Below are 144179 nucleotides of genomic sequence, written 5' to 3'. Positions count from 1 at the left end.
TCAATGGCAAAAACTGCAATTAACTTTTGCACCAACCTACTAATTGTAGTATTATAGTTTCTTTTGTATATTTAATAATAATTTTTTAAAATTTGTGTTACATTGCATTTCTGCTGAATATATTACAGATGAGGGTGCTGTGGGCTTGCATTGGGCTCAGGAAGTCGTTTATTAGGAGTAAAGGACTCTCCACAGTATGCTTCAGTTAGTTTTCTTAGTCTCTGAATCACGAATGACCTGAGAGAAAAAGACTATCTTTAATCACATTTTGATCCATTTATATAGTAGGCCAAATGTGAATTAAGAGGTACTTAAATAAATAAATGTATATTTCATAAAAGTTCTTATGTGGCTTCTCTGAGATGATATGTACTTTTAAAAATCATCCAACTTTGGAAGATTTAAACTTAAAAACAAAACATGGATTATAACAATGAACAGCCCTTCTTATGTGCAATAGACTTTTATGTTCTAAAGAAGGCAGGAGATTGAATCTTTTTTGTAATTTTTGTTTTTTCATTACTGGGAATACTGGGAAATGATTTGCACTGTCCATGGAACACAAATACATAAAAGGGTTGGCTGGAATGGAAAGAGTTCTGTTTATCACCATGGGGCAGCATAAAGCTAGCACATCACACAAGGATCGGATATGTCATTCCAGGCCCATGATGTCTGTACTTTGCATGCTCTAAGAATGAGCCGGCCATAGATAAGCTATCTTTCTTCCACTTTATTTTTGGACACCATCTACCCTTAGGATTACATCTTACCCCAGAGCTGTTTTTCAAACTGTTTCCTCTTAATTCAACACATAGTATCGAGAAAAATCTATTCAAAAACATATACCTATGCCATGGAGTGATGCCAAAACACCAACTCTGCTCTCTGGGAAAGAGAGTCATTGCAAACAGCGAACCACATTTAATGTGTTAGAACAGAACAGCCCAATTATAGCAGCTTTCAGATACTATAGAGTGCAGGTGATGGAATAATTAAGTTTAATTGGGGGGCTATTATCAAATGACTCAGAGAAGAGTTTGAGTGGAACCTTGAAGGGTATATGACTTTTAATAAGCTGGAGATAGAGAAAAGATAATTGTAGGCTACAGGAATAGTTTGATCAAAGGTGCAGAGGTGTTTTTGTGTATCTGATGTGTTCAGGTAAGGCTGACAAGGTGGGAACAGAATATTTAAGACACAGCACAGCCAAATGTCGTGAACCAAAGACAATCTTGCTCACCCTAGCTCCACTGTACTTGTTCAGTCTCATATTGTCTACTTTAAATATGCTCTAAATGAACTGTGCTCACCCTCATATTCAGTTTTCCTCATATATTTTCACACAAACAAGAAGTGTCCTGTCTTCTAAATCTACATGTAGATAACTTCAGTGTCACTTCTCCTTACAGTTTTTCCCTTTGATGCCGACTTCTTTTTATCCATCCCTTGCCCAAGATTCACATACATTCAGTACTTTCTTCCTAGATTTTCTAACATTTAGAGGCAAATACAGTCGTGCCATATATTCTCTCATTTCTGCATGTGTGGCGTGGTTCATGCATTTACTGAACTATACATGGACAAAAACCATGATTTACACTTACTGACAGTATCTTTATACCTAATAATGTAATCAACATATAATTACTTCACTACAAACTTTTAACTAAATAGGTCAGTATCTCGAGATGACAATATCAACCTCGGGATTTAATTGCAACTTTAAGACGGCAGCCAAAAAATAACACATAACTTTGGCAAATATTCACCTTTCCATTTAGCATTTAGTATGGTTTAAATGCATCACTGAATGTCCCTCTACCCATTGTATATCTTTTTTGACATACAAGAAGGGTCTGCATATATAATTTATTTTCTTTTTCTAGAAAACTCCATTGCCACCCAGAGGAAATACTGAGAGAGATATTTCACAAGGGGAAGGGGATCCCGTTCTCTTCAATTCATGGAATGCATCTAAAACCTCTGAAATTATAACAAGCAAAGAATTGTTTTAAAATAGAACCCAGACTAAGAAAGAATTAAAGGGCAAATAGAGTTTTGCTAGTTGTGTCTACGCAGTAAGTCAAGTTTCACTTGCAGAGAAATATTTATGGCAGAAAGTTTAGGTAATGATTAAATATGTAAAATTTGGAGCTGTTTTGCTAGAATTTAAATTCTGATTCTGCCTCAGTTTCCTCACCTGCAAGATGAGTTATACCACATAGTAGAAGTAACACCAATAAATTCTAACTTGTAGAGCTGTGAACTGAGTCAATATAGTCAAAATGCTTAGACCAGCGTCCAGCAGAAAGCAAACCTTTCTTAAGTATTACAGGAATCTCTAGGCCAATGGAATTCATTTGTGAGGAGTTTAAACAATTCTAAAACTTAGGATTTCTCCTTAACTTTTTTTACCTATTTGGTCCAAGTGAGTTCCTTGTTCATAGTAAATGAACCATGCCTATGCTTCATGTGAATAAAGCGTTGAATAAATGGTTGATATGAAAAATAATTTTGGGCAAAGATCACAAAATTTCACAATTCTGGAATGGTGAAAGAACTAATGAAGCATGTAAGGAGTTCACTAAGGACAAAAATTAACTCCAAATTAAAGTTGCAGAGAACCAGCCAGAATGTAGGTTTGACCTACTTTGTGTAATACTTCTACTTTATTTTCAAAACCACAAATTATAGACTTCCCCATCTTGGAGAGTATTTGATTGATAAAATTAAATAAACTTTTCTAAAATTTCTGGTCAATATTAATTCTCAGGGAGTACTTTGCACATCAGTCACATGTGCAGAGATGTCTTTTCCAACCAGGAAAATAAAGGCCTTAACAAGAATTTGGCAGTTATGGTAATAAATAGGATTGGTCCACTCTGAGCTGCTCTAAAGACGTCTTGCATCTATGAGAGTAATTGCGAAAAATGTCTCCTTTAGTCCAAAAAAAAAAAAAAAAAAGAAGCTCCTTAAAAGACTTAAAAGGTACCTGACGGACTGAGCTCAGCATAGTCTCAAGGAATTTATAGACATCTTCGAAATTCAGGGATGTAATAATGAGATGACCCAGTTACTTTTCTTCTCTTAATATCATGTAATAAAATACTAGATTGGAGTCGAATTTCTCTAGTGCTTACAATTGTTTAATTTATAACTAAAGGAGACAAAAAATAACTTCCCATTTTCAAGCTGTTGCAGAAAACAACACTGAATTGGGTTCACTGAAAACTTGCTTTTTAAAGAAAATAGCAGACATCAATATACTAATTAATACAATTTAAAAACTACCAGTTGTGGGAATTTAATTGTATACGAACATTTCTCTGAACATATACATGAAAGTCCACATGCTGGGGGCAGGCCCTAGAACCAGTAGCTTTCTTAACATGGGAAAGGAAAAAATTTCAATTAATTTATCTACTTATAACTATTAAAAGATGACTGTTTTAATAGGACTGTCCACAGTGTTGTCATTCCTTTCAAAATTAGAAAACAGTAATAAAAATATGCATTGCTGCCTCAGCAGCTTAAGGGGGAAAAAAACTTCACGTATAAAAAAATCCTCAGAGTGATATAAGCATTTTGTATTTCAACAAAAAAACTGCTTTTCTATCTTTAGCATCCATGTCTCTGTTATGCATATTTATGAAAATTCATTTTTATAGCATTAAACTTGAAACATTGATTTTAAGTTTTTAATAGGCACACATATTTTGTTATATTTTGCATGGAAACATAATGTATTTAAAAATACAGACCTATTTAACAGCAGCACTAAACCCTTCCAAATAGATATACTTTCAAGGTCATCAGATGCATCTAGATGCATAATTTGGAGATGAATATGCTCTCTGACTGCAATTCAACTATATTTGGGCTGTGGTTTACATAAAAATACAATTTTTAGAGAAAAATCATCATCCTATCTCAAAATGTTTCTGGAGATAGCTTTTTGCCCAGTGATCCATTCCCACAGATGATGGCAGATAAACTGAATATATTTAAACGCAAAGAATGCCACCTTCTGCTACAAGACGAATTAATTTATCAGGCTTTCACCTTAGGTGGTCTGCTGCTGACGAGGGCTTCAGCTCTGGATATCTTCATTGCAGTTATGTTCCAGTAGAGCAATCTTCATCATTTATCTGCTACTGCCTTCAAATTACATAGAGCTCTGTGCAGGGATAAACTGTAATATATGGCCATGGCCCTAAACATGTGTATATAGCTTTACTTAGTTCCATAAAATGAGAATCCTGCACAGGCAAGCATTATTTAAACTGCTTTACTATTGAAATAGGCCACATGCTACATCTCCGTCTTTTGCTGGTTTTCACAGAGATATGCAGAAACATTATTGAGAGTTATTCTATACGGGGGATAGAACAACATTATTCTATTATAGAAAAACATTATTCTATACGGGGGATGGAGACAGCTATTGATTGGCGTTTGCTTATTGGGGAGAATACACTATACTGGCTATAAGTTAGCATGCTTTTGTATTTAAGTACTAGACAAACTGGCCTACCATACAAATATATTTATTATCTCATGTAACAAGAAGCCCAGGGCAAAGTTGTGCCCTAGGGCTGATTGAGTCAGTGGCTCAATGGTGTTACCAAGGTCCATGTTTCTTTCTAGCTCTCTTTCCTTACCCATCATTCCTGGTTGGCATCATCCTTACCCTAGTTTTGCTTGTTGTCACAAGATACCTGCTCCAGAGCAATAGAGGCAGAATCTTCCTGTTCATAATCATTGGGGAAAAAAATCCTCAGGATTGAATATTAATAATTTTCTTTGATCTGGTTGAGTCTACCTTAATCAGGTGTAAATTCCCTATCTAACACAAGTAGCCAGAGGAAAGTTTTGTCCTGGATGCTTTAAAGTTACTGGGCTCTATTTCTGCAGTGCTATCAGTTGGGGGAAAGAAAAAAATACCTGAATAATACCAAGGTACCTGCTAACGAGGAAGAAGAGAAAAATGATTGTTCTTGTATAAGGTCCAAAGTGCCCACCAGAAATAACCTCAAGACATACCTGACTATATAATTCAAATCAACCAATTTAACATATCATAAATTATCTACACCTGATGCTCTCTTTATCATTTTTAAAATAAGAATTACAAATCACAGGATAGTTATGATGATTGGTAATAATATGTAGGTACAATTTAGCACAGAGTATGACATGTATAAAGGGACAAAGTCACCTGTTCCAAAAAAGTTAGTGAGAAGAAAAAGGAGAAATTACTGTTATCGTTTTGTTGTGAGTATAATGGACTGTGATGTGGAGGACTTAAGTGCAGACATGCAGCTAAGAGAGTAGATTTATTTCAAGGAAAAGCAAATGGCAATCTCTAAAATATGTCTAATTATCCTGTAAAGATGTTCATCAGAATCTACTGAGACTTAACCATTTAGAAAATAACTATAGATCCAGTGCCAGCAGGCATCACTTCAGGAACTCCAGGGCCCAGGCTGTCACAATGCCAGCCATCATGCTGGCTCTCTGTCCTGCCTGGGATGGTAAGAAACACAGAGGCTCCACCATCTGCTGTGGCCCAAAAGCTGAATGAATGGGATAACATGACAATTTCCAAAGGGAATTCTTCTGAGCTAATACACAGATAGATAGATAGATAGATAGATAGATAGATAGATAGATAGATAGATGATAGATGATAGATAGATAGATAGATAGATAGATAGATAGACAGATAGATAGATAGACACATAGATAGATAGTGAGATAGACATTCCAATTAATTGATTCAGCTTTCCTATTATTTTAGGGCAGTTATTCTTGACTGTCTCTAAATTGATACATTCATTACTGGATTTTAATGCAGTTTTAAACTTGAGAAATTTATTCTAATGGTATCCATTTTGTTATTCTTTCCTTCTGCAAAGCACTATCTACCTTTCCTTTAGGATATAAGTGCACTCCAAATAAATGTTTTGTCCTGATTGCTATAGAATGCATTATATCAGTAATTTCTATGCCAACAAAGTCAAGTTGATACTTTACTATAAATTATTCTCCCAGACAATGACTCATTTATGATTTAATTCAATAGATCTAAAATATAGTTAGGGCCTGTCTGGCTAGCTTCCTGCAAAATGCTGTAATCATCTAACTCCTTTTTTTCTCTTTCCTATTTTTATCTCTTTATTCATATTTCAAGGTGCAACAGTGATGTGCCTTCCCCTCACTCTATGTGCGATATATGATATACACATTAAAAGGTAGCAATCAACTGCAGATGCATTGATTAAATTAGGCCCTCATGAAAAAGGGTTGAATAAATTTTACATTTATGTAAGTTTCTTCCACTAATCCTGCCTGCCACTGTCTTTCATAGGATGTTTACTTTGGTTTCAGCATGTGAAGCGTAAGTTTTAACATATAAATTAAATATTTGGGAGAAAATAAAGTAATATATAATTATTTCTTGAATAATGGAATTTTTCGCATGTATTTGGCATATGTTATAGACCATATGTTTGAATTTAAGAGTTATTTGGTAACATTACTATAGCAAGCAAAAATTAGAATATATTAATATTTAGTTTACTTTTGAAAAGATTTTAAATTTTAGGTACGAATAAAATGTAATTGATGAAAGTAAGTGAATTGGTCCTCCGCAGAAAAATTAAAAGATAACTATGTCAAAAATCTAGATAAAATATATACTTACCATATATCTTAGTAAGCTCAGGCTGCTATAACAAAATACCAGACTGAGTGGCTTAAACAACAGACATTTATTTCTCAAAGTGCTGGAAGATGGAAAGTCTAAGACCAAGGTGCTGGCAGATTTAGTTCTTGATGAGAGCCCTCTTTCTGGCTTGCAAATCGTCATCTTCTTGCTGTGTTCTCCCATGGAAGAGAGAGGAAGTTCTGATGTCACCTTCTATTATCCTAAGTACGTTAATGCCATCATGGGAGTTCCACGCTTATGACTTTATCTAAACCTAATCACACCTCCCGCCCAAAGCCCCACCTTTTAATATCTTCACCGTGAAGGTTATGGCTTCAACCCATGATTGTTTCTGAGGGGACACAAACATTCAGTCCATAATACCATAACCCAGAAATCTAATGCCTACATGTTTACTCTCCCCAAAATGAAAACTTGTCTGTACAAAGATCTGTATGTAGATGTTTATAGATAGAACCCTTGTTCATAATCACACACAAAAAAATGGAAACAATAAAAATGTCTTAATTTGGGGATGAATGAACACATTGTGGTATATCCATAAAATGAAACACTGTTCCATAATGAAAACAGCAAACTGTTGATCCACGTCACAATGTGGGTGATGTGGTTGTCACACAAAAGCACTGTGCTAAGTGAAAGAAGGCAGGTACAGATAGCTACTACCATATGGTTCTGTTTATGTGACATTCCAGAACAGTCAAAACTATAGGGACAGAAATCAATCAGTGTTTTCCAGGGGCTGTACTTGTGGTTAGATGACTATATACATTTATTAAAATGCATGAAATTTTGCATCTATATAAAAATCATACCTCAAAAAAACTAGCATTAAAAAATACCTAGATGACTAACATGATCGCAGGATGCCCTTAGAAAACTCCTTTTAATAGACATCAACTGTAACTCCAGTAAAATTGTTATGTGTTAAAAAGGAAACAGAACATTAATTTGTGAGTGTTGGAATGGCCTATATGGCATACTAGTTTCCACTTATGAAAAATGTCATTATTGTTACCTGGTTGTCTCAAAGCTCCAGAGCTATCTTAATGAATATTAGGGACTGCCTTGGGTAAAGGCAGAAAAGTTCTACCCGTACAACCATGTATTCAAGAACCTCAATCTCAGCCTGTTCCAAAGTCTTTCTCCATGGTTCACCATTGGGCATGAAACTTTCATCAATATCTCTCTTCTGGATTAAGTAACTAAAACAAGAAACTGAGATGGGAACTATGTTTCTTCAAAAATGGAATTTGTCACAGGTATTTGGCATACTAAGGCTTATATGATTCATTAAGAAGCCACAGAAGTTAGTGAGAACATGCAGGAGAAGCACATTAAAGGAGCATCTTAACACATGTTGACATTAGTTCTGATCTGCTCTTTTTACTAAAAGGCAATACAAGATACAAGACAGATGTTACAAAGATAGGAAATAAGAAGGTTGCTTCAAATGCTGACTTTGCTCTTTAGAGCTTTTCATGTTAGCTCAGATTACTTAACTACTTTTGGTCTGAGTTTCCTCATCTATAAAGAGGAGAAGAATAATGCATTACCATTCAGGATGGTTTTCAGTAGACACTCCCACCCACAGTATCCTTCAGTACATATACAAACAATAATTCACATATAGTAAATGCTCAGTAAATGTAAGCTATTACTAATAATTATTATTATATCATTTCTTCCCATTTTAAGCCCTTTAAACTACTAATCAAATATATGTTAATGTTTGTTGTTTGCTGAGTAACAAACCACTCCATATTTAGTGGCATAAATCAAAAATTATTAATTATTGTTAACAAGTTTATGGAGCAACTGAGCAATTCTGTGGATGTGTGGCAGGCTTTGCTGATGCAAGACATGCTTGCTCTTGTATCTTTGGTCAGCTGGTAGGGGGTCTGGCCAGTGGCTGTCATCAGGACGACAGTGGTTCTGGGTCTTCTGTCTCATTATCCAGCAGGCTAGCTTGGACCTGTTCACATGATAGAGGCAGATTCCATGAGGGTTTGTGGAAATGGGCTAAGCCTCTTGAATTCTAAGCTTACAAATTAGCACATCACTCCTACGTATATTAGTTTATTCTCCCCTGATGCTTTAAAAAATATATTTCCTCTTCAGTTGTCCCTGTTTCTTTCTAGCTTTCACTAGATTTATAACATATTCCTAGGCATATCTAATAAAGGGTAATCCATAATTTCCCCACATAGTACACCTTAGAAAAGCATGTGTAATAGATACCTAGCATAACAAAGTCATACACCTTAGATGTTAATTGATTATAGATTGCACTTCTCCACTAAATGTAACTCCTTGTATGTCATCTCTTTTTATTATATTTGTTTATTTATACTCAGGGCATGATGCTTTTCTTGACGAGAGAGATTAAGTGAGTTTTATTCTTCTTATATCCCCACGGCCTGGTGTGTCTTATATGGACAGCACATAGTTGTTGGAAAAATCCTATTAGAGGTATCATGTAGCAAGAGAGAGGCCTTTGTTAGGGATTATCAAGGAAGGCTGAGAATAAGGGTAAACCTTGAAGTCTGGGAAGGAATTACATCTGGGGAAGAGTCTTAGTGAGCAGCCCATCCAACATGAAGAAAGTTTAGAGTGGGAAACAGACGCCGTGAATAAACAAAGACTTTGGCTTGAGCAAAGTGTGGTTTTGAGCATTAATGGGAATTGGGGATAGAAAGAAAGTCAGGAAAAAACTCCAAACGGCTTCAAGTTAAAGAACTTTGTTTAAATCCATTTATTATTTAATTAATGAGAAATACTTAACACATTAATTAAATAATGAGAGAAAATTAAGCCATTAACTCTCACTGCCCATTAAGTTTATCAGACTAGTTAGTCTTTACCTTAACAAACAATGACATAATTAAATTTAACCACGGTAATGACACGGATGGAAGAGGTCATAGAATAGTGTATTGTATGAAAAAGTCAAGTTTCTGTGTATGATGAGAATAATTAGGAATACCTAAGAACCTCAAGGACCTGAAGAGAAGTGAGTTTTGACAGACAGATAAGTCACAAGTTATGACTCTATAGTACAGTCCCTCATTGACTGGCTCTGACACACATAGACAGAGTTAAAAAAATAGTTTATAAATCAATCTTGGACATTCTACATATAAATTCTCCCTCTATTTCTTTGGTCAGAACCTAGCTGCAAGTTCTCAACCTCCTTCAAGGAAGCCTGGGAAATGTCCTCTTCATTTGGCTTACCTACTTTTTATCACTTAAAATAAGACATAAAAAGTTGTACAAAACAGATGAAACTTTTATGCAGAGCCAAAGTAACAGTTGGTGAGGGATTTTCTATAGACTTAATATGCACATATGTGCACAAAACACACACATACATATAATTTGACATTTACAAATTTGAATGTCTCAGATGGAGCTACCACTCCAGTAAGTATTTATTTTTAGCGACGAAAAAATACAGTTGAGTCCTAAGAGGAAAAGAAGGATGTATGTCAGGAAAAGATACACTAGTAAGTTTCAGATTTCAGCATGATTCAATTCCCTTGAGGATCTGATTAAATATACAGATGCTAGGCCCCAACCTCAGAGAGCCTAATCCATTTTAAGAAGATCTCTGATGTCATCATGGGATTCACTTTGACAAATATTGCTCCAGCCCTGTCTACTCTTGAATGACTCATGGGATGTGACCCTGTTTTTTTTTTTTTTTGGTCCTTCTGTGACCTGTTTATTTCAGTTAGCATAACATCCTTAAGCTTCATCCATTTTGTTGCATTTCACAGATTTTCCTTTTGTTAATGGCTCAATAATATCTTACTCCATGTACATACCAAAATTAAAAATAGAATTACAATATGATTCAGCAATCCCACTTTTGGGTATTTACACAAAATAATTAAAATCAGGATCTTGAAGAGATATTTATACCCCCATATTCATTGCAACATTATCCACAGTAGTCAAGATATATAGGAAACAATGCAAATGGCCATTGATGGATGAATTGACATACATTTTCTTTTTTAAAAAAAATTTTGCTTTAAGTTCTGGGATACATGTTCAGAATACGTAGGTTTGTTACATAGGTATACATGTGCCATGGTGGTTTGCTGTACCTATCAACCAGGCATGTGACCCTGTTCCTTCCATGTCTGCTGCAAAGTCCAAAATAATGATAATGGCTATAGCCAATCTAAAACATGCCCAGGTGCCTGATTGGAATCTCATCACTGAGTTTGTAAGTCCATAACTTGTTTCCGATTTTTTTTCCTGTTTTGGAGGCCGAGAATATATTTCCCTCAAAAGAACAGTTGAGAGAGAACCCGGCACTCAAAGAGATATAAAATGTAGACCCACTCTTTAGCTAATGCATAGAGTCTTCTTATTATGTATTTTGTCTTTCCTGCCAAAAGTAAAAATTGATCAACATTTTGAGATTGCCAGGATTACTTTGAAAAATATTTTAAAAAGAGAAATATATATCTTCGAATGTTTGGAAGAAAGGGGATGGGCCAGCTACAGAAATCAAAATTACTTTAGTTGCCAGGCCATAGTTGAGGATATATAGTCATACCATTGAGTAACCCATCATCTGTAGCTCACCAATAAATTCAGTAGCTGGATTGCTTAGTCCACCAGAGAGAGTAACGATTACTTCACAGCATATCATAGTAATGTAATATACCTTATCTTTCTTTTCTATTTACTGTTGTTGCCTGTTTTATCATTTTACACAGTTTTGAATGTGTGTGCTTTCTTATTTATTTTACCTTTAAGGGTTATTCGTAAGCTTAACTAATCCCAAAAGAACAGGATTTATTTACTTCTCAGGGACTTCATGATTTTTATTTTGTTTCTAATTGACATAACAATTGTACATATTCATGGGATACAGTGTGATGTTTTAATACAAACATACACTGTATAATCATGAAATCAAGGTATTTAGCTGTATTTATGATCTTATATATTTATTATTTTTTATAGTGAGAGCGTTCAAAATCCTGTCTTCTAGCTATTTTGAAATATATAATACAATTCTTTTAACCATAATCACATTGCAGTATAATAGAATACCAAATTTTTTTTCTCTCAAAGGTTAAATAATTTTTTAATGGTATGCATACATAATGAAATACTATTTGGCCATTAAAAAATGTAATTTGCCATTTTCAGCAACGTGGATGAAACTAGAGAACATTTTGTTAGGTGAAATAAGCCAAGCACAGAAAGACTAATATTACATCATCTCACTCATATGTGGGAGCCAAAGGAGCTGATCTCATGGAAGTAGAGGGTAGACTAATGGTTACCGGAGGCTAGGCAGTGTGGTGAGAATGGGGAGATCGTGAGATTTGGTCAACAGGTAAAAAGTTACAATTAGATAGAAACTTCCTTATTAGAAAAACTAATAGAGGTGCATTTTGGTTATGTTTTCATATTAGCACATCCTGAATATCAGCTAAAATCCAAATGTATCTTCAAGACTTTTGATTGAAACTTTGACAATGCAAGACAGGCTTTTTCCTGAAACCTGGACTATTGACAGAATTATTTCTTAATTGATACTACCGTCCTTACACCTTTAATATATACTGTGTACACAAGCAGAGAAGCTTTCTAGAGCACTTCATGCATTATTCCACCTCTCAGTTTAAAATTTTAATGGCTCCCTACTTCCTAAAAGAGAAATATTGAGCTCTTAGCCTTCCACTAAATGCCTTCCAAATTTAGACACTAAATATAGCATTGCCTAAGCCAGATAGGTTTATCCATCTCCAGACATGCCTCACTTAGCTTTTTTCTTTTGGTTTTACAGTTGACATAGTTCTTTTCTCTTCTGTATTATTCCTACCACATCTAGATGCCTACATACATAGTGAATTTCTCACTAAATCAAGGCAACCTCGTGAATCACCTTCCAACAAGTGGGAATTCATCCTCCTTGTTTTTGTCTGTTGCTAGTTCTGAAAAGTGAGCTGCTCTCTTTCTACAACTGATTTTCACATTGTATCCTAGTTCCCATTAATCTTTCCAAAAGAAGAAAGAGGTTTATTCCTGTGGATTCCCAATAGGCAGAAACTGGAGTCCTCATGCTCAGCCTTGGTGCATTACCTGAGGCCATTTTGCCTACTGTTTTCAGGCTCTCCTGCCATTGACTTCCAGACGGCTAGCCTAGGATGATGGATGCCCCTAGACTGTCACAGCTGCATCCCACCTAACTGTTGGGTCATCCATTACCGCAGGTAGAAATCTCCGACGCCAGAACCTTCTCTGATTAATAACTCATTATTATAGCTTGCCATTTGGGTGGAAACAGAACTATGCTGTGTTCTTCTTTAAGACTAATGTCTTGGATGAAACAAAGGTTTCTTGAAAATATTGTAAGCGAGACATAATGTCTAGGAGCTCAGACTTGAATAGTTCTCTTTGGGAAGATGCAGGGAACTTGGATAGAGCAAGCATAATATTAAAATGTGTGTGTGTGTGTGTGTGTGTGTGTGTGTGTGTGTGTGTATCAGTACTGGATTCTAGAAGCAAAACTGTAGAAGAAAGCAGTACCAAGATAACAAGAGCTAATATTTATTGAGGGCTTACTCAGTAAATGTTTCAGAACAGACACTTACAAGCTCTTTATCACGTTAGTTTGCTTAATAACAACAAACATTTAAAGAGGTAGGTTCCCTTATTATGCACATTCTATAGATGAGAAAGAGGATAAATAAGTTGTCTAAAGGACTTACAGCTAGTAAGTGGCGGAGTTAATAGTTATCCCTCAGTATCCATGGGGGAATGCTGCTAGGATTCCCCATGGACACCAAAATCTACAGATGCTTAAGTCTTTGATATAAAATGGATTTGTATATAACCTACCCACATCCTCCTGTATACTTTAAATCATCTCTAGATTACTTATAATACCTAATATAGCATAAATGCTATGCATATATTTGTTGTACCGTATTGTTTACATAATAATGACAAGAAAAACTCTGTACATGTTCAGTACCAAAACAACCATCCTTTTATTTTTCTGACTATCTTTGTTCTATGGTTGTGCATCCATGAATGTGATTCCACAAATGTGGAACCTATGGATGCAGAAAGCTGATTGTATCTCAAACAGAGGTAGTTTAATTCCAGAAATTAAGTCGGGCCAGTTTAGATTGCTATGTTACTGATACAAGAGGTTTACATAAGATATCTCACTTAATTCAACAACTCTGCAATGCAGAATTTATGATTTTCCCATTTTTAGTGGAAAAAAAAACAGTCCTCAAAACAGCAAAGTTAAGGTTTCACATCTGGTGTATAAGTAACAAAACAAAACTTTGAACTCCAGACTGTCCAAATCTTGTGCTTTTTCTGCCAAACCATGCTACTTTTTACTCTGAGACAGAAAGTATCATTGTTTTCTGTATGCAAATCAAGCTTCTCCTTACTGCAAAGCAGTTGAATTGCTTGAGGGGAAAAAGGTAAACAGAAAGTATGCTCCTCTGATTGGGGTGAAAAAGTTGGAGGAGGAAGTTATGTTCTCCACAAAAAGAGCTAGTAATCAGTTTCTATTGCCTTGGGGTGAGAAACAAAGGTAATGATAACCTATCTGTGAAGGCTTTCCTTCTCACAAATGCAAATGGTTTTAGTAGTATTCATGAATAATGAGGGTAGGAGGTGTGTGTTGCTAAGAAAGAAGAATGGAGAAAAAGACACACATACAGAGAGAAAAAGAGAAAAAAAAAAAGAGAAAGAGAAGGTTCCAAGGCATTTTGGATACTATACTAACTCTCCTTAATTATCCTTAGGTGCAGGGTTAATTTCAGAGCTCTCAGTGGTAATTTGGTAAAGATCAAATTACCTGGGCTACAGAAAGAGCTGGGATTTATGGGTCACATGAAAGGAATATATTTGAAACTTATTGAGCATCTATTCTGTTTTGTATTATTAGACATCCTAAAAGATAGGAGTTTTATGCTCATTTACAGATGAAAAAACTAAGGTTCAAAAATATTAAATTATTTTCCCAAGCCTGACTGCCAGAAAGCAGCAGAGCCAGGATTTAACACCATGTCTATCTTTCTCCAAAGTTCATACTCTTTCCTCTAAAGACATTTTAAGTTAGGTCCTTATATAGGTACCCTTTTAGTAGACCAAGCTATTGAATCAGCTCACGCTAAATACTGAAGCAATCTATTTGCTGACTCTGCCTCTAATATTCTTTTATGCTTCAATCCAACCATTATATTTTTCAAAATTTAAATGCCAGCAGTTTTTCTAAAAGATAAAATCCAAAATTTCCAATCTGGTCCCACTGCATTTGTCTAATTATGTCTGCTGTTTCTAACCACCACCAACCAACTATCCCAGCTGATCCCCTGAACTATCTGTTGAGTACATGCCACACATTCTTTCCTCTTAACATTTGTTCTTGCAATACCCACGGTCTGAGTTGTTTTCTTTCCTCACTTTCACATCCAGATGATTATTCCCTTGGCACTTACTGCCTCCACCGTTTCTCAGCACTTACCTTGTTTGCTACTTCTTACATATAGTTATGTTTTGTTCTGCCATCTGACGACCTGTTCATACAGACAGTAACTCTACTTTCCATTTTAACTAAATTTAACAAACAGCTTTTGAGAATGAATTATGAGGCCTGCAATATGCTGGATGTTTTAGACAAAGAGATACAAAGATATGGTTTCTGCCTACAAGATTTACCCATATGTGTGTTTCCACATAGTACTCAAGGGCAAACTTGCCACACAGCAAGTGCTCAGTAAGCACGCATGTTAATAGCTGAAATGATATGGAGAATGGCCTTCCATTCTGAATTGTCTCCACGTTGCTTCAAGTTTTCATGTTTAAAGTGCCTGGATTATATATGCCTTCAATGCTGCCCAGCTAATTGCAGCTTCGGATCATTAGTTCCTCTGTGTAGTGCTCCATTTTGTGGCACAGGTTTTCATAAAGTTTAATGGGTTAACATTATTAAATTTCTCCATAGTATGTTTCTGCTCAGATGGTTTGAATAGCAGATTACTTTCTAAATATAAGTTTGACTCCAGTGAGCTCCTCTCCTCCCTTTTCCATCCTTCTTTGCTTTTCTTTTATTTGTATTACTAATAAGAGGTATTTTCCTAAAGAGAGCCATTAACACACAAGAAAATATGACTAATAACAAAAGGCAGGTTGGTTCTGAGAACTCTCAGTTTGTGACATTCATGAGAGTTATTTATGACTATAGTGGCCTCTGGGGCCCAGATATTCAAGTCTCACTTGCTTTCTTTGCTTGAAATTGTGAAGAGTCAAGATAATAGCTTTGTTATTTTCTGACCATGTTCTTTCACTTCAACTACTGAACACATGTTTAATTCCAGAACTCCTCTGCCATCTGACTACCTCCTCATACAGACAGTAACTCTACAGTTAGATGCCACCACCACCACCACCACCAAAAGTTTCCGAAAAAGACATTTTTCCTTGTTTTACATTTCAGGAAAATAATATTTCTTTGGGAAGACAATTTTGCATTTTTGAGAGTCATTTCAAAGAATTTCAGCTTGATAAATATACATGTTAATGCATAATACCATACCTAACTTCTATAGTTTCAGTAAATTGGGCCTTTTTTGGGGGGAAAAATATGTGTAGGTTTGTGTATACATGTATGTATGTACATGCACATCTATGTATGAGTATATATGTGCATGTATATAATTATACTGCACGTGCATGTGTGTACCTGTATATATACATGCACATATGTGTGGACAAGCACACCACAAATATATTTAAATGGAGGGTGTGGTATTCATGGTATATAGGTTGTGGAGTATTCTCAAACTGTGTAGGAAGTAAAGCTTACTCGGTTATATTTGTTTATCCATTTTTTAAACATCCACTAAAATGCACATTGTGTTTTGAATATCAAGGTTGCAAAAGAAATGGAAAATAGCAGTGAGAAAACTTATGCGATAACTTTGGAAAGAGCCGTAACATGAGCAAATAAAGTTATAAAATTGCCTAAGTCTCAGTACCTCCCGAGATGAATAAAGAAGATACCCTTTAGTCACAAGCAAACAACTAATTAGAAAGTATTATCTCCGATGTTAAGTCTGAACCTGTAGATGACAAAAGCTAGTGCTAAAATATCAACTGGCATACAATTAATATTCATATTGTGAAAAATTAGCATATTTATCATTCATCTTCTTGCTTATTATAAAATCCTCTAAGATAATGCTAATATGTACAGATTAACTAACTCCAATTTCCATAATTTTTTCATTTCTGAATACATTGAAATTCCATTTTTTTATTTTCTCAGCTTAAATTCTTTGGATAACCCAGAGAAATTCATGCTTGTACTATTGTATAAAATTGTGGGTTTCTTTCAGACTACTTATTTCATTGTTAGACACATGGTCCAAGTTTTCTCATCATGATAACTATGTATGTTTATATAGCTACATATGTTTACATCTTGTGCATGTTCATAGTTATTTTTTACTCACTTTGAACTTTACTTGCGGGCAAATTTTAAATTTTACTTGAGGGCAAATTAGCCTGTGTCCAAGCTTTTAACAAATGACACTTTGAAAATACTTCTTAAATGTTGCTTCTGCTCTATCAACTCTGGTATAACAGTCATCCACCTGTCTCAATCACTGCTAAGAAGAGGAGAAATATTTTGGCAATATGTTATTCAGGGAACTCAGCTCATGAGAACTAATTAAAATAATAACCTGACACACATGTTCCTCTTAGATTACTGTCTTATGAACTGGTTGTTCACAACTTTCCAATGCCAAATTAACATTGTCAGAGCACAACTGCTATTAAAATGAGAAATTGGCTAATTCACAGTCAGAAAACTGTTGACTTACAAACATAAATGTCAAATATCAAGGGTAGTGATTCATGAAAACATAGAGTAACATTATCTCCTCAAATATTAAAAAGAATATTTTAAGGCCATATAATAAGAATGAAAATAAAAACAATATGGTAAAGAATAAGAACAAGAAGAGGAAGAAGACCATATTACAAATGCACAAAAATGGTACTCAAAATCAATATATCTTCATGTGCCTTTGAAAGTGCTCACAATGCTACATGAGAGATGAGCTTTAGAAAGGCAAAAGGACTTGCTGGATGACACAAAGTAAGCATTTTCTCTCTCACACAATAATACATTTTCTGGGTTGAATTCTTGCAGCTGGCTTTCAACAGTCAGTTTTCAACAACACACATTAATATACAATCTGTGTAAAAGACAATATATCAGAATTTACAGGGGAAAAAAGAGCTCTGATTTGTCTTTGATGAAACTTCAAAAGCAACACACACAATGCACAATCACACGCAGAGATATGCACATCAATTACTAAATGAATCAAAGCAAACTAAATAATAGTATAATTCAGTGCCTAAGGAGGCCAGTTAAAACGTATTTTTTTTCATGTATGAAGGCTTTTTGCTTTAATTTTTTTTTTTAAGTTCATGGGTACATGTGCAGTTTTGCTATTTAGGTAAACTTGTGTCATGAGGGTTTGTTGTACAGACGATTGCATCACCCAGGTATTAAGCCTGGTACCTACTAGTTACTTTTCCTGACCTTTTCCTCCTCCCGCCATCCACCATCTGATAGGCCCCAGTGTGTGTTGTTTTCCTCTATGTGTCCATGTGTTCTCATCATTTAGTTCCCACTTATAAGTGAAATCATGCAGGTTTTGGTTTTCTGTTCATGCATTAGTTTGCTAAGGATAATGGCCTCCAGCTCCAATCATGTCCATGCAAAGAAAATGAAATCATTCTTTTTTATGGCTGCATAGTGTTCCATGGTGTATAGATATCACATTTTCTTTATCCAGTCTACCACTGATGGAAATTTAGGTTGATTCCATTTCTTTGCTATTGTGAATAGTGCTGAAATGAACATATGTTTGCATATGGTCTTTATAACAGAACAATTTATATTCCTTTGGGCATATACCCTGTAATGGGATTTCTGGCTTGAATTGTATTTCTATCTTCAGTTCTTTGAGAAATCACCACACTGTCTTTCATAATGGCTGAACTAATTTACACTCCAACCAACAGTGTATAAGCACTCCTTTTTCTCCACAACCTTGCCAGCATCCATTATTTTTTGACTTTTGACTAACCGCCATTCTGACTGGTGTGAGATGATAGCTCGTAGTTTTTATTTGCATTTCTGTAAGGATCAGTGATGTTGAGCTTTTTTTCATTTGAGTGTTCTTTAAATAACATTTACAGTTTCCTAATATAATACCAAAAACATCTAGGATTTTCAAAAATTACTCATCATACCAAAAACTCAGAAAAATCTCAACTTGAATGAGAAAATACAATCAACAAATGTCAATAATGAGAATACACTAATATTGGAATTATCTGGCAAGAATTTTAAAGCCACATTATAAAAGTCATAAATAAGCAATTATAAATATGCTTGAAATACATTTTAAAATAGAAGGTTTTAGCAAAGAAACCAAAAATACTAAAAAAAAAAAAAAAAACTGGAAATGTAAGAATTGAAAAAGGTGATAAATGTAATAGAAAACCCCAGTGGCTGAGAACCGACAATAGAATGGAGAGGACAGAAGAAAGAATCATTGGATTAGAAACAGAACAAGAGAGATTACCTAATATCACTCACAAAGATAGACATTTAAAAAGAAAAGATAGACATTTTAAAAGAGCAGAAATTCAAGGGCCTGTGAAACTATAACAAAAGGTTTAACATTTTTGTCATTCGACTCACTGGAAGAGAAAAGACAGAACATGGGACTGACAAATTACTTTTTTCAAAAAGCCTGAAAAAGTTCCAGTTTGTTAAAAAAAAAAGACATAAACCAAGAAGATTCAAGAAGCTGAGAGGATTCCATACATGATAACCCAAAGAAATTTATTCCAAGACAGGTCATGATTAAACTTCTGAACTAAAAGCAAAGAGAAAATCTTGAAAGAAATGAGAAAGAAAAAAATGACAATTTAACTATAGGGGAAAAACAATTTAAATGACAATGGATTCTCATCATTACAATGGAGGCCAGAAGGAAATTGCACATTTTTCAAGTGCTAAAACAAAATAAATGTCAAACAATTGTTCTAATCTGGCAAAATTCATTATCAGAAATGAAGGAGAAATAAAGATGTTTTCAGATGAAGAAAAACTAGGAGAATTTGTAACTTCTAAAAGAATAACAAAAATTAAGTTTGAAACCAAAAGGAAATGATAAAAAAAAATCTTGGCATATCAGAAAAGTAGAAAGAACAATGAAAAGCACAAAGACATAGTTAAATAAAATAGGCTTTTCTTTTCTCGAGTTTTCTAAAATATGTTTGAGAACTGAAGCAGAAAATACATTGCCAGATGTGGCTCTCAATGTTCGTAGAGGAAATATGTAAGTATATAATACTTGAGGGAAGGTAAAGGAATTTAGATAAAGGGAGGTGAGATTATTATACTTAAACTGATAAAGTATCAACACCAGCAGATTGTAATAAAGTGTGTATATATGTGATGATTAATTTTACATGTGAACTTGACTGGGCTAAGGAATGCTCAGATATCTAGTAAATTTAAATAAGCATTTCAATCAGTAGACTGAGTAAAGAAGATCCACCCTGACCAATGTTGCTGGGTATCATCCAATCTGCTGGCCCAAATAGAGCAAAAAGATGGATGAAGGGTGAATTCTCTCTCAATCTCTCTTTCTCTCTCTCTCTCTCTCTCTCTCTCTCTCTCCCCACCCACCCCCTCTGCCCCTCAACCTCGAGCAGGGACATCCATCTTCACCTTTTCTTAAACCTTGGATCTCCTGGTTCTCCAGCCTATTTATTCTGGGACATACACCAGTGAAATCCCATTCTCAGGCCTTTGACCTTGGAAGTTGTATCATTGACTCCCGTAGTTTTCAGGCCTTTGAATTCAAACTGAATTACATGACTGGCTTTCCTGTTTCTACATCTCATAGAGGAGATAATGTGAGACTTCTCTGCCTCCATAATCGCAGAAGCCAATTTCCACAACAAATCTTCTCATATATCTGTATATATCCTACTGGATCTGTTTCTCTAGAGAACCTTAACAAAACAATATATACTGTAATAACTAGTGCAAACACTAAACCATATATTAAGAGATATACTCAAAAACATTATAGATAAATCAAAATGGATTTTTTTAACGTTCAAATAACCTACAGAAAGGATTGAAATAAAAAACAAAGGGGGCAAACAGAGAACAGAAATGAAATGACAGAAATACATCCTAATATATCAGTAATTATATTAAATGTAAACGGTATAAATATCTCAATTAAAAATCAGAGATTGGCAGACTAGATTTTAAAAGTGACAACAACAACAGCCCTATGCAGGGGCAAGAGTAAAAATAAAAAAGCCAATATGTACAGGCAAGATTCTCTTTGATTACATTTATGTATCATTCTTGAAATAACAAAATTATAGAGATAGAGAGCAATGTAGCAATTGCTGGTGTTAGTAGGGACAATGTGGGAAAGGGAGGGTGGGTGTCACAATAAAGAGGTAAAATAAGAATTTTTTTTCAGTAATAGAACAATTCTGTATCTTGATTGCAGTGGTGGTTTCATGAATCTACACAGATAATAAAATGGCATAGTGCCATTGTATTGTACCAGTGTAAATTTACTGGTTTAAATATTGCACTATAGTTATATAATGTTTGATCATTGAGGAAATCTGGGTAAATGTTACATAGGACCTTTCTATACTATCTTTGCAAATCTCTGTGTATGTATGATTATTTCAAAATAAACGATTTTCAAAAGAAACAATAATAAAAATTTAAAAAGGAAAACACATCAATATTTTTATTTCAGAAAACCTGGGGAAAGAATTGAAGTTCAGTAATGCTAGGAAAAGCAGTGAAATTTGAAGATGATTAGTGAGAACAATTATTGGTTTGAAAAAGCCACATTATAATTGTGGAGGAAAATAATGATAATGAAAAAGCATTTAATTTAAAATATCTGTAAAGAGGTGCGTGTGTGTGTGTGTTTATCAGTCTATGAGGTAAAAGAGGAAAATAGAAACAATGTAGTAACTAATTCTTAAAGAAAGATAAAAATTAACTTGTTTTTTTGAAATTACATTTTAATATAAGGGAGTATATTGAAATTTATTGACTGAATGACCTGTTCACCTCCTGAGAATAAACATTTTCTACTTGAAGGGTTTTATAACATTTTATGATCCATATCAAAGAGCTCAGAAAAATTAAACAACGTTTTTTTTTTTACTATTTCTTAGGTTATCCCTTGTGATAACTAAATCTTTCATACAGCCTACTTCTAAGCAATAGACTTTGAATTTTATTTTCCATGTATCTTCACTTTGTTTTGGCCATTAACTATCCTTGTAACACTGAGTTCACTTTGTTAGTGGTGAAAAATAGCGGAACTACAGAAAAAGGCCAAGGGTCATGGTAATTTTCAGCTTGCATAAAGATCTATTAAAACAAGTGAACTGAATTAAGAAAATAACTGCAGCATTTTTTCAAAATATATCAAAGCTTAATTTGACTTCACAAACAGAATATATTTGTTGCATATCTATTGAGATAATTTTCAAAGAACCACTTTTGGAGTAAATAAAATCTTTTTTTCAAAAGAAAATGTTCCTCACTTATTTTTTTTCTTCATTGTTATAAAAATAAGTACCCATTTGACTACAGCTCTGGCTACATAAGGTAAAGAAAACTATTAACATATAGTGTGTATCGTACAGAAGTTGAGCATATTCAGTACATCTAGGCCAAACTCAGTTTTAAAAGGACAGACAGGCAACTAAGTGAAGTTGATGGGTTATACATATCACTTAATTTATTGATAGAAAATATGAGCTTAAAGATAGATGAGGGAGTAGATAATAGGAATATCCATTAGAATTCTACATAATGAAACCATCGCTATTTTGAAGAATAATATGACTGCTTGAACGCTCAATTAACAATTGCAGAACTGTTTGTCCACATTTCTGGTTTTATACCAAATAACAGTTTCACAACGATACATGGGTATTCTGTGTATATCTCACACCTAAAATTTACCACTTTTGAATTTCACTAAGCATTTTTCTATTATTAAGAATTTTTAAGCATTTTTTCAAAATACTTACTCTACAACAATGGAGAGCTCCTTTCTAGTACACAGAATATACCCACACTTTCTATTCTCTGGCAATGAGACAATTTTTCTTAGCCTTAACCCATACTACCAACTCAGCAATGGTCATTCAAATGCATTCATTAGCTAAGTGATTACTGGATCTTCCATATCAAATGAAAATTTTAAATTGCCATATGTTGAGACAGATAAAAGCATTTTGTTATGTTTGGATGAGAATTATCTAGAAACACTTTTTATTAAAAAGCAGAGGGAAAAATATATCATATTTCTGATGTTTTCAGACTAAGATAAACCATGCAGTATAGACAGTATGTATGTTAATGAATCAAGTAACAAAAGTCTTGTTTACTCATTTACTGCTAAAGTAACTAAATTCCATTTCCTTTAAGTATTTTTTCACTTAAATAATAATTCACTATTATAAAAACATGTTGTACAATTTTTTGGTTAATTTTTCTGGATTAAGATTACATTCTTGGGATAGTAAATAAAAACATATTTGAAAATGACAATCAATACAATGAGTGGCACCAAAATAATGGTAACCAGAAACCAAGTACTGTACATATATATTGTTCTCAAATTAGCACCTTTGCTGCACCTTGACAGTCTCCAAAAGAAGTATTTGATCATTGTTACCCTGTGATTACCAGAAAGTATCTTTTTTCTTTAGCCTTCTCTTCCTCATCTTACAGGGAGGAACAATTAAAATATAAATTGCCTATGTTATCAGGTTTCCTCTTTAATGCTATCTCTCAACAAATAGATTTATAATTTTTTATTCCTTTTTCATTTTAACCAAGCTGATCCAAAATTTGAAGCTAGCAAATTTGACTTTATAATATTATGCACCTTTAGAATTTTTTTGCAAAGAGATGAAAACATGAATGTAAAGTTCTTCAAAAGGCAATAATTCAGTATAGCATTAGAAAGAAGATTAGTGATAACACAAAGATGTATTCTCAAGTTCAGTATTTCACAAACTCAGGAAATCATTTCTCTGGTTCAATTTATGAGTAGTTTATCTTAACAAAATTAACAAATTATTGTGAATGCAGGCTGGTGGTTTTTGGGTCCCATTGACTTCTTTATATTGTAAACTATTTGAAAGTAGGAAATATATGTATCTTACATCTTTGCATAGCTAATCTAGAACTTTGCACCTAGAGCAGTCAGCAATTCTGTTCAATCTGCTTTCAAAGATCGCTAAACCCATTCATGTAGGTATGACTTAAGTTATATTTTCTGTTGTTTATTTCTTTGTAAAAGAACTAGGCTGTTTAAGTTTACTTTTACTATGCAAAATTCATAAACAGTGAAAACTGAAGACCATTTTTAAAAATTCAGAATGTCACCAAGCTTAATATAAGTCAACAGCAAATTACTTGTGTCTATATGACTTATATTAATAAGTAAATATAATCATTAAAATATGGCTTATATTAAGTATATATTATATATATACATATATAATCTATATATAATTTGCTCTTGACATATTAATAAGTACATACAATCTATATATACATGTATATCTATATATAACCATTTTATTTAGTTATTAAACTTTTGGATTAAAAAATAAAGCTACAAGGCAACATTTTTTTAAGCCTGACTTAAATGACCATAAATACATGATTTGTCCTTAATTCAGACTCATTGCAACTAGTTTTAATTAGTAATTTTTTTAACTTTAACCACAGATTGTCTGCTTGTCTTCTAGAAATTTTATGTTTTATTTTTTGGCATTTGGATTTTTGATACATTTGGAGTTTATTATTCTGGATGGTATAAGGTATAGATCTAATTTTTTTTCTAAATTCTAATTGTCCCAGCACCATTAACTAAAAAGTCCATCTTTCACAGTGGTTTGAGAAGCCACCTTTATCCTACACTTAATTTCCATATACTCTTAAGTTCATATCTAGATTTGTTCTATGCTACTGTTCTACCTCTCTATCCATATGCCTGTACCTCATCTTTTTAATTATAGAGACTTTATGGTATGTTTTAGTGCCTGGTTGGGCTAATTCCCTTCAAAGTTTTTGCTTTTGGATGTTTTTTCTGGCTTTGCTTGCAGGCTTGTTTCTCCTGTAGAAACTTTAGAATCAAATTGTCTAAATACATAATAAAATTTGTTAGCATTATCTTTGGAATTAAATGTATAAATTAAATTTGGCAGAAGTGGCATTTTTATAGTGTTGAATCATATGGTTCTAGTAGACATCTTTCCATTTGTTCAAATCTAGCTTTGGATCTTTCTAGAATGTTTTAAAGATCCCTATCTTTAAATTTTAGTCTATTCTTCTTAAGTTAATTTCTAAGTTTTTAATATCTGTATTGCTATTGTAAGTGAGGTTTTCCTTTACCATCATTTTCACTAAGTAATTATTGACTGTGTATATGAAGTCATGGGACTTTTGTATGTTAATTTTATACCTTGCTACATCATTGCATTTTCTTTTATTGTTTGAGTCTGTTTTATCATTAATCATCTGGAGTTTTCCAGGATTCTGGTTTTCATATTATCGGAAAATAGAAAGTTTAACTTCTTCTTTACCTATTCTTATACTCTTATTGATTTCTCTCACCTAACTGTTTTGACTAATACCCACAGCACAATATTGAACATTAGAAAAGATAGTGGATATTCTTGCCTTGTTCCCAGACTGAAATGTTTCCCAATTGGCGAAGGATTCCTCATCTCTCTTTTTGTCCATTTTTCTCCTAGAGAAGCTATGCATTTCAAAATTTCCCTTTAAATCAATGTGTCAAGGTCCTTTCTGTAGACTATGCTCTAATTTAACAATTCTTTTTATATTTTCAACCTCAAGACAGTCTTGCTTCTTTTGAGAGTGGTTTTAGATTAAACATTACATTAGTTCCCTTCTTCTCTCTTCTCGGTTATTTTTTTTTTAATTTTATTTTTATTTGTCTGTCTGCCTTCTCTTGTTAGTAAGGGCTTGTGGTAAGACAGGTACTTAAGAGACCACTTGAAGTTATTTGGTGCTTTCTACTGTTTTACTTACAGTTATATTGAACTTTGTGTATTCTGCTTTTGTGTTTTGCTATGGGTATAGTTTTGTGTGTTTTTTCTTCTTGGTTTTTTTTTTTCATCATTTTTAATGAAATATTGTAATACCCTTATTTGTGCTGCTATAAAAAATACCTAAGACTGGGGAATTTATAAAGAGCATACATTTATTTCTCACAATTCTGGAGGCTGGAAAGCCTAAGATCAAGGCACCAACATTTGCTGAGAGCTTTCTTGCCATATCACCACGTGGTGGAAGGTGGAAGTCCAAGCAAGCCAAGTGACTCATGAAGCCTCTTTTATAACAGTCTTTGTTCTGTTGAGGAGTGAGTAACCCTCATTGGCTAATCACCTCGTAATGGCCCCACTTCTTAACACTATCACATCGGCAGTGCTTCAGTTTCGGAGAGGACACATTCAACCCACAGCAACCCTGATTTCAGCAGCTGTCATTGCTTTTAGCTACAGGAATATACAGAAAGGAGCTTTCTTTTAATACTTTGCTAGATACGGCTAAATTGACCTTCAAAACACTAGTATCTATTTACAGTTCCACCAGCCACATAAACTATTACTCTCACTAGAAATTTTTATTCTAGAACATGAAAATTTTTAGCCTATTTTTCTTACAATTTTTTCATGATCATCAATATAATCAGATTTTATATGTACCTCTAGAAATTTTGTATTTCTTCTATGAAGAATCTGTTCATAGACTTCACCCATTATCCTCTTATATTCTTTTTATTTTTATTTATTTATTTCTTTAGACAGGGTCTTGTATTGACACCCAAGTTGTAGTACAGTGGCACAAACACAGCTCACTGCAGCCTTGACCTCCTGGGCTTAGGCAATCCTCCCACCTCAGTCTCCCATACAGCTGACAGCACAGGCATGTGCCACCATGTCAGCTAATTTTTTTTTTTTTTTTTTGAAGAGACGAGGTCTCACTTTGTTTCCCAGGCTTGTCCTGAACTCGTGGGCTCAAGTGATCCTTCTGCCTTGGCCTCCAAAAGTGCTGAGATTATAAGCATGAGCCACCGTGCACAGCCTCTTGGATCTTTATTTTTTGTAGAAGCACATTGAATAACAAGGTTATTGATTCTTTTCACATATGTTGCAAATACATTACATTTTTATTTATAATATATTTTACCCTTAAAATGAAAAATAATTTTAGTGTTTAATATCTCAGTCTTCTCTCTTCTAATATTTTATTGTATATTTTGCTTGGAAGGCCCCCTTTCAACCTAAGCTAATCAAAGTAGTATCCCTATTATTTTCTTCTATTACTTTAAGTAACATTTTATTTATTTATTACTATGCTTTAAATCTTCTGGAGTTTATTTTTTATTGTGTTGTTTGTTAGGGCACATAAAATTTAATATTTTTATTGTATCCAGAGATTAGAGAAATATCTGACAATTATTTTATGAATATATATCCCGCAATAATAAATGGGTAATGATTATTTGAGGAAAACACCACAGAATAAACACTCTATGGACAAGATGTGTGTTCATCAAAACTATTCAGTCAAGTTTGTATAATTTAATCTATGACCAAATAATAATTAATAACTGCATAAAAGTCTTCATAGATCATATCTATGGCACCATAATAATCTAATAATATATAAAATATTGCAATAACTAAAATGCCTTATATAATCTCAAAAAAATTTGAATAAGTTTTGTAATTGAATTCATTTTATTATATTCCAAATCTTTGAAAATAATAATGTATTTTAAATACCAATAAATACTTATTAAATTTATTCAGTAACACATTCTGCTTATTCACTGACCATGATGAATAAAGAGCTTTAGAAGGTCATAATTCAATCGAATGAAATAAATCAATCTCCCACCCTGGAAGCCAGTGTTTACGTGACCCATTGTAAATAATCTCCCATGTGATCTACTACCTTTGGCATTGCTAATCTGTCTTTTTTTTTTTTTTTTTTTTTTTGATGGAGTCTCGCTGTGTTGCCAGGCTGGATTGCAGTGGGCGATCTTGGCTCACTGCAACCTCCGCCTCCTGGGTTCAAGTGATTCTCCTGCCTCAGCTTCTTGAGCAGCTGGGACTACAGGCACATGCCACCACGCACAGCTAATTTTTTTATTTTTAGGAGATACAGGGTTTCACCATGTTGGCCAGGTTGGTCTCGATCTCTTGACTTTGTGATCCACCAGCTTCGGTGGATCACAAAGTGCTGGGATTACAGGCATGAGCCACCCTCCCAAAGTGCTGGGATTACAGGCATGAGCCACCCTGCCCGGCCGCCACTCTGTCTTTTATAGAACCATATTTCATAAGTTTTCCCTCACCACAGACAAATTAAGAACCAGGTTGAAGCCTTGATTTACATAAGCCACCAGAATTCAACTTGAAAAGAGAAACATGAATTAGCATTTTTGAAAACAACTAGGACATGGCATATTTGTTTTGACAAATTTGACAAAAGTATCTTAATGATACTTAAAATTATGATTGTTATAGTGCCATAGATATGATCTATGATGACTTAAAGATTTTTTCCATATATTTACACCTTCTGATAAAGCAGATAATAAAATTACATTTCAAAAATGGCAAAATCTAGAACCATAACTTTTATCTTTCCCGAACTTCTTCCAATATTAGAACCTCTAGTAATTTGACAATGTAAAACCTGAACTTCCTAAAGAAAGTTCTGGAAAATAAATGTTACAGGTAATCTGCCCTTTCCCACTAAATAGAATCTCAGAGTTTTGCTTGCTTTTTCCCATTCTAAATTTAGCAGTCTTTGTCACTTCTTTTCCAGAAAAGAAGTCTCCTTGCCTTTCTCTCTTATTGAAAATTTTCCCTGAAAATCACATCCAATTATGCATTCTGAGTATCCCTTGTTTTCTGCCACAACTTAATAAATAAACCAATTTGAACAAAGAAGAAAGTAAAGCATGCTACAAATTAATGTATTTATGGTTACAGACAAATGTACAGAATGTATGCAATTTTAGGCAAAGCAAATATCTCACAGTTAAATTTGATAAGAATATCTTTGTAAGAATGTCATATAGTATTTTTTGCAGCTGAATGTTGTCCTGATTTTGTTATGAATAAATTTCCATGGTAAACTTATTATACATTTTGTGTGTCCATAAATGTCGCCACAAAATAACAAGCCAATTGCTGTGATTTGAGAAGTGTATGTCTATATAGTTGAGTATTGTTCACCAATTTTCCAGAGGAACAGATTTCCTGGGCTATTTCTGCATTCATGTTGGATTTTCTTTTATTAAAACTTACTGCAACTTTTCATGTCTTCTGCCTCCTACCACATTAGAAAAATTATGAATTATATATAACAGGGTCAGACAGTGACTTTGTAAGTTCAGAAGCAGGGTCCTGAGAGATAAATGAGACCTATCATTAAAAGTCACCTGTAGTAGGTGTTTGTCACTATTTCCAACTGGTGCTAGCAGGCTATTTTCTATAACTTCGACCTAAGCTAACATAATAGGTAGAAGCTATTGTCCCAAATAAAGACACAGTCTTAAAATAAGGCCGGGCGCGGTGGCTCACGCCTGTAATCCCAGCACTTTGGGAGGCCGAGGCTGGCGGATCACGAGGTCAGGAGATGGAGACCATCCTGGCTAAGAGGGTGAAACCCCGTCTCTACTAAAAATACAAAAAATTAGCCAGGCGCAGTGGCAGGTGCCTGTAGTCCCAGCTACTCGGGAGGCTGAGGCAGGCGGAGCTTGCAGTGAGCCGAGATTGGCGTCACTGCACTCCAGCCTGGGCGACAGAATGAGACTCCGTCTCAAAAAACAAACAAACAGACAAACAAACAAACAAACAAAACAACGATAGTTGAATCAACTTATTTCCATTCTGAGTGAGTTCTCAATGACGGTCTTCCTTTCATGGTCTGCTCTTTAAAAACAAGAAGTTTCATTGTGAATAACAACATCACACGAGTAAACCTATTCCATGGAGCTAATCAGCTAATGCAAACAACTTTTCCATTCTAAGAGGGAGAGAGGGCCATTTGGTTGGCAAAGTTTCAACTTAGTTTTTGAACTTTTCTATATTCTCCCAAGTTTAGACTCTTAAAAAGTTTTAATTAATACAATGCTAAATCACACAGGAATGCAGGAAATTAAAATATTCAACACATTAGTGTGGTTAGCATATCATACCATTAAATATTTATTGAGTAGTAAGAAGCGCTAATTCTACAAAACATAGAGTTAGATTCTGTAGCTTCCCAGGATGGTGTTAAAGGCAACTCAAAACAATAACACCTGTGATAGCACATTTATCTCTAGCTCACAAGACCCACAAATTTAAAATAAAATCCATCATTTGGACCAGAGCTTCCTTATGCAATTGATTTAGTTTCTCAGGAGGTTTATGTTTCTACAGTGTCTTTCTCTCAATAATCAGCACCTATGATTGCACACTCTACATTTCTTAAAACAATGAAATTGTTAAAAACTGCATTTTCTAATTCTGAAATGATTTTCAATCACTCTTAAGAGCTAAAATATTTGTATTGTTATCTGACTCTAAGAAATCTGCTCAGAAACACTCTCTTCTGGACTACCAAAAGTATTTAATGGTTATTATGCTAGGAATCTTTGCATTAATTCTGAAATAAGGTGTAATAATACTGATGGGATAAAGATAACTTTGTAAATCTCTACTTTAAAACAAACAATTATCTTCTGAAAGGCTGATTAAGAACAAATAATACAAAATAAGCAGGTATTTGTAACAAGTCTCATACTTCTAAGGATATTTTCAGAGTTTGAAAATGTCAACTTCAATAATTCTGATGGAATAAAGATAACTTTGTAAGTCTCTAATTTAAAACAAACAAATATCTTCTGGAAGGCTGATTAAGAACAAATAATACAAAGTAAACAGGTATTTGTAACAGGTCTCACACTTCTAAAGATATTTACATGGTTTGAAAATATCAACTTCAACAATAACAACAATGAAAGTTGTACTGAAATAAAACATTTGTGTTTTCTTCAAACAAACATTGAAAGATTTCCCTTCTGGGCTGACTGGTCCATCTGTACCTTCTTTGTAGAATCCCATCTGTCTGCCAGACTTGGTGTTTGCCAATACTCATTCAAAATATGATGCATCAATTGATTTTATTTGCTTTGACTCAATGTGGTGGTGTTTCATTTTGGAACATGGCTATGGCTTGAAAACTGAGTGTGTTCCAAGAGAGGGTGGACAGGTGTGGGAAAATCAGAATGAAGCTTGCAAGGTTTGAAAAGTGATGAGAGTGGGGAATACACCCCTAAGTTCTACCATCTGCTGAAATGCATACATGATTAAATAAACCAGATTGCCATTCATTCATCATTCATTTAGTAATCCATTCAGCAAAATTATGGTCACTGTCCTTGGTGCTGAAAATCCCAACTCAAGACGCAGCTATTTATTTCAGGAATTTAAGCTCTAGAGAGGACCATAGAAAATACTGAACTTAAATTCTATCTTAAATAACTACAACTTCCAATATTTTCTAATCTTCTGGGATACATTCATTCACTAAAATTGATCTATTGTACTTATGAGTGTATATTTAGGAAACGGCTTTCTAATAGAACTTAGTGTTTGTGAATTAAATACGATGCTCGCTGTTTGCTTTCTAGGATAGAAGACTAGTGAGAGAATGATAAGAGGAAGATTAGAGAATCCGACATTTTAATTTCACATCATTTCTACCACAAAAGGAAATTAAGAGCAATAACAGCTGGAGGAAAGTTCTCTGGGTGAACTTGGACATAGCCAGTTCTCCTCCCTTTCTCACTTATAGTTCTCAAGAATAATTCTAGAATGTGTTAGGAATGCCACATCCTCAGATGAGGAAGGACTGGATAGAATGCCCTAGGCTATCTTGCATTCCCCATCTAGAAACAAGATGTTCTCCAGTGCTTTAACCTACCTTGTCCTGTGTCCCACAGATTTTACAATGTGGACTTGGGTGTTTTGTGGGGTTTGTCAGCTGCAGTGCAAATATGGCGCATGCACATAAGACTTCATCTACCTCCATGTAGATTTATTGAATCTTGGGTGACTGGCACACAATGGATTCTAGGCTTCTATTGTACCTTGCTGTCTATCTGTAAGTAGGAAACCTGCTTCATGTAACTTGTTACTTACGTGAGTGTTCTGTTTCACCAGATTCACACAAGTTGTTAAGCAGTGCTTCGTGAAATTGCTTTACCCAACATCTTTCTGTGCACACTCATTCATCTCTAAATCTAAAGCTGTTATCAGAATACTGGGTTTCCTCATTTACAGTGCAACCATTTTCCATAATGTTCTTAAATCCTCTTTATTTAGTCTGATTATGCCATTCCCTTCACAGCACAACTCAAACTATACATTTTCCATGAAGGTTTGCTTGGATTTTGCAATTTGCATTGTTTTTCACTTGTGTTGTTCCACAGCTTGTGTTGTTTTACAACTTGCAGCCATACCACATAAGAGGATATATATTTTTTGCATGTGGTCTCATAAATAATTCCTCTACATGTTTTCTTTATCCAGTTGAGTTAAAGCTCTTAAGAAGAGCTGATGCCATTAAATCTATGGTGTTCCTTGTTTGAGCAAGTGAGTGCTTACTGCACACACAGCAAAGGCTCCCTAATTACTTATTGATTAATGAATAGATTGATTGACTAGTTGCTAAGTAGCTCCTCTCCAGGTCACACTTCCTTTAAATATTCATTATATAAAGAAATGAACAGTGTCTTCTGCTATGGCAACCCTCCACCTTCATCCCTTGATGACATTTATTTCTGCATTTCTCTAGATCCTTGAATTTTATCTTTTCTGGGTACCCTTTTTCTAAGATTTCTGCAATTTGAAATATTGTCTCTGAAAATGATGATTACTTCTTTTCTGAGACGTGAATTTTTTTTATTAGCTCAAATACCATCTCATATTTTTATCATGAAAGAGTTTATTCTTTTTTTAAATTCATACCAATAAAACCAAGCATTCTGAAACTTACTTCAACACCTGATTCCAATAATCAAAACCTGTAATGGCTACAGGTTCACTCTTCCTCACCTCTTGGCCCACATTTCACCTTTGCAAAGAAGCCTTCATGGACCCAATTCATTTATTAGTGCTCTATTTCCATGTACACTCAAGGCATAAAACAATGCATGGTTATAATCTCACCATTCCCATGGGTTGGAGTTTAAGGCCTTCTTAGCTGGGCACACTGTTCAGATCTTACAAGGCTGCAATCAAGATGCCAGCTAGTGAAAAGTTCTCATCTGGGGCTCAGAGTTATCTTCCAAACACACTATTATAGGCAAATATCTGTTTGTGGTTGGAGGGTTAAGATTTCTTTCTTATTGTCTGCCAGTCAGAGGCTACTATCAACTCATGGGAACACCTTCAATTCCTTGCTACGTGGTCTCCTTGTCTCACTACCTGGTAGTTTGCTTTATCTCCTATGCCAGGAGGAGAATGACTGATGCTTCATTATATTTTAAACGCCTCACATGATTAGATCTGGCACACCCAGGATCATCTTCCCTTTCACTACCTTCAATTAGTACTTTCACTACCACTAATTAGGAATCTTAATTACATCTGTTGAATCCCTCTTGTCATACAATGAAAGTGATATCTCATCACACTCAAGGTTCTTTCCCACACTCAAGAAGAAGATATTAGGCAAACACAGGGGTCTCTGAGGGGTCATTTTACAATTTTGCCTACCACACTCCCTTACCTTCTTCCATTTTCTTTTTTTCCTCTGTAATATTTCTTTACATTCTACATGGTACATAATATATATTCATTTGTTATACTTATTGTCTATCTCCCTCCTCTAGAATGTAAGCCTTTCAACAACAGGGATTTTTTTTTTTTTTTTTGAGACACAGTTTCACTCTGTTGCCCAGGCTGGAGAGTAGTGGCATGATCTTGGCTCACTGCAAACTTGGCCTACAGGTTCAAGCAGTTCTCCTTCCTCAGCCTCCCCAGTAGCTGGGATCATAGGTGCCCGCCACCACACCCAGCTAATTTTTGTGTGATTAGTAGAGACAGGGTTTTTCCATTTTGGCCAGGCTGGGCTTGAACTTCTGATCTCAAGTGATCCACTTGCTTTGGCCTCCCACAGTACTGGGATTACAGGTGTAAGCCACCATGCCCAGCCACAGCGGGGATCTTAGTGTCGTTTGTATTCTAATGTATCCCAAACACCTGGAATAGAGATTGTTTCATTCTATATGCTCAACAAATAAATGATAGATGAATAAGTGAAGGCTCATTGAAGTGCTTCACCATCAATACGAAAGATATTTAGAGAAAATATTTTACTGAGATAATGATGGAAGTTTCTTTTTTTGTTTCCCTGGAGATAATTATTTAATCATTGTATGCAGAATACTAAAGATAAAATTTAATAAAGAGAAAACACACAAAATCTCAGACACACACTAACAAAAATTTGTGCTTTCTCTGGAATTTTTAAAGCTTTAGTGCTTTTAGTTGTCATTTTTAAGCTAATTTTCTACCACGAGTTTGCACTACTTTTATAGTTGGGAAAATAACAAATATCCTGTAATAAATCTCTTAGGTACTTGCTTTGAAATAGAAATTTCTCCACAAATGCCCCTTTGGTTATTTTATAGGTGGCTATGTAAACAGAGTAAAACTGTTCTCCAATGCCATTTTCTTATTTAAGGATGAAATTGATTAGTAGTGGCTCCTCGAAGGGAACTTATCTTTAGTTACAGGTTCTATACAAGAAAAATGGGAAAAGTTCTCCTAAATGGTGAAAATTAAAGAACCAAAACATTTTATGCCCTGTAGAAGTTGCCAAGTGCTTTTGTTTAACTGCTATCCAATGTTATACTGCAACTTAGAATTATGTAATATTAACAGTGAGCTCATTAATTAAACTTGGAAAGCGTCTTTACCATCATTACCTAAAGGGACCTTAGGACATATGAACAAACGAAAGAAATCATCCAGCCCTTGAAAACAGTGGAAGTTGCCACACTTGGGTATTGACTCATATTGACTTAGCTATGTGAATTAAAGCAATTTTCTTAGCTTTAAATAACTGCTTTAATACTTACTAGCAGTGAACTCTTAGAAGTCAATAAACTGTGCCTTATTTTTATAATCTGTAAAGCAAATGTAGGAATAGTGCATATTCTATGAACTGAGGATAGAATTAAATGTCACAATTTTGAAGTGCTTTATAGTACCAGATACAATATAAGCATTCATATCTATTTTACTGTTTTATATGTAATACTAAATATTACCAGTACTATACCTCGACTAACTTGTAAAGTGTGAAGAGGAACTAAGATTTTATATAGGAAATACTCTAAAAATTAAAACAATACTGTTTTTTAAATGGTAACAAACTACAATGTGCTTGCATAAAGAATATTTGAAAGCAGTATTTCTTATTTCCAAAAAGAGTTAAACATTAGTTTTCTTCTGCTGTCACTATCTAAAGGATAACAGGGGATTCATGTAGTTTTCTTGCAGAGGCGTATGTTTCTTTCTGCTCAGGTTTGGGCAGGATGTGATTAGAAAAGTCAACTGATTGTGCTCTCCTCCAATCACAGGAGAGAAGGATGATTCTTGAGCTTGCAGCAAATTTTACAAATAATTTAGGTATAACTCTTCACAGGAACTCACCTGATTCTTCTTATGATATAAGCAAGTTATGATTTAATGTGTAACTTTCTGTGATTAAAATATAGTTGAAGAGAAAACAACTCTTAGGAAAATATCTATTTCCTTCTGCTTTTAGTGGGAACTTGGAAAACCCCAAGCAATGCTATCCTCTCTCTCTCTCCCTTTTTAAATACAAGAACCAGGGTATAGGATTGTCTTTCAACTTAACCCAGTGGCTGTAGCAGAAGGTTGTTACAACAGTTTCTGCTGACATAAGTCTGTCAATTTTCAGTATATGATATTATATACATATTAATTATATATTATAATATGTTATTTGTATACATTAACAATATATTACATGCTATATAATAACCTAACATTAATATTGTATGTTAATTAGATATTATAGCTATCAAAATGTTATTGCATTTATATTATACATTATATATAATTTATGTATATTATATAACTATACATATTATTTTTTATGCTATGTGACTGAGATAGTTGAACACATAGTTCCTAAAATTTCAAATATATTTCCAAGTGAAAAAGCTCCAAATTAACTTTTTTGGTCCTAACATGAATCTATGTATATCCAGGAATATTAAAACTGTAAGATTCATAATAATATTATTGTTGTTATTTTGATAATGTTATCATATAGTTTGGTGACATTTTTGGAAAGTCAAAGAATTGTTACAAATGTCAACTAAAGTTTTACTGCAGTTATTAGCTAACATTTAGTGCTTCTATAGTTTTTACTTTTACCGTCCTTTAAAAACAGAAAATATCAAAGAATTTCCCAAACTCACAAAGTAAAACAGGGATAATCTTCAGTCGCCTCATTTGTAAAGTTTTCCATGAGACTACGTTAATGTATAATAACATTTACTTGCAAAAGCTAAAAATCATACAAGTCACAGAGATTATGTAATGTCTATGTAGAAAGAAGTGGGCTGATGTGTCCATGTTTCACTTAGCCATTATTTATGGCATTCTCCTGTTTGACACATTTTCCTAAAGACGTTATGCAATTCTGGACAAACAGACAATGATCTGAAAATAAAAGAAAGGGCAAGATGCATGAAGAATAGAGTCAGGTTTAATGTATGTTTATCTAGATTTTCAAAAAGAGAGGCAAAAAATATGGCAAAGAGAAAATACGCAAAGTGATAATGGTGGGAAACCAGAAATGCAAAAAACCCAAGTGGTTTTGAATCAAAATTCACATCCAAGCCCACTGTAATAAAGCTGAAGAACTACCAACATAAAGAACAATTTACAGCAAGGGAATACCAACAAGGGACTAGAAGCTGACCTGGCCACAGCAACATAAGTCGCAGACAGGGACAGATAGTGTGCACTGCCAAGGGTCACTAACTGTCAGCCCAGAATTGCACACACAATAAAATTATTCGACTGGGTGTGCAATAAAGACAGCTTAAACAAAATATCCTATGAATGTGCATCAGGGAAAAAAAAAACGATCCCAGAAGAAAATTCTGAGATGTAAGAAAAAAATGGTGACAAAAAATAATAAACATGTTCTTGAATCTACAAATAAACAAATGAATGAATAAGTAAATGAAACTATATATGAAAATAATAATGATAAATTTGAATCATTAAAATGATAATATTGCAACTTATAAGTTACATAAAAACAAAAAGTTGATAATGTATAACTTTCAAGCTATTAAAGAGATAAAATAAGGTGAAAAAATGGGAAAAAATCATCTGAAAGAAATGTAAAGCAAGACAAATAGCATAAACTCAGCAGCAGAATTGAATCTAAATATGTGACTAACCAAAAAATGGTATTTATTTAACTTATTAAAGAAATAAAAGATAGCTACATACTATTTACAAGAGACATCCCTAAAATGTAAAGCCACAGTGATTTATTGAACTGGAAAAGATGAGTAAAAATTACAATAGGCAAATCCTACTTAAAGTTTGCTATTGTGGGACACATATAGACTTGACGGCCAAAAACATGATTGAATTAGAAAGGATCACTAAATATTGACAAAGAATTTACTGTTCCAGGAAGATATAAAAATTATAAAATTTTATTATCTAATAGTTTGTCCAAAAACTATGTAAAGAAAAATTAACAGAAGCATAAGAAGTTGGACACAAATCTCCAATCAAAATCAAAGCCATGAAGACACTGTTCTCAGTAAGAGATCAAATATATTAAGAATTGAGCAAAATTAATCAACTTGTTCTTATATAGAACACTGCATCCAACAAAGTAAAATTTTATATTTTTTAAAGTCAGATAAAACTTTCTAAAAAGTATCTTTGTATAAGGTACTAATGCAAGTCTAACAAATTTCAAATTATAGATTTGTATATGTGTATATGGGTATATGTACATTTACAATATATGTATACAATATATACCATGTATGTATATATATTACACATGTATACACAGATACAAATGTATATAATAAATATATTATACACATATACAAATACATGTAATATATAATACATATAATACATATGATACACATATACAAATATATACACACACACACTTACACGTGCACACACATTAGGTATTTTTAACCACAACTGGCAAATCTGTAAATCATTATCCATAGATAACTAATTAATACAGCCTTATTTATTGGAATTAGTATTTATTAAGCTTGTCAGATGTAAAATCAGTATATCTAGACAAGTTGCATTTTTATATCAGTTTCAAAAAGTCAGAAAATTAAGTTGTAAGAAGAATATAATTTTAATACCCAAAAGTAAGATTGATAGAAATATATCTAATATGGAATTATGAGACCTTTCTGAAGAAAATAATGAGTCAATTGAAAGACACTAAAGAAGACTTAAATAACTGGAAAGAAGTAACATTTCTGTGGATAGGAATACTCAATATAATAAAAAAATGCTCATTTCCTTTAATGTCTAGAAACATTACAACTTTATTTCTTATACCAACAAGATATTTTATGGAGCTTAATAAGCTGGTCCTAAAATTTGTATGAGACAACAAAGAGCTAAGAATATTCCTGAAGCAGAACTTGGAGACTTGCTCAATCAGAAAACAGCACTTATTACAAAGCTGTAGTAATTAAGACACTGTGATGCCAGTTTAATACTGGACAAATAAAACATCGGAAGAAAGTAAATAGTCCAACAACAGACCTGTGCTTATTTGGAAGCACAAAAATACTGCCGTTGCAAATCATTTGTGAAAGGGAGGATTATTTTTCTTAATGATACTGCAACAATGTATTATCCATATGCTGTATTACTCAGGGTTCTCCTGGGAAACATAACCTGTGAGGTGGGTGGGTTGGGGGGGGGTAGAGAGAGAGAGAGAGAGAGAGAGAGAGAGAATGTATTATTGGAATTGACTCACAAGGTTATGGAGGATGAGAAGTCCTAACATCTGTCCTATGCAAGCTGGAGACCCAGGAAAACTGGTGGTGTAATTCTGTGTGAGTTAAAAGGCTTGAGAACTGCAAGGAGGGTGGGAGGCCATGGTGTAAGTTGCAGTCCAAGTCCAAGGACCTTAGACCTAAGAGTGTGGTTGTCTAAGGGCAGGAGAAGTTGTATGTACAAGCTCAGACAGGGAACAAGTTTACTCTTCCACTTTTTTATTCTACTTAGGCCTTTAACTGATTGGATGATGCCTACTCACAGTGGAAAGGGCTATTTTCTTTATTCTGTCTACTGATTCAAATGCTAATGTCTTCCAGAAATACCCTCACAGAAACACTGAGAAGTGATGTTTTACCAGTTATTTGGGTATTCCTTAGCCCAGTGAGGTTGACACATAAAATTAATAATCACCCAATATGAGAAAAAAATTAATTAGATCACAAATTTATATCATATAAAGGCATATTACTTTGAATCTATAAATTTCTTTGGGAAGCATGTCCACTTAAAAAATGTCGATTCTTCCAATCCATAAGCATGGAACGTTTTTCCATTTATTTGTGTTGTCTCTAATTTCTTTCAGCAATGTTTTATAGCTCTCCTCATAGAGATTTGTCAGCTTCTTGGTTAGCTGTATTCCTAGGTATTTCATTTTCTTTGTGGCTATTGTACATGGGATTCTGTTCTTAACTTGACTCTCAGCCAGGACATTATTGATGTATAGAAATGCTACTGATTTTTGCAGATTGATTTTGTATCCTAAAACTTTACTAAAATTTTTTATCAGTTCTAGTAGCATTTTGGCAGATTCCTTAGGGCTTTCTAGGTATGGAACTATATTGCCAGTCGAGAGAGGTAGTTTGCCTTCTTTTCCTATTTGGATGCCTTTTACTTCCTTCCCTTGCCTGATTTCTCTGGCTAGGACTTCTGGTACTATGAAGAATAACAGTGGTGATAGTGGGAATTTTGTCTTGCTCCAGTTCTCAAGGGGGAATACTTCCAGCTTTTGCCTATTCAGTGTGATTTTGGCTGTGGGTTTGTCACAGGCTTTTATCAAACTACCAATATTATTCTTTACAGAATTAGAAAAAACTGTTATAAAATTTATATGCAACCAAAAAAGAGCTCAAATAGCAAAGGCTATCCTAAGCAAAAAGAACATAGCCAGAGACATCACACTATCCCACTTCAAACTATGCTATAAGACTACAGTCACCAAAATATCATGGTGGTGGTACAAAAACAGAAACATAGACCAATGGAACAGAATAGAAAACTCAGGAAAAAAAGCTACATACTTAGACTCATATTATTTTTGACAAGGCCAACAAAAATAAGCAACGGGGAAAGTACTTCCTATTCAATAAATGGTGGTGGGATCCCTGGCTGGCCATATGCAGAAGAATGAAACTGGACACTACCATTTACCATATATGAAAATTAACCCAATATTTATTAAATATTTAAGTGTAAGACCTCAAACTATTAAAATCCTGTAAGAAAATCTCAGAAATACCCTTCTCAACATTGGCCTTAGCAAAAATTTTTGGCTATATCCCACAAGCAATTGCAACAAAACCAAAAATTGACAAGTGGGGCTTAATTAAACTAAAGAGCTCTTGCACCGCAAAAGAACTATCAATAGAGCAAACAGACAGCCTACAAGATGGGATAAAACATTCTAAAACTGTACATCCAATAAAAGTCTAGTATTCAGAATCTATAAAGAACTTAAACAAATCAACAAGGAAGAAACAAATTAACCCCATTAAAAAACTGGCAAAGGACTGGGCACTGTGGCTCACACCTGTAATTCCAGCACTTTGGGAGGCCAAGGCAGGCAGATCACCTGAGGTCAGCAGTTTGAGACCAGCCTGGTCAACATGGAAAAACCCAATCTCTTCTAAAAATACAAAAATTAGCTAGGTTTGGTGGTGCAGGCCTATAATTCCAGCTACTCGGGAGGCTAAGGCAGGAGAATTCTGGGAGGCAGAGCTTGCATTGAGCCGAGATCATGCCATTGCACTCCAGCCCAGGAAACATGAGTGAAACTTTTTTTTTTTTTTTAACTGGCAAAGGGCATGAAGAGACACTTCTCAAAAGAAGATATACAAGCAGTCAACAAACATGAAAAAGTGCTTATAATCATTAATCATCAGAGAAATGCAAATCAAAACCCCACTGAGATACCACCACACACCCATCAGAATGGCTATTAAAAAGTCAAAAAAACAACAGATGCTGCCAAGCCTGCAAAGAAAAGGGAACACTTACACACTGTTGGTGGGAATGTAAATTAGGTTAGCCACTGTGGAAGCCAGTTTGGAGATTTCTCAAAGAACTTAAAATGGAGGTACCATTTGACCCAGCAATCCCATGACTGGTATATACCCAAAGAAAAATAGATCATTATACCAAAAACATAGATGACATGCACTCCTATGTTCATCATTGTGCTATTCATAATAGCAAAGATATGGAATCAACCAATGAATGGTGGATTAGATAAACAAAATATACTGCATGCACACCATGGAATACCATGCAGCCATAAAAAAGAATGAAATAATTTCCTTTGCAGCAACATGGATAGTGCTGGAGGCCAGACATAATCCTAAGTGAACTAATGCAGAAACAGAAAACCAAATACTTCTTGTTCTCACTTATAAGTAGGAAATAAACACTGAGCACATATGGACATAAAAATAGGAACAACAGAAATGTGGACTACTAGGTGGGGAGGGAAGGAGGATATTGGTTGAAAAACTACCTATTTGATACTATGCTCACTACCTGGGTGCGAGATACCCATGTAACACACCTGCATATGTACCCCCTGTATCTAAAATAAAACCTAAATTGTTTTAAAGCATATCAGAGAGCTTCAGAACCAAGCAAGATTCTTCAAAAGAAATTAAACTTTTTAAAGGCAAAATCTTAAAACTTTTCAAGGAAATATAGAAGAAATAGTCATACCTTTTAGGCAACAGAGAACTTTTTAAACAAGACACCAAAAAGATCTAGGGAAAGGTTAGTAAGTTCAATTAACTAAAATGAAAAGAAAGCATCATCAGTGAGTAAAAAGGCAAGCCACAGGCTGAGAAAAATACTTTTATTAATATAAGCAATAACAATTAGTATTTAAATATATAAAAATTCTTTTGAATTGCAAACAGTTCAACAATTCAATTGAAACATGTCCAAAATACATGAAGAAATAATTCAGAGAAAGAGAAATATAAATTGCCAATATATATGATGGTCATCTACTTTTTAGTAATCTTGAGAAAGCCAAAATTTAATATTGTTTTGAAACCACAAGATCGATAGAAATTTAAAAGTCTGTTGATACCACATATTGTCCAAAGGTGTGGAGAATTGGGAACACATTGATGATAGAAGTATAAATTGCTTGATGAGTTTTGAGAACAATTTGGCAGTATCTAGTAATTGTGGACATGCCCTATAATCCAGTAACATCATCCTGAAGCAGTGCTTCTTCCCATTATACAAGTTCATAGGAGGACATAATATTTGTACAACATACTGTGTAATAAATGAGACTGCTTGCAGACCGGGGCTGAGGGGATCAATAAAACCACAAATGTTTAATCCAATTACAGAAGAAGCTAGCAGGGAGAACTGCCCTAGAGAACACCTTGCAATGTGCATCTGGAGACTTGAATAAAAATGGTCGTGGCAGCATTGTTTTTAACAGAAATTTAAAATTTAAGCTAACGCATATATCCACCAATAGTAGAGTGCATAAATATATTAGCATGTATTTATGTAACAATACATATGCTATGTGTTAACAAAGATGAATCTTAAGAACATAATATTGAGTAAAGAATCAAGTCACCAAAAATGAATGCATTGTGGTTATAAAACTCAAAAACAAGCAAAATTAAACCATAGTTTTAGGATTGCATACATTTGTATTATTGTGGGTTGAATTGTGTCCCTCGCAAAGTTCCTGTGTTGAAGTCCTAATCCTTAGTACCTCAGATGTTCAAACCCCTAGTTTGTTACAACATCCCCAGCAAACTAATACTTGTATTGAGGCTATTTTTAAGCAAAGAGATTATTATATACACTGAGGAGGTACTGCAATTGGAAAGGGACACATGAGAAACTCCAAATGTCCTGGTCAATGTCTATTTCCCAGGCTGGGTGAAAATTATACATAATATGTGAATTTATATACAGAATATATAAATTTATATACATAAAATTGTAAATTTCAGATACAGTTGGTACTGTTTTTTAGTTCAATGTACTTCAGAACTTCATTATGAGTAAAAAATTACTGATAATTGATTTGGATTTTGAAGTACTAGGGGTGTTATAGAAAACTTTTGTTTTATGCCAGAAAAGATTGAAAATTACTGGAGATGTCTGTGTAATTGTGATAATAATTTTATCTATGCCAAACGATTGTTTTAATGATTAAATTAATTAATGTAAGAAAATGTTCAGTGCCTGAAGTATAGTAAGCACCTAATAAATATTAAGTAAAGAACAGCTATAATGATTATGATAAAAGAATAAACAAAGACATACAATGCATTTTTATTAGACCCAAGTAATTCAATATTGATTCCATAACATTATATAATGTAAATATTCAAACTTAACCAATTGTGAAAGGATCTCCTTTGAGACTCTTTTTTTTTCAGAAGAGAATTATTTTGAGAGGATCCTATGCCATTTTGGGTGCCTCAATGGTCTTTAAGTATTTCTTTGCTTTTGGCAAAAAACAGTATTCTAGGTTCATCTTCTACTTTCCATGAACTGTACTTAAAATCAGTTTTCCTTCCATGGAGCTCCCTAGTTTTTGTTTTTTCTGGGAAATGTATTTAGACACCAAGATATAGGCAACAAATTTGGCCATTGCTATAAAATATCATTACTTTAGGACCCTTTCTGTGGACAGAACTAGACTTTTTTTTAATGTATTTTTAAGTCCCGAATTGAGTTCCATTTCCTGCCACAATGAAGTAGTCAGTATTGAACTTACCTGCCTCCTTAAACAGCTATAAAACTGGACAAAGTGAATAAGGTAACTGCTTTTATGCTTTGAACATCAAGCAGCATCCAGTTGTAATTCCGTAAGACCAGGGAAAATCCTGAAGTAAGTTTTCTGCCTGAGGACACTTTCTAATTCCCAGCACATGGATGTGAAGCCCAAAGAGAAAGCAGAATTATTCTGGCCAGAGGACTCAAGGCCTGAAACAAAAGTTCTACTGGGTAAAGCTTATCTAATTAAATTGATTTCATGCCAGAACAGAACTCAATAATCTTTTAAAAAATATAATAATAATGAGAATTGTAACATTGTACCCAAATACATGATATAAACAGAAAAATCACTACAGATGTGAAGAAGCTGGAAAAATGTTTCTCATAATCAAAAATGAAAACATACATCCACAAAAAGATTTTTATAAGAATGTTCATTGCAGCTTTATTCATAGAAGTCCAAAGTGGAAACATCTCCAGTGCCTCCCAAAAGATGGTAGATAAATTTGCATATTAATACAGTGAAACTCTACTAAAAATGAATGAATAACTAATACACAAAATACAAAAACTCTCAGAGGCATCATACTAAATGTAAGAAACAAAATGCAAAGGGCACATATACATAATTCTGTTAGAGTAGGTAGTTAGGCATACATGAGCAGGGCAGGAGAATCCCCCTCTGTCCTCCAGGAATGTCAGGCAACCATCAGGTGATGGTCAGGCAGCTGTCAAACTATCATTCTAAAATAATAATTGTTTGCAGCTGGCTCCAGGGAACGGCAGTCTCCCACCTTGAAGCTAATATTAGTAGCTTCCCAATAAGGTTGCAGGAGTTGGGCAAGTGGGCTCAAGCATGCACACTAAGAGGCAAAATGGTATAGTTTTACTGGTATATGACCTTCCTCTAGAAACACTTGACTGGTAAGGAAAAAATACCTCAAGTCACCATGCATACAACTTCAGTAAACACACTGCACATGTGGATAGCCCACCCCAAGGAAAGAATCAGGGAATAAGAGATGCAAGACCTCAGAAGCATGCCAACATATAAAACTCCAAGGCAAAGGTCAAACCATGCACTTGAATCTCTCAAATCACCTGCTTGGCCCTCTTCCAAGTACTTTAACTTCCTTTCTTTCCTGCTCTAGAACTTTTTAATAAACTTTCACTCTTGCTCTAAAACTTAAGTTGGTTTCTTCCTCTGCCTTATGCCCTTCAGTTAAATTCTTTCTTCTGAGTGTAACTGCTCAATAGGCTCACTTTGCCCACTGCCTAGACAGAGCCAATTTATCAAGACAGGGGAATTGCAATAGAGAAAGAGTAATTCATGTCAAGCCATCTGTGCAGGAGACCGGAGTTTTATTACTATTCAAATCAGTCTCCCCAAGCATTTGGGGATCAGAGTTGTTAAGGGCAACTTGGTGGGTTAGGGGAAGCCAGTGAGCCAGGAGTACTGATAGGTCAGGTCAGACTCTTGGGTGACCTGGGGCATTGTTAATGAATAGTATAATTTGAGAGGACTTTTTTTTTTTTTTTCTGAGCAATGAAACTCCAAAATAGACTTAAAATACTCTAAAGCATGGTGTAAACAGATATGCCATTATCCAGCCTTTGTCATTTAATTTATGGAGCACAGGTAGAGTAAATTTATCATAACTCTTAAAGGTCCTAGAATTTTCAAAACGGTAAATTAGCACCGGCTTCAACTTAAAGTCACCAGCCTGTCCGTTGAAGCTTTGAGCTCAGGCGTTTACTTTTTCTCTACAGCTACGAAGTCCTAGAAGGCAACTTTTTCCAATAGAAAAGTGTTTTTTCTACACTGAAAATCTTTAGTTTAGGGTATCCACCTTCATCAATTATCTTATCTATATCTTCTGGATAACTTGCTGCAGCTTCTACACCAGCAACTGCTGCTTCACCTTGTCTTTTTACGTTATAGAGACAGCCTCTCTCCTTCAAACCTAGTGAATCAACCTCTGCTATCTTCAAACTTTTTTTCTGCAGCTTCCTCACCCCAATCAGCCTTCACAGAATTGGAGAGAGTTAGGATCTTACTCTGGATTAGGTTTTGGTTTAAGAGAATGTTGTGGTCAGTTTGATCTTCTATCCAAACCACTAAAACTTTCTCCATTCCAGCAATAAGGCTGTTGTGCTTTCTTATTACTCATGTGTTCACTGGAGTAGGATTTTAATTTCCTTCAAGAACTTTTCCTTTGCAAGTATGACTTGGCTAACTTATTGGTGCAAAAAGCCCAGCTTTCAACTTCTCTCGGCTCCTGACATGTCTTCCTCACTAAGTTTAATTACTTCTAGCTTTTGATTTAAAGTGACAGATATGCAACTCTTCCTTTGCTTCAACATTTAGAGGCCATTGTAGGGTTATTAATTGGCTTAATTTTAATATTGTTGTGTCTGTAATAGGGAGACCACAGGATAAGGAGAGAGATGGTGACCGGTTGGTGAAGCAGTCAGAACACACAACATTTCTCGAAGTTCACCATCTTACATATGTATTGTTTATGGCACCCCAAAACAATTACAATAGTAACATCAAAGATTACTGATCACAGAACACCACAGCAGATACAAAAATCACGAAATGATTGAAATACTGTAAGGGTTACCAAAATGTGATACAGAGACATGAAGTGAGCATGTGCTGTTAGAAAAATGACAATAGGCTTGCTCCATGCAAGGTTGCCACAAACCTTCAATTTTTGTCAAAAAGTGCAATATATGTGAAGCACAATAAAGCAAAGCACAATAAAATGAGGTACATCTATATTCCATTGGATTTTGTGCCAGTAACACAGTATTTCACTTGAAATTACTGTACAAAATATTTTAATCTCTCGTAGAGCTATTTGTTCCCCACTCCACCATTTCTCCTGTGTTTAAGGATTTTTCTAGCTCTTCTAGATATTTGTATTCCAATCTAAACTTTAGAATCAACTCATCCAATTGCATTAAAAAGTTATTGGCAGTTTCTTAATATCATCTTATATTTATATACTAACCTGGAGGAATTGACATCTTTGTGATATGAAGTGGAACTTGTTCAAGAAAAAGACATCTTTACATTAGTTCAAATTCACTTGCATACTTTTGGAAAGTGTTTAAAATTGTTTTCATATAGATTTCACATATTTATGCTTTAGCATTTTATTTTCTTTGTTGCTATTGTAATTTTTTCTGCTATATCTTCTAAATAGATGTCATTTGTGTATGACTATAGAGTTTGTATTTTAATTTTAACATCCTGTAACTTCACTTGTTTTAAAATTTTGTATCATAAATTATCTTAGAATTTCCAATATATCATCTGCAAATAAAGATAATTTATCTTATTATTTTTTGGTTTTTATGTTATTAACATTTTTATCCTTTAGATTTCATTGATTAATGCCATCACTACAGTGGTTCTCAACTGGGAATGATTTTGTCTCCAGACAATATTTGGGAATATCTGGAGACATTTGGGTTTTCACCACTGTGGGAGCCGTGGGTGCTACTGGCATCTTCTAGGGTGTAGCCATGAATATGCTACTAGCATCCTACAAGACAGCCAAGCCCCATAACAAAGAATTATCCAGCCCAAAATACCAACAGTGCCAAAGCTGGAAGTTCTGCTCTGATATAAAAATTTAATAGTGAAAATGGTGAATGTTCTTGTCCTGTTCCAACTCCATGGGAATGCCTCTATTACTTCTCCATTAAGTAGAAATTCTGACTTCACTATTGTTGCTGTTATTAAAAGTTTTTAAAATTCTTTTTCTATTCCCTAGAGCAAGATAAGTAGCATTGGGCTTATTTGGGAATTAAATAGTTAATAGAATTGTCCAGTGAAACCCTCTGCACCCATATTAACCAAATGTTATTTAGAAGTATTACACAATTCTAGAAAAACAATTGGGAATGATTTACAGTTTTCAACATTTAAAAACTAGTTTTAATTTAAAAAAAAGTCTAGAGTTTTTCTTGGCTCATTAATCCAAGGGTGTGTGTGTATTTGTGTATGCATGTATACATTTACAGACGTATTTATGTAGTTCAACTCTACTTACAGATCCAGTATGGCCAATGTATGCATAGGTGGATAGATACATGCCTTCTATGATTCATGGGTGCCAGGAGAGCTCCCTTGGATCAGATAATGCCTAACTCTCCTATTCATTTATGCCTATAATGTAACCTAGGAAACCCAAGTGTCTCTAGTGTTGGTTTTTTTCTTTTTCTTTCTTTCTTTTTTTTTTTAGCAGGGTCTTTCTCTGTCGCCCATGCTAGAGTGCAGTGTCATAAACACAGCTCACTGCAGCCTTGGCCTCCTGGGCTCAAGTGATCCTCCAACATCAGCCTCTCAAGTAGCTGAGACCACAGTCATGTGCCACCATGCCCTGTTCATTTTTTTTGCTTTTTTTGTAGAGACAAGGTCTCACTATGTTGCCCAGGCTGGTCTCCCGGGCTCAAGCAGTCCCCCTGCCTTGGCCTCCCAAAGTGCTGGGATTACAAGTGTGAGCCACCGCGCCTGGCAAAGATTGCTTTTTTACAACCATAAATACAGCTGGGGTCATTATCCAGCTTGTCTAGAGGAAGCCTAATCTTTTTGCCAAGCATTTCTGAGAATCCTCAGGCTGTCTACTTATATCAACATGTTGTTCTGAAGATTACACACTTTTTTGAAGATACAATTTTAAAAATGACATGAGTTTATGCTATATATTATTAATGTACACTAAACTACAGTAGTTTATTGTACAAAAACATTTAAAAACCTGGAATTAATTTTACCTAAATTTCATGTATTACAATAAATATTGGTAGAATGAAGATAAATGAAGTATCCAAAATGTTTTCTAACGTATCAGAGAAAGATTTAATTGAGCTCAAAATACTTTGTCTTAAAACATTTTTTGATATTAGTTTAATTGTTAAACATGGCAAGTAATATGTGAGAACTTTCTACATAATGGATGAACATCCTACTGCCAAATCAGGCTGAATAGTTATGGATTTTCTCCATTTTTCAAAGCACGGCATACATTTTACAATCAATATTTTCAATGATTTTCAGTAGTCCTCTACTGCCAAAGTTAGTCAAAAAAATTGATGTGCAGCAATAATATGAATGCATAATACATGCTATCCAGTTTTATTTTTGAACTTCTTTTTTTGGCATTTATTTGCCATGTCTTATAATGATGCAATAGAATGAGACTGAAAAAATCTCCATCTACATTTCATGTATTATTCATATTAATTTAAAAAGCAACTAGCTTTCAAAGGGTTAGCTCCAGGGAACAAAATTTTATGGTCATCTTTAAATTATATTAACATAACCAGGAGCTAAGAAATTCAGTTGTATTAAACACAACCTAAAGCAAATTCATTCTTGTTTGATAAATGCTCCCATTTTCTCAGTAAAAGCCTTTCTAAATCTCTTATGATATTTTAGAATGCAGACAGGGTAACTATGATTGCCTGACTTCAAAATGGATAAAAGGATGCCAATATCCTCCTATAATTTTGCTCTAAACACCCAAAGAAAGGATCAAATCCTAACTCAAGAGTAGTTTTAGGTGATCATAAAATATGTAACAAATTCCTAAATTGCAACTATTTAACTTACTTTGGGAAAGACTACATTGAAAAATATGCCGTATAAAACCATGTTTTGAGGAACTATCCTCACCTTGAATGGTAAGTAAACACTGAGTGTGTAATATTTCATTTGACTGAGTCCCGGCTTCCTAGAGCAAGTAATAGTTTATCCAACTGGAGGTTTAAACATATGTTTTGCATGGTATCATCATTGAGTATTTACTTATTGATTGACTAATGATGACATGTTTGGGTGTGCTGTTTGATTTATGGGCTGTTTTGGTTTATAGACTGCTGGTTTCTATAAAGCAGAAAGGAGAGAAAAATATGCTGGGTAACAAAAACTAAAAGAAATCTGCAATGCAGAACAACTAAATAAAAAAGAGAGCAGAGAGATGAAGTAAAACTGCCTTGTTCTAAAACAAATGGTAACTAAACTAAAGATAATAGAATGTCAAAAGAAAATCCAAGGATGGTGCCAGCCAATATGATCATAAATTCACTTTGGGCACAAACCATCAAATTATGGATATATGATTACTTCACTTCACCTTCTAAAGATTCTTATTCTCTCCCAAGCAAAAACCCCTACTCCAGTTAGCAATACAGGAAAATTGAGTATAAAAAGAAAAAAAACTTTAATGCAATTTTTAATTGTCAATTAAAAAGATAGATAAAAATTAAACTCTGTGATGCCAGCCAGCATTATGGACTATAATTGGTATCAGGGTTGAAGAGACATAGAATTGGGAATGATTTACTGAATGTAAGAATAGCCTATTGCTGCATAAGAAATTACCACAAACTATAGCAACTTAAAAGAACAACCATTTATCTCACAGTGTTAGTGCATCAGGAACGCATGTGCAGCATAGCTGCATCTTCTGGCTCAAGATCTCTCACAAAAATTGCAATCATTTTTGACCAGAAACTACATCATGTCAAGGGTTGTCTGGAGGAAGTTTCACTTTCAAGCTCACTTATATGAATGTTAGTAAAACTTGAACCCCGGCAGTCTTTTAGCCAGGCCCAGAGAGCTTGGTTGCTGGCCATATGGGCCTCCCCATGGACAGTTCACAACGTGATGAATAGCAGAGAAAAGAGAGGAGCCAGGCTGAAGTCAGTTATTTTGTCACCTCCTCAGAAGTGGCATTCCTTCACTTTTGCTGGTTGTATTCATCAGAAGTGAGTCACTAGTTCCAGCCCACACAGTGAAAGAGGGAAAAACACAAAGGCATTAATAACGGGGGACGTTGGGAGTGACTTTGAGGTTAAGCAGCCTCTAAACCACAAAAATCCAGAATGAGCAGGGGAAGGTAGCACGTTCTACGCGTTGATATGTGAATTGTAAGAAAATGAGTGGTATGTGTTGCGCAATAGCCTTCCCCTTCACATGTAAGGTTGGGGGATGGGTGTGGGGGGTGCATGGGGAGATTCTAAATTTTAAAATGAAGAAAAATATCTTTAAATTCCTGGGCATATTATTCTGGTAACTCCAGTGTTTGCTCCTGGGGGCTTGGAGAAGAAGGTGAAATATTGGTGATTGTTTTTTTTTTTTTTCATGTATTGTACTTTCCAAATGTTGTATAGTATGTATTATACATCTTACATTTGTCTGTCTTCAGAAAAAAAACTATATAAAACCCTGAAAACAATATTGAAAGGCTATGACACTTTCACTTTGTGTTTCACACTCACACTACTGTATCTTTAGTAAATGTTATTTTCTATTATACAGACACATATTATTGTTGTTGTCAGACAGTTTAATAGCATCATACCAGCTGTGGGGGAGAGGGCTTATTTCTCCCAATCTCTTCAACATTGGAAGGGATTTAGAAACCATGCTATGTTGGTTTTAGAAGAGCAAGGAGTAATGGCTGTAATACCTTCGCTAGGAGTGGAAATGGAGGAATAGGTTGAGTAGGAAGTGCCCTCATATAGAACAATTAGAACTGACTTCACCTCTGTACTTAATAAGAACTTTAGAGATTCTTTATTTGTTTTAATGTTTTTCCCCAGTAGTGCTTAAAAACATTTCCCCTGTCCATGACCTCAGCAATCAACAGCACTCCGCAGGAATAACACAGACATGGAAGCCTCAGATTAGAAATAGAGCATCACTGAGCAACAGTGGCTACATTTGGGAAACATATCTTATCTAGACAAAAATTTGGTTGTAACAAGAAGCTGTGGAATCAGTGTAGATGACTGAGACCAGCACACTGTGAGGACTGAGAGAACCAATTCTGCTTGAATGACATCTATTTTCCTAGTTGTTCTGGTTAAGGGTAATCACCTTCAGCAAAAACTAATTAATAATTAAGACATTCATAATTGTGATATAATTAAGTTACTTATATGCATATGCAAGCCATATGCTATACTTCTCCAAGTGTTAATACATTTAATGCCCACAACAAACTTGTGCACCCCTGTGTAAGGAAACTGAAACTCAGAGTACTTAAAATTGCTTCAGGTCACACAGGCAGTAAATTGGAATTTGAGGTAATAACTTTCTGTCCTTATTTTCTGTCTTTGCCACATTGTAGGCAATAAAGTATAAGATTAAAAGCATGAGTTATGAACATACAATGTAGGGGTTTACATCTTTGTTTCACGATTAGCTTTACAATTCTGGGCAACTTACTTTGTTTTGGTTTCCTCATCTATAATATTCAGGTAATAACAATAACGATCTTAATAGATTATACTAAAGACAAAACAAGACAATAGATATAAAGCATCCAGAACACTATCTAGTACATACTAACTACATAATAAAATACAGGCTTATTTTAGGACACTATGCTGAAGACATGTATCTTCTCATTTAAAAATCATGAAAACACTTCAAAGCAGGTGCAATAATTATTATTACAATTTCAGAAATTAAAAAAAAAACAGAGAGTTAGAGAGATCATGTATCTAGCCTAAGATTATACCACTGGCAAGTGGTTTAGCCAGGATATGAACCCAAGCAGTCTGATTCACGAGCCTCTATGCTAAACCAGTGAGCCGTCATCTGCTTGATTGTACAATCCTCATTATTTTTGTCATATTATATTGTTATATTGGTGTTCTGCTTTTATTTGTCTGAATATTCCATTGTTTACCTCATTTAGTCTTCATGAAGTTGTATTATTATTTTTTTCTCCTCATCTTGTAAATAAAGAAACTGAGATTTGGTTAAATTAAATGATTCCCTGGCAGCCTAATTCAATACTTGCAAAACCCAGGTTTCTGACGCCTTACAGAATAACACTCTTGGTCTCACAGCTTCAGGTTCAAATTTCTGCTGAGGTTTCACTTGGCTCCTAACATGAAAAAATTCTACCTTCTTCAAGAGGAATTAGCCTGAATGGGAAACAGCTTGAAAGAGATGAAGACAGACTGACATGCAAAACTATGCAGATGTGTGACTAAACTCAGGATCTATAATTTGTTCTGTCTTCCCAATGTCCCCTGGAATTTATACATTATACTTTAATTGATTTCTCACCAAATGGCTGAGTTTTATGACTGACCAGTTATACAACATAGAGAAAGAAGGTTAGAGAGGTTATGAAATAACACATAGCAAAAGATCACATTTAAAAGGAAGAAAAACCCTCCATCACTCAGGAAGTGACAGTAAAATTATTTGATCTTACCATTTTATAGTAGATTAAAAATGGAGATGGCTTCCATTTAGGGAAACATTAGTATAGGTGAATATTTTCCAGACCTTCCTCTGGATCCCACAGAACGTAAGGATAAGGACCTTGTTTGTCTCATTTACCTGTATAATGCTGCCAACGCATAATAGGCACTTAAGCAATTCTTAAACATTAATCACTCAATTTAATTAATTATTTAATTTAATTAAGTTCTTAATTTCCTTAATCAGGAAATTATGCAGATCTTCACTGATTGTTCTAAGGCTAGTGAAGATTTCCAAGTACAATTGTGTCTCTGTTGTTGTTGAATTGGGAAACTACAGTTTGCTTCAATTTCTAGAGTACTGATAAAGAATATCCATGCAGAACAATTCCTTAAATGTCTATATTCATCAATTTTATTACTAATTATGAGATGTTGGTTAAATTACTTAAACTATCTGTGCCTCAGTTTCCCATTTTATAACATATAAAATATTTTATATTTATATTAATTATAAAACTAAAGATAGGGCCAGGCACGGTGGCTCACGCCTGTAATCTCAGCAATTTGGGAGGCTGAGGCGGGTGGATCACCTGAGGTCGGGAGCTCAAGACCAGCCTGACCAACATGGAGAAACCCCACCTCTACTAAAAATACAAAATTAGCCATGCGTGGTGGCACATGCCTGTAATCTCAGTTACTTGGCAGGCTGAGGCAGGAGAATCCCTTGAACCCAGGATGCGGAGGTTGCAGGGAGTTGAGGTTGCGTCACTGCACTCCAGACTGGGTGACAGGAGAGAGACTCTGTCTCAGAAAAAAAGAAAAACAATTAAACAAACAAACAAAAAACCGAAAGATAGTATAAAATGAAGATAATGAGAGTCTCTACTTCTTAGAGTAGTTCTGAGGATTAAATAGATGAATGCAAGTAAAGGCATTTAGAATTGCCTGGCAGATAGTATGCACTCAATCCAGGTTGATTTTAACCCAAAAATCAGTATGAATTAAAAATAAATTACTATATCAGTTAAAAGTAACTTTTAACGTGCCAAAATTAAAAGCAGAGTCATTTATCTAAAAACATTAGGGTACAGATATGGATCTGGCCATTATGGATATTATTTTATCTTATTCTCTGTCCCACTTGGGTCCAGACTGTATTTTTCTGAGTATTTGCACATAACCTATGCACCTCCTCCCACATACTCTAAATTATCTGTAGGCTACTTATAAGACCTAAGACAACATAAGTGCTGTGTAAATGACTTTATTTATTTTGTTGTATTGTTATTTTTCATTTTCCCAATATTTCTAAATCCAAGGTTATTTGAATTTGCAGATACAGAACAAGCAGATATGGAGTGCCAACCATCCAGCTTTTGCTCTATTTTCTACACCACTTACCATGGTGCCTTGTAACTCGATATTCAGTACATATTTACTATCAAGCCCTTAAACCAGAACATAAATCTAAAAGTAAGTGATCAAAGAGGCAACATTTTAAATATCCTAACTCATGGCTAGCACCATGTTAGGCACATGGTAGTTCTCAGTATATTCAGGCTTACTACCTTTCATAAACAGCTACCTCATTTGGATCAAATAAGAATTAATTTAGTTACATCAGGAGACGAAAGGGATCTAAAAACATGTTTACATTAAATAATTTGAGGAATCCATTTCATAATAAAGCTCAGTGTTAGTGAAACTAAATGCCAGTTGCCATATTAATGGAAGTGTAAGGGGAATGAATGAGTAGTCAACGACTTGGAGCCATAATTGGTTACTGCCTATTCTAAATTTAGTGTTTAGAAGGGAAAGAAAAACATTAAATCTAAGAATGAGGATGGACACCATAGACACTCCAAATGATTAAACGTACAGTGGCAATTGTGTTTTCCTTCTATCTGACTTAGAGTTGGTAACAGAAGAATTTCCATTACTCTATGCCATGATGTTAAGGAAAGTCAAAGCTAATGAACCAAAAGCCCATGAAAATCCAGACTTTGAAACATAAAAATAATTGGTAACTCCCAGTTCGATGCAGTTCATTTGGAAGAAGAGGTAGTGAAGAATACTTAGGCTATGCTGTAAGAGTCTTTTCCCAAACAAAAAATGTATTTTTCTAAAGCAGTAGACACTTACATGTTTAATTCCAGCAAGTGCTGAACCTTATAGCTTCTGAGAACCTGCACATTTGGGGGCCCATTAATGTGATGCATCTCAAACTATCTGTGATGAAGAAACTTTTTCTCTCTCTCGGGGTGTGTGTGTGTGTGTGTGTGTGTGCACATGTGCATACTTTTCCCCAATGTATCCTGGACCTATATGTTGGTGAAGTGCCCGTGACTTTTTCATAGCTTTTGCCAATGTACTACCTATCTAATACCCAAAGTAATCTATCCTAGTTAAATGAGACAAGTCTGAAAATCACACATTTGAATTTCAAGGCAATGTCAAATTGTTATAAAGTTTTTAAATGCTTAATCTCCATTTCTGTATTCATCTCATCTTGGAGCAGCAAGAAGCAGACTTTGAGGGTGAACATTGGTTCATGGAGCAACTTTCTGTAGCATTGTAGAGGAAGACCTCTAAGATATAACCTGAATAAGCAGAATTGTGAGGTAGAAAATGAAACACAGGAAGTCAGAAATGTTTGTAGACAGATTACTATGAACGAATCTGTGGAAAACATACTATCAAAGAAAACCTGGAGGATAAACATAAAAAATTTAACTTCAGTCATTGGGTAAAGAGAAACTTCAAAACAATGAAAGAGCTAACGTTCAGGACCTGAGGGAAGAAATTGTGCCATAAGGAAGCATACTAGTAGATTTAAGTAGTCCAGATATTTTTGTCCGAGCATATTTTAGGGGTTTATTCTGTGGATAGCATTCTTTGTTCAATTATTAAGAGAACTATAAATAAATATAATATTCAAAGGTGGTGTACAAGGAGTTTAAAATACAGATGGGACATAATAGATATATAAATAAAAGTTTAAATGAAAATAAAATACCTAAACACTAATATTAAATTAATAAAAATACAAGAAATTATTACATTCCATGAGATATTCAAAATTACACCCTGGTTGGAGCAACTAAATAGTTCAGGTAGAAATTGAAAGAGGGAGCATGATCAAAGAAGAAGAATTGTGTGTAAAATGATTGGCAGAATTGGCAGGTTATGGCAATAATCACAATAACCATTATTTGTTGAGAGCACATAATGTGTGTCAGGTGTTGTTTTAAATGCTTTAGAAGTGTGGCCCTATTTAACTGTTACAATAATCTTGAGAAGTAAGTGTAATTAACCTCATTTTAAAATTAATGCTTAAAGAAATTAAGTAACTTGTTCAAGGTCATGCAGCTTATAAATAGCACAGAAATTAAACTGAGGTCTACTTAAGTCTACCTAAAACAATCCTGCTAAATAATGGCTGATATAATGTACCATTTAGAAAGGTTAGGGCTAAGATGTTACCATTAGCTATTAGCTATCATCTCCTAGTCTGTCTTATACAATATGGGTGCTACATAAATTTTAGCTATTATTATTATTAGACTTATCACTATTATGTCTATAAAAAACTGTACAGGAACCAAAATAAATATTCTTACTGAGAATAGAAAGAATCAAATTGATAATTTCAAAAGCATTTGTATTTTTTACTTATGTGAGAATTAGTAGTTGAAAGTATAGATTTAAAGCACAGTAACATCAATTATAAATTCATGGTATAAAAATTAACTCAAAAGAAAATAGAAAGTCAAGGAACTTAAGCATACTTTCCTTTTCACCATCTATCAGTTAGCATCAGTTTTAAATAATATTTAAATATTTGTCTCTCAAGTAAAAGAAGTCTGGAAGTAGATAGTGCAGGGTGATATTGTGACTCCATGGCTATTGTGAATATATCACACCTCAAGGCCACTTCATGATCTACGACAGCTGCTATCATGGGTCTCAATATAGGTCTCTACAGGTTCATCTTATTTGATTTCCTTTGGACTTCCTAGATCTAGATGTCTATTTCTTTTCCTAGGTTTGGGAAGTTTTTAGTCTTTATTTCTTTGAATAAACATTCTTCCGCTTTTTCTCTTTGTTCTATAAATTTCACAATGCATACATTGGTCTGATTGACAATGTCCCATAACTCCTTTAAACTTCATTCTTTTTCATTCTTCCTGCTTTTTGCATCTCCGACTGGATGATTTTCAATAACCTGTCTTTGAGTTAACTGATCTTTTATTCTGCTTGATCATCTCTGCTGTTGAAACCTTCTATTGAATTTTTCAACTTATTTGCTGTATTCTTCACATTTATAATTTCTCTTTGGTACTTTTCCATACTTTCTATCTTTTTGATGACATTCTCACTTTGTTTGTGCTTTCCTATGTTGGCCTCAGTTAACATCATTATGGTCATTATTTTGGATTCTATGTTCAATAAATAACATAACTATGCCATCAGATCCAGTTTCTAGAGTTTTACTTTATTCTTTTAGTTGGAACATATTTCTCTATTTATTCATTTTCTTTGACTCTCTGTGTTGGATCCTGCAGATTAGACATATCAGACACTATCCAGTCTTCACAGACTGGCTTCAGATAGAAGGTGACCCCCACCAAATAGCACAGAGAGAGATTCTAAGTGCCTCTCAAACCACTGTGCTCATTGAAACTGATGTTTTGTTCTTAGCAGTCCTCTGGAGACCTGAGTATACAAAGTTCCCTCAATGCTACAGGATAGGCAAGATAGAAAACATTTTCACAAGTTACAGCCAGAAATATAGGGGTGCTATATGTGTAATCCAATTCCTTCTCTCCTCCAGGAAAAGCTGGGAGCTGTAGTTTATTACCCACTTGCTCTGCTCTGAGCTGAGAAGGGGAGCTGTGAGAAATGCCTGCCTGATCATTCAAACAACACATTCTTTCAAACCATAGCTTTGCTCTCTGTCACCCCTAAGGGCCTAGCAAATCATGGGCCCTGTTGGCTCACAGAGACAAGTGGAATACAAGTTAGTCTCACAGGTAGCAGCTGGAAAAGTTAGGATGCTAAATGTAGAATTCAACTCCTACTGTGGAGCAGCTGAAGGCTTGGTTTTATTGCTGGAGCAAACCATGGAGAAAAGTCATGAGAAGTGCCCATATGCTTACTAAAACACCCAAAGGTCTAGTTACTAGAACTGCAGACTCATGATTGAATTTCAGGAAGCACAAAGGAGCATAATCAGTTCCTTTGAGATATTTTCCCCAGGGTCCTACGTATTATATCTACTTTTATTTCATTTGATTGAGCTAGGAATACAGACCCACATAGCTATAAGAGATGTATTTTAGGTGAGCATATTAAAGTTTTGAATAAAATCAAGAAAGGTAAGAAAAGGAAATTTAATAGGGTTAAAAAAACTACTAATAGCATTTTCTGCTACACAATTTGTGCTTGTTCTCTATTTTACAGAGAAAAACATCCAGCATTATAAAGCATCCAGGCTCACATGAACACCAATGTATTTATAATCTACAAATTCAACAGGATCTAGGCAGTAATTTTGTTTTCTTGTTTAAATTTTGAGTGCGATATTAGCCAAAGAAGTTAAATTTCCAAAAGATGGTTTCAGAGGGATGTGATTTGCTCTTCTAATTATATGCATACAAAGGTAAAAAGTAAGAAAATCACAGATTCATTATTTCTAAATAGTTGAAGGTTATTCATGGTAACTTTAATACCATAAATAAATAAAAAAGATAATCTTATGTACTGAATTGCATGGCACCTTAAAAATAATAAATATTAAAACTCCACAACAATTGAGGTATATTATATAGAAAGATTTCAAGAAAAGAAGAATAATTTATTTTTAATTTTAAGAAGATCAAATAAGAGGTGACAAAGTTACCAGTCAAAGGCATAGGGGAACTAAATGTTGTTGTACTGTCATGGATGTTGACATGATAGAAAATGGCTTTGAAACTGTTCCTATGAGTTAGTAAAAGGTATTTATGATTAAAAATGGTTAGAGAGATAGAAAGCCCAAGATCTACAGCAAAGGCTGTATCTGAGCTGCTGTGACTAACACCATAAAGAAACAGGCCATATTGTGCAAATAGAAACACACTGGAAGACAAACACAGTCCTGTATGAAAACTTCCTACAAACAACAGCAGGTGAATTACACTGCTGCATATCAAAGGAAAAATAATTTTTTAATCATGATAAAGTGTAATAGTAACTGAGAGAACAAAATGACATGAAAAGAACTTGTCATTTGAATATTTATTATTTATAATTATTCTCTTGAAATGTCTTAGGAAATATAACTATATTTGCTATTGCCATAAAAAACTAAACATTTACCTGTAATTTTGAAAAAATAAATGGAAGAGGAATAAAACAATACATAAAAAGGAGGAAAACCTATTTAAGTATAAAATTAGCAGATTTATCACAGAAAGTAGTAGATAAGAAAGGAAGTGAAGTGCAGTTTAAAAGAACAGTAAGATAAAATACTTATCTACTTCCTAGGGGAACTTATGTTAATCGAAAAGAATTTTTAATTTTAAGATATATATGTATAATGGTTAAAATAATATTTATAAAGAGCTGTCAGCTAAATATTAATTGAACATGAAAGATAAGATTAAACCATTATTGAGTACTTAATGTGTAATACAATACAAAATTATTTTGAATTTCCTTCTTCCAGGTAAAACACAAAAGAGAAAGAAACTTAGACTTAATGCAGTGCATTGTTAATGAGAAAGTTGTCTAATTGGGTTTATAAATTAAATTGCTACAATTCTGTACAGAAAATAGCGTATTAAAAATATTTACATGCTATCAGTGTGGTAAAAGGGGAAGGCCTAGGCCCTATTTTTCTCTACAGGCACACTGATTCAACAGCAGTACACAGAAAATACGCTCTGAAGTTGAGAGGTTCATTCATTTCATGTGAGCATGAAACCAGCTATGTCAAAGCTGGTATAATTATTTGAGATACTCTTTCACCATAAGCTCTATCCTCAGTACAATGTCATATGATTAGTAGAAAACCTTTGCTTCCAGATTTTTCCTTGTGAGATAAGAAAAGGACTGGACCATATGTCTAACAACCTAATTATTCTGAGGGATGTCCAAGGCAGTGGCTTTTGTTGTGTCTGTCTCAGAGTGTTGACAGTACCCAGCATACTCTAGATGTCAGGGGCCACTTAGAAGAGACTGTTTTGATCCATTATCATACTAGCACATGCCACAGCCCTACCTCTCAGCTCAATGCAAAATAAGCAGGTGAAAAAATACCCACATTCCATTTTTTTTCCTGGGAAGGGGAGTAAAGGACTGGATCATATATCCAATACTCTGATTATTATGAAGCCTGTCAAAGTCACTGGCTTTTGTCTTGTAGTGCTAACAGAACCCAGTATACTCTAAAGAGCTGGGGGCCGCTGATATCAAAGACAGTAATTTGAACATGCACAAGTTAAAGAGGTCACCAAAATCTCTGACTGGGCTAATTAGTGAGGTTGTTCTTTCATAAAAGTTCAGTCTGTGGAGATGGGGAGAAGTGGCTGCTGTATCTAATGAATAAGCATCAATACAAAAATCAAGAAAAATGAAGAAACAGGGAAATATATTCTAAACAAAGGAACAAGATAAATCTCCAGAAACAGATGCTAATGAAATAAAGATATATGACTTACCAAACAGAGAATTCAAAATGACCATCATTAAGATGCTCACAGAGGTCAAGAGAACAAAGCATGAACAAAGTGAAAAATTCAACAAAGAAATAGTAAATACAGAAAAGTACCAAACAGAAATCATAGAGCTGTAGAATATAATAACTGAACTAAAAATTTAATATAAAGGAAGTCACCAATGGATAAAATCAAGCAAAATAAAGGATCAGCCAAATCTGGGTCAGTTTATTAGAATTCATTTAGTCAGAAGAACAAAAAAATTAACAAAAAAGAGTGATGAAAGCCTAAGGGACTTATAGGACACCATTAAGTGAACTAATATACACATTATGGAATTTACAAAAGGAGAATCAAGAAAGGGGCAGAAACCATATTCAAATAAATAATGGTAAAAGCTTGTCAAATCTTGCCTGTCTGGGAAAGAAAATAGACATCCAAATTTAGAAAGTTCAAAGGACAGTAAACAAGATGACCCAAAGAAATTCAAACTGAGATACATTATAATCAAATTATTGAAAGTCAAAGACAAAGAATTTTAAAAGTTGGAAGAGGAAAGTGGTATGCTTTATACAAGAGACTTAAGTCTCTTGTATAAAGTCCTTAAGACTATCTGATTTTTTTAAACAGAATTATTGCAGGCCACAGTGGAGTGTGATGACATATTCAAAGTGCTGAAAGAAAATACATTATCGACCAAGAATATGATACCAACAAAATGGTCTTTCAAATATAAAGGCAAGAGAAAGACTTCTCCAGAAGAACAAAAGTGAGAGACTTCACCACTGGACCTGTCTTACAAATGATAAACAAGTTCTTCAAGTTGAAAAGAAAGGAGGCTAAATGGCAATACACAAACATATAAAAAAATTGTTGATAAAGGTAACTATATAAAAAATAGAGAATACTGTAATACTGTAATGGATGTGGGTAAATGAATTTTAATTTTTGTATAAAAGTTAAAATACAAAAGTATTTAAAAATACATATAGATATTAAAATTTGTTAATGAACACACATTAAAAAATGTTAAATGTGATATTAATTACATGAAGTAGTGGGGAGAAAAGAGTAGATTTTTTTTTGCAATTGATTTAAGGTTTTGTGCAAATACGTTACTTTATGTAATACTCATAGTAATAACAAAGAAAATACATATGGAAGTAACAGAAAAGAAAAAGAGAAAAGATTCATGGCATATTAATATAATAAATAAATAAAACTCAAGGGAAAAAACAAGAGAGGAAAATAGAGACAAAACAATCATGAGACAAAACAGCTAATAAGATGGGAAAATTGAGTTCTTTCCTATTGATAATTAAATGTAAATAGACGAACCTCCCTATTCAAAAGACATAATGTAGCTAAATGGATTTTAAAAATCCAAATATATGCTGTCTTCACTCACTTTAGATTTAACGACACAGGCTAAAAGTTTAGGAATAGAAAAATATATTCTATGTAAATGGCAATCAAAAGAAAGCAGGAGTGGCTCTGCTTGTAGCAGGCAAAATAGACTTTAAGTGAAAAACTTTCAAACAAGACAAAGAAAGACATTACATTATTATATTATATTGTAATTATAATGGTCAGTTCATCATGGAGATATAAGAATTACAAATATATATACACCCAGTGTCAGAGCACCTAAATATATAAATGAATATTGACAGAACTGAAGGGAAAATAAATAGTCCCACCATAATAGTAAGAGACTTCAATACCCCACTTTTAATAATAGATAGAGAATAAATAAGAAAACATTAGATTTGAACGCCACTATAGACGTAATAAACCTAATGGACTTGTATAGAACATTCAAGCCAACAACAGCAGAACATACATTCTTATCAAGCACACAGAAAACGTTCTCCAGGATAGATCACAAGTTAGATTACAAAACAAATCTTTACAAATATGAGAAGATTGAATCATGCCAAGTATATTTTCATATTACAATAGAAGAAAACTTGAAATCATTAAGAAGGAAAATGGGAAAATTTACAAATATGTAAATATTAAACAACACACTTTTGAATAACCAATGAATCAAAAAAGAGGTGAAAAGGAAAATCAGAAAACATCTTGAGACAAATAAAAATAAAAGCACAACGTATCAAAACTTATGATATGCAGCAAAATCAGTAGTAAGAGGGAGGTTCATCGCAATTAAGGACCATATTTTAAAAAGAAGAAATATTCAAGTAAACAGCTTAACTACACCTCAGTGGAATCAGAGTGGAAAAAAAGCACATTAGCAAAAGGATAGAAATAACAATTATCAGAGGAGAAATACATAGAAAACAGAAAAACAGACATATATGATGAAGCAGAGTTGATTATTTGTAAAGATAAGCAAAATTGACAAATTATTAGGTAAACAGAAACAAAAAAACATTCATATAAATAAAAAATGAAAGTGACTTTAAAACTAATGACACATAAATAGAAAGGATCATGAGAGACTACTAGAAACAATTATATTCCAAAAAATAGAAGAAAAGAATACATTTCTGGAAACATACAACTAATCAAGTCTGAAATCTAAAGAAATAGAAAATTAGGACATAATAGCAATATATATGGAGATTGAATCAGTAATGAAAAACTTCTCAACAGCGAAAAAAAAAAAAACAAGACTGGATAGTTTCACTGAAGAATTCTAACAAATATTTAAATATTAAAGAAGAATTAATGCCAACCCTTCTCAATTTCTTCCAAAAAAAAATTGAAGAGGGAAGAACATTATAAATAGATTTTATTTGGCCAGCATTATCCTGATACCAAAGATAGACAAAGATGCTACAAGGAAAGGGAACTACAGACCAATATTTCTAATGTACATAAATGGAAAAAACCTCAACAAAATACTAGCAAACAGAATCAACTTCATAGTAAAAGGATCATACACTGTGAGTCAGTGGAATTCATTCTTGGGATACAAGAAGGATTCAAAAAATGAAAATTAATAAATGTGATATAGTGCATTAACATAATGAAGGATAAAAACAACATTATCATCTTAATGGGTGCAAAAAGAAAGCATTTGAAAAAAAATCCAATAATTTTTCACAGCAAAACCTCTCAATAAACTAGGAATAGAACAAAATTATGTTAATGAAATTAAGGCCATCTATGAAAAGGCCACAGTTAACAGCATACTCAGTGATAAAAAGTTGAAAAAAGTAGGAAAAAAAAAGGATGACCACTCTCACCACTTGTATTCAGGATAGTACTGAAACTTCTAATCACAGCAATTAGGCAAGAAAAAAATAAACAAAAAGCTTTGAAATTTGAAAGGAAAAAGTACAACAATCCCGGCTTGTAGGTGATATGATCTTATTAGTAAACGCCCTAAGGATCAAATAAAATCTGTCAGAAATAAAAAATGAATTCAGTGAAATTGCAAGGTATGAAATTAACATAAAAAATCAGTTGTCTTTCTATACGCCAATAGCAAATTATACACAAACGAAAATAAGAAAGCAATCCCATTTACAATAATATCACAAAGAATACTTAGAATATTGGCCTGAAGTTTTCTTTTCTTGTTGCATCTCCTCCCAGTTTTGGTATCAGGATGATGATGACTTCATAAAATGAGTTAGGGAGGAGTCCCTCCTTTTGGAATCATCTCAGAGGGAATGGTACCAGCTCATCTTTGTATTTCTGGTAGAATTCAGCTGTGAATCCTTCTGGTCCTGGGCTTTTTTTGGCTGGTAGGCTATTAATTCCTGCCTCAATTCCAGAACTTGTTATTGGGCTATTCAGGGATTCAACTTCTTCCTACTTTAGTATTGGTATGGTGTATGCATCCAGAAGCTTATCCATTTCTTCTAGATTTTCTAGTTTATTTGCAGAGTGTTTATAGTATTCTATGATTGTAGTTTGTATTTCTGTGGGGTCAGTGGTGATATCCCCTTTATCATTTTTTATTGAGAGAGTCTTCTCTCTCTTCTTCCTTATTGGTCTATCTAGTGGTCTATCTATTGATTTATTTTTTTCAAAAAAATCATCTCCTGGGTTTGTTGATTTTTTGGAGGGTTTTTCATGTCTCTATCTCTTTCAATTCTGCTCTGATCTTAGTTATTTCTTGTCTTCTGCTAGCTTTTGGATTAGCTTGCTCTTGCCTCTCTAGCTTTTTTAATTGTGATTTTAGGGTGTTGATTTGAGATCTTTCTAGCTTTCTAATGTGGGCATTTAGTGCTTTAAATTTCCCTCTTAACACTGCTTTAGCTGTGTCCCAGGGATTCTGATACGTTTTCTCTTTGTTCTCATTGGTTTCAAAGAACTTCTTGATTTTTGCCTTAATTTCATTATTTATCCGGGAGTCATTCAGGAGCAGGCTGTTCAATTTCCATGTAATTGTGTGATTTTGAGTGAGTTTCTTAATCCTGAGTTCTGATTTGATTGCATTGTGGTCTGTGAAACTGTTTGTTATGATTTCAGTTCTTTTGCATTTGCTAAGGAGTGTTTTACTTCCAATTATGTGTTCAGTTTTAGAATAAGTGCCATATGGCACTGAGAAAAATGTATATTCTCTTGATTTGGGGAAGAGAGTTCTGTAGACATTTACGAGGACCACTTGATCCAGAGCTGAGTTCAAGTCCTGAATATCCTTGTTAATTTTCAGTCTCATCGATCCGTCCAATACTGACAGTGGAGTGTTAAAGTCTCCCACTATCATTGTGTGAGAATCTAAATCTCTTTGTGGGTCTTAAGAACTTGTTTTATGAATCTGGGTGCTCCTGTGTTGGGTGCATATACACTTACAGCAGTTAGCTCTTCTTGTTGAATTGTTCCCTTTACCATTATGTAATACCTTTCTTTGTCTTTTTTGATCTTTGTTGGTTTAAAGTCTGTTTTGTCAGAGATGAGGATTGCAACACCTACTGTTTTTTGCTTTCCAGGTGCTTGGTATATTTTCCCCCATCCCTTCATGTTGAGCCTGTGTGTGTCTTTGCACGTAAGATGGGTCTCCTGAATACAGCACACTGATGGGTCTTGAGTCCTTATCAAATTTGCCCATCTTTGTCTTTTAATTGGGGCATTTAGCTTATTTACATTTAAGGTGAGTATTGTTATGTTGAAATTTAATCCTGTCATCATAATGCTGTTTGGTTATTTTGCATACTAGCTGATGTGGTTTCTTCATTGTCATTGATCTTTAAATATTCGTGTGTTTTTGCAATGGCTGTTACTGGTTTTACCTGTCCACGTTTAGTGCTTCTCAAGCCAATATCCCTGATGAACATCGATGTGAAAATCCTCAATAAACTACTGGCAAACCGAATCCAGCAGCATATCAAAAAGCTTATCCACCACAATCAACTCGGCTTTATCCCTAGGATGTGAGGCTGGTTCAACATACGCAAATCAATAAATGTAATCCATCACATAAACAGAACCAAAGACAAAAACCACAGGATTATCTCAGTAGATGCAGAAAAGGCCTTTGATAAAATTCAACATCCCTTCATGTTAAAAACTCTCAATAAACTAGGTATTGATGGAACATATCTCAAAATAATAAAAGCTGTTTATGACAAACCCATAGCAAATATCATATTGAATGGGCAGAAGCTGGAAGCATTCCCTTTGAAAACTGGCATGAGACAAGGATGCCCTCTCTCACTACTCCTATTCAACATAGGACTGGAAGTTCTGGCCAAGGTAATCAGACAAGAGAAAGAAATAAAGGGTATTCAAATAGAAACAGAGGGAGTCAGGTTGTCTCTGTTTGCAGATTATATATTTAGAAAACCCCATCATCTCAGCCCCAAAACTTCTTGAACTGATAAGCAACTTCAACAAAGTCTCAGAATACAAAATCAATGTGCAAAAATCACAAGCATTTCTTTACACCAACAATAGGCAAGCAGAGAGCCACACCATGAATGAACTCCCATTCACAATGGCTACCGAGGGAATAAAATACCTGGGAATACAGCTAACAAGGAATGTGAGGGACCTCTTCAAGGGGAACTATACCACCACTCAAGGAAATTAGAGAGGACACAAACAAATGGGAAAACATTCCATCTTTGTGGATAGGAAGAACAAATGTCATGAAAATGGCCATACTGCCCATAGTAATTTATACATTCAATGCTATTCCCACAAAACTGCCATTGACATCCTTCACAGGATTAGAAAAAAACATTTTAAATTTCGTACGGAATCAAAAAAGACCCTGTATAGTCAAGACAATCCTAAGCGAAAAGAACAAAGCCGTAGGCATCACCCTACCTGACTTCAAACTATACCAGAAGGCTACAATAACCAAAACAGCATGGCACTGGTACCAAAACAGACATATAGACCAATGGAGCAGAACAGAGACCTCAGAAATAACACCACACATCTACGACCATCTGATCTTTGACAAAGCTGACAAAAACAAGCAATGGGGAAATGATCTCCTATTCAGCAAATGGTGCTGGGAAAACTGGCTAGCCATATGCAGAAAACTGAAACTGGATCCCTTCCTTACACCGTATACAAAAATTAACTCAAGATGTATTAAAGACTTAACTGTAAAACCCAAAACCATAAAAATCCTAGAAGAAAACTAGGCAATACCATTCAGGACATAGGCATGGGCAAAGACTTTATGACTAAAATACAAAAAGCAATTGCAACAAAAGCCAAAACTGACAAATGAGATCTAATTAAACTAAAGAGCTTCTGCACAGCAAAAGAAACTATCATCAGAGTGAACAGGCAACCTACAGAATGGGAGAAAATTTTTGCAACCTATCTGTCTGACAAACATCTAATATCCAGAATTTACAAGGAACTTAAATATATTTACAAGAAAAAAACAACGCCATCAAAAAGTGGGCAAAGGATATGAAAGACAATTCTTAAAAAAAAAAGACATTTATACAACCAGCAAACGCATGAAAAATAGCTCAACATCACTGATGATCAAAGAAATGCAAAACAAAACCACAATGAGATACCATTTCATGCCAGTCTGAATAGTTATTATTAAAAAGTCATGAAATAATAGATGCTGGCAAGACTGTGAAGAAATAGGAATGCCTTTACAATGTTGGTTAGAATGTAAATTAGTTCAATCATTGTGGAAGACAGTATGGTGATCCCTCAAGGATCTAGAACCAGAAATGCCATTTGACCCAGCAATCCTATTACTGGGTATATGCCAAAGGAATATAAATTATTCTACTATAAAGACACATGCACACATATGTTTATTGCAGCACTATTTACAATAACAAAGACATGGAACCAACCCAAATGCCCATCAATGATAGACTGGATAAATAAAATGTGGTACATATATACCATGGAATACCCTGCAGCCATAAAAAGGATTGAGATCACGTCCTTTGCAGTGACATGGATGAAGCTGGAAGCCATCATCCTAAGCAAACTAACACAGGAACAGAAAACCAAACACCGGATGTTCTCACTCATAAATGAGAGTTGAACATTGAGAACACATGAACACAGAGAGGGGAACAACACACACCAGGGCCTGTTGTGAGGTTGGGGGGTGAGTGGAGGAACTTAGAGAATGGGTCAACAGATGCAGCAAACCACCATGGCACACAGTATACCTATGTAAGAAACATGCACGTTTTCACATGTATCCTGCTGTTTTTTGTTTTTGTTTTTGTTTTTGTTTTGTTTTGTTTTGTTTTGAAGAGAAAAGAAAAGAATATTCAGGCATAAACTTACCAAAGAGGTAATAAAATACTTATATATTAAAGACTATCGAACATTGATGAATGAAATTAAAGAAGGCACAAAGAACTGGAAAGACATTCTGTGTCCATGGATTAGAAGACTCAATATCATTAAAATATCCATGACATTCAAAGGAATTTATACATTCAATGCAATTCTTATCAAAATTCTGATAGTATTTTTTTCCAAAAATATAAAAAAAAAAATTCTAAAATTCATGTGGAACCACAAAGAACCACAAATAGCCAAAACAATCTTAAGAACCATACAGCTGGAGACATCATACTTCCAGATCTCAAGATATAAATAAAGATAAATATAAATAAATACAAAGTATAAGTAAAGCCACAGTAATTAAAACAGTGTGTTACTGGCACAATGACAGACATATAAGCCTATGGAACAGAACAGAGAGCTGCAAAATAAACCCATGCATATACAATTAACTGAACTTCTACAAATTTGCTTCGAATGCACAATGGGAAGAGGATAGTCTCTTCAACAAATTGTTTTGGAAAAAATGTATATCCAACATGCAAAATAATGAAATTGGACTCTTACCTTACATCATACACAAAAATAAACTTCAAATTGATTGGAGACTTAAACATAAATACTTGAAACAGTAAAACTCCTCAAAGAAAATATTAGGAAAAAGCTTTACAACATTGGTCTTGGCAGTGATTTTTTGCATATGACACCAAAAGCATAGGAAACAAGCAATAATAGACAAGCAAGAACACATTAAACTAAAAATCTTCTGCATAACAAAGGAAACAATTAACAGAGCGAAAAGGCAACTTACTGAATGGGAGAAAATATTTGCAAATGGCATATCTGATGAAATGTTAATATCCAAAATATATAAAGAACTTCTTCAATTCAATAGCAAAGAAAAAACAACCTGATTAAAAATTGCTTAAAGACTTGAATAGACCTTATGATCCAGCAATCCTACCTCTGAGCATTTATCCAAAAGAATTGAAATGTATCCTGACTTTTTAATGATCACCATTCTAACTGGTGTGAGATGGTATCTCATTGTGGTTTTGATTTGCATTTCTCTGATGGCCAGTGATGATGAGCATTTTTTCATGTGTTTTTTGGCTGCATAAATGTCTTCTTTTGAGAAGTGTCTGTTCATATGCTTCGCCCACTTTTTGATGGGGTTGTTTGTTTTTTTCTTGTAAATTTGTTTGAGTTCATTGTAGATTTTGGATATTAGCCCTTTGTCAGATGAGTAGGTTGCGAAAATCTTCTCCCATTTCGCACGTTCTCACTTATAGGTGGGAATTGAACAATGAGAACACATGGACACAGGAAGGGGAACATCACACTCTGGGGACTGTTGAGGGGTGGGGGGAGGGGGGAGGGATAGCATTAGGAGATATACCTAATGCTGAATGACGAGTTAATGGGTGCAGCATACCAACATGGCACATCGATACATATGTAACAAACCTGCACATTGTGCACATGTACCCTAAAACTTAAAGTATAATAATAATAAAATTTAAAAAAAAGAGAAACAAACAAACAAAAAAGAATTGAAATGTAGATCTCAAAGAAATATTTACACTGCTATGTCCATTGTAACATTATTCATGGTAGCCAACCTGTGGAAACAATCTAAGTGTCCATTTATAGACAGATGGTTAAAGAAAATATTGTATATAGAAACAATGAAATATTATTCAGTCTTTTAAAAAAGGAAATTCTGTCATTTGTGACAACATGGATGAACCTTGAGAACACTATGTTAAAAGAAAAGGACAAATACTTCATGATGCCACTTAGATGAAGGATATAAAATAGTCAAATACATGTAAGCAGAGGGTAGAACAGTGGATGCCAGGGACTAGAGGGAGGGGGATGGGTCATTGATATTCAAGAGGTACAAAGTTTCAGCTATGCAAAATGATTATGTTCCAGAGGTCTGTTTTACAACATTGTGCCTGCAGTTAATAATACTGTATTGAACACATAAACACTGAATAGGGAAATATCTCATCTTAAGAGTTCTTATAATAATAATTTTTAAAAGAATAAAGGAAATAGCCAAAGCATATATATATATACATATATATATGTGTACACACACACACACATATACATATATGAAATTGTCATAAAAAATCAGTTGTCTTTCTATATGCCAACAACAAATTATCCACAAAGGAAAGTAAGAAGACAAGTATATATATATGCCAGAATTCAACATGAAATATAATTATATAATTTATTTTTAAAATATAAGGTGCTAACTTTGAGAATAAAACAAAATTTTATGGAATAGGGATAACAACCGTAAGTCCAAAAAATCATAAATCCATGTCATTTTAAAAGAGGTACCCCATAATGTCTATGATGACTTAAAAATAGCTCAGAGGCTTATAAAAGAAAACTAAGAAATGAAAATAAATGAGAGAAGAAAAGGAGAAATACCAAAATAAGCATTAAAGTTAAAACAATTATATAAGAGCAGAATATTTTATTAGATAGTGAAAGCAGGACACTGTGCAATGAAATCTGAAAGGTACTTGGAAATTAATCAATGGTATTATGAGCTGCGGTATCCCACCATAGATTCTGCTACAAAGCATAGCAACTGTTGAGTTTAAATTCAACAATAAATTAAACCGCATGGTAAAAGTTCAATTACCTAGAAACATGGTTGTATCAGGTTCGTGAGTAATATATAAAAATCACCTGGACTAAAATACCCAGGGTCAGAGGAGAAAAGAGTGAAAGGTTTACTCCTCTTGTTGATGAGAGGGAGACCCTTTTGTTTGTTAGTGTGTCTTATCTAGTAAATTTGAGATTTAAATCTTTAAGTGAGTTGTCTCAATACAATAGTTCAAACACACTCATCAGCAACTAAAAATATTTTCTTTTTATTTTCAGTAAAAGACAGCAGTTATGATGAATAGCAAATCCATTTTCCTTTTTAGAAAACAACATCATCCAGTTGCAACTAACAAATATAAAAAGTACTTTTAATATAGCATCAGAAAGCATGGCATTATCTCAAGAGAACTGTAAAAGTTACTGATGAAATCTAGTTAGGTTACAGATAAGTGCTATGGGATATTCATTATTTAGAATATCCATTTCCAACCTAAATGAAGACAGATGAGGAAAATAGGGAAGAATACACCAATATCTATGCTGCCAAAGTGAAAAATTAAATGATACAGATGTTTAAACTACATGCAAATATCTTAATACTTGCTGACAATTTACCCGATGTTTTACTTTTCATCTATATTTATGAAATCAAGTATTAATAGCTTATTCATTTTAGATACAGCATTGTCAAGGGAAATATTTTACATTTGTTATACTTTCTTTTTTAATTCCTCCATTCTGTTCTCTTAATTTCTCTTTTCTTTTTGACTCCGCTTTATTTTCTCTTCTTCGATCCATATTCTCCTTACAATTTTTCTGCTTCAGAGGAGAGATTTCCCAGTTCCCACTACTTATAGCCATTCATTGACTCACTAATCTATCACAATGCTCCTTTAATCATCTCATCTTTTGTTCTGCAGTTCACTTGAATTTTATAAGAATGGGTTTCAGAATGTATTCAATACAGAGGAAATTCTCTGGAACTCCAGCCCATTTTCAATTATCTGCATTTATTTACATTTCTCATTTTATTCTTTCCCTCAAAATACTACACTAACTCAATTAGTGATGATTGCTTAATAGAGCAATTTATTAAAGTATCTTAGTACAAAATAATTTGAATGCAGATGATTGTTTTTCCATTGGAAACATTTGGCAGTAAGAACACTTTTCTGTAAAATGATGAACATTTTTGGAAGATACTAAGAGAGGCTACGGCAAGAAAAGAAGATCAAGAACATCCCCTCTCACTAAAAATAATGAATATTTTATTCTTTTTCATGATTCCATTGAATTTTTATCACTCTAACAGGCAACCAGTATTAAATTAACTATGAGAAACATAGATAGTGTCTGGACTCAAATCTACTAACTCTTTCTGAGATAAAGCAGGCCTAACACACTAGGTACATTGTTCTAACAACTGAGATTCTTTGCTGTGAATATATAATCTTGGCTTTGGAACTTTTCAGATACTGTTCACATCAAGCATGTATTACTTCATATATAACATATATACTATTACATCATATATAACAATATTATATATGTATTACTTCATATATGACCTATGTAATATTGCTTCATAAATGACAATATACTAAAACAAAATAAAATAAAAATATTATGATACTTTCAAGGATAACTAGGAGGAAAACTTCCCGAGAAGCTCAAGTCATGCATAAGTGAATAGCTGCTCATAAAGCGTGTCTTCTATTTAAAAATCTTACAACTTTAGCAAATGGCTCTCATGTTATTCTAATCATGCTAAAGAGATGACTCAGGAATTGTTTAAAAAAAATCATCCAGTGTGACAGTGGTTTCAGTACTTGATTTCTAGGATGCAAGGAATCTAAAAACTGTGGTAAGAAAGCTTTAAAAACCAGGCCCAGCAATTTTTGAAAGCCTAATGGAAATTGAACAATTGCTACTTGACACTTTGTTGCATACTTAGTTATGTGTGGCTTTAAAAATTATACATAGGGAAATAGACAGCTTATTATATGAGGTCAGAGGGGAAAATAACAAAACGGGGAACAATTAGGAACAACTGGACTAGACACTTTTTCTAATAGCTAAAAATTCAAGTTGATGATTAAAATATTATAAAGGAGTAAAGCTCGTATTACATTATTTAGCAGGAGCTGATAAAGGATTCTGGATCCCTTGAGACAGTGAGGAAGAAATCTCAGTAGAAAATTTTGTTATACAATCCAGAAAATGCTCTTTGTATTTAGGTTACATATCTCAAGGCAGCTCAAAATTCTACTTTGCTCATCCAGCCACAGCTCTGCTACTGGGTAGTTCTACACAGGTTATTTGGAATACAGATTGTCATTCTAATTTATGAGGAAGGATTTGCATTGTCCTCAACTGAGCTTCAGGAATTTGCAGGCAGGAAATTTCTGGGCATCAACCATTTGTCTCCTTATCTTCAAGGACTTGGTCTCTCCAAAGGATGGAGTCGATTTCCAAGGATGCTCTGAAGTAGATGCTGAGCAGAGACTGACCTATTAAGACTTTCCAGGTTTCGCATCACTCCTGTAGCTCCATATTCAAATACACTGAGTATATAATGCAATTATTTCAGTAAGATTTAAATTTGTAAACTATGAGTCACATATGCAAAAAAAATTAACATTACTTTAAAAAAATTGCACTCAAGTTTTCTCTCAAGCTCCTTATTCACATAAACTGATTGACTTAGACTATTTTACTCCTGTCTATCTAGTCCAACCCAGTTATGTTTAACCATATTCAGGTAGCATTATTTCAGACAGTGTCCATGTTAATGTTTAGTTACTTCCTGGAAAATAGTCTTTCAGAGTTTCCCTCACTTTCCCTCTAGTCTGTCCCTTGGTTCTGGCAATGATTGAAGTTCAAGAAAGGGTAGGGAGAGAGGCTTTGCGCAAGTTCCAGGGAAGGAGTATACATTAGTTCTTCCTGGTCTCATTGAGGTGTCTCTTCCTGCTTGATCTGAGCTGCTCACCCTTCTGCACTGGCATCTGCTGAGGCAGAGTCCGATCCTTCATAGACTTTGATTATTGTGCCCATACTGACTGCTGATGCCAAAGTCTACAGCCTTCAGAGGTTCCTACATCCTGCAGGCTTCTTTTTTCTTATTTGTGGCAACAGTTTATTAGCAATCATTGTTAATCTTTCATACTACGTTTATTTGAAATTGTACAGAAATAACTGAAGATTCACATACAATTAGAAAATAATTCTTAAAGATCATTTTACATTATTCAATTTCCCATAGTTATACCATTTTGCAAAACTACTGTATAACATCACAACCAAATATCCTTATGGACACAAACCAGCAATCTTATCCAGATTTGTCCAGTTTTACTTATACTCATGTGTGTGTATTTAGTTCTAAAAAAATTTTGTATAAGTTCATTATACACCACAGTCAAGATACTGAATAGCTCCAAAATCCCAAGGATCCTTTGTGTGGTCCGAGTATCCACATCCCTGGTGGGGATATGAATATATATGGCTATCCCTACTATGGTGGATATGGTCCAAAAATATCCACTTCCCTGCCTTCCCCATCTCCCTGTCCCTAACACTGGACAACCACTAATCTACTTTCAGTTTCTAAAACTTTGTTATTTCATAAATCTTATAAAAATGATGTCATAAACCATGTAACATACCATTTGGGGATTTGAGAGTTTTTTAATCCAGTTTTATTCCCTGTAGATTTGTTGAAATTTTTGCATGTATCAATAGTTCATTCCTTTTTATTGCTGAGTAATATTCCATTGTATGCGTGCACCATCTTTTGTTTAAACATTGATCTACTGAATGACAGCTGAGTTGACTGCAGTTTTTTACTACTACAAATAATGCTGCTATCAACATATGTAAAAATATAAGGTTTTTGTGTAAACATAAGTTTTCATTTCTCCGAGTAAATGCCAAGGAGTACAATTGTGGGTCTTTTAGTACTTGATGTTTAGTTTTTTTAAAAAATGGCCAAAGTGGTTTTGAAAGTGGCTCTACTATATTATACTCCTACCAGAAATCTAAGAGTGACTCCATTTCACTGTATCATCACCAATTTGGGGAATTGTAATTATTTTATATTTGGGGTATTTTAATTGCTGTATAGAGATAGCTGATATTGGTTTTAATTTCTATTTGCCTAATGTTGAACATCTTTTCATGTGTTTATTTTCTATATGTGTGTCTTTGGGTAAAGTATCTGTTCGTGTTTTTTGCTCATTTGATAACTGGATTATTTGTTCCTTTATGGTTGAGCTCAAATAGTTTTTTATGTTCTAGATACTAGCCCTTTATCAGATGTGGTTTTCTCACTTTCTAGCTTGTCATTCATTCTCTCCACAAGAACTTCCACATAGGAAAGTTTTAAAAATTTGCATAGGTCCAATTTATTAATTTCTTTTTCATGGATCATGGTTATAGTGTTATGTCTAAGAACCTAGCCATAGATCTCCCAAATTTCCTCCTATTTCATTTCTAAATTTTTGTGTTTTACATCTTAAATTTGTCTATACTTCATTTTGGGTTTTTATGAGGATTATGAGGTTTAAGTTTTTTGGCTTTTGGTTGCCCAGTTGCTCTGGGACATTTGCCATAATTAAGTGCATCTTCCTTGTACTTGCTTTTGCCTCGTTACCAAAAATTGGTTAGAGTCAACTGATGTTTGCCAAAGTAGCAAAGGCAATATAATGGTGAAAAGGCAATCTTTCCAGCAAATGGTGCTGGAAAAACTGGACATTCACATGCAAAGAAAATAGATCTAGACACAGATCTTACATGCTTCACAAAAATAAACTCAAAATGTATCACAGACCTACAGGTACAAAGCAAAACTACAAATGTCCTAGAAGATAATGGAGGAGAGAATCTAGATGACTATGAATTTGGCATTGGCATTTTCCAACACCAAAGGCACAATCTATGAAAGAAAGAATTGAAAAGCAGACTTCATTAAAATTAAAAATTTCTGGTCTAACCCGGATGTGGTGGCTCATGCCTCTAATCCCAGCATTTTGGGAGGCCGAATGCAGGCGGATCACCTGAGGTCGGGAGTTTGAGACCAGTCTAACCAACATGCAGAAACCCTATCTCTACTAAAAATACAAAATTAGTCGATAATCCCAGCTACTCAGGAGGCTAAGTCAGGACAATCTCTTGAACCCGGGAGGCAGAGGTTGCAGTGAGCTGCGATCATGCCATTGCACTCCAGCCTGGGTAACAAGAGCAAAACTCCAACTCAGAAAAAAATAATTTCTGGTCTATGAGAGACACTGTCAAGAGAAAGAAATATATGCCACAGACTTGGAGAAAATACTTGCAAAATATGTATCTGGTAGAGGACTGTTTTCTAATATACAAAAAGAACTCTTAAAACTCAAAAATAAGAAAATAAACAACCTGTTTTAAAATGGGCCAAAGACCTTAAGAGACACTTAACCAAGATATACAAATGACAAATAAGCACATGAAAAAAAATGTTCCATATAATTTGTCATCAGGGAAATGCAAATTAAAACAATGAAATAGCACTCCATACCTATTAGAATGATAAAAGTCAAAACACTGAAAACACCAAATGCTGATGAAGTTGTGGAGCCACAGGAACTTCCATTCATTGCTGGTGGGAATGCAAAATTATACAGCTACTTTGGAAGACTTCGGCCATTTATTACAAACCTAAACATACTCTTACCATGCAATCCAGCAATTGTGACCCTTGGTATTTACAAATAGGAGTTAAGGAGTTAAAAATATCTCTACACAAAAACCTGTACATGATGTTTATAGCAGTTTACTTCATAATTGCCAAAACTTGAAAACATCCAAGATGTCCTTCCCTCGGTGAATGGATAAATAAATTGTGGTACATATCTAGACAATGCAATATTATTCAGCGCTTAAAATATCAGCTATCAAGCCATGAAAAAAAATGAAAGAAAAGTTAAATGCATATTGCAAAGTGAAAGAAGCCAATCTGAAAAGGCTACATACTGTGATTCCAAACTAGATGACATTCTGAAAAAGGAAGAACTATGGAGACAATAAAAAGATCAGTTGTTTCCAGGGACTGGGAAAGAGGAAGAGATGAATAGTCAGAACTCAGGAGATTTCTATGGCAGTGAATATACTCTGTATGATACTATAGTGGTGTATATGTCATCACACACACCCACACACACAAATCCAAATCTGCAGAATATTCAATATCAAGAGTGAATTCTAATGTAAACAATGAAGTTGGGTGATAACTGGTAGAGAATGTTGATAATAGAAAGGCTATGCCTGTGTGGGAGTAGGAGATATATAAAAAATCTCTATGTCTTCCACTCAATTGTGCTCTGAGCTTAAAACTGCTCTAAAAAATAAAGTTGTTTTTTTTTAAATATCAAACATTATGCTGTGGTCTATTTCTAGGTACTATATTCTGTTCCATTGATCTATTTGCACATCCTTCTGACAATACTATATTGTTTTGATTGCTGCAGCTATATACAAAGCCTTAAAATCAGTGGAGTGATTGCTCCTGCCTTATTCTTCCTTGCCAATATTGTTGTAACAATTTTAAGTCCTGTGCCTTCCCATATGCACTGTAGAATAATCTTTTTTATGTCTGTGAAAAAAAACTTGCTAGAATTTTGATAGAAATTGCATTAAACCTATAGGCTAATTTGGTAAGAATTGGCATCTTTACTGTGATGAGCGGTCCAACCCATAAACATTTATTTTATGAGCATTTTGTAATTTTCAGAAAACAGACCCTATATTTGTTTTGTTAAGTGTATACCTAAGTATTTAATTTTCCTAAGAGCAATTGTAAATGACATTATGTCTTAAATATTGGTTTCTACTTGTTCATTGTTAATGTACAGGAATATGTTTAATATTTTTGGTATTAATCTTGTACTTTGTGACTCTATTGAGTTCATTTATTAATTAGAAGAGTTTTTTGTAGGCTCCTTGGCATTTTCCACATAGACAATAATGTCATAAACAAATAGAAATCCTTTACTTTCTTCTTTTCCAACTTGTGTGTATTTTATTTATTTATTTATTTAGCCTTACTGCAATGACTAGAAATTCCGGTAATATTAGAAAGGTGGTTGTAGATATCTGTGCCTTGTTTTTATATTATAAGAGTCATTTAGTCTTTTACTATTAAGTATAATGTTAATTTTGGCTTGCTTTTGTTTTTGTGGAGGTAATTTGCCTCTTTTTCAACTGGCTGGATATTTTTGCCATGAATGAGTATTGGATTTTTGTCAAATGCATTTTCTACAGCAATTAATTTGATTGTATTATTTTTTCCTCTTTGACTTATTTATATGGGAGGATATATTGACTTTCAAATGTGGAACCAGCTTTCCATATCTACAACACTCAGCCATGATGTACAATTTTTATATATTATAATAATTTTATATGCTATTTGATTCAGTTTGTTAATGTTTCATTGAGGATTTTTGCATCTAAGTTCATGGAAGTTATTGGTCTGTAGTTTTTGGGTTCGGAGGCCTTTTGTTGTCTGTTTTTTGGCACTCTATTTGTCTTATTTTGGTATCAGGCTAAAACCAGCCTCATTCAGAGTTGAGAAGTGTTTCCTCCTCTTACACTCTCTGGAAAACATTGTGTAAATTATTCATCTTAAAAAATGTTTGGCAGAATTCTCCAGTGAAATATTCTGGCCTGAAGATTTCTTTTGGGGGGGATTTTCAATTATGAATTCAATTTATTTGATAATGATGGAACTATTCAGATAGTCTATTTTATCTTGGTTGAGTTTCCAAGGAATCTAATCATTTCTTCTAAATTGAAAATTTATGAGTATAAAGTTTTTTATATTACACTTTTTTTTTTTTGCTTTTTTTTTTTTTTTTTTTTTTTTTTTGAGATGGAGTCTTGCCTTGCAGCCCAGGTTGGAGTGCAATGGTGTGATCTCAGCTCACTGCAACATCCGCCTCCCAGGTTCAAACGATTCTCCTGCCTCAGCCTCCTGAGTAGCTGTGATTACAGGCGCTCGCCACTATGCCCAGCTATTTTTTGTATTTTTAGTAGTGATGGGGTTTCACCATGTTGGCCAGGCTGGTCTTGAACTCCTGACCTCGTGATCCACCCACCTCAGCCTCCCAAAGTGCTGGGATTACAGGCATGAGCCACTGCACCCAGCCTATTATCTTTTTAAAGGCTTCAGGATCTGTAACGACATTCTTATTCAATTCCTCTCATTGGTGATTTGTGTCTTCTGTTTTATTTATAATCAATCTTGCTATATGTTTAGCAATTTTATTGATTTTTTTTTGAAGATTCAGCCTTTATTTTTTCTTTCCAACTGTTAATTGTAGGTTCAAGGGGTCCATGGGCAGATTCATTATATGGGTAATTTGCATTTTAAGGGCATTTGATGTACAGACAATTTTGTCACTCGGGTAATCGTTATAATACCTGATAGGTAGCTTTTCAATCCTGACCTTCCTCTCACCGTATAACCTTAATTAGGACCCAAAGTCTACTGTTCTTTTCTTTGTGTCTATGTGTACTCAATCTTTAGCTCCCACTTCTAAGTGAGAATATGAAGTATTTGGTTTTCTGTTCCTGCGTTTCTTCACTTAGGATAATGACCTCCAGCTCCATCCATGTTGCTGCAAAGGACATGATTTCATTCTTTTTATGACTGCATGGTATTCTACAGTGCATATGTACATTTTCTTCATCCAGTCCACCATTCATGGGCATCTATGTTGATTCCATGCCTTTGATATTGTGAATAGTACTGCGATGAACATAAACATGCATGTGCCTTTATGGGAGAACAATTTATATTCCTTCAGGTATAAACCCAGTAATGGGATTGCTGGGTCGAATGGTAGTTCTATTTTAAGTGCTTTGAGAATCTCCAGACTGCTTTCCACAGTGGCTGAACTAATTTACATTTCCACCAGCAGTGTACAAGCATTCCCTTTTCTCTGCAAACTTGCCAGCATCTGTTAATTTTTGATTTTTTAGTAATAGCCATTCTGACTGGTGTGAGGTTATATTACATTGTGGTTTTGATTTGCATTTCTCTAATGATCAGTGATATTCAGCCTTTTTTTAATATGCTGGTTGGCCGCATGTATGTCTTCTTTTGAAAAGTGTTTGTTCATGACCTCTGACCACTTTTCAATGGTGTTGTTCATTTTTCTCTCGTAAATTTGTTGAAGTACCTTATAGTTTCTTGTTATTATACCTTTGTTGGATGCATACTATGCTGAGTATTTTCTCTCATTTTATAGGTGGTCTGTTTACTCTGCTGAGTTTCTTTTGCTGTATGGAAGTTCTTTAATTAGGTTTCACTTGTCAGTTTTTGGTTTTATTGCCATTGCTTTTGGAGTCCTTGTCATTAAGTCTCTCCCAGGATCAATGTCCAGAATGGTATTTACTAGGTTTTGTTCCAGGGTGTTTATAGTTTTAGGTTTTACATTTAAATCTTTAATCCATCTTGAGCTGATGTTTGTATATGGTGAAAGTTAGGGATTCAGTTTCAATCTTCTGCATATGGTTAGCCAATTATCCCAGCAGAATTTATTGAATAAGAAGTCCTTTCTCCATTGCTTGTTATTGTTGGCTTTGTCAGAGATTAGATGGTTGTAGGTGTGAGCTTTATTTCTGGATTCTGTAACATGTTCCATTGGTCTAAGTGTCTGTTTTTACTATACACTAGTACCATGCTGTTTCAGTTACCGTAGCCCTGTAGTATACTTTGAAGTAAGGTAATGATTTTTGTTTTATTCTCTCTTTCTCTTCAGTTCAGTTTCTTTGATTTCTGCTTTTATGTTTATTATTTCCTTCCTTTTCTTTGCTTTCAGTTTATTTTTCTCTTCTTTTTCTATTTTCTTGAGATCAAAACTTATGGTTTTTATTTCAGAACTTTTAATTATTTATAATGTAAGCATTTAGTGCTACAAATTCCTCAGTATTACTTTAGTTGTGCTCAGTAAAATTTGATAGGGTTTTCATTTTTATTCAATTTTATGTATTTTTGTTTCTTTTGCGACTTATTTGACATCTACATTATTTAGAAGTGTGCTGTTTAATTTCCACACATTTAGAAATTTTCCAATAGTCTTTTTGTTATTGATTGTGAGTTTGATTCCATTATGTCCAGAGAACACAGAAAAGGATAATTTAAACATCTTGAGGTCTGTTTTATAGCCCAGGATATTGTCCATCTTGGTAAATGTTCCATGAGCACTTGGAAAAAAAGTGTATTCACTTTTTCAATATATGTCAATTAGTTCCCATTGTTTATTTCATATCATCTATATCCTTGCTAAATTTCTGTCTGGTAGTTCTATCAGCTGCTGAGAGGGAAATGTTAAAATCTCCAACTATAATTGTGTATTTTCTTTCTCCTTTCAGTTATATCATTTTTTTTGTTTTATATATGTTGAGGCTCTGTTGTTTGATGTGTTGACGGTTGAAAATATTTTTCATGGCTGCTTTGAAATCCTTGTCAGATAATTCCAACATTGAATTCATCTCAGTGTTGATATCAGTTGATTGTCTTTTCTCATTCAAGTTTATATTTTCTTGGTTCTTGTTATGACGGGTAATTTTTAAATCTTATCCTGGATATTTTGTCTATTATGTTAGGGAGATCTAAGTCTTATTTAAATCTTTTATTTTAACACCAATTCACTCTGTTTAGGTTTAGCATGTAGATCTTGGCTTACTTTGCAGATTGTCATTCCAATGGCAGTTTAATTTCCAGAGCCTTTGAGGTATTGTTTTGGTCTGCTTGTTTTATCTGGCCAGTGATAGCACTTCCATTGGTTCTTGTTGGTGCTGTATATGAGGGAAGAAATTGTTTCTAGAACTAGGCAATCAGTTGTCTGCTCACAGGTGTGAATGTGCTGGGATGTCTGGGTTTTGTCATATTTACATGGTACCATGACACCACAGGCATTCCAAGCTTTGCTGGAGGATTGAGGGAGAACATTTCTGGTCTCTGTTTCTCATATATTTAATACATCTACCACCTAACCATAGGTTACAGCCTTACTCTTCATATTATGCTCTGCCATCCAGCAAAAACAAAGGCTTTCTAGTTCTTCTTCCCTTCTATTAAGAACTGTGGTTATATTGTACACTTCTCCTTGGAATAGCCTATAACAAAAGAGGCAGAAAGACCAAAAAGTAAGGCTTGACACCTTGTTTTTACCTTGTTAAGGTTTAGATTTGAAATTATTTTGTAAATCTTTTTTTTTTCCAGCAAAACCTCAATTTTGAAAACCAAAAACTTCAGACTTAAGTATAGAGACTTAGATCTTAGAAGACTGTTTTGAAAGACAAAGCCAAATATTAAGTTTCTAATTCTAATCCCTATTTATCTTTTTCCTGGAGCAATACAAATTTTATTTTAATGGGTGCAGAGCAGGTTGACAACTAGGAATAATTAGTACGTTACTGGATATAATAATTTAGTTTAATACATTCCTATTGTATTTGTGACATCTAGTAGGTCTTTTTTTTTTTTTTTCACTGCTCCTTGTGGAGCAGGATTGCCCCATAGGCAGTGTGCCCAGAGTAGCCAAGGTCTAAAAGTAACATTTTCCATATGTCTTTAATTATTGAAACATGCAAAACAATAAAAAATAGAGATTATACTTAAATGTTGTTTATTTTTCTGACACAAGCTAGACATCAGAAACTTTCGAATTGAATCAGGTTAGTTTGTGATATGACCATGTAAGAGTCTGAGTACAGACAGGTCAGTGTAGCATGAAGGTATTGATTTATTTTGCATTCCTCCAAGAATAAGTTGACAACAAAATAAGCACTAGAAGCATGTCCTCTAGAAGAGGGATTGGGCCAGATAGTAAATATTTTAGGGTTGTGGGCCACACTGTCTCTGTGGCAACTACTCAGCTCTGCCATCATAGCACAACAGCAGCCATAGACAATATGTAAATGAAGGACCATGGCCATGTTCCAATAAAATGATGGTTAGGAACACTGAAGTTTAAAATTTCTATAATCCTACATGTCATGAAGCATTTTAATTTTTTCTAATCATTTAAAAATGCAAAAAAAATTATTTATTCATAGGATGTACAAAAACAGGTGATAAGCTGGATTTGGCCTATGAGTCCTAGTTTGCTAAGCCTTGGTTTACAGCTTTGCCACATTGGGTCTTTACTATATCTCATAGAACCATTAAATCAGTATTTGAAAGGAAGCAGTATATCTTCCATGATTGCTCTAACCAACATTTTTCATCTCATTAGTATAGAAAAATACATATGCAGAAAAAAACATACACTTTTATTTTTGCTGGTCAAACTATCTTTCTAATCGAGTGGATAAGAATATTGCACATGAATCCTAAAAGATGAATTTATAGTGACAAACATCTATATTTAAAAAGAAGCAAGATTTGAAATAAACCATCTAGTGTTACACCTTAAGGAACTAGAAAAAAAAGAACAAACTAAGTTCAAAGTTAGCAGAAGCAAAAGAATAATGAAGATTAGAAAAGAAATAAATAAAATAAAGACAAGAAAAAATAGAGAAAATTAACAAAAGGGTTAGATTTTTAAAACGATAAACAAAATCAACAAATTTTTAGCAAGACTAGATAGGAAAAATATGGGAAAACTCAAAGAAGACCAGAAATATAAAAAGAAGACATTAAAACTAATAACACAGAAATACAAAAGATCATAACAAACTACGATGAACAGTTATGTCAAAAAAATTGATAATATAGAATTAGTTAAATTCCTAGACACATACAACTTGCCAAGACTGAATCATGAAAAAACAGAAAATTTTAAATGAGCAATCAGATTGCATCAGTAATAAAAAGTCTCCCGTCAGAGAAAAGTCCAGGACCAGACGGCTTCCCTGCTAAATTCTACCAAACATTTACATCAAAATTAATGCCAATTCTTCTTAAACTTCAAAAAAAAGAAAGTGGAGAGAATATCTCCAAACTCATTTTTTGAGGCCAGCATTATCCTGATTCCGAAGCCTGACAAGGACAAAAAGAATTGCAGGCCAATGTCCCTGATGAGGACACATGCAAAAATCCTCAAAAGCATATTAGCAAAACCAAATTCAACAACATATTAAAAGAATTATTTGCCATGATTAAGTGGGATTTATCCCTGGGGTGCAAGAATGATTCAACACAAGCAAATCAATAAATGAGAAATACCACATTAACAGAATGAAGGATAAAAACCATATCATCGTTGCAATAGATGAAGAAAAAGCATTTGAAAAAATTCAACACTTTGTCATAGTAAAAACTTTCAAAAGATTAAGTACAGCAGAAGGTACCTCAACACAATAAAGGGCATATGCGACAAACCTGTAGCACATTATTCTCAATGGTAAAAAGTTGAAAGCTTTTCCACTAATATCAGAGGCAAGGCAAGGATGGTTACTCTCATCACTTATTTTCTACATAGTACTGGAAGTTCTAGCCAAAGACATTAGGCAGGAGAAAAATATAAAATTAATCCAAAATGAAAAGAAAAAATTTAAATCACCCTGGTATGCAGATTGCATGATCATATATAAAGAGAATTTCGAAAGGACTTCATGAAAAACTTTTAAAACTGAAAAAACAATTTTAGTAAATTTGCAGGACACAAAATCAACATACAAAAATTAGTAGTGTTTTTATATACTAATAAATTATTAGAAAAATAATAAAATAATATCATTTACAATAGCAACAAAATGATTAAATAGTTAGGTATAAATTTAAGTGAGGACAAAAAGACTTTATACTGAAAACTATAAAACACTGATGAAAGAAATGGTAGAAAAAACAAATAAATGGAAAGATATTTTATGTTCATAGACTGGAAAAAATAATGCTGTGAAAAATGTCCACACTACCCAAAGTGATCTACAGATCCCTATCAAAACTCCAATGGCATTTTTTCACAGAAATAGAAAAGTCAAATCTTTTAAATTTGTCTGAAACCATGAAAAACCCCAAAGAGCGAAAACAATTTTGAGCAAAAAGAGGAAAGTTGGAGGCATCACACTCCCTGATTTCAAAATATATTTTCCAGTGATTACAGATGGACATGGTGGCTCACGCTTGTAATCCCAATATTTTGGGAGGCCGAGGTGGGAGGATCAAAAATTACCTGGGCATTGTGGTGTACATTGTGGTGTATATTTGTAGTCCCAGGTACCCCGGAGGCTGAGACAGGAAGATCGCTTGATCCTGGAAGACAGGCTACCGTGAGCCATCATCATGCCATTGTACTATAGCCTGAGCAACAGAGTAAGACCCTGTCTCAAAAAACAAATGTGATTGTAATAACACAGCATTGTACTGGTATAAAAACAGACACATTGGCCAATGGAATAGGATAGAAAACCCAGAAATAAACCCATGCACTTATGGTTAATAGACTTTTGACATGAGTGTCAAGAACACATAATGGGAAAAGGGACAATCTCTTCAAAGGTGTTGGGAAAACTGAATATTCACATATAGAAGGACGATATTGGACTCTTTTCTCACACCTTACACAAAAATTAATTCAAAATGGATTAGACACTTAAATATAAGACCTGAACCTGTAAAACTGCTAGGGAATTAAAAAAAAAAAAAAAACAGTGGAAAGTTCTACAATATTCGTCTGGGCAATGATTTTTTGGCTATGACCATAATAGCGCAGACAACAAAAGCAAAAATAAACGAATGGAATGCTATCTAACCAAAAATATTCGGCATAGCAAAAGAAACAATTAACAAGTGAAGAGACAATTTACAGAATAAAAGAAAACATTTGCAAACCACACAACTTATAAGGGGTTAATATCCAATCTATACAATAAATTCAGACAATTCAATAACAAGAAAACAAATAACCCTATTAAAGGAGTTCAGCAAAGGACCTGAACAGACATATCTCAACAGAAGATGTACAAATAGCCAATGGGCACATGGAAAAATGCTCAGTCACTAACCATTAGGGAAATACACATTAAAAACAAAATGAGAGATCATCTCAACATGTTAGAATGACTTTCATCAAAAAGATGAAAGATAACAAGTGCTGGAGAGGACATAGAGAAAAGGGAATCTTTGTACACTGTTGTGGGAACTTAAATTACTATAGCCATTATAGAAAACAGTATGAAGATTCTTCAAAAAATTAAAAATAGAACCACCACATGATCCAATAATTCCAGTTCTGAATACATATCCAAAAGAACTGAAATCAGTATGTCAAAGGGGTATCTGCCCTCCCATGTTCATTGCTGCACTATTCACAATAGCCAAGATATGTAATTAACCTAAGTGTCTATCAATGGATGAATAAATAAGGAAATGCCTCAGTCAAGTAAGCCAGGCACAGAAAGACAAATATTGCACGATCTCCAATTTTTAAACAGTTGAACTCATAGAAGTAGAGAATAGAATGATGGATACCCAAGGCTTGGGGGATGAGAAGGGAAGGAATGGGAAGCTGTTGAGCAAACAAAAGTTTAGATAGACAGGAGGAATAAGTTTTTGGTTTTATTTATTTATTATTTTTTTCTTTACAAAAAGGTTTACCCACTCCAAGGACGAATAGGTTTTGATAGCTATTGCACAGTAGATATAGTCAAAAATATTTATTTATTATTTTGTTTTGATTTTTATTGGTTCTGAAAGGACATACAGTTAACAATAGTGTATCGTATATTTTAAAATAACTAGATTAAATTTCAAATTGTGTAACCGCTAAAAAAGGTAAGTGAAGTGATGGATATGTTAATTATCTTGATTTAATCATTGCACATTGTACACATATATCAAAACATTGCATTGTACCCCATGAATGTATACAACTATGATTTGTCAATCAAAAATAAGATTAGTAATAAAAAAGTATTTTGCATATGTCAAGGGAAAATGCAATTTGGTTGTAATGGTTTTATAAGTTCTTGAAATAATAGGCTACAGAATTTTGTTATTGAGAAGTAGGCAGTAAACAGTTTCTCTTACAGCCTAGGATTCTACAGTGTTAGGCTCTACAGAGAGCCTTTCAGATTTTTTTAAATCCACAGTTATGTCTTTGCAACATTCCATCCCTTGCTGCATCAAAGATGGAGATGTTAAAGGCCTGGCAACAAAATTCATACCAGCCCAGGGGCAGAAATCTGACTTTTCAGAGACAATGATTTCACCCTTAGTTTGGAGATCAAACCCAAGACTCAATGTCTGGGTTTTTAAAAGATCAATATTACCTGGGAGGGAGAAAGGGAAATATATTGCTTCTCAAGATTCTCCTTTCCCCTGTAGACATACTGAATTTTCATCTTATATATATTTTCCAGTTGCTGAACTATTCATACAAAATGTAAAGCAGATGAGTAAAAGCAATTACCTCCAGGAGTCTTTTCCAGAGAGGCAGTCTCTGAAACAAGTTGTCTATGGTTAAATGAAATATTATTAAAATAAGTTCATCACCACTACAGGGGCCATAGTCCTCATCAGCATGAAAGAACTATCTAGGGACTCACAGGTGACTTAATTTCATGATCACGATGCTTGTAGAGATCAGAAGAGCCATGTTTTTCACTTTCAGCCAAGGTCAGATGGCCACTTTTTTCATTACCTCAAAGAAATTCCAAAAACATGAAAAATCCAACAGTCAAAAACTAAATAAATCCAGAATCTATGGACTATGGTTATGCTTCTAGGTAAATTTACTATTATCATCAGAATCTAGTGAAAAAGGCCTTGGTCCACTTCCCAGCTTTGCTAGCTCAATTACCAAACAATAATTTATAAGCAGGAAACTCTTGCCTATTTCTTTGTTTTATTTTAATATACATTCAAGTTATGCTAAGTTCAAAGAAGTGCATGCATTCTACATTAAATAAAATTGGGCACTTTTTGTTTTCTTAAACTTTTTAGAGGCAAATAAGTATTTCTACCCAGATGGCTTGTGGCAAGCATTTCTCACCTAGGCTTTGAGAAGGACATCCAAAAATTCTAGTGAACTGAAGTGTTTCCTTGAACAGATAGACCCCCCGAGAGAAACTGTGTCATCATAACAATAAAATTTACTCAAATAAGAAATAAAAATTGTTCATTATTTAGGCTTTTCTTAAATGACTTGATCTCTGCATAATACTATAGAAAATATTTAGATTTTTGCAGCTCTTTTGAGGGTGGAAATGTACTGACTATATGAAGAACATGTCAGAATCAAGTGAATTACCAGAAAGGCTCAGAGACATTCCAAAACATGTCACTCACTGAATAAGTGATAACAACATAACACTCCTGATCATTCAAGAGAATCAACAGTGCCATGAGTCTACAAAAATACCAAGTGGTCAATTAACATTTTCCAAATTCTACTACATGCCTAGTATATGATGTTAGATACAGAATAAGTGAAATATTTGTTCTTGCTAATATAATACATAGGCTTCAGAAGAAACAAAAAAAAGTTTAGCATCTTTTGTATGACACTAAAGAAATATCTAAAAAAGTGATGATTTTGATGACTACTACAACATCAAGGAAGAATGAATATTGTAAAATATTTATCCAAATCTACAATGACAAATGCAGGCAAACAGAATTAACTTCATTATTCATGCCAAGGCAGGGAATTGTTTGGTGGTCAAAAAAACCTGACCCTAAAATTTGTACTTATTCTTATTTTTCCACAAAACCGCCAGAGGGGGCTCCTGTGACCCTGCCAACCATTTTTGGTTGAACTAATGGAATAATACTCTCCAGTGAAAACCTCACATTACTTGCTTGAGAGGAAAGAGAATTCTGAGTTTTCAGCTGCCTATCCAGTCTCATCTCGATACTGATTGAACAAGTTGAAGGAAATGACCCTCACTGTCTCTGACACAAGTAACAAAGCTCACACTCCTTCTGCTCTGCCTGATCGATTAGATTTAGCCACCAAGAGCAGTGAGACTGAGTCACAGGTGGGTGTAGGAGCCTCCTCTTCATGATGTAATTACATCTTAGTTCATCTAACACCACAGTGTGCTGTAAAGATCACGGAAAAATGAGAGAGCAGGAAATTATTGTTTTTGTTGAAGAGGACTAAGAGTGATTATTATGACCTAAGTGCCGTATAATATATTTAAAAACATTTTCAAAATAAAAAAAGTGCAAATATAAACCCCAGATGAAAGAACGTAAAGGAGACAGTAAAAGTACTAGAGGAAGGAGGTTTTACTTACTGAGACTATTAGCTGAAAGACATATATGCCTTTAGGTTTCTCTACAAAACAGAAAGAGATACAGCATATATAATGTACTGCCATTGTCAGAGTAATGGAACTTTGTCCATTTTCCCTTTGCACTTTAAGTGTTGCTGTCAAACATGTGCTTGTTCGCTTTTAATTTGCTTTAGAGACCGTCTGCTATCTTGCCCACTTTCAAGACATGCTATATCACAAGCATGGTTTTCCAATTAGCTGGGATGCTGGATCAGATTCAAGCCACACCTAAAATCAATTTTACAACTGCCAAAGCCAATTGCCAGGGGCAAGGAGAAGCTGTATGATTTAAGAATTTTATAGTGTTTGTAAGCCCTAGAAAGTTTACAGCTTCCTTTAATTGGCCAACCTAAACAGAAAAGACTCTCTTCGCCAACATGAAAAGATACATTCAAAACATAAAATGGTGCATTTTTGTTAAAATATTGTTTTAAAATTAGTTGAAAAGTTTTAGCAACTACACATATTTATTTAAGTGCTGATTGGGAACATCTTCATAATTAGTAAACAATAGCTGAGAGCTGGTTGCATAGCTTGTTAATATTAACATGACCCAAATATTCTTCCACATGATAAATTTCTGTGATTAAAATTCACTCATGTTTATTGTAGTACTTAAAGAGACTATACCATCTATAGAATATTAGTATATTTTTGTAATTTATATTGTAATTATATTGAATTTGATTCTTTTACTAAAGTTCAAGATCATCCAAGAATTTCAGTGCTAGGAAAATATAATACAATTTTTACATCAAAACTTTTTCATGTAGTGATATAACAGCTGGCCTAACTCTCATCTAACAGGACATTTACTTTTTTTTCTCTATTCCCTGATTTGCAGCATTTCTACCCAAACTTCAGAATCTGCGTTGGCCAGGAAACCCTGTTCAATTACAGTATTTCATTTACATTTTAAAAGTTTTTTTTCATAAGAAAGAATATCAAAGTAATTATTATAGTTTTGCCCATATGTGGTATTATCAACAACTATTTGAAAAGAAATTATGAATCTGTAATATCAGATGTAATGCTTTTGAGGTTCAACCTCAAATGATGTAAAACTGAGTTAATATCCCAAGGTCTGGGTACTAAATTGATGGCTATTAAGACAATAGACCTGAGATGGATAAAACCAAGTTAAAAGGCCCTTAAGGGGTACATATTGCTCTTCCAGCTGCCCATGGAATTATTCTGTGTGTGCAAATGAAATCTAGACTATTGGAAACAAGAATGAAGACCACACTCTATTACTACCATCACCAATAAGTCTACTGATTCCAACTTAATTCACCTTGTTTATAAATAAATACTAAACAGAAACTTTCTGATTAAATGCAAATTACTGTGTATTTTCAGAAACATGACTATATAGAGAAAAATTATTAGTCATTGAATGAATAAATCAATCATATGAATTATGAAAAGATTGTGAAATAGTACATCTCTTTCTCAAATATTGTATATCTTAGATATGCACAAGACTGCAGGCTTTCAAGGAGTTATCCTGTAGAGGGATATTCTTATCTCGGTATAATTTTCATTGTTCAAAATACTTTTCTAATTCTCCTTTTGGATTTCCTTCCAGACCACTTTAAATCCTACTCAAGAAAAGCAGTCTCATTGTTTTTTGTTTGTTTGTGTTTGTTTTTGTTTTGTTTTGTTTTGTTTTTGAAACGGAGTCTCACTCTGTTGCCCAGGCTGGAGTGCAGTGGTGAGATCTTGGCTCACTGCAAGCTCTGCCTCCCAGGTTCACACCATTCTCCTGCCTCAGCCTCCCGAGTAGCTGGTAAGCAGTCCAATTTTATATTAATCACATCTAGACGTTCTGTCACCTGGCTATTATCCAACTTGATCAACTATCCTATTAGAAAAGTGAACCTTGAAGTTTTTGGCAGTTTCTACAATCAAATTCACTCTAATTTATTAAAAAGATTTGGCATCTTTGATGGCATATACAATGTTTTGTGTTACATATCTGCTCCCCTCCTAAATAGGCGATATGTGAAATTGAGGACTCACAGGATAAAGCAAGAAAGCTAGGAGACCATATACCAACTGGGCCACAATGTATAGGTTCCCCTGCATGATGGTTTATTTTACATGCCAGTTTGACTAGGCTAAGAGATGCTTAGATAGCGCCTAAAGAATTATTTCTAGGTGAGTTTCTGTGGGTGTTTCTGGAATATATTAACATTTGAATCAATAGATTGAAATTTAATAAGTCTGCCCTCACCAATGTGGGCAAGCATCATCCAATCCATTGAGGTCTGAATAGAACAAAAATGTAGAGGAAGGGTGAATTTCCCTCTCCTCTTGACCTGGGACAGTCATCTTCTCCTGCTCTCAGATATCAGAATTTTGCTTTGTGGTCCTTCAGATTTGGATCAGGACTTACCGACATAGTTGGCTCCTTTGGCTGTCAGGCCTTTGGGCTTGGATTGGAATTACACCACTGGTTTTCTTGGCTTCCAGCTTAAATATGGCAGACTGGGACTTTTCATCCTCTATAATCACTTGAGCAATGAGAAGAGCATCTCTTCTTCTGTATCTATTTTTATATCTGTCTCCATATCTGTATATATATCCATCCTATTGGTCCTGTTTCTTTGAAGATCCCTGACTAATGCACCCTGTAAGGATCTGGTATGCAGAAAGGACTCAAATGGCACTTATTTTGTACCAAAGAGAGTTTCAAAGGTAGCACCTGCTTTGACTTGTCATTTAGAAAATGAAAACTATATCTTTTGTATCTCTCAGCTCTATTGTGACCCTGTGCAGGGATGAATCCAGCTAATAATCTCTTGGAAGAATATTCCACAGAATTCCCATAAGTGCAGCAAATGCTTGTTCCATACTGACTTGAAGGCTGAGGGTTTAAATGAGAAAGGGAATCAATGCCCCAGCTGTTTGCTCTGACAGATGATGGGATTTAAGCCCAGGGAGTGATTCATTAATTCCAACACACATAAATGCTTCTTCAATGTCTTTTACTGAGGAAGGCTTTTATCCCAAGCTAATCAAGGCTTCATCTATGGATAGAAACTAGTCCTTGATTATTTGGTAAAAGAATGACTAAGAATGACTTCAGAGAGACAGCTCCTCCACACAGGATGTTTGAAGACTGTTCAAATTTAGCATAACATCTTGGTTTTCCTGAACATTTTTAGGCCTAAGAAAAAAAATTCCAACATCTTTACATGAACAGTTATTCCAGAAGTGGAAAGAAATCTCAGTGTAGTACTTGTGAAAAATATGTCCAGCAGAGGCAACTGCAAAATGTTTAGAACAATAGAAGCTCGTGGGGCTTTACTGGTTTCTGAGGTGACTTTGAATGGCAATAGGCAAGTTTGGGGATATTTGTTAGACTATAAACCCTGTGACCTCATATTGTATTATTGATTGCATTCACTGGTTAAACACATTATTCCTCCTGGAATCTCAGTGGCAGGGAATTGTTCTGTGGCTTTCTCTATGACAGAAAACATGGTGATGGTCTGGATGAAAGCAGTCACTGACTACTAGCAGCAATTGGGAAATGCAAAACCAAAATAGTGCTATATTTATATAAAATTATATTTTTAGTGCTGTATTTATATAAAATTATAATTTTGAGATGTCTAACTTTCCTAGGAAAATGCAAAACAAATTTTGAGTGAGATGAGTCTTGCTTTTATGTCCTTTTCTGCAAGTAAAATAGATGATAGATATGTAAATAGATAGTTTATAGATGACAGATAATTCATTCTTACTATTTATCAATATCACATAATATTTCCAGTCTTGTCCCCTTTTCAAGTTTTTTTTTTCTTTCCTCCTTAACCACTTACTGGTTGCTTATAAGTCACTTATCTGCTGGACAATAGCTTATTTGCATGTGCATATGTAAAACATATGCAAAGAGTTAGAAACTTAAAGCAAAGAGGGAGACTGCAAGATGCAAGTTTAGTCATAAGAAGCAGATGTTTTGCTTGCAATATTGCCATTGTCTGACCACAGAGGAATCTTCAGAGAAATAGATTATCTCCCTTTCACTTTGTTTGCCCTTTGTTCATTTCAATTTCCTTGTAGCCACATGGATTCTCAGTCAAATGTCTTGATTTTCCCCTTTCTCATGATTTAGTGGATTTGAGCTGAGTTCCCAATGATTAATGATCAAAGTGAGAATTTGGAAAGCTTTGGCTAATGTATAAAAATATTTAATAGTTAAATCTATTACCAAACTCACCACCTTCTTTGGAGATATTTGTATATAAACAGACAATCATACTCAATCCTACTTAATAGCTGCCTATTGGGTGGGTTTTATGCAACAACAAGAAGTTAGGGAATGCTTGGGAAGAGGAGAGTCTCCTGGACTTTCAAACGTATTTCCATTTCACAAATATAAATTCAAACACAAAAAATAAAATTTCAGAAAAGAAGACCTACTGTGACTCAGGGACTTTTGCAACTGATACAAGGGTCATAAGAAGAATAAAATATGTTTCTGCGCTCACCTGTTGAATACAGGAACTATCGTGACTATGCAACATTGGGCCCATGACTAAATCTGTCTGGTGACCCATTTTCCTATGTGCTAAACAGAAGAACTGTAATTGCCTAAAGCATATGTTTGAGGATCCCGTGTATAGTCTGAGTTAGACACGTAGTAAGGAGGACTCGATATATGAAAAAGCAAAAGAAGGAGGGGGAAGACACAAGCAGGAGGGGGAGAAAAAAGGGGATCAGGTTACTCCCAATTCTACCAGAAGAGAATTAGACCATTAAGGCCCCCACAAGATTCCTCTCTGTTCCACTACTGATCGATGTGCTCTTTGTTCTTGATTCTGATTCCAAGAATTCTCAATCTTAGCTGTCCACTAGAATCAACTGGGAGGCCTTGAAATTCTGGTGCCTAGGCTGTACTCCAGACCAGTTAAATCAGAAATGCTGGGAATGTAACCCAGGCAGATGAAGTTTGTAAATCTCTGCAGGGGATTCCAGTATGAGCTAAGGTCGAGAACAAATGTCCTGTTCCATGCCTCAGCTTCGTACCTTTAACCAGCTGAGTGCTTGTTGGCTCTGGCATAGCAAGCTCTTTCAGTCCAGCAAATCTGAAGCATGCTGACACAATTTTTTAAATGAACATATTCTTTTAGAAAGAAGATGAGAATGTATTAAAACACATAACTTTGGACTTGATAGCAGTGTTCTCTGTGTTAAGCTTATTTTTTTAAAAAGAGGAGCAAGTTATCCCATTAAAATATTGACTCAAAAATAAAAATTTCCTACCCTATTGGAGAAGAATATATAATGTGATGTGAAGCCGAATGTCAGTCTAGTCTTTGAGGTTTATATGCACTTACAGAAACAAAATTTTCAAAGTCTGGACCCATATGGATTTTTCCTAACGCTGCATCAATAAAGCCTTGCTCTGGATCACTTTGATGCTTGAATGGAAAGTGGCTGTTTATGGAAAAATTATGTGCCATAAAATGTACTTGTAAAATTACACGATCAAGCAAAGGTTCTCAGAATCTCCTCTCAGACATATTATATGCAAATTTTTGTTTCACTTGATGCTGATTTCAGTAAAATTTATTTCTCTCATCAATTAAGAAACACAAATAGATCTGTGTTTTGAAAGGATGTTTTAAAAGAAAACAGAGAAAAACACCCATCTGAGCATGAAAGAAAAAAGATTTAGGTTTTCTTACCACAATGGAAAAATGGTTACATTATGAACAAACCCTTTAAGGTAATAAATGAATTTTTCATAAGACATCATTTTTTACTAGCTGTTATAATCATTTTCTCCTTATTGTGTTCTCCAACTTGCCAATAACATCATTTTAACATTATTATGCAACCAGCCATGCTCCACTATGTGGCCTAATATTTCACTTTAATATACATTCATTTTCAATAGCTCAGGCTCTCCAAGGCCTTGCAGAAGCACTCTGTCTCTAGTGAGGTGTCAGTTTAAGTGTGATCTATTATTTGGCTTGGTAAAGGAGGTGTAACCGCTCAGTGGCAATCATGGAAATCATGAAAAAAAGTGTACAAACATCTGGGACCCAAAAGTCATTTCACTGGCTAATAGTGTCTGAGCTTTGCTAATAGATCTTATTTAAAGTGCAGGACACTATTTATAGATTTTTTAAAACCCTATATAACAACTTAAAAGACATTCTATTTCAGTTACAGCATTGTACATAGTGCAGAAAGCAATGTTCCCAGTGTGACCTACTGATACTTCTGAAGCTGACATCACAAGGGGGGCAGCCAGGGGTACCTGGAATGACACAATCCCAAAGTTCTCTCTTTGCGTAGCCAGTGAGCATGCTCAATATTTATCCTAACAGATATAGGGTGAATGTACATGTTTTCATTTCACATATAAATAAGGGAGTATAGCAGAGAAGCTAAAAACAGGCTGTGGATGCAAAATGCCTGGGTTGAAATCCTACTCTGTGACTGTGGGCAAATCTCTTAATGTCTATGTGCCTCAGCTTCCTCACAGGGTAGAGTGAAATACTGCTCAAAATATTTGCCACTGCATCCTGGGAGAGAATTATCCTCTCCTGCCCCATTGTATTCAGACTTAGATGTGTGCCTTGCTTTGGCTAATGATGAGTGTCAGAGTGACGTGCTGCTTCAAAGCAGCTGTAGCATTAAGAGCTGTTCTGTAGTGCCATGATCTCTCTTGCCTCTGCTTGAAAACTCAGAATGTCCTGGATGGAGGCCATCCCCTCTACCTGGTCCCATGGAACAAGACTGCTGCTCACCCCTGGTGGACACAGTGTGAGCAAGAAATAAACTTCTGTGTGTATTAGCTCCAACTGACTTATTTATCTCATAAATGATGGGAATAATAATAATACTTTAAAAACTAGAGTAGGATGCATGAGTACTAAAAGGACAATATCAATACAGCTATTATAAAGTGCCTGGCATATGGAGAGCATTCAATGTGAGTCATTATTATTATTAATATTATTAATATATCTAAGTCAAAGATGAGGCAGATGATGGTGTCTGTTCTCTAAATATGACACTTTTTGCCTCACTCACAAAAAAGACATGAATTTGGATTTTGTTTTGTCCTACCTATACACATGGGAATTGCTAACCTAGTTATGTTTCTCCACTGATTAAGTCATCTTTTAGAGGCTGGGTAGGGTTGCCAAGTTTAGCAAATTAAATTATAGAATACCAGACACATTTTCATTTTATATAAACAATGAACAATTTTTTATATTAGTATGTCCCATGGAATATTAAAGATGTATATATACAGAAGACATTAGTTGTTCATCTGAAACTCCAGTGTAAATGGGTGTCCTGAAATATATTTGGCAATCATAGCCTGGAGCCATATGCGGTCCTGATCTGATAGCTGCAATGTTGCCTTTCCCCTCCTTTTATTTAACCTGTGGATCCTGAAATGTGTATTACTATCATTTGAAACTACAGACCTATTTGGTTGTAAAAATTTTAACTTTGTTGGTACAGGTGCACAGGAATAAAAGCTGTGTCAAGGATCAGAAGATTTAGGACTTCTGTGATTAGTCCAGAAGTCCAGTTCTGTGATTAATTAACAGTGTTAACTTAGACAAAGCACTAATATTTTTCCAGGCTTCAGTTTTCCCATTAGTAAAGTAGGAAAATTATAGTTCTTATAAAACTCTCCAAATAAAAGCATGTACAATTGTGCTGATGAGGTCTTAGATCATTATGGTCTATTTAATTAATGACTGCTTATGTGGGCTTCTCTGTGACCTACTTCTAAGCACTTTATAAATATTAACTAATTTTAACCTCATAATAACTCTATAAGGTTGGTACCATTATTATCTCTACTTTACAGATGAAGAAATTGAGAGAAGTTTAAATAACTTGTTTAGGATCACACATAATGAGTGGAAACTCTAGAATTTGAATCCAAGTGATCTGCCTTTATCTTCTCTATATGATAACACAGCACAAAACCAGATTCATACATCATAGAGGCAAACCTCCAGTCATAATTAACTTTGATAAAAAAAAGTACATAAGATCAAGCTTGAATAACCGACCTTCAGTAGAGTTGAGTAGCTTTTAGTGACAAAGAAGTACTTGAAGTTGTGCTCTGTTTTAGGCATTAAAACAATGCTCATAGATGAACATTTGAACCGGTTAATATGAAAACTTATAACTTTGGCTTTGGTTAATGTATGAAAAGATTTAATAGCTAAATCTATTACCTAACTCACCACCTTCTTTGGAGATATTTGTATATAAATAGACAATCATACTCAATCCTACTTAATAGAGGCCTATTGGATGGGTTTTATGCAACAATAAAAAGCTAGAGAGAAAATGCTTGGGAAGAGGAGAGTCTCCTGGACTTTCAAACGTATTTCCATTTCACAAATATAAATTCAAACACAAAAAATAAAATTTCAGAAAAGAAGACCTACTGTGACTCAGGGACTTTTGCAACTGATATAGGGGTCATAAGAAGAATAAAATATGTTTCTGCGCTCACCTGTTGAATACAGGAACTATTGTGAGTATGCAACATTGGGCCCATTACTAAATCTGTCTGGTGACCCACTTTTCCTGTGTGCTAAACAGAAGAACTATAATTGCCTAAAGCATATGTTTGAGGATCCCATGTACAGTCTGATTTAGACATGTAGTAAGAAGGACTCAATATATGAAAAAGAAAGAAGCAGGGGGAAAACTGAAGCCTTGAGAAATATTAGTGATTTGTCTAAGATAACACTATTAATTAATCAAAGAACTGGACTTCTGGATTAATCACAGAAGCCCCCATCCAACACCCAGTTTTTATTCCTGTTCACCTGTACTAACAAATATGTCTGTGGTTTACAACCAAATATGTCTGCGGTTTCAAATGATGGTAATACACATTTCAGGTTCTAGAGGTTAAATAAAACGAGGGAAAGGAAACACTGCAACTATCAGGCCAGGACTGCATATGGCTCCAGGTTATGATTGCCAAATATATTTCTGGACACCCAGTTGCATTTGAGTTTCAGATGAACAACCAATGTTTTCTGTATATGCACATCTTTAATATTTCACTGTGCATACTAATATAAGAAACAATTTTTTATTTTTATTTACTTATTTTTTGAGACAGGGTCTTGCTTTGTTGCCCAGGCTAGAGTTCAGTAGCACAATCATGGCTCACTACAAATTCTGCCTTCCCAGCTCAAGCGATCCTCCCAGTTCAGCCTCCCAAGTAGCTGAAACCACAGGCATGCACTATTACAGCTGGCTATTTTTTATTTTTTCATATTTTTAGTAGAGATGGGCTTTCACCATCTTGGCCAGGCTTCTCTCAAACCCCTGGGTTCAAGCAATCTGCCTGCCTTGGCCTCCCAAAGTTCTGTGATTACAGGAGTGAGCCACCTTGCCCAGTCTCCCTCAGAGATTTTTTTTTAATTGATTAAATTGCCTAGAAGCCTTGGAATTTTGTAGAAGAACTTTGCATGGCAATTATAGTAAGTCATATGCAATGTGGTAAAAAAAAATGAGTTTTTGAAAATTCTCAGGGGCACCTATTTAGACTCAGTGACCATCTTTGATGGTATTTGGGCAAGGAAACAGCAGCCACTAATGAATCGTTCTGTTTCCTGCCTTGGCCTATGACCAGTGAAAGAGGCACTTAGTATCAATGCTTAATTATACAGACCAGCAAAAGGCCAAAGTATACAGTGAGATCATGATATAATACACACATAAAAATGAGGACTTTCTTAAAAATTGAAGCGGGGTTATAGAGTTTTGCCTCCTACATTGACAGGAAAATACCATTGTAATGGCTCAATGTATGTGGTGTCAGCCAATGATCAGGGTGGTGGGTGTGGAGGTTTAGTTTACTGTGGAAATGAAATTAAGTCTAAATTTCTCATGAATTTATCTCATAGCATAGGTATTATTCCCCAAAGAGAATCATATGGGTTTGTCAAGCCCTAAGGGTTTTACAGAGATACTACAGAATCTACAATTCATGTATTTCTTAAAGATTGTCTCTGTCCTAAATACAGTATATGTCTTATATGTATTGTTACAAATATTTGCCAAACTTATTTGCATATTATTGCAATTAATCAAACAAAAGATAAAATATTTACAGAGTTTTGAAAGTTTATTTTACTTCTTTTCTTTTTTCTCACATCACGTACACCAGTATCATGTAGAGATCTGACATTTCTCCCACTCTTGAAAAAAATCTGAGAACCAGGGCTCCAAAGTACCAGATATTAAAGCTATTTTCTATATAGTCTGTTTTGAGAGATTTCAGGTAGGCCTTTTGTTCAAAGACATTCCTTAACCCAGGTGTTTGAAATTTTACCATCAGAAAGCTGTTTGTTGCATGAACCAAATCCTGACATTCTGGGGTACAATCAGATTCAAGGGGCTACACATTTTCTTTAGATGGTCAGGACACACATATGAAAAAGTATAAATTTTGTTGATCCCTAGCAATTTATATGACCCCTTTTCACATTTTTTTAAAGAATCTCCCCCACTCCCCAATCTCCCCCGGGGTGTGTGTGTGTGTGTGTGTGTGTGTGTGTGTATGTGTGTTATTTTCCTCAGGTACACGCTTTCCCAATATACCAGTATTTACTGAAAATCTCACTCTGTGAGAAATAAGAAACTGACACTTTTTTCAGGTGGTTTACAAACCCATTCCACTAAATCTTACTAAATTCTTATAACATTCTTGAAGAGACAGATATTAATACCCTCATTTTACAAATAAGGAAAAAGAGACTGAGAAGCTAAATGTCTGGCCTAGTGTCCTTTTGGCTAAGTGGCAGAGTTAATATTTGACCCTAGAACTGTGAAGCCCTTCATCTTTTCACCTCACTGTATGGCAGGAGACAGCCATGAGGCAATCTGGGCCACTGTCTATCTGTAAAAGACCTGCAATCTAAAGATCTATTGTACATTTTAAATGGTTATACTTTAAATGGTCACGTGACTACATCTATAATAGCTGTGATTTTTTTTTTTCTTTTGGTCCACAAAATCTGAAATATTTACTATTTGGCTCTTTACAGAAAAAGTATGCAGACCTCTGATTTAAGGCCTCCATAGCTTCACACAGCACTGTCCATTCGAAATATAATGTAAACCATATATGGAGTGTAAACTTTTATAGTAGCCTTATTTTAAAGGTAAAAAGAAACATATGAAATTAATTTTAATAATGTATTTGATGTAATCCAATATATCCCAAAGGCCATAATTTCAATATGTTACCAATATAAAAAAACTGTTAATGAGATATTTTATAATTGTTTTCATCATAAATCTTCAAACCCAGTGTGTATCTTAATCTCACAGCACAGGTCAGTTTGGGTCAGGTACATTTCTAGGGCATAGCGTTCATGTGTTCCAGTGATGATGTATTTTTTAAAATATTAATGATGTTTTATTAATTTCTCCATTAAAATTTTAGTACCAACTAGAAGCCAGATTCAAAATCATGATTTCCCTCTTACCATATTGTTGTCACTTTGAGTTTTGTTACTATTCCTTTCTTGGCCACTTTAATTAATATTAAATAAAAAACATTTTATTCAGATTTTAAAGTTGATATTAAGGGATTTATGAAAGACAAACCTAAGTTATCTTCTGATTTTGATGTGTGGGGCAGGACACATGAAGCTCATCAGCCACTCTATCCCTTTTCTCTTTTAATCTCTTCAGAACACTAATCACTTGATCCTGTGCATGTATATTGTGAAATCTCTTTGTGCGTTTTTTGTCTCCTTACCACTGAAATGTAAGCTTCATAACATCAGGGATCTTAAATGTCTTGTCTAGTTCTATATTTCTAGGACCTAAAACAGTGACTGGCACCTAACAGGTGCTCAAAAAACATATTTTTGGATGAATAAATCATAAAAAGTTTCACATATATAAAGCAAGACAAGCAGAAAATATTTCTGAGAAGTGCCATGCAGTAAGGCACTAGCACCACAGAGTGAATTGGTTTATCCAACTGATTTAGACAAAAATGGTGGACTCATTGGGCAAGAAAGGAAAAAGTTTTGAAACAGGAGGAAAAAAAATAGACACTGGTGAATACCTGCTTCGTAATTTTTCCTAGAGCTAACTAGCAAAATAAGTTACCCAAGTAAATTCCAAACAGAATACCCGTCTCTCATTTTTATAGATGTCGGCATGTATTTTTAACTGGATTAACAATATTTTCTACCACAGTTTCTTCAGCAGAACAGCAGGTGAGTGAGGAGAGAGCCCTGTTTTTTAGTTTATTACATCCACCAGCTATTTCTCTTTTTAAAATTTCTGCCAGCACTACCTGGTGAAGTTAGACTAAGAAAATGGAAGTTACATTTCAATGCCTGGCAGAAAGCCTTCAGAAAACTTCACAAAAGAAAAACTTTAGTTCTTATTATCTCCACCAGGCCTTCAGATTCACCTAAGATTCTTTAGCATCCTTGGAGACCTTTTAAATGCAGTAAAATGCCTGCCTCAGGTAAAATCGGCAATGCTTTAGAACAAAGGTTTCGTAAGCGGTGGTTTATAACGCATGTAGGATTTGAAAAGTACATTTTTCCTTGTCTTGAAGATATGTCTTATTAAGATGGCGTACCCCCTTGGAGGCAATATTACTTTTTCAACAGTTCAAGCTTGCAATAACACTATTTCTTGTGAGGAAGCCTAGAGTATTTTTATCTGGAATAGACTGATGCTATTTGAACAAATATTATTTCAGGAGATTGGAGATTTGCAGGTAGAAAGAGTTGGTCAGGTTTTCAGCACAGAGGCGGGCTGAGAAAAGAGTGTGGGAAAGGAAATTGTCAACCCATCCACAAAGCACTACTCTTCTCCTAAAAATGGCGCCCATTTCGAAAGAAAACCTCCGTATTGTAACATTTCCTTCAGGATTCTCCTCACTGCTGCTACTAAGGGCATGTTTGATTTTTTCTAAAACAACAGATATGAATCACATAATATGCAAAAATTACCAAGTGAACATGAAGTTTATTCAGATTGCCATCTATTAACTCTATTCTAGATAAACATAGCATTTTTTAATCTGTGAATTCAAATTTTACACACACACACATGTATTTATATATATAAAAGTGCTTATTCATTATTTATTATTCATATAAAAGTGCTTATTCTATCTTAAGTAAACTTTGAACACTAAATCACAGTTACTTACTCTGTGTGTGTGTGTATAGAGTACAGATATGTGACCAGAACAATACTAATATATATATTTATATAAAGGAGCAAATATTAATAAGACCCAGCACAGATAAAAAATGAAACACCATAAATTATATTTATAATTTTCTAATCTTTTAGGACAGATGAATTACTGAAATCATCAGGTGAAGTAACCATTAAACAGTCGTTTAGAAGTGTTTTTCACATTGTAAATCTGACTGCTACTGCTGCTGAACTGTTTTCCTAGATACAGAATTTATTGATTTTCTGAATAATCTATGATCTTTTACAATTCCAAGTCGCTTCTTCAAATCACTTCCCCTGTATTCTACATCCAGTAGCGAGTCTCTCAGTCCCTTGATGGGATTAATCCCACTAACTGTTCCTATACTACTTGTGTGAATGATTCCTTGGAACTTGAGAAGCACTGGAAATACTCAATCTTAGAAACTTTCACTTCCAATTTTTAATATCAAGATATAATTAGAATGCACATTCTTTAAGAAACTGTGCAATTAATTTCTCTACTTCATCACCAATAAATCTTTCAACAAACTTCTAGTTTTATTTTCTTTCTCTCAAGTGAGGGCCCAGTAGTAAACCCCTGCCTTGCCAGTACCATTCATTTCCCTTTACCTTTGTCCTTCCATTGATCTAGACCTAAAAACCCCAGGAAATTATCAACCCATCAGTCCTCCTTCTGTGACTCTACTTGTACTGCTGAAGAAAAGCAAAGAAACTAAGCAATTTACCCTACTGAGACTTTTGATCTCTAAAACCATCTAGGTGGTCTGTGTTGTTGGTCACTCAAGTTGTCCATAACCAGCTCCGTTTACCATTAACTCAAAATCATTCTAATCACTCATCTAATTCTTTTAAGTTCCTTGCCTGCCTTGCCATTCTTACTCTTAGCATGATCCCCCACAGTTACAGAGAGAATAGGTACTATCATATAAATGTTCTCAACTTCCTGGCCTTGTTTACAAATATATCAACATTTAATTTTGCTTTACATCTATCTTTATCCCTGACATCGTCTATGCAAGGAAAATGGTTTTGTCTATGTGCAATATAGTCCTTTTTTTCTAATCACTTTCTAGGGCATTATGTATATGTATTAAAAAGATATATATCTACCTTTTTCTTCTCCACTGGCCCCATGTCCTTTGATATATAAATATGTTTATGCTTATGTCTCTTTCATCACTTAGTAAAAATGCTGCCATGATCTTGCCTGGAGCCTAGGTATTTATCTGTCTCTTCAAAAAATATCTAATGAGTAAGTACTCAAGTATGTGCTAGGCACTGGACTCTAAATCAACCTTCTCCTCACAACCAAGCTTTCAAAGAATGGCCTATCTTGCAAAGAATGGCCTATCTTGCATATCTTTTCTTTTGCATGCAGACATTCATACATCGATCCCCTAAAACTGTACTTCAGCCCTGCCCACACTACTGAAACTGTTGTGACAAAGATGATCCATACATTGAACACCTCTTGATTTGTGTTTTATATGCTTTGTTGACTTGGACACTATCCATCACTCAATTGGCAACATCATGAACAAACTCCCCTCTTGCATCTTAATTCTTTATTCACACTTTCTCAAGATCATTTAAGGTCTCTTCTTTTACACTTGTTAAATGTTGATGTTGGTCTTTCATGATTTTTCTCCTTATTTTGCCAGGCATCATAGGCAAAACTTTCAAATACTGTACGATGGTTCCCTTCAGGACCAATCTCTTGAGCTCTAAGTGTGGGTTTCCATTTCACAACATTCAAACTTAAAATCAGCATCTTTTACCTTTTTGCCTTATTTTATTTGATGGAAGCCTCACTCATTGAATGCCTGAGACAGAATTATGAAACTTTGTTTTTATTCCCTTCTTTGTTTTTACAAAGAATTCTGTTCTGTGGATTCTCCTGAGTAAATTGTCTGGTGAATCCTTCCTCTCATCTCTGTACTTACTTCCTTGCTTCTGTCCTGGGCTTTGACTCCTGAGTCACTAAAACAGCCTCTAAAATGGTCTTTCTACCTCCACTTTAGTGCCTCCTAATCAACTTTTCTAGTACTTCAAGGTATATTTCTAAAGTGTAAACCAAAGCACAGGACTTCTCTGTTAAGAAATTTTCAAAACAAAATAAAAATTCCTTGTAATTCATTCGCTCACAAAATATTTATAAATAGATATGAGTCAGAAACCAAACCAGGCACCACATACCCTGTGGACATAAAAGTTACCAAGTCCCTGTCCCTTTAGAGTATACATACTGGACCATGTAAAACGCTGTACTTTTAATTCCTGAAATTATCTTCTGCACAATCAACACTCCAGATATTCCTCAATCTTAGTCCTTACCACATTTTAATATGTGTGTGTGTGTGTGTGTGTATGTGTGTGTGTCTATTAGTCTTTCTGTTCATCTCTTCACAAACTCCAGCCCCTTGACATCAGTGATGGAACAACAACCAAATGTAGATAATACCTGAGTCTAGCACATTATACTTGCTCAGGGATACTGATAGCAAACCCTGGTATAGTACTTTTTATGTTCCACACATTGTTTTAAGTGACTTATGTATATTAACCCATTTAATTATCACACCAACTCTATGAAGTAAACACTATTATCATTCCCATTTTCCTGATGAGAAAATAGAGCGTCCAAGAAATGAAGTAATTTGCCTATATTTACCCATTTAAGAATCAGCAGTTCTGGCATTCACATTCAGGAAATGTAGAGTTGAGTACCAGAAAAAAATGCTAAATACTTTTTAGATGAATGAATTCATACCTTCAGAGATGATGTTGCTATATTTAAAAGTTATCTAATCAATATCGGTTAAATGACTGCTCTGTAGAGTTTAAATATTAATGTAAGTGAAATAAGTGGTAAGAAAGCTATAAACAAGAATGGTCAAAACTGTGTGTTTAAAGTAGTAGAATATTTATCTTGTTTCACTTGCCCCCACTAATGATTAGCTGTGTGCCTTAGACCAGGTAGTCTCACCTCCTTGAGTTTCTATGACCTCTTCAGCAGGAAGGGGTGACTGAAATTGATAATCTCCAAGAACTCATCTAACTCTCTATTACATGGCTTTTGTAACTCTTCTTATTCTCCAATGAACTCCAATTCCTTCTTGCACCTAGAAAGGAGCAGTATCATTGTGTCAAAACACAGTACTATGCAAACGTCTATGTGATTTCAGACTTTAAAATAATCTCAGCAATCTTAATATTTAACTGAAAATTATTTTTAACTTCTGCTAAAGGTATGCAGTGAATTAAGGCTGCTACTCTAAAAACAAAAGCTCAATTTTGTTTTGTTATTATAGGTTTGGAAAGTATGAAAATGAAAGCTAAATTTGTTTTTGTGAGCAGCCTCAGAGAGTTTATTTTAGAAAAAATAATGAGAAAGAAAGAAAAAATTAAAAATAAGTTTTGTAAACCACCATTAATTCCTATGAAGTTCGTATTTTAATTTATTTATAATTAACTATACCTATTTCATGACTTTTGATGAATTTTTTTATTTTTAATAGATAATAGCACCACATATTATTAAGAAAGCTCTTTTATTTCTATATTAAATCACAGGAAATTCAACACTTACCAGAAAGTTAAGTCAATTTAATCTTACTTGAAGTTTGTTTCAATTTTAATTATTTATAAGGTAAGTCTTTCTCCAGTTATCTGATTCCTAAGAGTTCTGTACCCTTAATTTCTCCTAAAGTCAACAGAAGTCACACTTACCATAATGCTGAATAAATATAGATTTTTTTAAGTCCAACTGGGTCTTTTTCTGAGTTTTTTAAAATACATTTTTCTCTGTATAAAGGAAGACCCACAGTTCTGGTTTTAGATATTTAGATTTCAAAGAAGAAATCTCTATTTTTCAGTTTTCTTAACGAGGTGCTATGAGGAAACCAAATAAAGCATAAGACGTATAAACAACAGGGAACTTTCCACAAGGAAGAACAGAGAAACCAATTTATCACAGAGAACCATGAAAGCAGATCCATAGTTCTTTGATGGTCATTATTTTTATGAAATTCAAGATTTGCTTCTTGCACCAGGCTTTCCCCTGCCTAGATCTGAGCTGTCTTCTTACTGACAGAATCAATCTTGTATCTCCCTCTCTCGAGATCCAACCAGAAAATCTCATTGGAAAAAATATATTACAAAACAAATAAGAAAACAGATTAAAATCTACAATATACAAAGGTCTTTAATAAATATAAGAACTTAAATTTGCATTTAAAAATGTAATTGAAATAAGAAAGAGCAAAGGACTTAAATAATCAATTTACAGAAGAAGTATCCAATATTGTTAGGAAAATTAGTATTAAGATGTAAAGGGCACCTACTCTTTACCACACCAGTTTCATTCTTGAATTCCCTACTTCATTAAATAAAACAGTAAATTAATAGGGAGACCTGCATAGAATATTTATGACAGTGTTGCTTTCAAGGGCAAAAAAATATATGGAAACAAACTGAGCACTCATTAATAGGAAAATGAATAAATAAACTATAGATCTATTAAAAATAATATATAAATTTAGAAATAAGTTAGCACTCTCTCATAAGACATGGAATAATTTCCTGTTTTATTGTTAACTAAGAAAAGCAAGATACAGACAAGTGTCTAGTATATGATCTAATTTGTATAAACTAAATATACAAAATGAGAAAAATTAGAACAAAAATCTAGGCAAGTGTGTGCATGATTAATTGAGCATGGAGAAAAGAAGAAAGGATATACATCAGGTAATCTTGATGCCCCTGGTGGTGAAAACACGAAGGAGGGAAAATATGGGAAATGACACCCAAAGCAGAAGGATCCACAATCATCTTCTACGTGTAATCCCATTGATATAAAATCGTGTATGTCTTCATAAAGAGATGGATGAAAGAGTTCTAAGCATGTATTAATATTGGTGATATATAGTTAATGGGATTTCAGGGAACTTTTACTTTCTTCCCAAATTTTTTGGTATTTTTTAAAATGTTATGCATATATGCAGTCAATCAAACCAAACAGGATATGAGTGTACTTATATATTAATACATAAAAGTCCTTATTGTCAGTCTATGTTGAGTGAACAAATAAGTTAATATACTGAAAATATTATCTTCAATATCTGCCTAAAAGTAGGCTGCATTCTTGATAGTGTTAAAGGGTACAAAATGCGTTATAAATGCCAAGCTGGAAAATAAAGCAGTCTGGACTATTAGACAGTCTGAATATAAGTTGAGTTATTGAACTGCATGGGAATAGAAGCAAATAGCCAGAAGAATAAATTACATTTGGTGAGGTTGTAAGATGGAATGTTCATAGAGAGACAGAATTACGTAGAGGCGAAGATGCTAAGACAACATCTATGGCATGTTGTTTTCCCCTAAAATATGCCTAGATTTGGAATTTCTGTTCGAAATCTTCAAAACTAAGGACATAGTTTTGAATAAGAATGTCTACTTATATGTACGTTTTCAAGCCAAGAACACAGACCACAAAATCCAACCCCCCATATATATTACCTTATGTTTAAGCATCCTCTATTTCTTTATGAAGTTGCAAAACTGTCCTGAATAAAACATTAAACTGCTAAGTCTTTCAAGGAGCTTTTCATTTAAATCCTTCTTTCAAAATCTGCAGGACCTGTCTCACCATTACAAAATTGAAGATAGAACAAATAAATACCTAGGGAGCAATCTTTGTAGCCTTAAAAAACTATGCTTGTATCAATTACTGACATAAGTCACCTTCAACACTTCATTACAGGAAGCATTTATTTCTGTGCATACTGATCTTTGTCAAAGGGTTCAGTTCTTTCTTGAAGATAAAATACAAATGACACTGAATCTCTTGCAAGTCCCTCAGCTCATTCATTATGTCTGAAGGACCAGAGGATTAGTCTAGGGGGAAAAAGCAGCCTTGGAAAGAAACACAGGCTGTTATGACTGGAATACACTATATTCATCTTCTCTTGTTGTGTATCAAATGACATGGTGTAGCTTCTTCTCTAGGAATGTCAACATTAACAGATGAATGCTATCTTTTATTAGGGAGAAAGAGGATTTGATAGAGAGAGAGAGAGAAAGGTGAAATGAAAAATACCAATTTTTTCTCTTGTAGGGGCTTATAAAGGCATTATCATTTTCTATGACTTTTATTTAAATATCCAAAGCAAGTTTATAATTTTCAATAAGGCTATAAGTATTTCCAGTTTTTCAAGTGTCTTTGGCTTTAAATGGATCATTAAAAAGTTACTTTTGCTTTAATTAAATGAACAAAGTAGTCACTTTATTCTTACATGAACCTCCAGGATTTTCAATTAGTTATTTCCACATTAAGCTTGGCTGAGGTGCTATGCTAATGTGCTTTTATCATTTTTGCCAAGAATAAACATGTGACTGGTTTACAGTAGGACAGGATGCCTCTGACTTTCATATGTCTCCTGCCATTGGCATTCTGAATATAAGTACAAGTTCCACTGCTCAGTAAACACCATTAATCTGCAGCTTATGCAAATCAGAAACCTATTATTTTAACTGTTTTAATAAGCAACGAAATCAGGACTACTGTTAGCCCACTTATTTTGAAGAGAAGTGTTCTGTAACTGGAAAATATTATTCCACTATTATCATCGGTATTGTCATTATTATATTAACAACATTTTACAGGACATAGAGAGATTTCAGCATAAAGGAAGATTGCCTCTAAAACAATGTTCTCTTTCAATAGCACTGGTAAATAAATTATAGTGATAATGCCCAAAACACTTCATTTATTGATTTAATGCCATACTGTTTGTGATTTATAAAAACATTTTGTTTTTTATTTCTTCTTCAGTATCTCTGATTTATTTCATTTTGTAGTGAACAGGTGCAACATATAATAATAAATGTATATTTGATCTCTGCCCCCACTTTTCTAACATAGAGCTTCTAAAACCCTGGTTACTTCCTGAGTGATGGGGGCAATAGGAGCATCTTTTATTATAGTATTTGGTCTTAATCTCTGGTTCCTGACACAAGCACTCCTAAGACCCTTGGAATCTCCAGAGCATTAAGAGTGTCTTTTTGTATGCTACTGAGATGCCTAGTGGCTGAGGGTCCCTAGAGAGCATCAGGTTGGGGGCTGGAAAGAAAGGCCAGGCCATGATTAAAGAGTTGGAATTTCTCCACCCCTCCACCTCCAGGAAGGGAAGAGAGGCTGGAAATTACCTTACTTATCAGTGGCCAATGAGGTAATCAATCTTTCAATGTTATGAAGCCTCCCTAAAAACCCTAAACAATAAGGTTTGGAGAGCTTCCAGGTTGAGGAACACAGACATATGCCAAGCAGGTGGTATATACCAAACCCACAAGGACAGAAGCTCCTGTGCTCAGGACCCTTCCAGACCTTGCCCAATCTGACCTTTGTAATATCTTTTAAAATAAACTGGTAAACATAAGTGTTTCTCTGAGGTTTGTGAATTGTTACAGCAAACTATGAAACATGAGGAGGAGGTTGTAGAAAACCTTGATTTAGAGCTGGTTGAACGGAACTGAGAGGGGACAATCTGGGACTTGCAATTAGCATCTGAAGAAGGGGAAGTCTTCTGGGACTGAGCCCTTAACATGTGGAGTTTGTGCTAACTCCAGATAGCTAGTGTCAGAATTGAGTTACATTTTAAGACATGCAGTTAGTCTTGTGAACTGGAGAATTGCTTGGTGTGGAAAACTTGCACATTTGATATCAGAAGCGTTGGAGGGTCAAGGAACAGAGTTTTTCTTTTAATGGAAAAAGAAAAGATAGCAGACAAACTTCTGTTAATTGTTCTGGAGGGGAGAGTAGAGGGTAAGTATTGCATAAATAAAGACACTGGACCATCAGGAGATTTCAACCAGTGTATTGCAATGACAATTGAAGATTGTTTGAGCCATACTATTCTTTCCTCACTATTCTTTCATTTATGAATAAAATGAGGCCAGGCACAGTGGCTCATGCCTGTAATCCCAGCACTTTGGAAGGCTGAGGTGGGCGGATCACTTGAGGTCAGGAGTTTGATACTAGCTTGGCCCACATAGGGAAACTCTGTCTCTAATAAAAATACAAAAATTAGCTGAGCGTGGTCATGCACACCTGTAATCTCAGCTACTTGGGAGGCTGAGGCAGGAGAATCGCTTGAACCCAGGAGGCAGAGGTTGCAGTGAGCTGAGATTGCACCACTGTACTCCAGCCTGGGTGACAGAGTGAAACTCCATCTCAAAAAAAAAAAAAAAAGAAAAGAAAAGAAAATGAAATAATGAAATGTAATATCAAGCATTATGTTGAAGAAGCCCACATGCAGCCCAAAGATCCCTAGGACTTCACTGAGAACAATAAATACATTATTTTCATTGAAAATAAAATCATTTCTCATGCACAAATAACATGGTAGATATTTGACTTATGATAGTCTATGTGTGTGGGTGCATATGGGTTTATGTGTATTTCAGTACAGATTTTGTGTAAGATATTAAATCTCACTGTGCTATTTCTCCATGGTATCTACTGTGCCTGCCACAGTATCTGAAATATGGGCACTTAACAAAAGATAGATTTACTAAAAAGCCAATTCAGATTATGTTTTAAGTCCTCTGAACTGCATGAGCCCCTTCTACAGCTCTTATCTAATTGTATACTTATAACACATTTGTAATTTTATATAATTTTCCTAAGGGCCACAGAATTGCTTCAGCCCCATGAAACCTGGATCCACTTCAAGAGTCAGTAAATCTCTGCTGTCTAATTAAATAAATGGATGAATGAGTGAACGAATAAGCCAGGTAATCTCTGCCTGAAGGTAATATTTCATCTCCATCCTTACCCTACCTCACTTATGATCATCAAGGTCTATTTTGAATTTTTTTTCTCAAAAAATGTTCTCATGTCTAACATTTTCTAGCTGTAAATTTCTACTTATCTATAATCTGTCAGACATTACTTCCTCCACTTTTCACTAAATCTGATCAATCTGCTTTTCCCTTACCTCCTGGAGAGCTATAGACTAGAAACTTTTTCTATGTCTCTAGCTATATGTTCTCCTTTTAATTTATTTCATCCCTGCTCAGAAACATTATGGAGACACTCTTGACCCCTCTACTCAGTCAATCTTAGGTGGCTGAGTCCTGTGGAAGAAAACTATTAAACGATATTGAGAGTCTGTTTTAAACTTTTATGTATCCTTTTATCCATATCTTGCTGATCCCCTATCTCCCACAGTACTATTCTAAGTCTCCAAACACTTGCGACCCCAACATCCTCCACTGACCTCTCACTCTCAGCTATTGATTCTCCCTCTCACTTTACAATAGCTTCCTAGCACTTTGAATACAGGAGAACCCAATATGTGTGGGTGAAGTTAAAATTACTGGATCTGTGCCCACCTAATGGGAAACCCTTCAAAAACAGAAATCTTTAAATGGTGTTGTCTGTGAAAAATAAAAACGACACAAACACTGTTTTCATCATACAGGGATTAATTAGTGCCAGTCCCATGAAGAGGCGTTATTAGTTAAATTAAAAAGAAATGTTAAAGACACAGGTCACTGAAATGTTAGCAGAGATCACTTACTGAGAACTTAATCATAAGTGTGTGTTTAAGCGTTCTTCATGGAAATACATAAAATTATTACTAACTCTATGATATTGCATTTCAAAGTATATTCCTTATAGCATGTTATTGTTTATTTATGTGTTCACGGCACTCCAATATGTAAATTACAGTAAGAGAATCAGTGCTGATGTCAGTAATTTGTTGGAAAAGAGTAAAACCCAGGCATTGAAAATGTGAATAGGAACTTTTATTTCAGAAAATAGTGGAAGTATTTTTATTTCATTTAAGTAAACAGGAACCTCAATAAAATTGTGATACGCTTCTTAGGTTTCCACAAATTGAAAGTATAAAAAATATTTTGCTATAAGAAAGCACAGCTGCTAATGATAAAGGACTTTAATGAACAGGTCCATTTAGAAAAGGTAAACACATTGCATTTCACAAATTTGAGAATTTTGTGGCCATATTTGATACCTACTAAATATTTTATCAATCATAGATGAACTGATGCAAGGTACTGCCATATGAATAATTTAATTAATAATAGCTAACATATATAAAGCTTCATGATAAGTATCAGGTACTATTCTAAGGGCTATATATGTATTTGCTAATTTAGGCCACCAAAACAAATCAAGAAAATACTACTTGATGTTCATCTTGTAGATAAGAAAAATGAGGCTTACAGAGTTTAACTACCATGTCCATGGTCACACAGAGCTAGGTTTTGAACACCAGATATATGATCCAAAGTTAGTCATGTTAACCACCTCTCCATAAGCAAATATGCATAATTTATTCTGCAACTTTTATTGTCATAAGTGAATGATGTTATTGGAGTTCCTTAGCTCTCTGATACAGTAAAGATTCATTATGAGTAGTAAGCATATCATAGACAGCTGAGTGGTTAGATTGATTTTACTGGCAGCTGCAAGCCTTGGTGGAAAGCTCCATGTTTGAGCTCAGACAGTATCAGATTCCAGCGTTCACTGTCAATCACTAGCTGAATGACTGTGGGCAAGTTACTTAGCTTTTCTGTATTTCAGTGTTCTCATTTGTGAAATTATAATGATAATGCCAACTTTCAGAGCTTGCACAATTATAGAGAAAATCTATATGAATAAAATGGAGGCTCAGTACATTTATTTTTTATTATATTTTATTTTTTAAAATTATCCCTCATTTAAAAAAACATGAAAAACAGATAGTTATTCACTATTATTAGAGAAAAGGTTTAGAATGGTGTGATTTAAAGTAGAGTGAATGTTGGGAACTTGAAATTCACTTTTAAGCTTTTAATTCTGAAGCATTAAGAATCTTTCTTCATCTTTTTAAAAGAGCATAAATATTAGAAATAAAATAAGACAGCAGTAAATATATTAATACAAGTTCTGTAAGAGAAATAAAGGAAACAAAGTCCCCTTATGCTGCAAGTGAAGGTTCCTAGAAAGTCAGACCTCAAGAATGGACTGCAAGGCGTTGCCTATCTTGCTCAGGGGAGTGCCGGAAGGTGAAACTTAAATGTAGATAGTTGATGGTTGTGGAATCAAAAACCATCTGCTGACATGAGGAAGGAATCTCAAGCTAAGAAACGAAAGTAAACTGGATCCTGAGCCAGTGAGCCCTTGGGGCCCAGAGAAGAGGCAAGAGCTATACTTAGCAGGGAAGGTACTAGAATGTGGACACATTTCCACAGGAGAAAACAGCCCTTGCTGAGTAGAGGCTTGCAATCAAAATCTGGAAAGCAAATGGGAAATTGTCCCCTGGGAAGAAAAGACAGCAGACAGAGTAGACTGAGCAGTTAGCTTACTAAGTTTCTAGAAGGCCATGAAATAAAAAACTGTACATTTAAATTAAGTAAAATAAGTAAAGACAGAACAGAAAACATATGAAAATAGAAAATATTACCTGAAAGTATAGGAGGATTTGAAAATTCACCAAAAGGTAATTCCATAAGTGAAAAAAAAATGTGTCATTGAAAATAACGACTTAAAGATCGGCTAAATAGAAGATTGAATACAATTAGGAAGATAATCTGTACAATGGGAAATATTTCTGAGGAAATTGTCTAGACAGACAGAGAGAAAGAAACAGAGAGAGAAAGAGAAGGAGATAGAGAATAAAAAGCAGAAAAGTATGAAAGGAAAATTTGAAACATGAAAATAGAAGGAGAAGGCTCAACATATGACTATTTGAACTTCCAGATGGAGAAAACAGAGTGAAAGGGAAAAAGGCTGAGAATCTTTAAGAATTGATGATGGATTAAAGAAAAGAAAAGAGACTAGCCTCGAGCAAGAACCAGAGGCCTGAAAAGGTGTCTATCTAATGATTGAGGAAACACGACACAAGATGACACTTTTAACCATAATGTCTGGGGATGAAGCTAAAAGCCATCTCGAGATGTTAACAAATACCAGGTGGGACTAAAGTTGACAGGTGGTTACCTCTGCATTATCCCTTTTACCTACTCCATTATGTCCTAGACATACAGTTTGAATGGAATTGACTCTATATCTAAGAAAGAGAATCTGATTGGTCTAATAACTTATTTTTTTTCCATAGCTTTTGGTTCAGGACTGGGCATGTGAATGAAGTTGGGCCAATCAAATGGATGCATTGATTGATGGTTGTGGAAAATCCTCTCCTTCTCCAAGCCTACATATGAATATTTGTCTCAGTTGCTGTTCTCAGCCATGTAGTAACAATGAGGAAATTCATCTTTATGATAAAGTTGACAATGCAGAAGGATAGCACCGAGAGATTTTTTTTTTAACTGGAGCCAGATCCTTAACTAGAACATTAATAAATCTGACTAAACTCTAGAATTTTTTGAGCAGACATCTTTCCTCAACTGTTTAAGCTACTCTGAGTTATGTTCTTATTATAACAACTAAAAGCATTGTGATCCACAAACCAGCAGAACCATGATAGAACACCAAGAACCAAAAATGTTTTCCACTGTTTAAACTCAAAATGACTAAGAAGCCACTAGCAACTATAATATTTTTTGAAGTTTATTAGATTCATTCCTACCATATAGAAATAGAGGTAAAGTGTATATTAACTTTAGTGTAAATTTTAATTTTTTTCTATCCCAAATCCAAAAACAGAAAATGTAATACCTGCTATAAGTAAAATGTTTTAAGGGCATTACATTATCTTCATTATTTTAATCAATTTTAGTAAACGTTTTTTAAGAGAGAATTAAAAACTGCATTATGATTTTGGTAATTATGTAGTATTCAATTCTACGAATGTTCATAAGTGTTTAACTGATCTGCACACTCTATGATTCTCAAGACTAATGGTTTCTGTGAAAAGAAATTGTGAGTTCCCAGACATAACTAAAAATAATTCACCGTACAAAAGAAATACAGTCTCAGTTCATTTTTGCAGCTATAACAAAATATCTGAGAGCACATAATTTATAAAGAACAGAAATTTATTTCTCACAGTTCTGGAGACTTCGAGGTCCAAGATAAAGGCACTAGGAAGTTTATCATCTGATGAGGGGCATGGTATGTTTCCAAGATGGCACCTTCAATGTTGCATCCTCCAGAGAAGGGGAGTGCTATGTCCTCACATTGCAGATGACAAAAGGGCAAAAATAAAAAAAAAAATAATAATAATAAAAGAAAAAGGCTTGACTCCCTCCAATAAGCCCTTTTATAAAGGTAACTAAACCCATATATAAGGGAAGAAATCCTCATGATCCAATCACCTTTTAAAAACCTCACCTAGGTCAGGCGTGGTGGCCCACTCCTGTAATCTGAGCACTTTGGGAGGCCGAGGCAGTTGGATGCCTCGAGGTCAGGAGTTTGAGACCATCCTGGCCAACATGGTGAAACCCCATCTCTACTAAAAATACAAAAATTAGCTGGACATGGTGGCGTGCACCTGTAATCTCAGCTACTCGGGAGGCAGAGGTGAGAGAATTGCTTGAACCCAGGAGGCGGAGGTTGCACTGAGCAGAGATTGCTCCATTGCACTCCAGACTGGGCAACAGAGTAAGACTCCATCTCAAAAATTAAAAAAAATAATAATAACAAAAACCTCACCTCTTAATACTATCACATTTTCCACACCTAAATTTTGGTGGGGACACATTCAAACCATAGCAAATATTAATGGTCTTTTATGGCCAATATGTTTAATTAATAGCACCTATAAAATTTCCCAAATCATAATGCTCAATCAGTTAAATAATTTGAGGCCCCTTATGTCACATTGACAAAAGAAGTGGAATTTAATTCCATGTGAAAGAATATATTTGTGAATAACATATTTTTAACACAAAATATCCATTCTACTATTGATATTATAGCAATGCAGAATATTGACACTTTGAGTTACCAGAATACATAATTATAAATTGGCAATTCAACATTTGCCAAAATCTTACTTAAGACATTTGAATGACATAGATTTAAGGGGACATTATACCTAATATCTTAGGGTACATTATACATATAGAAATTATTTTTTCTTTTTATTTATAGAAGCTATTTTGTTACCTCTTAAGAAAGCAGAGTCTCTAAGTTACATAGTAATGACTTCACTAAAGTAAAATTTAATGTCAAACTGCCATTTTTTTTAACAATGTAGTAATAATATAAATGGTCACTATAAGAATAGCTGCATCTCTTGAAAACAGCTAAACATTTAGTTCACTATGTTGGTCAGTCTCTTATTTAAAGATTCACATGAAGGACCTAGAGTGATATAACAGGAATAAGATCATTCTTTGTGACAACTTTGGGTGCTTATTTTTTTAAGTATTGGTATATTAATTATATTTTAATTTTACAGTTTTACTTTTTAAATGGTCACATTAATTTTTTGATTTTAAATAATAAGACAATATCATAGCCTCTCTATTGAAAAGCTGATGCAGATTGTGTGTGCATACACTTGTCATCATTTTTTTCTATTTAGAAAAGAATTAAATTGTTTCACAACAGGCCATGGAAGCACACAAAGCGTCATTAGACAAAGTCAAACCTTTTTTTAAAAAATATAACACCTCATTCCTAGCATCCTCAGTATTAAAATATCTGCATATTCTTCTTGCTGGCACAAATTTGCGTATATGGGGTGTAGCTAGAATGTAGAAATTCAAAATGTGGAATTCAAATCTTTCAAAACAGAGATAAAATACAATTCATGAATGACATCTATGGGTTTTCCCTCTCTTGTGTGTTGTCAGCATGCCAGTATCTCTAGTCAGTCTATGATTCAACCAGGAGACAGAAAGTGGTGGATGCAGACAGATCACATCTTTGACAGTTTCTGTCCAGTGTTATATTCTTTTAATGGAGCTTCAAGAGGCAGCAGGCACACACGATGCATGCATGCCATGCATGATTGATACAAAGTGTAGGTTTGCTTACTCTAATGCTCGACAATGAGAAGCAACAGCCACTCTCTCATTACAAATTAGAGCACTGACAGCCGAGGCGGACACAGTCTGCCTGCAGACCTTCAAGCCCAGAACAGATTTAATTCTCATCCATCATCAGAAACACAGATTCACTGGAAAACCTTAATGCATCTCATTTTGTTAACAAATAATGAATTTAGTAGAATTTGTTTTTATTTTTTTTCTTATATATGACAGCCAGTTGTCAGTTTAGCTCAACAAATACTTGTGAAGGCCTCTTACTTGTTAGACAATGTTTCAAGCACCAATGGAATACATAAATAAATCCCTGCATTCCTAGAACTTACAGTCAAGAGGTGGGTAGGGGGTGGAGATAAAACAAATGCAAAAGTTATTAAAATACAGAACAGAATATAATTGAGAATTAAAAGGATGTGGGTTCCTGTGTCGTTGAGCCAAACAGGGAAATTTTTATGAAGGTTAGCTTCATGTATAGAGCAATAGCTTTACATTTAAAAAGAAGTAATTGTTTTTACTTTCATATGCATGTGTTCTTTGCAGAAAACATCATTCATGGGAGATAACTGACATCATTTTGCAAATAGAAAATTTCACGGAATAAAGCAAGAGATAAAGCTGGAAAATTGTGCAACCTGGATGAAAGCTTGTGACTCCAAATACTTTTTTGTTTTAAAAATATCATTGCATAATCCTGGGTGGATTTGGGAGCCTGAATTTGGGTGTTGATGATAGAAGCTAGAATATGGATGTGAGACTGATGGGGGCTGATTATTGAAAAACGGAAGTGGGTATAACAGCAAAGGAGAACATTTAAAAAGAAAAGGAAACTAAGAAAAGAAGCTTGAAAGAAAAAGTTATATTTAAAGAAAAGGAGCATAAGGAAAAAACAAACAAACAAACAAACAAAAAACTCCCCAAACTAGTGAAAGAATTTGGGGAAAGAAATAGACAAGTACCATGTTTATTCAAGAAGAAAGACAATCACAAGAAAAATGGGTGGGTCAAAAGTGAAAACTGCTGTATCCTCAAAACCACCACAGTGCCTAATACCAAGCATATTCTCAATAAGTACTATTTCAGTGAAAATCTGACTCTGGTTTACATGCACTGTCTTCCTTACAATCAGTTTTCTTGTTTGGACTTAAAACCTTGAATGTGTCTTCTGGTTTGAAATATCTTCAATATAAAGAGTAATGAAAGAGTTATGAAACACAAAATTCTGCCCTTAATTTCACCCTCGTAACTCAGCTTAACACTGTGTTCTCTTTACACACAAAACTCCAATACAGGATCTTAAACTTGTCAGCAGCTTTAGCTAGACTCTTACTGTAGTCCTGACCCTACTCCCACTCTTGGCATACTTTCACCTTACTTTCCCTTACTCTACCTTATCCCAACTAAGCAATGATATTATTTTCTGATAAAATGTTTCAATCAATTACATTTTAAAGTTGTTTACGGACACCAGTTTATCTCTATCCCAACACAGAAAGGCCACTAGGGAAAATGAGCTCACTGTTGTTTAGAACAGAAAATCTTTCATGCCTCCAGTATATGACAGGTAAAAGAATTGAGACAGAAAAATGTGTAATGACCTGATTAATTAGCACTGTTTGAGTCCAAATCAGCGTGAAAATTTGTGTGAGTCCCCATTATCAGCACACAAGACCAACTTAACGTTTTACACTTAGTAAAGTTCTTCAATCTCAATGGTTCTTTATGCCACAAACTTCTTCACAATTCCTATTCAAGCCCTAACCAAAGTGGGGCTCCAGGTCCAGTGCCTGCTTACCCTTTCTCATATTCTTTTCTCATATAATTTAAATTGTCACATGGAGGGGAATTGCCAGTACAATTTCACATCATGCAAATACAATTCCATCGTAGTTGGATCCTCTAATCCCTACCATCACAACTGAATTATGGTTCTTTTCCATCCAGCCATGTGTTTTAAAGATTGTGAAATCTTTCCAATGGTGTGGTCTTTTCTTTATATTTTTTTCACTTCTCCATAAAGTCTCAATGACTTAGATATGCTTTTTCTAATTAATTAACAACTTGTTTCTTCTAAGTAAATTGATTCCTCTTTTCTTTTTCTACATCAGAGATGTTTTTCTCTAAGCTCTGCCCCTGATTTGTATGACTCACGCAAAATTGTTTTTATTATTTTATGAATATAAGTTCATTTTACCCTACAAATCTGCTGGATGTTCACAAACATTTTTAATCTCTAAATATCCATACAAATATAGTTTTGTAAATACTCATTTAGGTCTTATGAAGCAGAAACAGTAACCAGTGGGAAAAATTTTGAATCCTCAGATTATTTCAACCTATAAAAAATATATGCAAAAATCAAATTGAAATTTAAATTAGAGCCTCAACCACAAGAGAGACAAAGGTATTTTCAACCAAGGGAATGTACCATGTGTTTAAAAACAGAAAGGAATATTTTACAGAATTAGGAATCCATACATTCAACTCATATATGGGGAAGAAAACTATGTGAACTACCCAAATTAAAGTTACTTAATAACAAAACTAAAGTGGAAAAGTATTTTAAACCAAATGTTTGGAATTCCATTTCTTTAATACATAAAGAGTTAAAGCTATGTTCAATTCTTGACCTTCAACTTTTATTGAAAAGGAGTTTTTTATAGGCAGTCCCATGTCAGTACTTGAAAAGAAAGAGAGACTTAGGCTAAAATTCACCAGATTTGTTTTCCCTACCATACCTTTTACTTTTGTTCCCTTTTCAGCTGAAATCACCAAAAGCAGATTATCTTATTCTATAGCTGAAAGTTATAGTGAGACAATTTAGAATGAATACACCATAGTTTATTATAAGTACTGTGAAAAGTAAAGATATTAAAAATATTTGAAAATTTGAGACTATATATATTCTCATTTTGGAGCTGTCTTTACCCATAAATCTGGAGGGACTATTTTGTGTATCAGCTCAGTCGTATTATAGTTTAATTCTGTCAAATTATTTGTTGTTAAATTTTCGACACATGGATTGAATAAATACCAAATATTTTCCAATTTAGCTTATGCTTCAAAACAAGGACTTTCTATAATACTTATAAAGAATGGGCAGTAGTGCCTTAAAAGTAAAGTGGACTTAGTAGACAACTAGGTAAAGGTACAACCAAAAGGGACTAGAAGGAAATACCATCAGAGAGTGGCAGAAATCCATAAAATTAACAAACCAGATGCATTCTCAGAGGCAAACACAAGATGAGCAATTATTGAATGTTGAGCTATTGAATATTGTAGAAGCGTCACGCAGTTGTCACAGTGTGGTAAAAAGATGGAAATCAGAGGCTGAGGGTCAACAAACAGTTTAATAAATGGACGCTGAGAGTTGGTTAATGACCTCAAGAGGAGAAGTTTGATTTTAGAAAATAAGTTTTTGTGGTTCGTAGCATCCATGTAGTAAAAAAGTAACCAATCAAGTCCAAACATGTAAAAAACTTATTTGTAACCTTTCCCCAAAGATACACGATTCCATTTCTAATGAATGTGTGTTAGCCAACAACTTTCTGATCTGTTATTTGGCTCACTGAGACCTACTTCCTAAGAAAGATGAAACTTCACAAATTATAGCTTCAAAAATTGTGTAATTTTATGGCCTACTCTCAATGAATAATTAGCTTTCCAGTTAGAATTATTTTCTCATCAAGTTTTCACAAGGCACTCCTCCCCTTTTTCTGATATGATCATCCCAGGATTAAATCATAACCACCATTCAAAAATTACTCTTTTTCTCTGGGAACCCACTAGGAGTCAGTTTATCACCATAATCACTTTACAACATTATATATTTTGAGGATGTTTGAAAGAAATTGAGACCATAAATAATATCAAATTTTAACATTTACTGTGCTAATATTTTTATGAAACAAATTCCAAATAAAGAACCCAGGATTTAACAACTCCCTTTCTCCAACTCTAAACTACATTTCTTGCATGGTCCTTACTCCCTATGCATTTTAAAACCTAAGCTGTCTTTCCTTCGCTGTGCATTGGTTCTCAAAAATACATTTCTGAAATTTGCCGTGGGGTGACCAACCAGTCAAGTGTGCCTGGGAATGAGTGGGTTCTCAGGATGCAAGACTTTCAGTACTAAAATGGATACAGTTTCAGACACACCAGAAGTTGGTGACCAATTTTTCAAAGACCATTTTAAAAGTCATTTTAATGATGAGTCTTTCTTTGTCTTATCAAACAATGTCAACACCATCTTCTAATATCTTCTTACAGCACAATGTAAACTTTTCTTCTGCCACATGGGTCTCCTTGTTATTGCCTAAAAATTCCAGGGAATTTCCTTTGGAGACCTCACTATTCACTCATTCTGGCCATTTTTGTACATAAATAATTTTTTCTTTCCTTGTGGGCTATTTTTTTTTTATTTTTCGATAACAGAAAGAGGGAGCTGAGAAGTACTACAAACATACTTTTACTTCTGGTTCAGGATGATTGACCAGGCATACATATTTACCTTTTTACATTTCTAAAGATTCACTTAAGAATAGGAGAAGAGATATGAATGAAGAAATGCACATATCCAACAACACTGGATAACTGGAGCAGCTTTCAGTAGCATTAGTGAAGCAGAAACATTGAGAAATATCTTCAAGATAAAGAGTAAGTTTGTATAAGAACATGGCAGCCTCATAATTGTGAAAGAGGAGACCACTAGAAAGTAGGAGAAGAGCCTATGATTACAGAAAACAGGTTCCGGAAACAGAATGGACCCCACAAAGCCATGTGTAGAGTAGTTGAGAGTACTGAAGAATGGTGGGACTTTTCCTCAAATCAGGTAAAAGAAGTATTTGCTCTCAGGCTAAAGACAGAAGGAATGCTGTCTTCTAACTCAGACAGATTTTCTGCATGAGGGATTAAAAGAAAGAAAATATAAAACTAAAGTTAAGAGCTATGAATGCTAGAAATATATATCAACAACCACACACTAACAGTTCAAAACAGAAAGAGAAAAAAATACTAAAAGAAGAAACTATTTGAAAAAAAAGACCCAGTTTTTCCCAGAATTAAAAAGGATAAAATTTTATGATTTAAAGAGTTCATTGAGTTAATGAAAAGGAGATAGAACACAAAATATAAATGCATAGGATAACATAGGCTAGATAAATGATGATGGATAAATATAGACATATGCTTAGACAGATTGATAATTATGAGATTTGAGAACATTAAAGATGAAATAAGTTGAAAAAAATCTTAAAGTTCCATGAAAGAAAGAGCACAACACCAAATGGAATAAGAATCAGAAGAGTATCAAAGTTCTTTTTAAAGCAACTCAGGATACAAGAAAACGATGAAATTATTTTTGAAATCTTGAAAGAAAATAATTTTTTAGGCATTCAGGGTCCAAAAGTTTTACCACACAAGGAACCTTTAAAAAGTAGTCCTGGAGGAAATATCCAGAAAAAAGTAAAATAAATCCTAGAGGATTCTATAGGTATATGGGAAGTAATGCTGTACGACTGACTTATAAAGAAAGCTGTTATCTAAATAAACAAGGAGCAAAAGAAAACAAACAAAAGAACATAACTATAAGCAACTCAGAATAAAAATTCTAGTTTCTGTTGTAGCCTAATTAATACATAAGATATTTCAAACACCTATCTCAGTTATTGATATATCAAATAGAAAAATGTATAAAGATATTTCACACGTTCTAATGGACATAGAACCCTGCAGCTAAAAATTATGGAATATACAAGTTTTTAAATCACATGGAATTGTAATGTTCATTAACTAAGCAAAAAGTAGTCAGAGCAAACTTCGAAAAACGATTATAATGCATTCTGTGTTTCAGACTTCAGGGCAATTAAGTTAGAAGTCAGCATCATAGATAACATAGAAATATACACTAGAAAAGTTACACATGCTAAATATATAATGAATCAAGAATGGAATCAAAACACATTTTAGGAATTATTTACCCCCAAATGATCTTGAAAATATACCATATCAACACTTGTGTATTGAAGCGAAAGCCATGCTCACATGGAAATTTAGAACCTTAAATTCATTCATTCAAAAAGAAGAAAAACTGAAAACCAGCTAAGTGTCCAACAAAAGTGTCTAATAGAAATTAGAAGTTTCCGTAAACTAAACACAAACCAAGAAGCAGAAAAGAAATAAAATGTGAATATATAAAATTAATAAATTATAAGCTATGAGGCAATGGAGAGGATAAAAATATATCAAATCTGCATCTTTAGTATCCAATAGAATGAACAGAACAAAACTAACATTTTTTAAAAGTAGGAGCCAAAATACTTATTATTTTCAAGTGGCATATTTCTTTGCATTAAAAACTCAAGTGATTCAACTAAAAAATTATATTTAATGTGAGTTTAATAAAGTGGTCCTTTGCAAAATAATATAGCTAAATTATAAGTTTTATCAGTATACTAAAAAAACCTTCTTTTTTAATCTTACAAAATATCTAGAAATAAGTTCACAATGTTTAATCTGATGCAATTCCAATCAATAAAATTCTGTAAAATTAAATTCTATAAAAGATGAGTAATAAGTGGCTTTGTGTGTCTGGCTTCTTTCACTTAGCATGATATTCACTTTGGATGATTTCTGGTCTTAAATGTGTTAAGGTGTATTTTATGGACTAGAATATGCCCTATTTTCATGAATATTAAGCTTGTGAGCTTAAGAAAAAGTATTTATTTGATTATTGTTTGATGACATATTCTATAAATGTCAATCAGGTTAAGTTGATTGATAGTGCTATTCAAGTCATCTACATGCAGATTTTCTTCCTACTTGACCTATCAATTATTGATAGAGGGGCACTGAGGTCTCTAACTGAAATGAGGAATTTGAATGTTTCTGCTGTCAGTTCTATCAGTTTCACCAATGTGTATTATAATACTATGTCCTTAGGTGCATAAACATTTAGGAGATAATTAGGTTCAAAGGAAGAAATTAGAGCCTTGTGCTCTGGATCTCAATCTCTCTCTCTCTCTCTCTCTCCAACCCCCCCCCCCCGCCCCCTTCTCTTTCCCTCCCTCCCTCTATCATTTGTGGACACAGTGAGAAGGTGGCTATCTGCAAACACAGAAGAGAGCTTTAACCAGCAATGGAATGTGCTGGCTCCTAGACCTGTGAAAATTACAGGTCTGTTATTTAAGCCACTCAGTCTAGGGTAGTTTGTTATAGTAACCTGGGCAGACTAATACAGTTGGCTCTTATTTTTATTAATTGTTGTATGTGGACCATTCATATTTAAAGTGATTATTGATACAGTTGAATTAATATCTACCATGTCTGAAAGTGGTTTCTATTCATTGCATTTGTTCTTCATTTCTTTCCTCAGACTTTGTTTTCTACCTTCTCTAATTTTAATAGATCATTTTATGTGATTTTATCTCCTTTCTTAGCGTATCAATTAGGTCTTTATGTTAATTTTTTAGTGTTTATCCTAGAGTTTACAACATACATTTTTAACTAATCGAATTCCACCTTCGAATAACACTAATCAGTAAATGTAGAGCAGGTACCTTGTAATGGAGCATTCCCAGTTCCTCTTCTCTAAACTATGTGGTATCCCTGTCATTCATTTCATTGATGCACATGTTATAATTACACAAATGACTGTAACTATTATTTCTTTAAGCAAGCAGTTATCTTAAATCAATTTAAGAACAAGAGAATGAAAAGATTTTACTTTACCTTTATTTATTTCTTTTCTGATGCTCTTCCTTTCTTTATATAGATCCAAGTTTCTAATCTATGTTATTTTTCTTGTATCTGAAGACTTTTTTTTTTTTCAACAGTTCTTGCAGGGCAAGTCAGCTGGCAATAAATTTCCTCAGGCTTTTTTTTTTCTTTGGTTTGCCTCCTTTACATTGGCAGCATAATTGTATCGGATATAGAATTCTACAGTTGAAAGTGCTATTCTTTCAACATTTTAAATATCCCACTCCACTCTGATTATATGGTTCTTGCTTATATGGTTTCTGATGACAAGCTCAAAATAATTCTTATTCTTGTTCTTCTATTGGGAAGAGTTTTTCTCCTCTGGCTTCTTTCAAGATTTTATCTTTGTCTTGGTCTTCTGAAGTTTGATAATAATAGGCTTAGATTGTTTGTGTGTGTGTGTGTGTGTGTGTGTGTGTGTGTGTGTTGTTTGTTTTTCTCTTTGGCATTTGTCGGCTTCATGTTCTCTGAAACTTGCGAATGTGTGATTTGGTGTCCGTTACTCATTTTGAGAACTTTGCAAACATTATTACTTCAATTGTTTCTGCTACCCCATTCTCTCTTTCTTCTCCTTCTGATATTCTTCTTACACATACATTTCACCTTTGATATTGTCCCAAGATTCTTAGATTTTTTAAAAATCTTTTCATATCCTCGAATTTTGGTTTGGGAAGCTTCTATTGTTTTATCCTCAAGTTCACTGAATTTTTTATTCTTTGCTATGTTAAATCTATTGATGAATTAATTAATGTCATTCATCAGAGTTTTTACAGTTTTAATTTCTAGCCTTTTGTTTTGATTTTTCTTAGACTTTCTTCTCTCTGCTTACACTACTTATTGTTCTTTCATATCATCTACTTCTCCCAGAACATTAGCTATATATTCTTGCACATAGTCTACTTTTTCCTTACAGTATCAATGATAGTTATTTTAAATTTCCTGATGATAATTCCATCTGTGTAATAGCTAAGTCATTTTCTGATGACGGTTTTGTCTCTTCAGAGTGAGCTTTTCCTTGGCTTTTAACCTGTTTTGTAATTTTTGTTGAAAGCTGGACAGATTGTATTAGGTAATTAGGTAACAGGAACTGAGATAAATAGGCCTTTAGTGTGAGGGTTTGTGTTAGCTTTGCTAGAAGTTAGACTTTGTTTAACTTTTTGATGTTGCTGTTGTTGTTATAGGTACCAGATGCTTCAAATTCCTCTAATGCTGTCATCTTTTTCTCTCGTATTGTCTTTAGGATTCCCTAAAAATAGCTCCTCACAGACAGTCTGTAGCTTGCAGATCTTTCAGCTGTAATCCAGTTATGATACTGGAGCCCTGTTGGTGTGGTGGTGTGAAATTTTCTATATTCTTCCAACTAAATTGCAGTCTTTCAGTGGGCCTATGTCTCAGCAATGGGACGATCACAAATGTTTCTCTAGTGGTATAATATTGTACTCCCTCCTCTACACTCCCTTCCTTGGCTGAAGAATTTCAATCTATTTCCATGAAGCACTGTCTCTTATTGACTATTTTTCCCCCTTAAGTGAGGTAGGAAAACCAGAAATCTCTCCCTGGAATGGGGAGGAATTTCTTTCCTGAGCTATGATAAGATGTCTGGACTGAGTTTTGTCAAAGTCCTTCAATCTGGAGAGTAGGCCTTTGTTATAAAGGACATTCTAGCTATTCTTCTCTTTTCCCTGCTAGAGTCATATAGTGCTCTTTCTCAGATCCTCACATTAAGAACTTGGTAGGGCTCATGGAGAAAAAGCCCATGAAAGTTTGCAGACCATCCTAAGACTTCAGCTCCTAAGACAGTCTCAGTCTCATACTAATCCACACTCAGCCTCCTTAAGTACTCCAAGCAGTTTATGGCCCCAGTAGCTTCTAATCTACATATGCAGATCGTGGCTGTTCTGTCTTTGTTTCTCTGAATGTGCCTATCTCTCTACATTTCAGAGGACCAGATTGCCCTGTGACCTGAGTTCTCAGAGTGCAAAGAAAAGTCCTTATTTTCAGTTTGTTCACCTTTTACTTGTTGTAAGATGGAGCAACAATTTCCAAGCTCTTTCCTGTCAGAGCTAAAGCCCAGTCGTGAGCTTTTAAGAATTTTGTTTATTTTTTTAGGAAATTCTCTTACTCTGTAAACAAGTTTTTAAAATCACACTTGAAGAATGAAATTGGTGCTTAAGGAGGTAAGTATCAGATATCTGGAAAATGTATGGACACACACTCATGTTTGTTCTCTAACAATGCAAAAATGAAAAAGAATGTGTTTAAAAATAGAGATTTCAATACCATAGCAGATTATGTTTTCAGAAATTATTAATTGCCTTCAGTCTTGGAAGAGTCAATTCAATTACAGAATGCTCCTTTTATTCCTATTATTAATCAACCCAGACTGATATGTATGATAGTTCATATGTAAGTCTATCTACTCCATGAGATAGTGTGAAAGTATATCTTGGTATTTCCTAGAGTTGCAAACAGAGAGCTTTGCATATAATAGGCACTTAATGAATGTTTTAAAAATTGAGCCAAAGACAAAACTTCATCATTTTGCTTTCCAAATATGTAGTATAATTTTACAAAGCATAAAATAATTTGTACTTTTTAATCACAAATTTCCTGTTCTTAGTATGTAGGATAAGCTCTATAAATGATTTATGGGCTCATTAGGCTGATTCTCAGAAATGCCTAAAAATTTGACCCCAATTTTGGTTCCACAATACTGAGGTTTATACTTGAGAAAAATGGGTTTAATGGACTTATAGTTCCATGTGGCTGGGGAGGCCTCACAATCATGGCGGAAGGTGAAAGGTACTTCTTAAATGGCTGTGGCAAGAAAGAATGAGAGAGAAGCAAAAGTGAAAACCCCTTATAAAATCATCAGATCTCATTAGACTTATTCACTACCACAAGAACAGTATGGGGGAACCACCCCTGTGATTCAATTATCTCCCACCGGGTCCCTCCCACAGCAAGTGGGAATTATGGGAGAACAATTCAAGATGAGATTTGGGTGGGGACACAGAGCCAAACCCTATCAGTGGTCATACTGTCCTTTCAGGTTCAGAGAAAGGGATTATGGAATCTACCTCTTGATGGAGGAGTGACAAGGTCACAAAGTAAAAACAGCATGTCTGATGGGAGATGATTTATGCCATTTTTGGAAAACGCAATTTGAGCAAACTGTCCTCTGGCCACAAAAATTTACATTATTCTGAAGTATAAAATGTATTTATTCTCCTTCCTCTACAAACTCCCTGAGCCTCATCCTTTATAGTGTCACTTAGAAGTCCAAGATATGTCACCTAAATCATATTTAGGTGTAAAAGAAGCTCTATAGATGAGGCTACTCAAGCATAACATTTTGAGTAACATTCCTCTCAACTGGAAGTCGTGTGAACTAAAATGACAACTCCTCCCCTAGTGCCTCCAACATGCAATGGTGAAAGAAGCGTAGATTAAATGCTATAGCCAGTCCCATTCAAAAAGGAAAAAACCTGAGTTACACAAAAGTCATTATTTCATAGCAATTCAGACATGTTGGGTATATGTTGCCAATTCCTTAATTAGTTGTTTACTGGCTGGGAGGTGTTCTCCGTGGCCTTCACTCTCTCTTCTGGGCTCCTGGTTGTGCCTTTTGAGTTAGCCTTTCTTTTCCACAAAAGCACCTGTTTGTAGCTAAGTAATTATCTCAACCTGCTTTTTGCCCATGTAAGTTTTGGGCACCCAAACACCTGTTTTCTTTTTTTATTTTTTTTCTATTTGTTTCAGTTTATGATAATACAATCCACTTACAAACTTTGTGAGTTTTCTGTGAATCAATTTATAATTTAGTCCTTCAAATAAAACTTATGTCTAGAAATCACTTAAATATAAGACCTTCTCTACCATAGTCTCCCTGTAAACCTTCTGGAAGGATAGATCTTTAAGATACTTAGAAGCCTTATTATCTAAGAAAGAGCTTACCATGAGCAGGTTATTTATTGAAGGAATGTATGGATGAGTTAGTGAATATATTTGCCAAGTTTGTATATATATATATATATATATATATATATATATATTTTTTTTTTTTTTTTTTTTGAGACGGAGTCTCGCTCTGTCGCCCAGGCTGGAGTGCAGTGGCGCCAATCTCGGCTCACTGCAAGCTCCGCCTCCCGGGTTCACGCCATTCTCCTGCCTCAGCCTCCCGAGTAGCTGGGACTACAGGCGCCCGCTACCACGCCCGGCTAATTTTTTGTATTTTTAGTAGAGACGGGGTTTCACCGTGTTAGCCAGGATGGTCTCGATCTCCTGACCTCGTGATCCGCCCGCCTCGGCCTCCCAAAGTGCTGGGATTACAGGCGTGAGCCACTGCGCCCGGCCCAAGTTTGTATATTAAAAATTAGGGTGGGAACTTAGAAAATAATTTTCGAGAAAGAGAGAACATCTTTTTCTATATAAAAACATGAGTTGTCAACCAGAACTTCAGAATTTGTTAGATTATGAAATTCATAGTAAGAGAAATATTCACCTCATTTTCCTATGAACCATATTTATTTGTAGACATTTATGAGTTAAAAACATACATCCTCTGTAAAAACAAACAAAAAAATTTAAACTATCTTATGTCTACAACTAAGTCTAACTCTAGAATGTCCCAGGCTAACAGAAGGTAGTCTCAACATGATTTAAGGGTATTTCCTCTTAACCTTTGTTATGTCTTACTAGCATGTCAAACTAAGAGCTAAATAAATTCTTATTTTTCCCCGTCATCCATTCTTTTTAGCTTCTGTGCAAAGCTATGTGTGTCCAATATCTTATAGATTGCCTTAGTTTGCTCAGGCTGCCTAACAAAATACTGGGTGGCTCAGAAATTTATTTCCCACAGTTCTGGAGGCTCAAAAGTCCAAGATCAAGATACCAGCAAGGACATTTTCATTCTAAGATATCATCTTTTGGCTTGTAGATAGCTGTCATCTTACTGTGTTCTGACATCACATCTATGTGCGCACAGAGGGAGATAGATCAAGCTTTCTGATGTCTCTTCTTATAAGTGCACTAGTTTCATCATGAAGGACCCACCTTCTTGACTTCATCTAGCCCTAATTACTTCCCAATGGCCCTTTCTCCAAATACCGTCACATTGGGGATTAGAGTTTCCACACATGAGTTTTGGACGACACAAACATTCAGTCTATAATGCTCTGTCACTGGGTGCCCCAAATTCATATTTTTCTAACACACAAAATACATATATTCTATTCCAAGAGACCCTAAATTCTTACTTTATTCCAGCGTCAACTCTAATGTCCAAAGTCTCACCCACTTATCATCTAAATCAGATATTGGTGAGACTCAAGGTGTGATTCATTCTGAGACAAAATTCCTCTCCAGCTTTGAACCTGTAAAACCAGACAAGGTATGTGTTTCTAAAATACCATAGTGGGGTACAAATAGATAGACACTCCCATTCCAAATGGAAGAAATAGAAAAGAAAGAAGGGATGATGGGTTTCAAGCAATTTCAAAACATAGCCAGGCAAATTCTATTAGGTCTTAAGGCACAAGAATAATTCCCTTTGACTTGTTGCACTACCTTCCAGGTCCACTGAGGAGGTGGTACCATTTTCTGAACACTCTGGGGCAGCAGTTCCACTCCAATGGCTTTATAAGATGTGGGCCCCACCCCTATTGCCACCAAGGCACTGCTTGGTCAGAGGCTCTTTGGTTTGTTGAAACTGAGGTAAAGCCCTACCTTTTGAAACCAAGGAGGCAGCCCTGATGACCTCTGAATCACCTTTAGGATCATTCTTCCCTTTTCTTGAAAACTGGTGCATATTTGCAGTCAAATATTGTCTGATCCTATAAGATCTAAGAAGTGGGACAGTGTTCCATCATTTCATCTCATTTTTTTAAACATACCACTTGTTTCATAATCAACAAGAGTGTTTGTTAAAAGGTTTAGATTTTCTGCTAATCTCAGACCCACTGGATCAGAATAGATGACAATGTTTCATTATCCAAGAAATAAGCATTTTCACCTAATTCCCAGTTAAGTCTTTCTTACATTAAATTTTGTGAACCACAACTTAGATTTTAGAAATAAATGTAACCAAATGATTTTATTATAATTTTTAAAAATATATATATCTTAAAACATGCATTCATTTTAAATTCTGCATTAACTAAAGACATCTTCATTGTTAAAGGCAGCATCTTCACGATGTGTCTGATTTTCTTTTGGTTCCTGATGGTCTTTCCTTTTTTTTTTTTTTGGAGACAGAGTCTCGCTCTGTCACCCAGACTGGAGTGCAGTGACACGATCTCGGCCCACTGCAACCTCTGCCTCCTGGGCTCAGGTAATTCTCTTATCTTAGCCTTCTGAATAGTTGGGACTGTAGGCACGCACCACAATGTCTGGCTAATTTTTTGCATTTTTTGTGGAGACAGTGTTTTGCCATGTTGCCCAGGCTGGTCCCGAACTCCTGGGCTCAAGCGATCCACCCATCTCAGCCTCGCAAAGTGCTGGGATTACAGGCATGAGCCACCACACCCAGCCTTATTCTAATTTTTAAAAATATGTAACGAGTATTTTGTAGGCACTATGCTAAGCACAGTTCCTTTACCATCATGGGAATTCCTTGGGAATAAATCTGAGAATTGTTATCATGCTTCACATTTGGGTGGAATTCAAAACAACTAAGGTCATGCCAAAGAACTTCAAATAAATACCACTTTGAGACACCATTTTCAATGAACTCATATAAGACAGTATATTTTGTGAGTGTTTTGGCGAATTATATAGTTTCATTTACCAAAAGCAGTCACTTTAAGGTGCAATGTCTCCAATGTGAAAAGGGCTTTATCTTGAAGCAAATCTTCACTGTAAGCACTCCCCTCATCCTGTAAGTTACCAACACTAGAACCATGGCTTTATGCTAATGAAAGTGGTAAAAATACTAATAAGTCCTGTCAAGATTATTTAACATGGAGACTACAATACAATTTGGATGTTCATCACTAAAGACAAATATGTGGTTATTTTGACACTTTTGCCCAAGTCGGGCTCTGGGCTGCACTGGCAGCACTGATAGCTAATCCCCATTCTCTCTTCATGATCACAGTGAAATCTAGTGAAGCTTCCTCCCTGCTTCACTAGATTTTATTAAAAATGATATTAATCAAAACATACAGTGTTAAGAATGTGCAAAAAAAGATTAACTTCCATAAAGCTTATTCTGAATGAAACTAAACATACACTACCATTTTTCCAGAGATGTGCAGAGAAGTGCACCTCTCTAAATCACAGAGCAGAGAAATTGAGTACCTAGTAGTATTTAGGAGACACTCAATTACAGAGCATCATATGTACGTTTTCATATTTGGGCTAAAAAGATAGCTACCAAATTTAGCTGAGGACAAGTTCTTGTTTCTAAACTTCATGCATGCCAAAATAATTAGCATCCTTTGCTTAGAAAAAAAAGCAAAAATAATAGAACTATAGTGATATAGTAACATTATTGAGATTACTTATTACAGCTCTTTCCAAATATTTTCTGTAAATCTAATTCCAAGAAATTTGATGAAATTCCTAAGAATTTAAGTATTACACCTTAGGTGCCCTAAGAAGTTGTTGATTTTCTGAAAATTAGGAGAAATAATATTATTTCTCTCTCCAGTAATGTTTTGTTTTTTATATCAAAAGTATACTTGCTTTTTAACATATTTTGTGAGCTATTTTCCCTATAATGGCACCTATTTTTCCACATGCAATTATGTTACTTGAGTATATACAGGAACTTCAGAAAGTAAATAATAATTGGAAGAAAACAGTGAAAGTGCTTCAACCTATCATTGAAAATTATATTAATGTGTTTTTTTAACATAACTAGATGACATAAGTTATATAATACTCTACCTTACTCACCAATATTTTATCAACATCATTTAATTTTATAAGCCATGCTCTTTAAAATGTATCATTGGCTTTAAAAATGTATAAAATTCTCTTCTTTATTAATTGCCTTTAGATATTCTTAGATTTAACAAATTATGTTTTCTAATATCACCAAACTTTTTAAATTAAAAAAAAGTTACCACTAAAACTTTCAAATTCAGTTTGTTTTCTTCTACTAAGATAGAGCAGACACTTTTAGGTTTCTGACTCAATATCCATCCTATCTCCTTCCTCTTACCTAACAAAATTCACAGAGCCACCATTCCCCATAATGGCAATGGGTCAGGGGAAATGGATCCCATCTTAGGGATTCTATGTTGTCTAAGCTAATCATAAAAATTCCACTGTCTTTGCTAGTGATTGGTCTAGACATGTGCAAAGCCAGCTAACTAGGCATTCAGGCTAGTCTTCACTAGGTCATTTAGGAAAGTGACACAGGAAGACCTGGCCTCTTCTTTAGGACATTGGTGTGGTTGGATGAAATGTCTTGAAGTGTTATGACAATTTATACTTGAGTCTTAAAGTCATAGCATGGAGTAAGGCATATCCAAGAGAATCTGGAACTGCCTCCTCTACCTCTGTACTTTCAGTATAAGACAACGATAAGCCAGGTTTCTTTAGTTGTGACTTTAACAAACTCATACCCTGGATGAAGAGATGGTTTGAGACTACTTTAAGCATATAAATTATGGATCTAGGGTAGATAAAAGCATGCAATACAAAAAATATTGGTTAAAAAATGAATCCTTGAATATATTTGTGTTTAAATAATTATTGATGAATAATATTTTTAAAAAGTCACTGTAAAACAAAATTCTATGTGACCAAAATACATAGTATTGAAAATGGGATAGAAAGAAAAGTTAATGTGTATGTAAATCTTTTATATCTTTTGTCTTTATTAAAGTCTTTTCTGAACATAATCTGAATATACCCTGTGGAGTCTTGGGAATGCCTTTAATTGTCTGATCCTATGGAATTGCTGCAGGTGGCCACACATTTTCAAATCTAGATCAAATAGGTGATTTCATAAAAAAGTAAAATTTACCAAAATTACTAAAGAGGAGAGAATATATCTAAACCTTCAATCTCCCTTAAAAACAATCAGATGACAATTGTGCAAGATTTAAATACATTCAGATGAGATTCCATCACTTTCAGAGATCAGGAACTTCACCTAAAACAAATTCTTCCTTGCATCTAGCTTAATTCTTGTCTAAATACTGCAGGTCACAATCATGTTTCACAGCAAAATAGGAAGAGGCTAAAATTATATTAGAGATAACGTTTAACTTTTAAAAACTGTTAATTGTGCAGCAAGCAAACAAAAACAGAAACCCAGGAGGTTAATGATTTTTTTAAAGCAAGCTATGCATGAAAAAAAAATACTAGGTTTTAAATACAAAAGAAATGTCTAGTTCCTTGGGTAGAAATCACTGCTGGACAGATTCTTTTTGTACTGCTTACAGCTTACTGATATGGAGAATGCCTTGGTAGACTTAGAGGACTGTAAATTTTGGTAAATTTTTAAAGATATAATCATACTCATGTCTCAGAGTAAATAAAAACACCTTGAAAAACATTGTTTTTCATCAGTAATCTTATAATCAGGATATTTGACTCCACAGACTGTGCTGATATTAAATGTTGCAATGTGGATGAGATCAAATAAGGATCTTTGCTAAAACAGCTAAAAATAAGGTAAGATAATGGAAAGGCAAAATTAATAGTAGATAGGCTTATCCACCTTTCAAAATCTTGACACAGAAGAAATATATTTGCATTGTTTCCATACCTCACTTCTCTGCTGCTCCTCCCTGCCATTTTCTGGTACTTAACATAAACTTCACCTTTTAAATACTGGTTTCAAAGCCATCCCTGCACTTACAAATAGCATGAAATAATATATTCGATTATTAAAAAAAAGAGAAAATCAATAAGAGGAGGGCAAAACAAAGAGAGCCATCGACAGAACAGGAATCCTTTGAAGCACTGTTGAAAGATGTAACCCATGGAGAAACAAACATTTCAGAAAACCATGATTTAAATGCCTGGAAGTCTTTTATAGGGGTGGGAGAGACTCCAGGGCTTCCAATCTCAGAGTGCATAAAATAGATCTAAGAAAAAAGAGTTAACTGAGATATCTATCATGGCAATTAATATAGGAATGATATTTGAAGTAGCTGGGCCAGGTGGCATTTGCCCCTTTCTACATGTGCTACAGCAGGTTGCTGTACCATGTGCATATAGGTTAGATGAGGGACTGTGAGGATAAAGAGGCAGGGTCACATCTGTGGTAACTATTGACCACAGGAAGATGGGAAGTCTACACACACACTTTTGTAAGCTGGTGGCCTGCCACTGACAACTGACAGAAACACATTGCTGAAAATAGTACAGCTAGATCTACTAGGAATCAGAAATCAAACTCGATAGATAGGCAAGTATTCTGCAACCATTAATATGAAGTGGAAGGAACAAGCTCAACAAAGCATTTTTAACCCCCAGAGAAAAATAAATACTATGGTGAAATTTCAAATTAAGAAAGATAAAAGGAACGCCCAGGACAATTTCAGAAAATAAATTTTTAAAATCAGATGAGCATCAAATTTTTTTATTATCAACACTGAATGACAGAATGCAGTAGAGCAACATTTTCAAAATGCTAACCAAAAAAAGTGATCCTAGAGCAACTATACCCACATCAACATACAAATGAGAGGGAAAAATAAGAACACTTTAGAATATGCAAGGATTTAGAAAGTTTAACAAACTCACACCCTGGATGAAGAAATTACTTGAAGCTATTTATAAGCATATGAATTAAAGATCCAAGGTAGATAAAAACCATGGAATACAAGAAATATTAGTTAAAAATGAATCTTCCAATATATTTATATTTAAATAATTATTAATGAATAATATGAAAAAGTAGTCACTGGGAAATAAAATTTCATGTGACCAAAATTAGTAGTATGGCAAATGGGATGGAAAGAAAAGTTAATGTACATGAAAATTTTTCATATCCTTTGTCTTTACTAAAGTCTTATCTGAATATACCTTGTAGAGTCTTGAGAGTACTTTTAATTGTTTGATTAAATTGTCTGGAATTGCTGCAGGTGCCCACACATTTTCAAATCTAGATCACATGGGTGATTTCATAGAAAAGCAAAATTTACAAATATAACAAGAAAAGGAACTAAACACAGCATACCTGGAGGAAAATGAAGATATAGATTAAACATTAATCTCTAATATAGGAATTAGGCTAAGTGCATTTTATCAGTGATATGTAACAGACATATTCTTTTGTTATATTAACCACTTCAGAAAATAAGCAGTGAAAAGATGAAAAGCATTCCAACACAATCTCTAAACCTTACTTTATCACAGTTCCTAAAGAAGGCAAGCATAGCACAAAAAATAAATATTCAAATTGCTCTTAGTTCTAAATACAAATATAAAAGTTTTAAAATATTAGAAATCATGATCAATCAATGAAAAAGAGTGTCAAGACTAGTTTAGCATATAAAAAAGTAACTCATTACATTGAGATTAAAAGAAAAAACCCCTTGTTTTATATTTTTTTCTTTTTTTTTTCCTTAGTCTCCCGGGTAGCTGGGACTACAGATGGGCACCATGATGCCCTGATAGTTTTTTCTTGCTTTGTGGTGTTTGTTTGTTTGTTTGTAGAGATGGATTTTGCCATGATGGCCAGGCTGGTCTCAAACTCCTGGGCTCAAACAATCTGCTCACCTCTGCCTCCCAAAGTGCTGGAATTATAGATGTAAGCCACCATGCCTGTTCCCATTGTTATCTTAATAGATGTAGAATATTGGCTTATTAGAAACATTACAATTAAAAAGGAAAAAAGACAATACCATTATTAAGAAGAGAAAAAATGCTATTATATATGGTAAGCACTGTTATAGTCAACATTTTCTATTTACATTTAATATGGTAAATAAAATTAAAAAGTATAAAACATAAGAAGTATACTTATCGGGAAAGATAAGAATATCACTATCTTAGATGCTACTAAATGTTTCCTTAAAATCCCAAGAAATAAACTGAATACAGTTTAAGCAAAAGAGAGATTGGATATAGCTGTGAAAGGGTAAACCACTTAGAATGTAGCATTGTGAAAGTGGCTATCCACTTATAGAAAAATATATCGTTAACAAAGTTAAATACGTGACAAACAAATACATATTTGCAAAATATTTAGCATTAAATAAAAAGCACCTAAAGCCAATTTTTAAAATAGGGAAAAAAAGGTAGCAGAAGAAAATAATTAAGGGCTATGACTAGGTAGTTCACAGAGAATTTAAAACAGGCAACAAATATGTAACAAGAGTGATAATTATAACTTCTTTTGTTATCTCAAAGTTTCCAGAGAAACTCATTAAACTGAGACAAAACAAGGGGTATTCTGAATAGAATTGCTCTGAAGAGATTTGCAAAGGTGCCAGCCAAAAATGTGTTCTGCTAACGGTAACCCAAGCAGCCATCACCAGTCTGGATGAGAGGTTAAGTTTGAAGCTGCCTCAGGGAAAATTTCTCAGGAGAGAGTTGTTAGTGTGGTCTGGGTCGCCTTCTGAGTGAGACTCAGAGCCTTCCTCATATCAGCCCAGGGCTTCTAGTTGGATATATGTGGACCATGGGGAAGATAACCAGACTGGTATTGTCTTAAAAGGGAATCTGTATGCTTGCAGTTAGGATACATTATCCTGTACATTGCCCTCAGGAAGAGGAGCAGACCATTAGCAGACCATTGCTCTCAGGAAAAATAACTATTACAAAAAAACCAAATAAAATACAAAACCTCCGGATTGAAGGCATCAGAGAAATATAAAGGTAGCATAAATGTGAGGGGCTAAGATACTAGACAGTAGAAAATTTTTGCAGAGATTTTATGGATATTGCAAACCAAAAAAAAATAAATAAAATAAAAAATAAAGCTCAGGGATACCAACAAGTTGTGATTCGTGAGTCCATAATCCAGGAGTGAAGAGAAGTGCAGTGAAGGAAACTCAACAGTCTGATCCCCTATTCTTCTCAAAGCATCACTGATTCTTACGCAGCTCAGCCTAAGAGACAGAGATGTTGGGCAAAACAAAGCTACTAAGAGGCTGTAAAGGCAAGCAAATTTATCTACAGGAGAAACAATGGACATTCTTGTGAAATCTCAAGTTTTCAGTTGAGATAAGTTAAAGACTGCTCTCTAAGAGTAAAAGCAATTTAGAAACAGAAAAATTTACAGAGACTAAAAACTAATTACAAATAAACTTTATCTTGCTTATATTGAGATCTGATCTGATTCTACTTTAACTACCTAGAAGAAAATAAATAAAATCTTTTTTGATGGAATACAGCACAATTTAGATCCCTTACAGTTACTAATTTTTAATGCCCGAGAGTCATTCAAAAAATAGTATATAAGCATATTTAAAGGCAGTCTGAGACAATATCAGATAAAGGAAAAGGTCTTCAGGTGATTCAGATAGTTCAGTTATTAAATACGGACTTTCAGAATCATTAGTACAAGATAAAAAGATCAAACATGTAATAAGGCCAAATGAGAGAAAACAACTCAGGAGTAATGCTGAAAAATAGCATAGTTAAAAATTTGCATTATTGTTGAAAGATATGAAGCTACAGATTCAGGAAGCATCATGTACTCCAAGAAAAATACAAAGAAATTTGTACTAAGTACATTATAGTAAAACTATACAAATACAAAGAAAACACAGAATAAATAAAATTTTACCTTAAGAGAAGCAACATTCAACTGTAAATTGACTTCTTCAAAGAAATGATAGAAGCTAGAAAACAAAAATCACTTGCTAAAGGCTGAATGGGAGGCAAATAAAAACAATTTCAGACAGTGAAAAAGAAATACATTTTCTTGCCAGCCAATCAAACTAAAAAGAAGAAAGGATGAAACCAATTTATTGAGGCAAAAGAAATGTGATGCTTGGCAGAGCATGGAAATTCAGGAAGAATGCCATAACTATATAATAAACATGATAACTAAGTGGGTAATTAAAAGGAAATATTGATTCTATAAAAAATATACTGAGAGATTTAAAATACAAATAAAAATAGGAAAACCATATTGAGAGTGGGGAAGACAGTAGAATGAAAAAGTGAATATATAAGCTGTGCCCTCTTCATGTAGGAAATGTGCAGCTGGGAAAGGGGAAGAATTTTAAATTGAACAATGAGCACTAGTGTTGATCTTACATTACAAAGAGTTTCTGAAACTACTGAGATGAGAATGTCCTGAAGACTGAAATAACCAAGAAAATCCATGGAGTCAGCCCCTCCTTTCATCCAGGGGCAGAAAAGAACAAATCCAAGGAGATGATGTTGAGTGGTTTGGCCGAGAACCAAACAACTTGAGTGGTTGGTTCCTGCATTACATCATCTTAACTGAAGTTCATTCCATTAACTTTTTATATGAGAAAAAAAGGAGGTAGCATAGGAAGTAATCAGGAAAATGTAAATTAATGTATTGACATCATTTTTCACAGGTTAGATTGGCAAAATTTAAGAGGCTGATAAAAATCCATTTTTGTAAAAATGAAGGGAAATTAGAACTTGTCCACAATAATGATAAGAACTTCAAGAAATAGTTTCAGAAGGTAATCATACATACATATATATACACACACAGACATAAATACATATAGATATAAGAATATAAACAGAGATATGCAATATTTCAAAACAAGTTTTTCTAACTTAAAAACCCTACAAGTTTAGAACAATATAAGAATACAAGCTCCATGAAATCAGAGGCAATCTAAAGAAGGGCTTGGAATATGATAGTCATTCTATAAATATTTGTTGAATGAATAAGCCTCTATTTATGTACAAAATGGAGGAAAATAAAGATATATTTAAATATTTAATTTTGTATAGTTCTGTATTGTGTGAATTTTTGAAATAAAAAATTTAATCACACAGCACTTAGAGTAAAATAAAATGAATTGTAAGTTAAAAGTACATGCTTTATGTATACTAGTTCTAACATTCTGCAGCTTGAACAAATCTACCAAGCTACTAATCTGCTAACATCTCTGGACATCTTTTAAATGAAGATAATAAAATACAATTAATGAGATTTTTGTGAAAATAACAAGTGAATACCAATTATCCAACTGCTTGACACATTGTACAGAGTCATTAAATGGTGGCAGGATATTATTTATCACTCTCCTAACCTCCAATGTAACCCAATGTCCTTTGCTGACCTTTTTTTAATCCAAGTTTCTCCAAGATGGAACCTCATCCAGGACTGACATAATGAGCTATGCCATCACTTTAAAATATCTCCCTATTCAGTTAAACTGTTTATTAACGACTGTTTTTAAGGAGAAGGAAAAAAGAGACTTAGCTGTTTATCTCAAGCCATACGACAAAATATATTTTAAGATCAAAGGTTAAATATTCAAATAATAAAACAGAGAAAAATATGGGCAATATTAATATGAACTTCAGAGGTGTAAAGATTTTTTTAAGCTTAACCAAAATTGAATAAATAACAAGAAAAACAAGTAATAGAATTGACTATACAAAAATAGAAACCTATTAAAGACATTAGGCCTAAAAAGCTTTCAACCAAGATGCCAAACACAAGTTTAATGCACTAATTTTTAAGTGGCTCTATGTATCTATCATAAAACATAAAGAAGCCCTTGAAGACATTTGGACAAAAGACAAAGCATGTAATTTACCCTCTCCCCAAATTCAGTCTCACACTTAGTTTATAAAAAGTATTATTGATACTTTTTAATATTAAAATAATTTTATGTATTATATTTTCCCATTCATCCCTGAAGCTAAGCTGTCACCAAGCAACCCCCACCAGGTGGCACAACATCCCCTGAGTTGTGTGCAGCTGTTACACCCTTCCTCATGGGAAGTCACTCCACCTACCCACCATGCAACCTGCTCCCTTGGCCAGAGCTGAAACTGCCACTTCCTCCTGGGGAAACAGTGCCTTTTCAGAGGCTCATTCCACTCCTCACAGTCACCACTACTGCACTCTGCACCTGGAGACCAGCACTAAAGCAGCACACACCCTTCTAGGGAAACAGTGCTGAGGGGGAACTGTGCCATCCACCTCCCCCAGTCAGCTGCTGCACCCTGCCCCTTGGGCCCTGAGCTGAAGCTGCACACTCTCTACTACAGAAACGGTGCTTTGGTGGAGCTGCTACACACTGCCTCTCAAGAAAACAGTGCCTTGGCACAGTTACTCCAAAAATCCCTTTTAGTCACTGCTGTGCCCTGCCCCATGGTACTCAAATCGAAGCTGCACAGTCCCTCCCAAAGAAATAGTGCTTTGGTGCATCTACTCTATAAACCCCTCTCTGTCACCGCTGCATCCTGTCCCCCTGTGCCAGAGCTGAAGCAATGCAGGACACCCCAGGGAAATAGTGCCTTGGCTGTCCAGAGCAGTCATACCCCTCTGTGCCCCAGCTAAAGCAGAACCTTGCTTCCTGAGAATATAGTACCTTTGCTGCTGCCTAGAGCAGCCACATATCCTTGGGGCTGAGTTGAAGCAGTTTGCTAACTCCCAGTGAATGGCATCTTGGCTGCACAGAGGTGTCACACACCCTAATAACTAAGCTGAAGCAACACCCTGCAACCCAGGGAAACCATGCCTGGGCCATCCAGAAAAGTCATGCCCCCAACACCTGAGATCAAGTGGGACAGCAACCCTTAGGAATCAGGGCCTTGGCTGAGCCGAGCAGCTATGCATCCCAGGGCTGAGCTGACCTAGTACCACATATCACAGGGAAACAAGGGAGTGGCTGATCTGAGACATTCTATCCTATGAGCCAAACAACTCTTATACCTTATGTCTCTGGACATGGACTAGTAACCTAGATTGGGAGCTTCTGATATACCCCTTTCCCTGGGTAGTGGAGTCACTGTTGTGCTGCTTCCTGACCCCAAGGGCTCAAACAACAGATGTGCTCTGCAATTCTGATGTCTTTGCTGCTACTGAGCTTGGCCTCACAGAGTGTAAGATACTGCCAAGCTCTGCCATTTCAAAGTCTAGAATCACTCCTACATGGAGTCTCATTTCCTGGGACTCCAGTGCCACTGAGCCCTGTTACTCAGGTTCCTGAATTACAGCCATACCCTGCCTCCCAGACCCAAACCTTCAGAGCACCTTTTCTTACCCAGAGTTGGGCCAGTGCTATACCCTGACCCCAGGGGTAGAATCACCACTACAATGCAACCTCTCAGGCCCAAACTGCTAGGGCATACCCCAGAGTCACAGATCTTGACTCTGTGGGCATCATAAATCTAACCTAGCCACAGAAAGCAAATCTGAACCCTAATTCCCAGTGTTACAATAGGATCACAAGATCTTGAGGCTAGGACCTCAATCCCACAGCTGCTCTGAGCACCTACACCTAGAACTCAGCACTGCTGCAGCTGCTTGCAGGCCATATCAGACCTGATAGCAAGAGCCAGCCCTTTGGTTAAGTCTCCCCATTGTGTGGAAAACAAGAATAGGAGGACCCCAAGATATCCCTTTTCCACCAAGAAAATCAACAACCTACATCACTGCCATTGCTGCCACAAATGTCTACAGTCCAGGCCACTAGAGGTGCCCACAATTATTGCTGACATTAATGGCTTAATGGATTTAAAGCATAGCCCAACTGTATGCTGCCTACAAAAAACACTTCACCTGTAAAGACACATATAGACTTAAAGTGAAGGGATGTGAAAAGACTCCACACAAATGGAAACCAGAGTGAGCAGAAGTTGTTATATTAGGTAAAATAGACTTTAACTGAAAAACAGTAAAAGGAGACAAAGAAAGTAACTATATAATAATAAATAGATCAATTCTGCAAGAGGATATAACAACCTATATGCATCCAACACCAGAGCACCCAGATGCATAAATGCTATTAGATCTAAAATGAGCAAGAAACTCCAATACAATAATAGTTGGGGACTTCTACACCCCACTGTCAGAATTGCAGAGATCATCTAGACAGAAAATCAACAGAGAAACTTTGGATTTAAACTGCACATTAGACCAAATGGAGCCAGCAGACATTTATAGACTATTTCATCCAACAGCTGCAGAATACACATCCTTTCATCAGCATATGGAAAATTTTTCAGGATAGACCACGATAGGCCACAAAGCTTGTCTCAAGAAATTTAAAAGGATTAAAATTATATCAACTATCTTTTCTTACCACAAATAGAATAAAGCTAAAAATCAATAGCAAAAGGAATTTTTAACACTGCACAAATACATGGAAATTATACAACATGCTTCTGAACAACTAATGAATTCATGAACAAATTAAGGAGAAAATTAAAATATTTCTTGAAACAAATAAAAATAGAAACACAACATATTAAAACCTATGGGATACAACAAAAGCAGTATGAACAGGTAAGGTTATAGCAATAAACACCCACATCAAAAAAGTAGAAAGATTTCAAATAAACAACCTAGCAATGCATCTCAAAGAACTAGAAAAAAAATAATAAGCCAAACCCCAAAATAGTAGAAATAAAAAAATAAATAATAAAGAACAGAGAATATACAAATAAATTTTAGAATAAAAAATACAAAAGATCAACAAAACAAAAAGTTGTTTTTTTGA

The sequence above is a fragment of the Pan troglodytes genome, chromosome 13, assembly GCF_028858775.2.
Source record: "Pan troglodytes isolate AG18354 chromosome 13, NHGRI_mPanTro3-v2.0_pri, whole genome shotgun sequence".
Lineage (NCBI taxonomy): Eukaryota > Metazoa > Chordata > Mammalia > Primates > Hominidae > Pan > Pan troglodytes.
This window is presented reverse-complemented; position numbering follows the sequence as displayed.